At 37.5% G+C, this 144,179-nt stretch overlaps 4 protein-coding genes and 1 long non-coding RNA gene across 5 annotated transcripts; 3 read left to right on the forward strand and 2 right to left on the reverse strand.

Moving 5' to 3' along the window:
• The first annotated feature begins 8,710 nt into the window (after positions 1–8,710).
• Positions 8,711–19,316, forward strand: LOC140140336 (uncharacterized). The gene is made up of 3 exons (XR_011857258.1): positions 8,711–8,820; positions 18,367–18,633; positions 19,117–19,316. It is a non-coding gene; the product is annotated as an uncharacterized lncRNA (long non-coding RNA).
• Positions 19,317–21,115: 1,799 nt separating this feature from the next.
• LOC140141659 (uncharacterized) lies at positions 21,116–48,496 on the forward strand. The gene is made up of 27 exons (XM_072163571.1): positions 21,116–21,202; positions 21,984–22,060; positions 23,437–23,802; positions 25,106–25,495; positions 26,257–26,685; positions 27,326–27,499; positions 29,442–29,615; positions 30,692–31,123; positions 32,165–32,397; positions 34,257–34,458; positions 35,493–35,670; positions 36,585–36,820; positions 37,946–38,150; positions 38,340–38,458; positions 38,999–39,322; positions 39,495–39,518; positions 39,724–39,851; positions 40,569–40,809; positions 41,591–41,666; positions 42,012–42,055; positions 43,136–43,168; positions 44,082–44,209; positions 45,222–45,459; positions 46,151–46,229; positions 46,777–46,823; positions 46,956–47,018; positions 47,412–48,496. The coding sequence occupies exons 3-27, from the start codon at positions 23,451–23,453 to the stop codon at positions 47,642–47,644; spliced, it is 4,782 nt and encodes a 1,593-aa protein (XP_072019672.1). The 5' UTR covers positions 21,116–21,202; positions 21,984–22,060; positions 23,437–23,450; the 3' UTR covers positions 47,645–48,496.
• Positions 48,497–62,584: 14,088 nt separating this feature from the next.
• LOC140140763 (membrane-bound transcription factor site-2 protease-like) lies at positions 62,585–75,313 on the forward strand. Its single transcript, XM_072162506.1, has 9 exons — positions 62,585–62,927; positions 64,037–64,306; positions 66,779–66,882; positions 67,486–67,732; positions 68,874–69,054; positions 71,010–71,113; positions 72,157–72,349; positions 73,605–73,680; positions 74,986–75,313. Exons 1-9 carry the CDS (start codon positions 62,853–62,855, stop codon positions 75,206–75,208), a joined length of 1,473 nt encoding a protein of 490 aa, XP_072018607.1. The 5' UTR covers positions 62,585–62,852; the 3' UTR covers positions 75,209–75,313.
• A 16,740-nt stretch (positions 75,314–92,053) lies between these two features.
• LOC140141707 (uncharacterized) lies at positions 92,054–99,440 on the reverse strand. The gene is made up of 4 exons (XM_072163619.1): positions 99,400–99,440; positions 98,595–98,798; positions 97,293–97,401; positions 92,054–93,643 (listed from the first exon to the last, which is right to left on the reverse strand). The coding sequence occupies exons 3-4, from the start codon at positions 97,325–97,327 to the stop codon at positions 93,196–93,198; spliced, it is 483 nt and encodes a 160-aa protein (XP_072019720.1). The 5' UTR covers positions 97,328–97,401; positions 98,595–98,798; positions 99,400–99,440; the 3' UTR covers positions 92,054–93,195.
• Positions 99,441–120,453: 21,013 nt separating this feature from the next.
• Positions 120,454–143,200, reverse strand: LOC140140765 (uncharacterized). Its single transcript, XM_072162508.1, has 6 exons — positions 142,896–143,200; positions 135,343–135,665; positions 134,587–134,728; positions 131,796–131,837; positions 128,513–128,615; positions 120,454–121,861 (listed from the first exon to the last, which is right to left on the reverse strand). The coding sequence occupies exons 1-6, from the start codon at positions 142,948–142,950 to the stop codon at positions 121,093–121,095; spliced, it is 1,434 nt and encodes a 477-aa protein (XP_072018609.1). The 5' UTR covers positions 142,951–143,200; the 3' UTR covers positions 120,454–121,092.
• Between the last annotated feature and the right edge of the window lie 979 nt (positions 143,201–144,179).

The raw sequence follows: 144,179 nt of genomic DNA on the forward strand, positions 1-144,179 counted from the left end.
CACGGCCAAAGCATGCAAAGGGGGGGGGCGATTTTTGGCAGACCATTTTGAGAATTCACCACAGGGTACACAAATGACATAATTATTGCACCACCCCTAATTCGAGATCTTCAGGCCACTAGTATTAATTGTATGCCATCATTGTCATGATTCGTTGTATATGTCATCCATGGGCATGGATCATTTTCATGCATTTTTGATAATTTTGTTTCATGATTTAGGAATTAGGGCGTACCTTACGTACCTCTACTACGCTCGCTCTCTACTCTACTCGAACTGGAATATTTGATGTCTTGTCCTCCACTACCAAGTACACACGATCAAATTCAATTCCAGATGAAACTTTCATCCATTCCATACCATTTCAGATTTTCCAGCCAATTATGTACTAGTGCACAGCACAAAAATGCTGTTGGCGAAAAATACATGAAATATCAGCTGGGATCTAGGTCAGAGGTCAATTTTAGGGTTGGACGATATAGGTATACAAGAAATAAGCAAATCAAGCACAAATGAGCGATTAATGATGTCTATGTTTTGGCAGTTGAATGGGGGGGGGCAATATTTTGCACAGATGTTTGGGCAGCATTTCTTTTCTATATTATTATTCCCTAAAAATGTTTTTAAAAAAAATACATATTCAAAACTCCCTGTCTCACATTTATATGGACAGCAACTTTAGTTCCCCAAATTCTGCTCAAGTTGTTTGTGTAAAACTTGTGCATGAAGTGTTTCATGACGGGAGAAACTGAAGAGTTGTACAATGATCAGTATTCTCAATGCAATTTTGTTGTTATTTTTTATTCTTATTGTGTTTGTTGTTGTTGTTGTTTTGTTTTCTTGGTCAAACATCAACTTGAAAACAATTCCTATCAAATTATTAAAATAGTTTTAATATTGCCCAGCACTAGAAAAGTTATAAAACAGAGGGCAGTATTACCAAAATTTGGACAGGATTTATAATAATTTGCTTTGTTGTTTGTATTCTTATTTGTCAGTTTGTTAGTCTTGTTTTTTTTTTCTCATCATGATTATGATCTTTTTAAACCATTATGCAAGTAAATTAGTTAGGATAATTATAATTACACCTGTCTCCGTGTTAATATTGTAGGGCCTACATTTTAACTATTGTGTCATTTTTGACAAACACAATCCGGAATCATTATGCTTAAGATTTGTAGGCTATATGAGGTTGTGCAATAATTATGAGGCCCCGGGGGATAAAATTTTCAAACGGCTCACCAAAAATCGCTTCCCCCGGCCCATCAAAATCGCTTTCCCCCTCTCGGTCTCCCAAAAATCCTTGCCCCCTCCCCCTCCCTTTGCACATGCCAAATTTTTGGGATCCCAATTTTGCAAATTTGAAATGGTTTAGATAGGCCTACATGTTGCGAGCAGGAAAATTTGCATATTAAAGCATTTCCGTAATGTTTTTCTAAGCCTTTTTAGAGCGTTTTATTTAAAAGGTGCCGGCACCAGGAGTTTTTTTCGGGGGGGCATTGAGGGGGCAAAGTGAATTTCGGGGGGGGGGCAAAATCGACAAATTTTGCACAAATTTTTGGGGTTTGCCTCCCTTCGGGCTCCCAAAAACTTTTGGCCCCCCATTTTATCCTCCTACCAGGGCTCATAATTATTGCACAGCCCCTAATTGCCTAAAAATTGTTTACTAGTACCGGTATATTTAAAAGATAAAGCCAATAATTAGTTGAAAGCACTTAGAAAAAATAAGCCTGATAAAAGCGAGAGTCGCGTGTACAAGGCTACGAGCAACAAAATATAATATCTTTTAACGCCATCCTTTTACAGAGGGCAGTATATTGCCACGCACGGTCTGGGTGTATTGCCATTGCATGAAAATTGCAGAGGGCAGTATAAGAATAAGGGCACATATCACTCAAAATAACTCAAAATTCATTTAAAAACATTGCCTGGGCCAGTGTAGAAAAGTGCCGCCTTTGCACATGCCAAATTGTTGGGATCCCAATTTGCAAACTTGAAATGTTAGATATCATAACATGCATATTGCGAATGTGCATATTTAGGTCATTTCCGTAATGTTTTCTAAGCCTTTTTAGAGTGTTTTATTTAAAACGTGCCCTGTGAACAGTGGCGGCACCAGATTTTTTTTTTTTGGGGGGGATTTTTAAGTTCAGGGGAAAAGTGAATTTCGGGGGATCGACAAAGTTTGAACAAATTTTGAGTGTGAGGGGGCACCCCGACATCGCCCGATTAATAATTACATTATACAGCCAGAGACACTGAAATGAATACCCGAGATCGATACACGTGAATGTGCTATGCACGATCCCCGGGGCGCACTGGTCATTGAGAAGGGGTATCATGCGTGGCCACGAATTTTCAAATAGCACCCTAAACAAGTATTTACGAGGTCTGCAAATGCACCCCTAAACAAGTATGACAAGTGCAATTTCATACCCTAAATAAGTATTGACATTATTTTTGCCCCCATTAGAAGCAAGTAAATCAGTCATATTTTGACTCTAAAACCCTTCGTGATAACTGGGAAAACACAAATTCAAAAGGTCATAATTTTTAACCTTTATTACATACTACATTGGTCTCAAAGGACCCTAAACACTGATTTATTGTACAAGGTATACGGTACCCTTTTTCTCAAATTTCCTTGTTTTAGATACCCTATTCACGATACGTAAGTACAGTGCCTGATCATGAAAAAGACCTTGAATCTTTGGCCACGCATGATACCCCCTGGTCAATGACCAGTGGCCCCCTGGGGCACGATCGATATTCAGACGATAAATCTTTGGATACCGGGGTAGAAAATGATGAAGTGCACTTGAACATATATGTTCAACGGATATTATCGTCGTTAGCTAGCGTCTAGACTATGCCATAGTCGAATTTTATTAAAAATATGTTATTATTAGTCATTGAACCCATTTCGTTGAACTCAAAATTATACTGATGTTTATTAAAATTCAAGTATTCAATAGTAAAATGGTCATAAAGAGTTAAAAATATCAGATGATTAGTGCATGACAATAAAAGTAATTGAATGCAACATTATCTTGCATAATTAGGCCCTATAATGGCTCACTTTAATACTGAACAATTCTGATTTTGGAATCTACCAGTTTATTGATAGCGAACCTCGAAAATCCGACTATGGACTTTGAATCTTAAGCAGAACTTTACCCCCGGGACTTTGCTCTCTAAAAACACACTGTCAAGCATACTTGTTTATCATTCCATTATTCCCATTAACCACAAGTACTAAGCATGGTATAGTACAAGACGCGCTAGATGTTTGATGAGAGATTAACTTTCGCGTCAACACAAAAGCGCCGCAAATACCACAGACAGTTGTGAGCCGCCGCCATGTTTGTCTGCCATTTTGCGAGTGAGAGGCCAGGTACTCAGGCTAGCTAGACTTCTCCGTAGTCCACTTGCCCATTTTGCATACTCTGGCTATTACATACAGCATAAAACTCTGATTTATATTGATTTGTGTGCAACTGAGAGGGCGAGATGGCCGAGTGGTTAAGGCGTTGCGCTGCCGGCCGGGAGATACCATCGACGAGGGTTCGAGCCTTGGGCTTGCCTTAGGTGAAAATTCTCTTCCCTCCCAAAAAGTTCCTATATGGTCAGAAATCCTTCAATTCAGTTCAGTTATTAATTTCAGAATTTAATTGAAGAATTTCTTCTCGCCCCCATACACTGCTTATCAATAAAACAGTCAATAAATCCTTTGTTTCCTATTGTTTATTGTTAAGTTCAATGGAGCATATCTCAATAGTGGCACTGGCGACATCCGGGCTCAGTTGGTTCTGGTTCTGGTTCTGGTTAGTTTCTCTGCAAACGCCTCTGTAGGCTATCACGCAAAGAGACGAAGTTCACAGCAGCAGCTAGTCATAATGTGAGTCCCTAATAAGCGTAGCTATGCTCATGTCTTTCAGATGACCTTTGAATATGTTAAGTGAGGGCGCTTCTTTGGTACAATCAGGTAGAAGATTCCATTCTGGAGTTGTTCTTGGTATAAGGGAATATTTGTAATAAGCTTTTGTATTTGTCCTTCTTTGTGGTGGATTTAGTAAGGGTGAAAGGAGACTTGTTTCTCCGTGTTCGTCTAGATGAGGGGCTCTGCTTTAAATGGTCTAAGTTGACAGCAGTCAGCTGATGAAGGGATTTGTACATGAACGTGAGTCTAAAAACTGCCCGTCTCTCCTCCAAGGATTGCCACTTCAGCTGTTGGATCATTGAAGAAACACTGGACTCTCGCTTGTAATTTCTCATTGTAAACCTCGCTGCCCTCCGCTGAACCGCTTCTATCCTGTCCTTCTGATCTTGATGATAAGGATCCCAAACAGCAAAACTCAAGTTTGGGCCGAACGAGGGATTTATAGGCTATTTCCTTGATGTTTGGTTTACAGCTATGGAGATGTCTACGCAGCATACCCAAAGTTCTATTTGCTTTGGAGGTGATGTTACCGATGTGGAGGTTCCAGCTTAACTTAGAAGTGATTTCAATACCCAAGTAGGTGTGATGGTCAACTGTCTCAAGTTCGCAGTTATGCATACTATAAGAGTGTCTGATGGGATTTCTTTTGTCGGTGATACTCATGACGAAACATTTTTTTTCTATTAAACTTCATTTGCCAACGTTCTTCCCATTGGCAGAACGTGTTTACATCATTTTGCAGCTGCTGACAATCAGACTCTGAATGAATCCTACGGTACATGACACAGTCATCGGCCATCAAACGGACAGATGTTATTTTGTCAGGCAAGTCGTTAATGTATAACAAAAAGAGGAGCGGCCCTAGGACCGTTCCTTGCGGAACGCCAGAAGTTACTTTAATGCGTTCAGATACACTTCCATCAAGAACAACACGTTGAAATCTAGATGTCAAGAAGGATGATAGCCATTTGTGAAGTTGACCTCTAATTCCATAGTGATGGATCTTATTTAGCAATCGCTGATGTGGTACTACGTCAAAAGCTTTACTAAAGTCCAAGATAACCATATCTGTTTGCCCCTGCAAATCAAGGGACTTAAGCCAAGTCTTCAACAGTAAGTGCTAATTGAGTTTTACAAGAACGACCCTTTCTAAAGCCATGCTGATGGTCAGTCAAAACATGATGCTTTTCTAAATGGGCCATAACGTGGTGGAACACAATATGTTCAAGTAGCTTACAGGCGATTGCAGTCAGAGAAACAGGTCTATAATTCGATGGAGATGAACGGTCACCCTTCTTAAACAACGGCGTCACATTGGCTTCAAGCCAGTTTTTTGGGAGATCTCCAGTTTCCAGCGATTTCTGAAAGAGTTTTTGTAAGACGGGGGCGATTGCAGAGGAACATTCCTTAAAGACCCTTGCAGGAAGGCCATCCGGGCCTGCAGCTTTGTTGACTTTGATCTCATCAAGAAGCTTCTTGACACCAGGGATAGTGACATTGATGCAGGGCATTGATGGGATATTTGACTTTCCCATCTTTGGAATGTTTTGCAGATTTTCCTCAGTGAAAACTGATTGGAATTGGCGATTCAGAAGATTTGCTTTCTCTTCTGCTGTGGATGCTATTTGATCACCGTTACCAGTGGCTAATCCCGCGACTCCAAAGGCATGCTGTTTTGTTGCCTTGATGAAGCGCCAGAAAGGTTTAGTGTCATTTTCCTCCAAACTATTTCCGACAACATAACTGACATATTGCCAGTACGATTTTCTAATGTCCCTATCGAGAGATCTTCGTAGGACCTTAAAATCCTCCCAATGTTGTTGGATTCCAGTTCTGTTTGCCCTGTTATACAAACGTTGTTTACGTCTGATTGCACGCTTCAATGATCTATCAAGCCACGGTAAATGCTGACGGGTTGAACTCAGTTTAGATGGTATGTGCTTATCAATAGCGTCACCAACAGTATCCTTAAACGATGTCCATAGTTCTTCAACTGAACACGACGCCAATTTGGTTGGAGTGAGGGATTTGTTAAGTTCACTGATAAGTTCGCTAATCTGTCCAAAATCCCCTTTATGATACATGAAAATCCTACGACGCTGGGTTTTGTTTCTGTGGGGCACCATGTTAACATTCACAACCACAAAGTCATGATCGCTAATACCGGTTTTAACCTGAGCATCATGAACCAGCGATATGTTTGTACAAAAACACAAATCCAAAATATTTTTATTCTGGTCGGTTTGTCAACAACTTGAAAAAGATGATTTTCAGAAGCTATTTGCAGCATGAGTTTACTTGCAGTTGGGTAGCGACCACCTGGTATGAAGTGGGAATTTGGCCAATTTACATCCGGCAGATTGAAATCTCCCAGAAGCAGAACATGAGCGTTTTTTGGAAGTTTTTCCAACGAGCATTGAAGTTCATTGAGTGAAATCAGTCACAGAGTTATCTGGGGTTCTGTAAAGACCACCAATATACGGTGGTTTTGCACCCTTAATTTGGATGCTTATCCATGCGAGTTCACATGACAAGGAGTGATCAGTTTTTTCGGTAGCTACCAGGGAATTTTTAACAGCGATAAAAACGCCTCCTCTCCCCAAATTGTTTGATCTATCCTTCCGAAAAATCTGGAAGATTGGGGGGAAAATTTCACCATTGGTAACATCATCAGTTAGCCACGACTCCGTTCCCACTACAATGTCAGGATCCTCTTCGTCGAGCATAGACAAAAACTGAGGCAGTTTTGGCTTGACACCTTGGCAATTTACATTGATAATTTTAAGAGGTTTTGTCTTAAAATCTGGTTTTTTAACAGTTTTATTAGTCTTTGAGACACCTTTGGAATGGCGATTAGGTTTCTTTGGTGCCAACTTCGCTGGGCTAGAAGTGTATTTCGGAGAGCCAAAATCACTTCCAATGGTACTGTTGACAGTGGTACCTGACGAGCTTGCAAAGTCGACAAGACTTTCAAAACGGTTTGACAGTTCAAATTCATCAAAGAATGATTGGGCAAAATTTGGAAGACCACAGGAATTACAAATCCAGGTGTAAGAGTCATGATAGGCATAGATTTGGTACATTGCATCACTCATACACGGTGTATTGCCATTACACGAAAAATGTAGAGGGCAGTATAGGAAGTTGTGGAGGATGGTCACACATATATCTTTTAATGCCACCCTTTCACAGAGGGCAGTATGTTATAACACGGTGTATTGCCATTACACGAAATGTGTAGAGGGCAGTATAAGAATAAGGGCACATATCACTCAAAATAACCTCAAAATATTTTTAAAACATTGCCTGGGCCGGGTGGGAAAAAGTATCGCATAAGATATAGAGGGCACTATACAGCCTGTCTAAAAAAATTGTGCAAGTGAAAAGCCCCTCTTTGGCAATTAGAAAATAGTGTTGTAACATGATGCTTACATTGACGTCAATATTTTTTTCAAATGCCAGGGTTTTCTTTTTTCGTCGCTTAAAGATCGATCAAGGAAAGAAGAATAGAAGGCCACGCACTCCCAACCAATCAAGTGAACATTTCACTGTCAGCCTATATAGGCCTATGTGCATGGGGCTATTTTAACGTGTCTCACTGTCACGTTCGTGCAATGAGATAAAAGTGTTGATGAAGTAGAGTGCGTTTCAAAAATAAAAAATTGACATTTTTACCTGAATGTGACCATAAGAAAGGCTCTACCATTGTCTGCTATTAAAGCATATCTACACGGATTGTTAATTGTCACTGCACGAATATTATCTCATTGCACGAACGTGACAGTGAGACACGTTAAAATAGCCCCTGCCTATGTGGGTCGTCTTAATCTAATCTCAACTGCCGCTAAGGCATCCAATGTCGATGATTGAGTTATTACCAACTTAGGGATGAAATCAAATCTTGACCGCCGGTTTAGAACAATGGAAACCGACTCACCTCCAACCGGACGGAACTGTCAGGAACGGCGGTCGACCGCCAGTCGAGTTTTGATATAATCCCTTACTCAGTAGGCCTATAGTACCTAACCATACTGACATAAATGGGGCTATTCTAGTTAAATTCTATATAGACCACCTATGTAAGACGTGACATGGCGTGCACAGGGAGTGTGAATTTCAAATGGGGCTACCCGAATGGGTGACTCCATTTGAAAATTACAACCCCTGTGTGGGAGTTAAGGTCAGGCTTCCACAGGGAATAGGCCTATGAATAATTTCAACTGGAACAGCCCTGAAACCTGAGCCCTGAAATCCCGAATTCTCTGGCATACTTGGTTGCAAAGGGTTGCGAAGTTATTAACTCCATTATTTGTTCATTAGTCATATACGGCGGAGGGAAGCTGATGGATATAGGGCGGAGCAGAGGAGACTCGCCCCACTAAATTTTTCAGGGGGAGACGCGTGTTTATTTTTTTGAAACCACAAAACCCCGAAATACGATAACCCCAACCATAAACCCTAGCCATATGTTAGATGGTACATTTGCGCCATTCGCCCGCACTTAGCCATACTAAAGAGCAAAATTTCCCCGAATTTTGGGCTGAAATAGTTAAAAATTGGAAAAAAAATCGCTCTCTCCGCTAGCAAAAACGTCCCAGTAAAATCGGAACAAAAATTATGCTCGTCCCCTCTAAATTTTACTGCTTCCGCCGCCGCCACTGACAATGGTGCATTAATTTTGTATTCACCTTTCCTTTACCATGCATGAAAGCACATTGCCCAGGCCGAGAATTATATCAAACTTGGTGACCCGAAATAGGTGTGCAAGTTCGTATTACTGTATCCGAGTCGTCTATAATAATTTTATAATTTGAATGGCTGTTGTCTTTGGTATGGATCTATATTGGAGGGAATAAGGATTATTATAGGTGATAGTGCTTGTAAGTATTATTTTATTGTTTTAATATAGTGCATGGAAGAGTGTCATATAAGTGGTACCCTACCCAGAAAACACAAAAATGTCATTTATTCGAAACGTTTTGTTAACAGTTTAAATGTCGGGTTATATAAAACGTTACTGTAAAATATTTTGGGCAAGCAGTTTTGCAAAATATTATATCAACACTGAAATAACATTCTGTTGAAATGTTTTGCATCAAATTTTCAAAAACGTTTTTTGAATGTTGTTAAAACATTTCTATATCATTTATAATATCATAACACGACATTTCAACGTTTTCTGCAAAAAGTTTCTGTTTCTAAAAATCAAAATTCACAACGGAGTGGTGACAATGCAATAGTCTCATATATAAGGCACACTGCAAAAACAAGTGTTTATATTTAAACACCATATGTGTTTATCAGAGCAACACTTAATAAACACATAATTCATGTTAATGGTCTAACACTAATGTTAATGGTTCTAACACTAATGTTCATAAATTAACACTTGGTGTTATATTACAAACATTAGTGTTTGTAATATAACACCAAGTGTTAATTTATGAACATTAGTGTTAGACCATTAACATGAATTATGTGTTTATTAAGTGTTGCTCTGATAAACACAATATGGTGTTTAAATATAAACACTTGTTTTTGCAGTGCAACGTATGACACAAACTGTCTTTGTAATAACACGTATATTTAAAGTTAGCAACTATTTTTTTGATTTGGTAGTTCAAAGCATCTTGCGAATGGTACATGTAGTGATATGGCAAAAATCGCATTGATCATTTCATAGTGAGTGTGCAGAAGAATACAAATATCACAGATATACTTTTGTAGGTCCTGTGGTTCTTGAGTTATGTTGTAAAGAGGGCTTAAACAACACTTTTAACTCATTAAAAACAATAAATCAAGCACGTTTTTAAAGTACATGATTTGTAGAATGAACTTTCGCAAAAAATCGAAGTGTTATTTTTCAATAATAGGCTATATTGATTTAGATAAACCTAATGAAAATCGAATTTTTGGCTGCTTCGACCAACAATACCTCGTGTACCCTTAAATCAAATTAAATCATTATGCCAAATACTGGAAAATTTCCGCAATTGTGCAAATATTACCTTTTCTAAATTTTTGGAGAACATCTTGAAAAAACGCCACTGGTCAAACCATTTGCTTTGGTTTTTAAGCCTGCACAAATTCGAATAAAATTTAAATAAGATAAGATATACGATATGATAAGTTATGATACGATAAATAAAATAAATAAAACTTTTAACAAGACAAGACAAGATAAGATAATTAAAATAAAATGAGATAAAATAAGACAAGATAAGACACAATAATATAAGATAATTAAAATGAAATGAGATAAAATAAGACAAGATAAGACATAATAAGATAAGATAATTAAAAGATAAGATAATTAAAATAAAATGAGATAAAATAAGACAAGATAAGACACAATAATATAAGATAATTAAAAGATAAGATAATTAAAAGATAAGATAATTAAAAGATAAGATAATTAAAAGATAAGATAATTAAAAGATAAGATAATTAAAAGATAAGATAATTAAAATAAAATGAGATAAAATAAGACAAGATAACATAATAAGATAAGATAATTAAAAGATAAGATAATTAAAATAAAATGAGATAAAATAATACAATCCACGACAAGATAATTAAAAGATAAGATAATAACATAAAATAAGACAAGATCAGACACAATAAGATAAGATAATTAAAAGATAAGATACTTAAAATAGAATAAGATAAGATAGAATAAGATATTAAATAAGATATGATGAGACAAGCCTGATAAAATAAGATAAAATAAAATCAGTTAGATCAGATGAAATCAAATGAGATCAAATCCTAAATACAAATTTATTTTCATGATTATGTAAATCTAAATCTCCGCATTTGATATTGTTGCTGTTGATTTTGTTTTCCTAATTTTTCAACAAACTAATTATTATGTTACATAAATGTCTTCGTCTTTTGACGTAAAATATCTAATATAAACTGGATGGTTCCCCGTTTCTGCTCATAGTGGTACCAATATTAAAGCCTTATACGATTTCGGTCAAATTTTAATTTGATATTTTCGCCAAATCTTATGAAATATTATTGCCAGAAACGTTTCCTGGTTAATATTTTAAGTCAAATTAATGCGGTAAAATGGAAGAATCTCTCACTTACTATCTTAGCCGCTTAAGGGTATACGAGGTATTGTTGGCCGAAGCAGCCAAAAAAAAAAAAATCGATTTTCATCATCTGAATCAATATATTATTGAAAAATAACACTTTGGTGTTTTGCAAAAGTTCATTCTACAAATCATATACTTTGAAAACTTGCTTAATTTATTGTTAATGAGTTATGTACGTTTTACAAAAGTGTTGTTGTTTCAGCCCTATTTACAACATAACTCAAGAACCACAGGACCTACAAAAGTATATCTGTGATATTTGAATTCTTCTACACGTTCGCTATGAATTGAGCAATGCAATTTTTGCTAAAGCTCACTACCATTCGCAAGATGCTGTGAACTACTTTTTTTCTGCTGCTTCGACCAACAATACATCGTACATAACCTTAACTATGGTGTTCTATGGGGACCAATCATAATTATGGCTCAATACAAACATCCTCTGTTGTCCTAAAAACAAAATGAATTTGATTGAATCCAATAATAAGTGTAAGTTGGGACATTTGCAAACCACAGATTCTAGAATCTGTGTGTAAACATTACAAATAATTATACAAAATTTAGGTTACAAATATAACAAAAAAATCAGGTTTGAAAAAAAAAACTTACAAATAAAATTATTTGAAAAGGTCGTTTATAATTGTGGCTTTAAATATCTTGTATATCCATTATGTACACCGTGAATTGATATCATTCAATTCTCAACACCAAGGGCAGATAACCTTGACAATGACAAAAGAAGTATTCTTTTAATTTTACCTCAACAGTTCAATATTATTTCAGTTTTGAGGTATAGGCCAAGTGCAAATCTTTTGTGGAAGTTTACGGTCCAGCTTTGCCGCAAGTTGTGTTACCGAGTGTGAAAGTTTAATAGGGTGAATCTTTTCGCTAAATGTTGCAACATGCATGCATTGAATTTTGACAAGTCTGGATTATTTTATTGATATCAATTATTTAGTTATGCTTTTGAAACTTTAACAGTATGGACGAAAACCCAGGATAATCCGAGTAAATCGACCATTTTATGGATGAAAAAAGAAAGAAAGAAAAATACATGACAGGAAAAATTGCTATTCGCCTTATGGGAGCTTTTGCGCTGTCCGCGTTATAGCAATTATGACAATACTATAGCTTATATAGCTGCATCAATTTCAAGTGTTTTTTTCATAGCTTAACATTCTCAAGAAGAAATTATAATTATGTGTAACTAAGGGAGACTGAGTCAATTTGGATACATTAAAGTATAATATTACATTTGCAGTTCTCAAAATTACCCTTTCCTGCATTTTGAACATGATTTAAAAAGCCTGTTGAGTTGAAAGTTAAATGGTATTTTTTCTGTATTTGAATAGAGACAACATTCCAACCACAATAATTTTATTATATTTTGAACATTTTTGAAGAACCTGTTGGTTGAAAGTTAAATGCATGACTATTATTTGAATAGAGCCTCTGCAATAAATGCATTTGTATTTTTTACTGTAAAATTTGAAAATAAAATATTTCAAAAACTGACTGTAACCGTTTAGCACCACGTTAACGACAAGTTATAAACACTATGGACCACAATGGCCTCATCCCAATGGCATAGTTCAATAACCTCAATTAAACACTGGTAGTGCAAAATTTGATCTAAAGTTGCAGATTATGAGTTTATGTACCCAAATTTTCAAAGGTCATTCAATGAATGTACAACTGTGTTGGGGTTATTAAAAGAACTGTGCCCTGATAGATGAACATGTTGTAGATCCTAGTGAAATAGAACAAAGAATTGAAATTCCGTCGTACTTGTAAATTGACCCAAAATATTTAGTGAATAGCAGTTAAATTTAGCAATAATAGGTTTTGACGTTATGATTATCTTGCCTGTCTGCTAAGTATTGCTAATTGCTCCGCAATGGCAACATAGTGCCCGATTTACCATGAACCTGAGAAATTGTATACTGGTATTAAATTATACTTTGGCTGGTTCAATACACATTACGAATGCAAACATGGTAAAGAAAACATTTTTTAATCCTTTAACTGAAGCCAAGTTCAAATATAACTCAGTTGCAAACAAGACAAAATAAGCAGTGGCGTAACCAGGGGGGGTAGGGGGGCTGGAGCCCCCATTTTGAACCTTTTCCCCCAAATGAAAAAGTTAAAGTAATCCTACTTCTGAGAGTTATTAATTAACCTCATATCTGGTCATTTTAACCTTAAAAAACACAAATTTTTGCGCGCTTCGCGCGCATTTATTCCACTTTTTTACCATATGTCACCAGTTTAGCTTCAATATGCCAAAAATTTTCGCGCGCTTCGCGCGCATTTGTACCATACACTTCTTTTGTCGCCAAAAGGTGCTGGATTCCTGCCCCCTCATTTATTATGTTTGCCCCCCTTGCCCCCCCCCCCCAATGAAAATGTCTAGTTACACCACTGAAAATAAGCGGTGTCTTTACTCATAGAAAGCAAGTTCACTACACTTTTTTTTACTTGAATTTATTTTTAAACTACAGCATCACCATGACGGTTTTTGCTGTTTGATTTAATACTTTGTTGTCTGTCCCTGAAGAAGAGCAGTATAATCTGTTCGTAACGTCGGTTTGTTTTGTCTGTTTGGTTTTGTGTGTCTGCTATGTGCACAGTGATTGTCATCACTTCGAGTGTTCTTTTGCAGGCCTGCTGTTTTCCTGACTCTTCTGTGGGCTCTGGAATTGGCAATTTTTGGCCTTCGAACTTTGTCTGTTTTGTGCCTATATTGGTTGTTTGGTTTATCATGTCTGTTTATGTGCATATTGTTCTAGTGCACTTTTGTATTCCCATTGATCCTTGTTGGTTTTGCAGGTTTGACACTTCTGTGGGCATTGGAACTGGTAGGGTGCAAGTCTACTAGTCTTATTACAAGACTGCCTTATCCCAACCCTAAACCCTAAACTCCGTAAACGAGGACTGGACTCTAGTCTAGCAAGTTATTCGGTAATTGTACCAATTTTTGGCTATTGAACATTTTATAACCTACATTTGCTGTTTTTGTCCCCCTCTCACGGTGTACCGTAGTCTGTATTTTACTTGTCAAGTTGATGTACCTTGCTCTTTTTCTTTCGAGTAAAACATTTCTTATGCATGTCACCTTTTGGCTAAAGTGGTTCAGATTTTAACAAATGGACAACCTAACAGCTTCAAAATCACCCGTATACATGTGTTTTCGACTCGATCGTCAATGAAGTCACCTTTTAGTTTTACACGATTTAAGGTATCATTCAATATTTTCGTCAGGGGAGTGGTATTTTGTGATGCTAGCATCTTCTTTTTATGACATTTTCAGTAGCTATCTACGATAAAAGCCTATTCCCAAATTCGCGTTTGCGAGTTTTGCGTGATTAGGCCCTACGTGTTGGCCTATTATAGGCCTACTGCTCGTGTTGTAATTTCATTCTGGTTAACCAGAACGTAAGTCAAATATTTGACAATTTTTGCTAAACCAATTAATCTGCAAGAATTCTTCTGTACATAAACATTATGTAGCCGGAGGTTTCCAGTGGCATTTTTTGTTATTTTTTATTTATTTTTTTTTTATCGAGAAAAGTGGGAATTGAGGTTGTGGATCACGAAATGAAACCTTTAATATTTACGCGAAAATGTCCACTTTTGCGGCAATTTTGTGCAAAATTGGTTGATTTTGCCCCTCTAAAATTCACTTTGCCCCCCCTTGCGTAAATAATGAGCGATCCCTTAAAAATCACCTGTCCATGCAGATAAAATAGTCACCTTTTCAGCACCTTTCACAAGGAATACAGTCAAATATTTGTTGCCATTGATGCGCATTTAATAGTTATTTGTCTGACAATGTCGGGCGTAACGTTATGACCGGTTCTATTGTCAGTAAATCGAATTGTTTTGTTTCGTGGTAGGTCAATGTCGAAATAAACTTTTGTCTGTTGTGAAAATTCTGGCATGGGTGCGCTTGAAAATACTATGAGGTTTGTTGGGAGAATTTGAATGGCAGACCGAATGTATACAACATATATAATACATGTACATGTACTTGTACAAGAATGAAGTGGTCCAAACACATGATTTTGAATTCCTACCATTTTCAAATGGCATCCCATATTGATTTGAGTCACTGACAGGATTTGTACTGAAAATTCAAAATTGTGATTTGTTATGTTATTTTATCTAAACTATTATAATTTTGTAATGTTTGTTGGTTAGTCAACAGAACTGGCAAAAAATTAATTCCCACGTTTCCTATATTGTTGGCAATATCAAAATATTTAGACAAAAAAAACCTTATTTTTGTCAAAAATAGCACAATTGACCACACATTATAAATTAACTAAAACCTTAACAGCTCTACAAAGGTAGTTTTGTGAGCTGGAAGTTTGTGTTCTACTACAATTTCCAAAAGGCAGCACTCTCCGTACTTTTCCTGAGAAAATGTAAAAAAATACAACAATACCTCATTTCAGCATTTTATTTCTCTTAATAAATAGTTTTCTGCCAGTGGCTGTAGTAGACCATTGTTTTTATGCTAATGCTGTGACGTAATCACAAGACAACTTTCATTACTTACTGACCGCCCCTCATAATCATAATAATCGATGGAATGAATGTTTCTTGGGAACAGAAATAAATATGTACCCATTTTGTTTCATTAGCATGCATCTTTTCAATTCAAGATGGCGTCCAAAATGGTGGCCAGAATTGAGGCTATTTCCATTGAATTACACACCATAACAACATGATAAAATAATCAAATATTGTTATTTCTGGTCAAAATAAATAAATTTGTACATACTTTTTTAATTATCATCTTTCCATTCCAAGATGGATTAAGTGTGGAAAGTGAAAAGCTGTATAGCCTAACTTTCACAACGTAGCTGTAGCTTTGTCATCTTTCGGGAGGCTGAGTTCCCGGGGCTGAGTTCTCATAGGAGTATATTGTATACGGTATACGGTATTCGCTATACGATATAGGCCTACGCTGATTCGATCATGCTGAGTTCACATAGTATCCGGGCATATAGTATATACTCTTTTATGAACTCTACAGTTGTACCTGATCTTCCGTGGTGGTGTCTTGCCATTCGATCTCAAGCTGAGACGTACTTTTGCTGTAACAACACGGTGATCTGATCCAATGCTTGCGAAGAAGTTGTAGGTGCAACAATTGAGAATGCTATTCCTCAACTTCCTGCGTACAGGACGTAGTCAAGTTGTGCCTTAAAACTAGGGAATTGATATCAAGGAGAAAGAGCTGAATCTAGGGAATTGATATCAAGGAGAAAGAGCCGAATCTAGGGAATTTATATCAAGGAGAAAGAGAGCCAAACCATCACTTGGCAGTGACTATCGTGAGCTTAATAGGCAGGCAAGAGCAAGCCCAAGGAATGATAAGAAGGCATGGTACAGTAAAATTGCTGATGATCTTGAGTCTGCTGCCAGAAGTAACAACATGAGAGAAGTATACCAAATGAAGAACATCTTAATTGGAAAACCTCCAGGAGAGATGTCAATGGCAACATCATCAACAAGGATGAAGTTGCACGACTTCAGAGATGGTCTGAGTACTTCAAAGGTCTGCTCAATGCTGATGAACCTGAGGAAACCATATTATTCTCTGTCTTCACCCAAACTCAATATGGATCCACCAGTTAGGGAGGAGGTTGATAAAGCCCTTGGTCTTCTAAAGCGAAACAAAGCTCCAGGAGTAGCCAATATCACTCCCGAAATCCTAAAGGATGGTGGAGATATCATCAGAGAATAGTTGCTCCAGCATGTATGGAAGAATGAGGTTACACCAGCAGAGTGGGGAAACGGCATAATACTACCCTTGCCAAAGAAGGGAGACATCTCCTACTGCAGTAACAACCGAGGCATCACCCACATTGACATCGCTGGAAAAGTGTTTTCCACCATTCTACTCTAGAGAGTAAATGATGAAGTGGACCTGAAAATGAGAGACAACCAGGTAGGCTTCAGAAAGGGTCGTTCTTGTCAAGACAAAATTTCCAGCATAAACCAGATCATTGAAGTGCTTGGACCAAGCACTCATTAATTTCATTGACTTCAACCCTGCCTCATTAATTTCATTGACTTCAAGGCTGCTTGTGACTCAGTGCACAGGCCCTCCCTGTGGGAAATTCTCCGCATCTACGGCATCCCTCCCAAGATAATCAACATCATAAGGAGTTCATATCGGGACATAACCTGTGCAGTGAAAGCAGAAGGGACCCTTTCTAGCTGGTTCAAGATCATCAGGTGATAGAGTGATATCTGGTCTCCATTACTCTTTGGCCTAGCCACTGACTTCATCATGAAGACGGCTGTTGATGAAAACAACAGGATGAACCCTACTGCCAAAGAAAAGTTCAAAATATACAGAAGAAAAGTTAGCTGATCTGGATTATGCTGATGATATAGCTCTCTTTGAAGAGACTGATGCCAAGATGGCAGAGACAACCGCCGGTAAACTAGGACTTTAGATGAGCTATAAGAAGACAGAGATCATGTCCATCAGTCGATCCAATGTTACAAAATCAGCTGTCCCCCTAGGCAATGAAGGTCTCATCAAAGTAGTTGACCATTTCAAGTACCTTGGTGCCTACTGCAGTGCTGACGGGTCTAATGTCAAAGAACTGAACAGCAGAATTGGTAGAGCCACAGGAGCCTTCAGAGAGCTGGACAAGGTGTGGAAGGATCGTAACATCAACCTGGAGACCAAGCGGAAGTTCTACAATGCCTGTGTACTCTCCGCACTCCTTTATGCCACTGAGTGCTGGACACTCACAGAGAGGGACGAGGCTAGACTGGATGCCTTTGACATGCGCTGCCAACGCAAATTCTTCGAGTGATATGGTCACAACATATATCAAATAGCTGTATACGATCCAAGACCAAACAGCCCCAACTCACATCAGTTATCCGGAAGCGAACAGCCAACAGTAGTTTGGCCATCTGCAACGAATGGATGAAGACTGCACCCCCAAAATGCTCTATCTTTGGAAGCCAACCCATGGGAAACGCAAACCTGGTCGTCCAAAGACATCATGGAGGGACGTCATACACAGAGACATTTCAAGGCCGGACCTAGGGTAGACTGTAAAGGAGGCTGAGGTTGCAGCTTTGGACCGAAGGACTTGGAACCATCTCTTGAACCAAGCATGTGCAGAAATGCATGAAGCTGACTGGTAGGTAGGTAAGTAAGTAGGTAGGTAGGTAGGTAGGTAGGTAGGTAGGTAGGTAGGTAGTTATGGTTCTTGTTGTTTTTCTTTTTAAATATAAACCTTAAAATGCATAAACCAATGAGCGCCACTTTCTTATCTTATTTTACAGACGGGAGATTTTCTCCCCATCCACCAGTCACTATGCGGTTAGCAGCCGTTATACCATGTGTGATGGTCTTGCTCACCGCACATTGCGTTGTGAGCTTTCCAACCGGGCCACCGGTGCATATCCACGCAAATATCTGCTCATCACTAAACCCAAACCCGTCATCCGATTCCGGTGGTCATGGAGCAAGCACTGTACCCGGTGGAACACAAATCCCATTTGAAATAATACGTAGTAGAGGAACATACATACCTACCCAAACTGTTGAGGGTAAGTCAATATATTTCATTTGCGGCAGCTATAGCCGAGGGGTACTCAAGTTTGGTTTGGGGAATTTGGACCCATCGCTATATACAAATTCAAAATTGTCAAATTTAATGTGTCCTATCGGGGAAATTGCTTTAATTATTATTCATTATCATTTATCTACCCTACTCAAATTGAGTACACTCACCGGAACGCTTTTACCGGATCAACCGGCATCTTCAGCAGATGTTATTGCTCTGAAGATTTGTTGTTGCTATGTTGTGGAGCCACCTCCGATGACGCCCACAATGCTTCAGGAATTTGCAATGCTAATGTCACTTAAGCTGTATTTATACTAAATCGCTACGCGAGATTGATTGCTTTTTAGCCAATGAAGTGTAGCACTCTTTGTTGCGTGGGCAAAAGTTTGCTCTCTCATTGGTCAAATACCAATCGCTCGTCGCTCAGCGACGGAGTATAAATTTAGCTTTATTATTATTATTTCAGTTACCCTTCGAGACCGTCAAGGAGACTCAATCACTTCAACATTTAAAGGCTTTATCCTCCAAGCTAGACGTGTAGAAAACGACGAAGTCGTTGGAACATGGCGGGACGTCTCTGCAAACACCCAGGGCTTGGCATGCAACTCAGATACTAATGCTGCTATGAACAGTCAATTAGGAATGTGTAGCCCTATAACGGCTGATTGTGGGGTAAGAAAAATACATGCGCTTCAATGGAAAAAGTTCAAGTTTTGAAATATTTTCTCAAAATATCAAGAGCTATCTTAAGAACTACTGAATCAACACTAGGCTGTTTGTACTCATTTTAATGCATTTGTCATGCTGATTCCATTATGGTCATGAAAATTTACATTTCTGAAATTTTTGAATTTTTTAAAATGTTTTTGAAACTTGTCGTCTGCAGTCGACACGCGCGTGAAGTTATGTTATCATCATTTTGGAAATAGAAATTCCACATTTAGTCGAGTGTATGCACTTTTATTAGTCCTTTGCTTTAGCAACCAACATTTAGTTTCAAATGAGCATGGGATAATAATGTTCTGATCACGTGTCAATGTTTGGTGAGCTATTTGCAATGTTCTCAATACCTTAAGATTAAAAATTCAAATCCATAAGATTATTTTTAAATCTAAAATTGATTGGTCCCTAATTACAATCCTAAGGATTTGTTTTTAAATCCTTGTACTTTAGAGTGCAGTATGTAGCGGCAATCTCGAATTGTTTGCAGGTCTATCCTAAACTAATCAGGGATCCAATGGCATGTATGTTTAGACGCCGCGACACAATAATGTTTGGACGGCCACCCGAAAGTATTTTAAGCGCGCTAATTACGGCCCTTAATTCTCTCCACGCAGGTGTGGACTGCAGACGACACGTCTTTTCAAAAATTCAAAAATTCAATTCATGAATTGTAAATTTTCATTTACCATATTTGGAATCAACATGAAAAAAAATGCATCAAAATGAGTACAAAAATGCATCAAAATGAGTAGGCTACAAACAAGCCTAGTATTGGTTCAGTGGTTCTTTAGATAGCTCTTGATATTTTGAGAAAATATCTCAAAACTTGGACTTTTTATGTTGAAGCTTATGGCTAGCATGCAGAGCATTAACATACAGCAGATAATTACTAAAATAGTATCCAAAATAATAGTCAAAATCTTTATAGATTTAGAAGCCTATCATATGGCTCGGCTAGGCATTTCATAATCCACAGCATCGTCCCTCACTATTCTCAAAAAATGTTAAGATTGTTATACCACTGGAAACCTCTGGCTGTATTATGTTTATGTACAAAAAATTTCTTGCAGATTAATTTGTTTAGCAAAAATATCGTGAAATTTGAATTACGTTCTGGTACACCGGAACGAAATTACAACACATTATCTATGGAGCAGTGTAATACACATCATGCATAATCGAAATCAACTGAAATCAAAAATGTTGAGATTGTTATACCACTGGAAACCTCTGGCTGTATTATGTTTATGTACAAAAAATTTCTTGCAGATTAATTTATTTAGCAAAAATATCGTGACATTTGAATTACGTTCTGGTACACCGGAACGAAAGTACAACACATTATCTATGGAGCAATGTAATACACATAATCATGCATAATCGAAATCAACTGAAATTGTGACACGATCTGATCCATGGGGGCCAAAGTCGGCAAATTTGAAACTGAGATAAACGTAAAAATATGGAGTAAAAAACAATAAAATACATAGAGAATAGACATCAAAATACTTCATAACTTTAGAACCAAGTATGCTAGACCTTTGGTGTTTCCCGTAAATGGTAGCCTATTGTATATATGTATAATGTAATAATTACAGTAACTCAATTTTCAAAAATGCCTCCATGGACCAGATCATTTTTTTCATGGGTATCTACTGAAAAATTTCATAAAAAGCGGATGCAAGGATCATGAACTACTCCTTAACCATTGTTATATTATCTTTTCCAATTTCACAGAACACTTGGGGACACTCGAATAATAATCCTAAAACGTCTGTGACGGCAACGTGGGTTTCTCCTAGTTCTTCAGAAGGAGACATCTATTTTCAGTAAGTTTCTTTTCCAGTTTCATTTGCCCCATTAATAGTATATAAACGCCCCTTTATTACGATATAATACTCAAAATCTATGCATCAAATTTAAAAACTGAAATAGCAGAAATAAACCCAGGTTAATTCTGCAAATTTTGATACCTCATTTGCCTAGATAGTTCAAAGTTTGTAGCCATGGTGACTCTTTGAATGAAAACGATGCATTTTCAAATGTTATACGCTGGCGAAGTGATGCAATAATTGAAAACAATTTTTCAATATACCGTGCTGAACTGGTACGTTCACGCGGTACCCCTGACATGGTTCAATGCAGAGGTACCGCGTGAACGTACCAGTGTAGCGCGATATATTCAAAAATTGTTTTCACCTATTGCTATGGGAGCTAATCCGATTATTACATCACTTCGCCAGTGTATACGCTGGTGAAGTTACGTAATTAATCGGATTAATTGCCATAGCAATAGGTGAAAACAATTTTGAACATATCGCGCTGCACTACAAGCAGGTTATACTCATCACCTGTGTATGTCTACAATCATAGATTGAATACAATACTGGTCTTTTCAAAGATACTAATCTTACAGGTGCAAGTGATCAGCATGATATGGTTCAATGCAGAGGTACCGCGTGAACATATCAGTGCAGCACGGTATATTCAAAAATTGTTTTCACCTATTGCTATGGTAGCTAATCTGATTATTACATCACTTCGCCAGCGTATAGTAAAGTGTCCAAAAACTATTATAAATATAGTATGTACACATGTTTATCTTTGCAGGGCTACCGTAGTTGAAGGGCCCGACAGGAACGTTTACCATGAGGGTCTTCGGTCCTCTAATTTAGTTCAAACAGCAAGTAAGTGATTCGTGATCGATTTAAAAAGTATTATTCTACCGATAAAATAATTACCAGTATACAATTATGTAGTTTAGTTCGATGTCGCCGTTACCTTAGATCATTACGCTGCATAAAATGATTTAGCTTCATATGGAACACAGTTTTATTCAGTGCAGTACCCTGGTCAACCTAAATTATGCATATAAGCAATTTCTGTTAAAAACACGATTCGATACACTTATATACAAAGAGGCGCAACAAAGTACTGCACCAGATGACAGTGCCATAAAAAGTAAAACCGAATTATTGATTGTTAATCTGGCGTGACACTTTTGTACAAAATCTAGAATATCTAAAATATCATTAAGAGGAGCATATTCTGAACGGCTAGACTAAAAAAAACCGAAGTCACGGCTTGGTAAATAATTTTCTCTTCATCACAGTGAAGCTATGCAATTGGACAGATTGAAATTCACAATATGCAATTTGATTAGGGGAAAGCTATTCCAGAGGGAGTATGTAAATTAAGACGAATTGTTATATTTGCTTACACCAAAGCACCAAATCCCAATTCTTATACTCATCTGAATAAAACTAACCATTTTTGTAGCCACACGCGGTTTCGCGTAACTTTACCATGCGTACACGTAGTGTATTGATTGGAATGACTAAAACATTACACCTCATAAAAACCGAGCTGGGGTGTATCTACGGGTGTAATGCTTATATTCAACTGCAAAATCCACGACCGTGCTGCAATTTGTATGAAAACGTTCTCCTCTAACCGCGATAACTCTTCTAATAATTTGTCTTCCGGATGGCCCAACTAACACTTGCTTAATGTTGCAAAGGTGGTTTCGCCCTGAGCTGCTGATCTTTATGTCTATTTGCAACGCATGCCCAGTAATGTTTACTTGTGATCCAGGCGTTCACGATGTTCGGGACCATGAAGCTTCAGACTGTCGGTTATCAGAGTGACGTGATTCTAATCTTCCTCACATTCTAATATTGTTTCCTTACATGTGCTGAAAATGAAAGAGACAATGAACTTCACGGGGACCCTTAGTTTCATGAAATAATTATTGTCGCTATTGACACGTTTCCTTGTATGCAGTGCAATATGATATAATAGAAATTGAAAAAGTAAAAAAGGCCCCGTCTTTGGGTCATAAATGATGGCATAATGTAGCCCGCGGGGCCACTACATGCTTGTAGCCCCAACTACAATGCTTGGGAAGTGAAACTCTTTTAATTTTGACGTTCAGAAACTGCTTTTTCGAGGATGATATTTTCATTTAGAGCGGATTCCTTTCAAGAGCGCTGATGAGTTTACTTCTTTTCGAATCAGCCTGTAGATCTATAATGACGTAACAAACTTTTCTATTGATATGCAGCATTACCGGACGGAATGCAAATTTACATCAAACCGGCGCCTGGCACAGATGGCAGTACCTTCATTCCATACGCAAACAATGCTGTCATTCTTGTCCCACCTGGTGTTATCGACTTCCGTTGTGAGGTCACGAACTCTGACCCGGTAGTCGATATTTCATGGACCGTTAGCGGCGATAGTTATACTGAAGATGGTGATAGCAGTTCTTCGACTAATGTTGGTAATGGGTTGTTCGACTACAACAGCTTCATTCTTGGGCACGATTTTCAGGCATGTGCCCAAGTTACCTGTACTGCCTCTAACGACGCCATTACTGAACTGGATCAAGAAGCGTCGTGGACCAGGACAGTTAATATTCAAGTCTTAGGTAAGATTGTGTAAAACATCACAAAGCGATCCTTAACGTAAAAGGCAAAAAAAAAAAAAAACCAAAAAAAAAAAACCACACCAGCAAACCCGTTGTGTTTATATTATGTTCTTTTGCAGGATTTACTTACTTAACTTGTATAATGCTGGGGAAACGATTAAACATCAGTGATGATCGCCTGTACTTGCGTATATTTGTTTGCGTTTATTGTTTAGCAACCAGTTACAACTACCGTTTATTATTACCGTTTAGTCTAAAAGATAGGGCTTCCGTCTAGAGATCGGAAGGTCGTGGGTTCGAATCCCACGTCTGCACATAATCACACCCCCTTGCTTTTTTCAAGTTGGGTTGATTGCCGATTGGGCAAAATGAATACCGTAAAACCCCGTCTACAAGCATACATAGTGTTTTTTATGAAAGCTAAATTAATTCGAAGCCAGCGTAAACATACCAATACAATAGATTGGTCTTAAAATAATACTTGTTTGTATATGCTTGGATCCGTAATTTATTTGCTCATACTCCATAATGGCGCCTGGAATAATTTAGCTTTCATCAGAAGCACTCTATATACTTGTAGACGGGGTTTTACGATATTGTGCCCAATTTTGAACCAAGGAACGTATTAATAATATCATGTGTAAAGCCAAGTTTGAAAATAAATAGTTTAAAGCCTAGTTATAATTGACAATTGAAATGAGCAATTCAAGTTATCAACCAATCAGAAATGCTGTTAGATGGCCAGTAGTGTCCAGGAGGTTAACAATGTTTCGTCATTTGCATGACAGTCCTTATACAATAATTTAAGGGTTGTCTCTCTTGACCTGATGACGCAGTGCATAACTTATTTATTGTAAGAGTGCAAAAAATATTAATTGAGTGGCTCAATATTAAAAGCGCTGCTGAAAAACTGTAAAGGTCACCAAAGGTCATTATTAGAAACATGATACGTCATGAAAGTAACTAAGTAAAGATGTAAAATCAACGTTATAAGATGTGAAATTGTTTTGTATTGTATTGAAAATTTGCATACAAAAGTCCATTTTTCTCGAAAAAAAAAAAGCCAAATGGGTATAGGCCGTTTTTTATATGAGTCACTCAATTGAAATGGTGTAGTTTGGGATTGACGTTTAAAGGAGAATGGGAAACAATATTTCAAATCACTTATCATTCATCCTTTATGGATGCATAACGAATAAAAACGCGCCTCGGTCATTATATCACGTTTTTAAAAATCTCAAATATATACATACATATAGAGTACTGAATCAACCTTAATTATTTTTTAAAAATATTATTACAGCACCGCCAAATGAACCAACGATCACTTTGGACCCCAGCAGCACAGCAGATTGGGGTTCAAATCCAATCGACAACCTCTACAATCTTTTGGAAGGGAATACGTACGTCTTTAACTGCCAGGTCACCGGTGCTGATCCCGAAGCTAGTATCCAATGGACGCTTTACAATAAAGACGACGAGCCGATAATTGGTGGCACGCAGACGAATGCAGCCCAGGAGAGTCTTCCTGATTGTGATTTGGAAACCAACGAGGAATCGTACACACTGAGCGCGTCACAAGTACAACACACGCTGATTCATGATGGATACTTGGTATGCAAAGCGTTTAATGACAATTATAATGACGGTAATGGTGGATCAACTATGGCAAGAGTCAATTTTAAAGTTTTAAGTAAGTACAATGTGTGTTACACCAAAAAGAATAATAATAATAATAATAATAATAATAATAATAATAATAATAATAATAATAATAATAATAATAAGCAGAAGAAGAAGAAGAAGATCAAGATGAAGATGACGAAGAAGCAGATGAAGGAGGAGGAGGAGAAGGAGAAGGAGAAGAAAAAGAGAAGAGGAAGAAGAAGAAGATGAAGAGAAGGAGGAAGAGGAAGAAGGAGGAGAAGAAGAAGTAGAAGAAGAAGAGGAAGAAGGAGGAGGAGGAGAAGAAGAAAAGTAGAAGAGGAAGAAGAAGAGGAGGAGCAGGAGGAGGAAGGAAAATAAGCAGCAGAAGAAGAAGAATATGATGACGAAGAAGATGCGAGACAAGACGACGACAACAAATAAAGGAGTAGCAGAAGGATAATAAGACCAGGAAGAAGATAAAAGTAGACAACTGATGGAAAAGATATGTAAGAGAACAAAGAAGAAGGATAAGAAGGAGAAGAAGACCAATGAGAAGAGAAGGTGATGAAGGAGGATGGGATGAAAAATAGAAGTAGGAGGCACGATGAAGAAAAAATTGATGAAGCTGGAGAAGAATGTTGGAGAAAAAAATTGGATTTTTTTTAGGAGAAATACGAGCAAGAGGAGATGAAGGGGGATGAATAAGAGATTGTGAAGAACAATGGCGCGAGGACAATGAAGAATAATAATATAAAGAAATATATCGATAACAATACAGTTACTGTTTATTTTTGATTATGTTTATAGAAAGAAACGATCTTGCTCTCCGCTATCGTCAGGGTACGGGTCCATACACCGACGTAAATCACAACGGCTACGTCTACACAACTCCTGGCACTCTTTATGATTTCCAATGCGAAGCATCAAACGTATTCCCAGCAACGGAATCGAGTCCATCCTTTGATGCTACTGACCTGTTTTTCTACTACGACACCACAAGTGACACCGATTTCAACCCAGGTTTACGAGTGGATAACGAACCTGGATTACCATCACAAGATATTGAATCACTTTATGATTTAACCGATCAATACCAAGTAACGTCGAGTATTGGCGATAGTTGTCCAGCGGAATTAAGATGCGTATCAATTTATGACGTCACTGATCCCAGACCAGCTACTGATCCAACCTTAGCACCAGATTCTTCATATATTTCTGCGCTGCTCGTACATTCCAGTAAGATGATTAATAATGCATTATTCAAAGATCAATTTTAAAAATATTCTTCACAGTTTCCTACAAAGAAAGGATTAATGTCAAAATAAAAAAGGCGCGAAATATGTAAAAGAAAACAACAGCCTATTTTCACCTCCTGTATATTTTAAAAGAACGCCCTCGGGGTTTATACACACATTGATTTGTAAATAGGTTGTCAAACGCCTTTAAGGGTAGACGAGGTATTGTTGGTCGAAGCAACCTAAAAAATTTTCAGTATCTAGATCAATATATTATTAAAAATTAACACCTTGATGTTTTGCAAAAGTTCATTCTACAAATCGTATACTCTGCAAACTTGCTTAATTTATTGTTGTTAATTAGTTGTGTACGTTTTACAAAAGTGTTGTTGTTTCAGCCCTCTTCACAACGTAACTCAAGAACCGCAGCACCTATAAAAGTATATCTGTGATATTTTAATTCTTCTGCTCGCTCGCTATGAATTGAGCAATGCAATTTTTGCCAAAGCTCACTACCATTCGTAAGATGCTGTGAACTACCAAATCACAACAGTTTAAAATAATTAATAACCTTAATTTCATCAATCTTTATATACTTCACGAGTTCTCGTAACATTTTTCTCATTTTTCTTGTTTTTAAGGTGTAACCTCCAGTGTTGAAATAACGCCACCCACATTTTCTGAATTCGTACGGGGGCAAGTGATCAATGGTGACACCCTACAGTTATATGAAGGGGACACATACCTCATGACTTGTCGAACACAGGGAGCGGATCCAGATGAAGATATCTTATGGACAATTGACGATTGCAATGGTAATAACAGGGTTAGATAAATTTGTTCAACTGGACTTGCTGTGTTTGTTGACTATGACAGTATCACGTTATATCCATGACGCATCATCAGGCCTAATTTATGTTGAATTGGCTCTGTGGTATTGACCTGTTGAACTCGTTCAAATATGACAGAGGAAGAAGAGAAATGAAGAAAGATGAGACAAAGAGAAGGACAGGAAGAAGGTAACACCAGAAGATGAAGAAATGGAACAAGGAGAAAGAGAATTAGAGGAAGAAAACGGAAAGGGAGTGGAAGGAAAAAAGGTGTAGAAGTAGAAAGAGCAAGAAAAGGAGAAAACGAAAAGGAAGAAAAGGTAGAATACTTCAAACCATGATAATTATTGTCATAATTAAAATCGGTGTTGCCTCATCTTATGTGTGTAACTGAATACCGATAACGTAACTCTATCCTAACCTTATGAGCTCTTAAGAATATTTCTGAACATTTACCCATATACACTGATATGGACAGTGATACATGATAAGCATGTGACTGCTTTAATGAATATCTCAGAACGCTTTACCTATAAGTGTGACTGCTTATTGCCATCTCTGAACACTTGCCCATATCAGTGATAAGCACTGCTTATGAATATATCTGACAATTATTATAAGCAGTGATAAGCATGTGACTGCTTACATCTGAACACTCACCCATAAGCAGTGATCTGCTTTTGATCAGCATGTGACTGCTTACATCTCAACACTCACCCATATATCTGAACACTTACTATAAGCAGTGATAAGCATGTGACTGCTTACATCTGAACACTCACCCATAAACAGTGATATCACTGCTTATGAATATATCTGAACACTAACTATAAGCAGTGATAAGCATGTAACTTCTTACATCTGAACACTCACCCATAAGTAGTGATTAGCACTGCTTATGAATATATCTGAACACTTACTATAAGCAGTGATCAGCATGTGCCTGCTTACATCTGAACACTCACCCATAAGCAGTGATTAGCACTGCTTATGAATATATCTGAACACTTACTATAAGCAGTGATAAGCACGTAACTGCTTACATCTGAACATTCACCCATAAACAGTGATTAGCACTGCTTATGAATATATCTGAACACTAACTATAAGCAGTGATCAGCATGTGACTGCTTACATCTGAACACTCACCCATAAGTAGTGATTAGCACTGCTTATGAATATATCTGAACACTTACTATAAGCAGTGATCAGCATGTGCCTGCTTACATCTGAACACTCACCCATAAGCAGTGATTAGCACTGCTTATGAATATATCTGAACACTTACTATAAGCCGTGATCAGCATGTGACTGCTTACATCTGAACACTTACCCATAAGTAGTGATTAGCACTGCTTATGAATATATCTGAACACTTACTCTAAGCAGTGATCAGCATGTGACTGCTTACATCTGAACACTCACCCATAAGTAGTGATTAGCACTGCTTATGAATATATCTGAACACTTACTATAAGCAGTGATCAGCATGTGCCTGCTTACATCTGAACACTCACCCATAAGCAGTGATTAGCACTGCTTATGAATATATCTGAACACTTACTATAAGCCGTGATCAGCATGTGACTGCTTACATCTGAACACTTACCCATAAGTAGTGATTAGCACTGCTTATGAATATATCTGAACACTTACTCTAAGCAGTGATCAGCATGTGACTGCTTACATCTGAATACTCACCCATAAACAGTGATTAGCACTGCTTATGAATATATCTGAACACTTACTATAAGCAGTGATAACTTGTGACTGCTTACATCTGAACACTCACCCATAGGTAGTGATTAGCACTGCTTATGAATATATCTGGACACTTACTCTAAGCAGTGATAAGCATGGGACTACTCTAATCTTATATGGTATGCCAGTATCGGAAGCTTAATATGTAAATGATTCTCTTCTGTAGGTGGCTCAGTGACAGTACTTCGACAGAGACAATATACTGAAGAGAATGCGAACTGTGTCGCTCAAGACGATGCTGATGTTCTGGATTTCTCTCCCAGATTTCCGCTAGAACAAGGGTTCTGTCTGAGATGTACATCAGGAGGATTATCTCATGAATATACATTAGATATCATACGTAAGTCGTATATTAAGGGTACACGAAGTATTGTTGGTCGAAGCAGCCAAAAACCGATTTTCATTATCTAAATCACTGAATATAATTATTATTGAAAAATAACACTTGTTTTGGATGTTTTGCAAAACTTCATTCTACAAATCAAACTTTGAAAACTTGCTAGATTTATTGTTGTTAATGAGTTATGTAGGTTTTACAAAAGTGTTGTTGTTTCAGCCCTCTTTACAACATAACTCAAGGACCTACAAAAGTATATCTGTGATATTTGAAATCTTCTACACACTCGCAATGAGATGAGCAATGCAATTTTTGCCAAAGCTTACTACCATTCGCAAGATGCTGTGAACTACCAAATCGCAACAGTTTAAAATAGTTCAACCTTAAGTGTGTGTGCAAGTATGTTTGTGTGGGTGCTCTGGTGCGCGAATTCTTGTGGGGTACTGTTGCAGCAATAGCGTGTGGGGTACAATTCTTTCTGGGGTATAAACTCATGGCTCCCACACAGCCAAATTAGCTTATAGGACCCCATAAGGCATAAAACTCGCGGAGGTACTCACAAGTAGGAGGGGAGGGGTAAGTGGGTCTGTGTGAAAAAAACGTTCTCACAAACTATTGGTACGTTTTTGTACCCCACAAGGATGGTGTGATAAGAAATATACCCCAAGAAAGAACCACTGGCTATTTCATACCCACATAATGCTCTGATGCTGAACCCACAAGAATGTAGTTGGTAGGGGGGGGGGTTGAGTGGGGGAGTTGGGTGGTGTGGGTGATGGGTATAGGTGTGCGTGTGTGACCGTTTATCTATACCTGCCCGCCTGTGGCAGAGCAAGCAAGTGCGTGCTATGTCTTTGATTTTGATGTCAGTCTGTTTCAAGAAACCGCTATTTTTACAACGTGTAAAAGGACAACAAAGTAAGCTATCAATTTCTTGGCTTACCATGCAATGCACAAACAAAACACGGCAACGAAACAAGGCGGTGGGTGTGTGTATGGTGTGAGCAAAGTTGGCGCTGTATCTCGATATTAAAATTGACTGCATTTATTTGTATCTTTTTCTACGGTAAAATGTACAGCGTTGTCAGGAATCTGCCCAGCTACCAGCGCAGTTATCTGGGAATATACGGGTAGTAACAGCAACAAAAGACCCTTTTACTACACTGAGGATGAGCTATTGCCCGGATTTACACAACCGACTGTCATCATAAACGCCGAAGAAGAACGTCAGCTTAACTGTACCTCATACGAGTCTGCACCAGTCACCTACATTGCGTGGCGTACACCTAGTGCCACACTAGACACCGATAAGTTCATCTCGTCAGATTGTGCGTACGTGTATGAGGAAAGCGCTGTTTCTTCACAGGTTAGCGTGACCAAGTACGACACGACGAAGTGTGTTAATCTGGTACTTGATTATGACTGGCATCGGGCTCAGATACAGTGCACTGCTACCAATATCGCGGACTTAAGTGGCGTAAATAGTCTGGCTGTTAATGTGTATTTATGCGGTAAGTATTTATATTTGATATTAACTTTCTCCACGCGGGGTTCGAACGCAGACGACATGATTTAATTTTTTTTTAATTCAAAAATTTCAGAATTGTACATTTTCATGATCATTTTTGAAATCAGTATGAAAAATGCATCAAAAATGAGTACAAACAAGCCAAGTATTGGTTCAGCGGTTTTTAAGAAAGTTATTGATATGTTGCTGAAATACTGTAAAAATTCGATTGTTAGCATATATGCTTACTATCGAGCGCTTTTAAAATATGTAAACAAGAAGAGCCCCATCCACAAAAGTGTAAAGGGTTTTGAGCAAATCATCGATACTCATAGTTATATACGAACAAGTAAACCAGCAAATGTGTGTCTCAACCCCATTAGCTCAGTTGGTAAAGCGCCGGACTTTGGTACAATTTCATGTTTTCTTCAAAAACGCTCAATAGTAAGCACATATGCTAACTATCGAGTTTTTACGATATCTAGAAACTTGGGACATTTTATGTTGAAGCCTATGGGCAGGATGCAGAGCATTTAAGGCACGACGTTTCTTTTGGTGCTATAGCGATATCGGTGACTCAATATGTACCGATGTATCTTCTATGGTAACGATAAAAGCCTCAATAAACATATCAAAACATTACAATGAGATACTCTATTGTTTCAAGGTCATATTCATCCATTTGCAACTGCTTTTAGTTCATTTATCACCTTCCGGATCTAGATATGGTTAAGTCGGCAACTTCAACTGGAACAGTCGTACTATCACCAACTTTGGTGTAATTAAGGCCTAGTTCGAATGTGCGTGCGAATAATATGAAAATGTGCGAAATATTACTTCATGAGCCGCTTCTTGAACATGTTGAAGCTGTGCAGTGTTGGTGCTGATGTGATGTCTTCTCAGGGCATTCCAGTCAGTTGTCGTGCGTGGAAAGTAAGAGTACTTGAAAACATTCTTGGTTGCATAGCCCCTTTGAAGTTTGGATTTTGTGTATGTCCTTATCCTGGTGTCACGGTCGAACTTTTTTTTTTACCAATACTTTCAGTTCCATGTGAAGTCAACCTGGAACTCATAGCCTACAACTTTCAAGGTAACCCATACCACGTTAATCATGGTTCTGGTATATCACTCAAGGCTAATGGTGAGCCAAGGACTATGTCCTGCATCAATCGTGGAGCAAGAGGATTGGAGTCCAATGATAAGCCTTGGATAGATATCCAAATCAAAGAAGCAGGAAGCAGTAGATATGTTACGTTGACTGAAGCGGATGGAGTGGAGGTAAGACCGTATTAACCCCTGAGCACTACCTGCCGATCTAACATTACCTCTGATTGGCCAATTACACAATATTTTCACTTTAATCACCAATCAGAATGGAGCTTTCCAAATAATTCACCCCAATTTTTGTGTGTGGTGAAATTATTCTAACAATGTTGTAGACTATGCCATAGTCGAATTTTATTAAAAATATGTTATTATTAGTCATGATGATCCCATTTCGTTGAACTCAAAATTATACTGATGTTTATTAAAATTAAAGTATTCAATAGTAAAATGGTCATAAAGAATTAAGAATATCAGATGATTAGTGACAATAAAAGTAATTGAATGCAACATTATCTTGCATAATTATAATGGCTCACTTTAATACTGAACAATTCTGATTTTGGAATCTATCAGTTTATTGATAGCGAACCACGAAAATGCGACTATGGACTTTGAATTTTACGCAGAACTTTGCCCCCGGGACTTTGCTCTCTAAAAACACACTGTCAAGCATACTTGTTTATCAGTCCATTAACCACAAGTACTAAGCATGGTATAGTACAAGACGTGCTGGATGTTTGATGAGAGATTAACTTTCGCGTCAACACAAAAGCGCCGCAAATACCACAGATAGTTGTGTACGGTGTAGTTAATGGTAATGGCGCGGGCCCGGAAGATTTAAACCATAGCGAGATATGGGCGACCAATCACAAGGCAGATCCATTTAAAGATGCATTACATCATGGCCAATTTTAGTTAGGCCAGAAATTGGCCTAACTCTCCATAGAGTCCCGTGTTAAAAATCTTAACTGCAAGGCAAAGTCAGTAGTCCACTTGGGAAGCTAACAAACAGAGGGAGTGCGGTGACTGAAAAGATCAGATACATCAGATGCATGTGAAAATCTATCAGTTGCACACAAATCAATATAAATCAGAGTAGTTTTATGCTTAAATGTAATAGCCAGAGTATGTAAAATGGGCAAGTGGACTACGGAGAAGTCTAACAATGTTGCTGATTGGGTCAATTGTTAATGAAAACTTCTTTTTGACCAATCAGCAGGTAGTTCTCATGGGGTTAAAGTGCAGTGACATGCCGGGCACCACAAGAGAATTTGCCAAGTTGTGGTGTTATAGTATTTGTAGGAAAGCTGCGATACAGGAAAATCGCACTGTTTCAATGGAGTATTCATGAAGAGTATGATGCGTAGTAGTCAATTACATGTCCCGTTACAGCGACTTTTTAATTAAAAAAGCTAAGAGCACAGTAGGTAAAACCTCGCAATATTTAGGAATTCTTCTGCTGAGAAACTCTTAATTAAAAACAATGACAACCTTATATTGCTGTTTTGCCTGTCTTCTAGCGTGAAGATGGAGACAGGGACGAACGCGGAAACTTCCATAGTAAACACTCTTGCTTCTGATGTCGGTTCAACTTTAGAAAAGCCCCGCAGGGCTAGTAAGGCTAAATGACTTATAAAAAGAAAACTGCTGAATATTCTTCATATTCGCCTTAGCTCGGCAGTCCCGGTCTATACGTCACGCTGTCACTACTGCATACAGTCCAGATACCCTGAACAAAAGCTCTGTCCGTACACCTGATAAACTACGGTTTTATCTTGCCTACTTTGCCACACGCATGTTTCCATTATATATATATATGCATATATATTTGTACATATCTGATTTGAATTTAAAGTTAATATAGGACCAAAATGTGAGCGTTCTAGAATCCAAAAGGCTTGTCCTCATGTTGCTATACACACATTAGATTCCCCTGTATGAAGCTTTCCCCTGTATGAAGCTTTATAAATAGAAAATAGAAAATGATTTATTTAAACATATTAAAGCGTCATTATGTCCATTTACAACAGTTGGTATACGAAAGGCGGTTATCCGATGATCCACAATACAGTGAGGCTAAGTACGAAAATCTCTGGGAAGTACGCAAGGATATTACTTTGAGCGCCGAAAGCAACTTCAACTTGGAGGGCGCTGTTTTGTCATGTTTTTGCAGAAATCGAGTGTACGGACGTATTTCGGAAGCCCGTCAAGAAGCCACTCTGAGAGTTTTTGGTAAGAGGTCACTATTTGCAGTTTTGTTGATAAATGAATTTTAGTTCTGAAGATGAAGATTGTAAAACGTTGTTTGGTTATTCTAGGTAACTCTATTACACACTTCATACTGATGCATCGATGGTGTTTATAATAAGAACGTTCCGTTCAAATGTGCGTCAAAGTACAAAGTTGATGGAAAAGTATACATACGAGAAAACCTAGTGCATACCAGCACTGTAAAATATTACCGTTATTTTACGGTACTTTCCCGTAAACTTTACGGTTATTTACCGTAAAATTACTATTTCACTGAAAATAGGCATGTTAGTACCGTTAGACTGTATTTGTGTGTGTGTGTGTGTGTGTTAAAGTGTTGCATCTTCTAATTTTTAAAAAAGCAAATAGCTGTATTGTCCTGACAAGATTGTGTTTAAATGCTATTTCGTACATGTATAATGTGCAGCGTTTAGTTACGGCAACAACTGTAATTTTAACGGTAGAATGTTGGCAACCCAGTTGCCAGGTATTTTACCGTAAAATTTACACGGTGTTTACCGTATTTTATACAGGATTATGGGCATTCTACCGTACTATTACAGTAATATACCGTAGATATGCTAATTATACGGAGAAATACTTGTCAAATCGTCGTTTTTACGGTAGAATGCTGGCAATGTTGCCAGGTATTCTACCGTAAAAATTACGGTTAACATTTTACAGTGAGTGCTTTATTTTTAAGGAGTTACTTTAATAAATCACACACAAGAATATAAGTGAATCCCTTTAAAGGGAGCGAAGTAGTCCATTAACTAGCTTCAAAGTATATATTCCCTTAGCGTTCTTCCTTAGGTTCAAAGGAGTAAAAGGACCTCATACAGCCCTTTAGTTCTTCCTTAACTATAATACCAACATTCTATTAGCAGTTTCGTTACTTATTTTTCTTATTTGTAGCTAGCTGTATACGCAGTTGTACAAAGTCAAAAACAGATTAGAAAACTGAAAGATGTGGTGATGAATGTCTTACCAATATAATTAATTACCTTCTTTGACAGATACTCCTTTGATTGACGGCAACTTCTTTATGGTGCAAGGATATCCTAATTACTTGGACGATGTTAGTAATACAGATGTTGTAGTAGTCACGTATGGTCCATTTGATAGTGAATCGGACAGAAAGAAGAGGGAAGCTGCAGAGATTCTTCAACTTACATGTATAGCTAGAGGAACAAGGTATGATTGTTATTATAAATCGGTTTATTTAACCCCCTGGACACTACTAGTCATCTAACAGCATTTCTGATTGGTTGTTAACTTGAAATGCTCATTTCAATTGCCAATTATGACTGGGCTTTAAACTCTTTATGGTCAAACTTGCATTTGCAGATAATCTTATTAATACCCTCCTTGATTGATTCAAAATTGGATACGATATTCATTTTGGCCAATCGGCAGGTAATTCTCATGATGTTAAAGTTTGCCAAGCAATACGGTAGGTTACTTACCACTGTTGCATGACTTTCGGCCATTCTCTTTGAAGAAACAGAAGCAAGCAAACAGAAAGAACGAAAGAATGCGAACAAACATAAACAACCATGCATCCAATCAATCAATCAACCAGCTAAACCAACCAAACCATCAGCCAACCACCCAAGAAGACGACTAACCAACGAACTTACTTACCAACCAAATAACCATCTAACCAACCAATCAACTCAATGTAGACTTGTTGTCGAGTCATGATTCGTGACTCGAGAAAAATGGATGTGACTCAACTCGACTAAAAACACTGAAGTACAGTTTGTCCACTCTGAAGTACAAAGTGACTACGCGCGCGTATACAGCGAGTAAAGAGTGCGCAGTGCTGCGTCTCTGCTGCAGGTATGCGTGCCTTCAAAGTCGGCACAATGTGTGCGTCCGCGTCGGTACTTTGTACTTCAGAGTAGACTGACTGTAACTTGATTGAATCTACTTGGCTCAACCTGATTTGATAGGGCTAATGACCCCAGGCCAACCTGAGTTTTCATGACTGGACTATAAGTCTGGATGCGTCAAGCAACCAAGCAAACAAAACAAATGCACACAAAATATCACCTAAGCACTAACGTCGTGCTGCTGCTGTTTTTTGTCTATTTCGTTATTATTAGACCAGCAGTTGATATCACGTGGCGGTTAGACAGCGACATAATATCAGATGAATTCACTGAGGTCTCCATTGAGAACAGCGTCTTGAATATCGGAGCTGGACAGCAGCTTGTAGATACTATCAGCACGTTGACCTTTGACGATGTATTGCGTGAATTTCATTATAAGAATGTGACTTGCGAAGCCGCATCTGGTAGCGGTGGCCTGATTGTGCGATCAGCCAGGATTATTGTCCTGTGTAAGTATGCGCTACAGGTATAATTATTTTAATAAAGTGTAATTAAGTCTTCTTCTGTTCTTAGCTGTTCGTGGTTTCAGGCTGCATGCAGCGTTTCGTGATGGTTTTGCAATCGCTTTTAAAGGTCTTAATCAAACACGGCTTGAATACCTTTGTACACAATTATTAGTATATGCAACATGCCAAGAAGGTGGACCCAGCACTCAACTCATGCTGTCGACTTATCACTGGATGCCTCCGATCAACACCAACGGAGAGTCTCTACACCTTAGCTGCTAAAGCCCCCTCCAGATGTACGTCGACAAGTGACCAGCATGCAAGAGCGTGAGCGTCAGCCCACTGATATGAAGCACCCCATGTTCAACCAGACTGCTGCACCAAAACGCCTTATATCCAGGGGAAGCTTCCTAAGCAAAGTTCATGCTCTTGGGACAGTCTCCAAGGAAGCGGAAAGACTCACCCTGTCGAAAGAGAGATCTCCCAATACACTAGCTATGGGACTGCAACCCAGTGAGCAGCTACCACCTGGAGCTGATTCCACATGGCCTGAGTGGCGGTGTCTCAACAGACTAAAATCAGGGGTCGGAAGGTGCAAGGTCGCTTTGCAGAAATGGGGCTACCTACCAGAAGGACAAAACACTACTTGTGAGTGTAGAACGGTTCCACAGACTATGGAACACCTGTTGGTCTGTCCACAGATGGGGCAACACTGCACACATGAGGACCTAGCTGAATTCAACGATTCTGCTCGTCACTGCGTCAGCTATTGGCTCGGGCGTATTTGACCCTGCGCTTGGACACGCTAAGAAGAAGAAGAGTATAGGCAACAAAATTTGAATATTAATTAATAATATTTCACTTTGTTAATTACAAATACAGCAGGTTTGCCACTGGTACCGAAATCTTTTTTTAGATCAACGAAAAGTATAGGGATGAAGCTATCAATTTCACTGCAAAAAATTGGCAAAAATTTCTTAACGTTGGCGCAAGTATCAACAGTGTAACCCAACAATTGGCTTACGTCTATCCTATGGTGGGCAAACTTTAACAATCAAATATGAATGTTACCCAATATTTTAGACTGTTGATATTTGACACAAATTCTATATTAATTTTCCTCTGTAGCGCCTCCCGATACACCTTTAGAACTAGACGGAGAATACGTTGTACAAGAAGGGGAACGAGTCACGTTAGAATGTGAAGCAGTGAATGGCTACCCGGAAGGAGTGTTCCAATGGAATGATGTTAAGAGGGGTGTCATCCTTGCGGCAGACAGACACGAGACAGAGCTACTTGAAAATTATCGCTATGAACAAGAAAGCTATTTCAGGTATTGCATGCATCTTATCACTTTCATTACGTTTGTAATTCGTTTCACATCCATTTGGAGTAAGCTTAAAGTTGTGATCATATGAAGCAGTTATGTATTGACAAAATATTGATTGAAAATAATAAACCAAACCCAGCCTAAACCGTGTTTTCTTTAACTGATTTACCTTTGACCTTTGTTTAACCTCAGTTTCGTAGCATCTAAGGAAGACAATGGGAGAGTTATATCATGTGAATTTTTGCAAGATCATGATGAATATGGATTTACCGCTTTGACGACGACTCAATCAATTGAAATCAGCGTCAATTGTAAGTTATTACAAAAATAGAAAAAAATGAATGTTGCAGTGGCGTATTAGGAGTGGGCAGTGATGAAAGTATTCCTGGTGGTCATAATCTTTGACCTGTGGCAATTGCGCGCGGAGCGCGAGAAAACTTTTCAAACCCCAACGCAAGACAACATGGCGTAATTTTCAATATTACATTATTTTTGCCCAGAATCAAAGTGTTTAAAGATGCGCAGGGCAATTTTGGTCGATTTCCCCCATTTTTTCCGCAAAATGAATCAATGAAAGGTTACCACAAACTGTACTTTTTCCCGACTCCATCAGCCTTACTTTATGGAGGAACTTCTTTAATTTCCTGGTCATTTGTCGGGTTAGAACTTGAATAGTGTAGAAACATTTTAAGCACGGATTTTTAATTTTCACTGCACGGACTGTTATTCGCACTGCACGGACGTGTCAGGATTCACGTTAAAAATAGCACCTGGTCGTTGTAACAATTGACATTTGCTGAATCATATTAACTATATTATGGTTTTATTATTGTCATCGTGTTTCCTTTTAGATTGTCCATCAACCTCGGCTCAACTCACCGGATGTCCAAATACTCCTATTCTACCTGGTCAACCAATCACCATTGCATGTCAATCAGGCATTACAGATCCAGCATCGTATCTGGCATACCTCGTCGACGACGTGGAGTTACCACCTTCCCTGCCAACTTCTACGGTCGAGATGGGTTACGGTCACGTGACAACTCAACATTTAACCCGGGCATTCAGCGCATCGGATAGCGGCGTCAAAGTTCAATGTTGTCATAGGACAATCGTTGATGGCATGGCTTGTCCTGGATTTTGCAGTGATGATTGTACCATCAGCGTACAGGATGGTAAGTTTAAACAGTTTAATTATATAAATCCCGGGATCTAAATATTTAAAGTGGAAAACCGTCTGTATTTGATTGTATGAAAAAGATGCTCACACATTAAGACATAAGCTGACATTAAGTTCCCAAATTATTTCATTTATCAAAAACATTTTTGTTATTTCATCATTTGCAGAAAATCCAATTCCCCCTGGCCAAGGTAAGTCCATAGTTAACAAACTGTTCTTTACACACACAATTTTCTCAAGATAGTATTATTAAGTATCACATTCAAAATTAATGTAAACTTAAAGATTAGCTATGCCTTTCTGGTGATAAAAATCAGATATAACAAAAACATCAGTTGCTGCTGAATTTGTTAAACGTGTACAATTTTAAATCCACACCAACAATCTCATTACCAGGGTGCCGTTGGGTTCGTATAAGATTGACATTGGAGAATATCAATGGTAACAATGCCGCGTGGGAGGAGGCTTATGAGAATCGCCTTTCATCTGAATATCAGTACCTCACGTCAAGGTTGATAGATGTTGTAAGTATAGACATATCTGTAGTGGTTTTACCTACCATGTAACCAGTGGCGTAGCGTCATCCTATGTGGGGGTGGGGGCATGAATGGGGGGGCCTACCAGGTCTGATGGGGGGGGGGTACAAGTCGTTGTCAGCAATATTCCTATGGGATTTTCTAAATTTTCAACACGAGGGGGCACGTGCCCGCCCCATACCACCATGCCACTGCATGTTTTCTACCTTTAATGGGGTCGCAACCATCCCCTAAACTAAATATTCTTATCCCTCGCCTTGAATTAAAATGTTCCGGTGGTTTGGATTCTAGAACCAACAATGTGTATCACAGTGGCCCGCGGTATTCCAAGAAACACAAAAAACGTTTTTTAAACGTATAAACAGGTTGTAAACGTGTGTATGTCAGGTTATATAAAGGCCATAAACACGATCTTGAAGGTTACATCGCAAAATATTCGAACTTCGCGAAATACAGCCAAATTAACCAAAAATTGCCAAAAAATTGCATAAACTTTATGATAAGTTTCCCAAAGTTGACAAACATTGCAGGAAGTTGCAGAAAGAAAGTTGTACAACGATTTTGGACAAGTGTGGACATTTTGCAAGTATCTTGGGGCCTTCTGGAGGCATTCCTGGAGATAAGTCTATACTATAGAGTTTAGTTTTTGTAATGTAGTCTCTAACATCACTATGTTTTTAACAAATTCTGTTTCCAAATACACAGTTCAAACAAGTGTACGATGTGTTGCCAGACCACAGAAGCACTGTGATACCTATAATCCGTCGCGCACCAGAGGACCTCATTCAAGTAATGATAGGATTAGAGTTCCATTACCCATATGGTAGTTCCCTTCCTGCAATACGTCAGGCATTGACCAGCAGACTTGACGTGAATGGCGTCATCAGAGTTGATCAAGATTACGGTTATGCATTTGATGTTCTTCCAGATAGCATAGGCGAAGAATGTAAGTGTTTAATTTTTTTAAGATCAAAATCAGATTTAAAGAATTTTCGATTTGTCGAAAGTGAAGAAACTTAACTATTTTCTATCAGACAGTTTCGTCAGTGAACCACTGACTTTTTCTAAGCTTGCTGTTGTTGTGATGATTCAATAACTGATGACTGGCGGGGGATAGCCATATGCGTTACAAATATAATGTACGAAAAAAATCGCTGGCGGGAAATTATGTCACTTCCGGTAGCGATGTTGGTCTTGCTATACCAGTCTTCAACAGTGGATCATAAATGTGACGTAGATTGTAGATCCCCTCGTCTCCGTTCATAACTCCTCGTCCCTCCTTCTGATCTGAACTGATTCTTTGATCCATCTTGCTTTTCTGTCACTCTCTGTGTGTAAGATTTCTAACTCCTCCAATTGAAACCCATTCGTTAATTACCAAACCTAATGAATCTTTTTCAAGTTCAATATCAGTTATTGTAATATTAATAACCGTGTCGCTGCTTGATATTCGAGACAAAACAAATCAACGATTTACTTTATTTTAGTAAAGATGATACTGATATGAAGCACCAAATTGATTACTTTGCGTTCCAGTTCATAATAATGTTACTATTGTTGTTGTTGAACTGATGTCCTTCTTCTTCTCTTCTTCTAATTATTCAGAACAATAAGCAAACAAACACCTCAAAAACAACTACACAACCAACAAAAACAAACAAACTTAGAATAATATGAAGCAAAACGAATATGACGATAATTTTATTTCTCCGCTCTTTCACTTTCAGGTGTATGCCCGCAGACTTTCTGCCTACGTGGGCCTTCGTGCGTGCCAAGTGAAGAAGATTATTCAAGTTCTTGCCAGTGAGTAAGCCCTTCTATGAGTAAATGTATCTTTGATGCCCTTGAGCCATGAACTCAGTGCGAATGTGGGGAGGGGCGGTCCCCTCCTCAGAATAGTAAAAGAAGACAAAAATGATGATCGTTTAGGAAATGTTGACAAAACAATTGTCAAATTTTCCAACTCCGAGGTTTGGGCTCCTCTTTCAAAAACCTAGATCCGTTCCTGCATGAACGATGCATGGTCTGTTCAAAACTGTGACATTTCTTGGGTGTTTGTGATAAAAATAACTATGTCTTCGTTTCATCATCAAAATAAATAATGAATAGCCAAAAATGAAACATTACATTTTCATTTTGCTCTTATAGATGCCCGAACAATTATGCGCCACCACGATGTGAACCAATTGAACGTAAGTACAAACACATCACATAATACGCACATACACACCTATTCTTTGTAAATATCTGCACCTACTAAAGTCGGTAATACCGAACAAGTGTTTTAACACTTATATCCTACTACCCCCTCTATAGCTTACGTCTTCGCAGCGTTAACCGTTTTAAAAACGGCTAACGTTACGAGGACGTAAGCTATAGAGGGGGTAGTAGGGTATAAGACTTTAACTAGTAACAAACGCACGGCGCATGCGCGAGCCGGGAAATTCAGTTTTGGTTTTGAAACGTAAACAAAGCTGAATATCAAAACGACTCCATGCAGAAAATCACTTCTTTTTATAAAACTAAGCAAAATTACAACAATTACTTTAGGGAATATAAACACCAAAGTCATATCTAGCACATATGTCAAAAAGAAGTTGAAAATTCATCAGATAAGCGAGAAAGGGTCGAATTTTCGGTCAAAAAAAATTTCGAAAAAAATCATATTTTTTTGGCCTTAAAACTTGGCCATAAAAAATTCCCGTACACCACCAATTTCATGATTTTTGTCCTCAAAAATTAACTGAGTAATCCTCATAGTGTTTTCAAGTCAATTCCCCGGGAGACGGAGAAACGGACATATAGAAAAAAAAGATATTTAATTTTATTTAATTTAATCCACAAATTGACACCTGAGTCGGGGCGTTGCAAACGTGTCGTACATGTGTAGGGACCGATTCTACAGCAAGCTTGAACTTCCCGGCTCGCGCATGTGCCCTGCGTTTGTTACTAGTTAAATAAGACTTCATTTTTCGCCGTTTAACGAGGTTCCGTAGCGAGGACGTGTGTTTAGGTCCTCGTTAAGCACAAGGTCCTCGGTGTGTTGTTATGTTGGAGTCCTCGGAAATAATGCAGCACCAACGCACCCCACACCCCAACATGTAATAAAGAGTATACACACCTATATACACACCCACAGTCCCCACATATGAACGATTCGATCTAACTACCTTAATGTTGCATTCTTCACGTTCAATCAGAATAGGGAAAGTTTATTTTATGTGATATTCTTTCACGAATTAAAATGTATTAAAATGTTCATTTTGTTACAGCGCCTCCAAACCCGACAAGAGGGCCAGAGCCAGGTATGTCTTGATAGTTTTGTATTTTTTGAATTTAGCCCGGGACATGTGTAAAACAATGTGTTCTCCTGAACAAGTAAGTTGACTGCCTGAACACGATATGCCATACGGTATCTTCCCGGTTTGATCTTGATAAATCTGTTCTAATAGTTTTGTTTTGAATATTTTAAAACTATATTCATAGAAAATACTCTTGTCCTATATTATTCTATATAGGGAGTTTAAGAACATGCGCATTTCTGAACACTATTTTGATGTATTTAATGATAATCGATTCATAACTGCCGTGGCAAGATTACGATGTTCTAGTCATTGCCTTGGAGTCGAGACAGGACGGAGAGAAAATTTGCCTTATGATTGTTTTTATGCGACGAAGAAGAAGTTGAAGATGAATTGCACTTTCTCCTAAAATGCAGCTTCTTCGATGATCTTAGAGCAAAATATTTCCCCTCCTGTTTGGACTCGAGGCCAACAAAGGCAAATTTCATTCGTTTTATGACTTCATCAAATGAACACACTTTAAAAGAACTTGCTTCATACTGCCATTATGCACTGCTTACCAGATACAGTATTGAAAAAAATGACTAACTTTGTTTGTATGTGTTTCTAAAATTGGTAAATATTGTAATCATTGATTTTATAGATGTGAAAAGGGCCGGTGGCCTATATTTACAATGTAATAAAACTCTCCTTTTGGGGAGGCGGAACGGAACTGAACTCTTGTCCTAGTTCTAACACTGGCTATAACTTTAACCCTAACCATATTTCAAGTCCAAACCCCAGTTTCTACCGTCATGCTGACATCTTAAGTTCAAGCCAAACTATTTCTTGCACCCACGCATACCAAAATGACAACTCCTCCATTTTATCTTCCTTATTTCTCTATCTACTACTATTTACCAATCTTATTTTGCAGGAGTTACATACGCTCGTCTTGTGTTCATTTTAAGTGAGATAGATGACAGACCTGTTTTCTGGGATCCTATTTATGACGATATCTATTCAAATGAAGCCCGAAGTGTCAGAGATGGCCTACAATTAGTGGTAAGGATGATACTGTGAGCCCTGTGCTAAAAAAATTGTGAGAAAAATATAAACCTTTGACGTCACACAGCGTTTAGATGTTTAGATCCGGGGGGTCACTCCCATTGTGGCCTGTACACGATAATGAAAACGCGTAAAAAGGGTAGTTTTTCGTGGATAAGCATGATACGCGCGTAACGCGTTTAGGGTGTCAAAAACATGAAATATTGGAAAAAAAGGGTAGCAAAATTGCAAATGCTAATACGCGGAAATGAAATTTAGGGTATGAAATTTGATGCAAGGAATAAAATCCCTGTTTAGGGTATTGTTTTAGCCATGGGTTAAATCCTTGTTTAGGGTGCTTTTCAAAAGTTGATTATCGCGGATGGTGTACAGGCCACAATGGGAGTGATATCACGGGTTTACCCTCAAAGGGATTTATCGAAAATGTCAATTGGCCTTTTCTGTAAATCCCAGAAGCTTTTGCGAGTACACCTGAGACCTCATCATTTGACATCACGCCGACTTGCAATTCGCAATAATGATGTTCGATAAACGATGTGCGTGACGTCCAATGACGAGTTCTCAGGTATACTCGCAAAGACTTCGGATTTACCGAAAAGGTCAATTGGTCATAACGAAGTGATATCGACATTAAAAATTCGCAATGCATTGTAAGACTGTCTGAACTCGGTCCTAGCGGGAAAATTCAAATTGTTTTACTTAGCTCCTATATGTCATTGTTGTGTTTTTCGTGCATTTTTATATCACAAAATTTGTTTGGCTTGTTGAGGAAATACTTACGTCCTTATGTACAGTACTTACTTACTTTCGATGTGTGTCACACATCGAAAATTCAAGCTGCTTGAATTTCTTGTGATGAAAGTCAGTTTAATCTTTTAGAAAATAGAAATTGTTTGTCACCAGCACTTATAAACTTACATTCGAGTATACTTATATTTTACTTTACTTTATCTTTATACTTTAATTAATTTTCCTTTACTTATACTTACTTTCTTAATTACTTACCCAGCTATATCAAGCATTGAGCCGTACGTTCCCATGTCTGCAGAAAGTGGTAGTAGCCGACCTGTTTGAGATGTACGGTAGAAACCTCGCAGTTATTGCTGGTTTTGAATTTTACTACGATTGCGGCAACTCGATTAATGCGATAAGGAATGCGTTTATTCAGAGTGTTGATGTAGACGGGAAGATTGACGGATCGACGTATGAGCTGAGACAAGATTTCATCTTTGACATTGGTCTGGAAGGTATGCCTGGTTTTGCTGTAAACCCTCTCCACACGGGTGTGACTGCAGACACAAGTTTCGAATTTTGTTTAAAAAATCGATAATTTCATAAATGTAAATTGGCATGACAATATTTGGAACTAGCACGAAAAATGCTTTAAAATGAGTACAAACAAGCCTAGTATTGGTTCAGTGGATAGTCATCTCAAACTTGCGACTTTTTATATTGAGGCGCGTATGGCCACGCATTGTCATCTAGGGTTGACCCGTTAGGTATGCGTGCACAAACCGGCCTCACTTTAGTGCGGCCACCGCATCCTGGCCTACTCAAATGTTGTACAGATATTTACAAAACAAATGGTAGGTATTAAAATAAATCATACAGTATTTACTCAAGTGGCATTGATACCTGTATCCCAAGACCAACTGGTTCCACAGTACCATCCATGGTGAAGCCAAATTGGGGGCTGCAGTGGTCAGAGTGGGCCAAGTGGCGGTAGGACGCATGTATTAATAATCTGTACTAAAGTAAATTACTGTATGATTTGTTTTGTAAATAATCATTTCTTTTGTAAATACCCATACCCAAATATCAGGTGAAACACCTGATTTGAAATACCGGTGAATAGATCCTACCACCGATTTTCAAACCGATTCAAACTGATCTCCTCAATCTAAAAAGTACTTCATATTGTAAAATATCTGTTTACAGAGGTTTGTAGCCCATACTTTTCATGCGCAAATGGAGGAGTCTGTGAGCCGAGTACGGAAGAATATTCCAGCTCATGCAGGTAAGTCCGTCCCGGGAAGTCCGTATGGGCTATTACATTGAAAAAACCACCCTGTGGAAGATATTAGAAATACCATCCACATGGGAGTATGAATCGAATTCCAAGTGGAATGAACACTTTAGGCAGCTTCATTTGAATTTCATACACCCTCTGAGAAAGACTGACACTGAACCTTCCATAAAGAGATGGTGACTTTGTTTCAAGAGAGTTGGTGCTAATTCCATTTGAAATTCATACTCCCCCAGTCATGCCAGTGGGGGATATTTTCAGAATCCTCACAGGGGGAGTAGAAATGGATTCACACAATAGGCCTGAAACATGAAAGGGGTGCTTTCAACCCGGGCTTTCAACTTTTGACTTTGCTTTAATTCTTGTTATTTGTCATGCATCACCTGTTTTCACCGAAAAATAGTCAGGCGGCATTTGATAAAATATTATGACTAGGCCCTATACTTCAAAACTTTGACTAACTTTGATTTTATAAAGTTCCTTTCAAAGTTCTATTTTTATTCTAAATGTAATTCTGTTCAATTCTGTTTGTAAATAGATGTCCACCAGATTACACAGGGTCCCGATGCGAAAGAATAGTAATTGGTAAGTGCACTTTAGCTTTATGAATTTCTCATGTCAGGCGTCATGATACATTGTGCTATGTTGTTTTGTATAATAATTGTAGCATTTTGTACAGTGTATAAGTATATCATTATTTTGTTCTTTTTATATTAGTTGATAGGCCAACACAAAGACCACCACGACCAACAGAAGAAAGAGAACCAGAACCCCAAAGAGGTAAGACTTGATGAGTAGCAATGCATGAGAACTACCTGCCGATTGGCCAAAATGAATATTGTGTCCAATTTTGAACCAATCAAGGAGGGTATTAATAAGATCATCTGCAAATGCACGTTTGACCGTAAAATGTTTAAAGCCTAGTCATAATTGGCAATTAAAATGAGCATTTCAAGTTTATCAACCAATCAGAAATGCTGTTAGATTGCCAGTAGTGTCGAGGGGGTTAAAGAAAATCTCAGAGATTTTATTCATCTATAGGAATCCTTGTAATGCTTACAAATCAGTGAAATAGATTTATTAAAATAAAGAAAATGTTTGATTCTTGAATAACAAGGAAAGAAATCAAGTCTTCATTTTGATTTGCACTTTTGTTTGTTTCTATATTTTCAGATTACATAACCATCATCATAGTTGCATCAGTAATGGCTGCCGTCATTTTAATTGGCGTCATCGTTTGCGTATCGCTATGGTGTTGTCGTCCGACGACCAGAAGGACACATTATGTAGAAAGACATGCGCACCGAGTCCCTACTCATAATCACCGGGCTGGGGGAGGTAGAGGGCGTCCTGTTAGGACTTCATACGATCGTAATTATGACAGGAAATCAAGACTTATCTATTAAAAATGTTTTATATAATATCTGTTTATTTATAACAATGTTCATACTTATATGAACTTGGACCCTGTTGATTCACGTTTTCGGTAAATCCCATAAGCCTTTGCGGGTAGACCTGGGATGTCGTCATTCGAACGTCGATGTGCACATCGTTTAGCGAACATCGTTACTTTTTTTTCTTAATGTATTTTCTTCATGTATTTTTTCTTAATAATTATGTACTTTTTAAGATATATAATAGCTTGATGTATATTCTTGTAGTTGCATTTTAATGTGTTTTTTTTAATTGTAAAACGCTTGACAATTTTAATATAGCGCTCTATAAGTGTCGTTTATAAAAATAATAATAATAATAATAATGATAATAATAATAATAATAATAATAATAATAATAATAATAATAATAATAATAATAATAATAATAATAATAATACTGCGAATTTGAAAGCCGTGACGTGCGCAGTAACGATGTTCGCACAGGCGACGATAATAGGGGCAACGCTAAAAAAGACGTCACAAAAAAGTGACGCGGCCGTTACAACTACGGTACGTCGAATACAAAATACAAAAATCGTATTCACAATGTTATTTTAAAATAGAAAGAGAACGGGTGTTTTATGTGGGCGCATTTTGATACCTCATACGTCCAATTTTGTTCAATATTAATAACATAGCAGATATGCAATGTGAAAATATTGTGAATACGATTGAGTTCTGAAGCTATAGGCGTATTTGTATAACAGCTGCGTTACTTTTGGTGAGGTCTATGAGAACTACCTGCCGATTGGCTAAAATGAAATATTATAGAGCCTATTGTGTCCAATTTTGAACCAATCAAGGAGGGTATTTTAATACCCTCCTTGATTGGTTCAAAATAGTGCTCATTTGCAGATGATCTTATTAAAATAAGATCATCTGCAAATGAGCACTTCAAGTTATCAACCAATCAGAAATGCTGTTAGATGACCAGTAGTGTCCAGGGAGTTAATATAGATGGTGGAGTTCTGTAAAAACAGTGTTTAGCAATTGAACACATTCTTGCCTTCACTTTTAAACATAACATAATTATTAAATTCATAAACATCAATGTTAGATGGCAAAAACAGCATCCATCAATAATCTAAACATAAACACATTAATTTTACAAAAAAGCTCAGAATGTGTTTAGAAAAGTGTTCAAATGCTAATAACAATATTTTGCACCCAGTGCAAATTATCGGATTCCTGATATGTACATAATATTGTAAGTAAATAGGTGGTATAGGTGGACATATGTGACGTGTCATGTCAAAAGGAGACACTTTTGGGCAGGATCGTAAATGGAGAAATAGCCAAAAATCTGCCTGAGGTGATTTTTTCACAATTTGACTTTGTTGCGAATTTGTGATGTTATTAATGTTAAAAATATTGTCTGATAGTTTCATACAGGAATATAACTGGCATCTTGTATTTTTTGAGACATGTTTCAAGGTAATTCCTACTCTCAACATTGTCAATAATATTTTTAAAGGCCGATATCTCAATTTCCAATTTTATAATACCATAACTTACGAAAATTCTTGAAGATGTTCATCAGGACTGTTCATGGTAAACTGGTATTTGTAATTTCATACAACTAGTCCAAAAATTTCCACTTACTTGACGTTTCGGAAACTCACATTTTCCTTTATCGATGCTATTGTTGCAGTGACGATCTGTGTACAGCAGATGATTTTTGCTGCTTAGCAACCAAGCAGCAAAAATAACTTACGAACTCAATATCTTCGCTTCGGAATGTCCGATTTCATTGGGGAAAACGGCGTTGTAGAGCAAAATATCTCTATTTTTAAGGTATGTAAAAACCTCAAAATTGATAACCTGCCCAAAAGTGTCTCCTTTTGATATGACACGTCACATATATGGTAAACGATATATAGTGGGAGTATGTTATACTTGGTTTTAGGTTCAAATTCATCTTGACAGACAAAATATTCGAATTCAGCATCCTCAAAGTAAGTGCCAAATGCCTCTGAAGCCACGTTTTCTCTCAAATTTAAATTTTGTAAAACAAAAAATTGTAAATATGGTTACTCAGCAACAGCACCTATGATAATGGTAATATGTGTAAATTACTATAGTATAGAGTATATAGGTTTTGAGAAATTTTTATAAAAGACTTTAATATTCATGTTTGATGTTAACGTACCAGTAAATATTTACGCCAAAACTTCTATTTACTTATCCTATACACAATACTTTTTAGTTTTTGTTTTGCTTTTGTTTTCATTTCAGCATTCGGCCTTTTCATTTAAAAATGATATGTTTGTTTCTTGTAAAAAACAAAATGCGAGATGCTTTTATATCAATTTTTTTTTATTTAAACGCTAAATACAAATTGTTTAATACATACGCTTGTCGCTTGGATATAATAATTGTACATGTGACTTTTTCTGTAAAATATAATTGTGATAAAGTAGTAAAACACAAGCACCAATGCAATCGTCGATGTCATTATTGTTTTATACAGCCTACTTTTCTTCTTGTGAACAAAATGTATTCTTCAATACGAAAGGTCAACATTTTAAAAAAAGGTTCGCTTGTCCTATTTATTGTAGACCATTTTAATTTATCATCCCTCTAATCAAATGGTCTATGCTCTAATCTCTCTGACCATGCATGGAAGTAATTATTATGGAAGTAATGTCTATTATAGACATTACCCGGGGGGGGGGGCACATCAAAAATATTTGGTGGGTATGCTCCCCCGGAATTTTGAGGTGGTGGGTCTTTGGGAGCTGACGGCGTACCGGTAAAAGGGGGTCTTTCGGAGCTGCGAACCAGGCTGTGAACAAGTAAAATGGGGTCTTTTGGAGCTGCGAAAAGTCAAAATCAAGGGTCTTTCTTGGCTTTTTGGTTGAAAATCGCCTGAAAAAATAAAATTGTAAATATGGTTACTCAGCAACAGCACCTATGATAATGGTAATATGTGTAAATTACTATAGTATAGAGTATATAGGTTTTGAGAAATTTTATAAAAGACTTTAATATTCATGTTTGATGTTAACGTACCAGTAAATATTTACGCCAAAACTTCTATTTACTTTTCCTATACACAATACTTTTTTAGTTTTTGTTTTGCTTTTGTTTTCATTTCAGCATTCGGCCTTTTCATTTAAAAATGATATGTTTGTTTCTTGTAAAAAACAAAATGCGAGATGCTTTTATATCAATTTTTTTTATTTAAACGCTAAATACAAATTGTTTAATACATACGCTTGTCGCTTGGATATAATAATTGTACATGTGACTTTTTCTGTAAAATATAATTGTGATAAAGTAGTAAAACACAAGCACCAATGCAATCGTCGATGTCATTATTGTTTTATACAGCCTACTTTTCTTCTTGTGAACAAAATGTATTCTTCAATACGAAAGGTTAAAATTTTAAAAAAAGGTTCGCTTGTCCTATTTATTGTAGACCATTTTAATTTATCATCCCTCTAATCAAATGGTCTATGCTCTAATCTCTCTGACCATGCATGGAAGTAATTATTATGGAAGTAATGTCTATTATAGACATTACTTCCATGCGCTGACCATGGAAACGCCACCTAGCCCTATCCTGTTCTGATCCAACAGCTATAAATCTTCAATCAACCAGGCCTGTCTTCAACTGCACCTGAGAACCACGCCACCCATGAAAAATGCCAGATCACTCCCTTTTTTAAACATCATACCCGATTACCCTCATTTTTTAGGTGCTGTTATACCCAATGATTGACCCTCCTTTTTTTTGGTCGCGGCTACCCAACGACCCCCTTTTTCTAGAACTGCATCATCAAAATGCCACAAAATATTGCGGAAACTTTCAAATTCTCTTATTTTAGCATTTTGTATTGGAAATTTGACAAATTTGGAATAAGAAATCGAATTTGGCTCCATTTTTTTTCAAAAATGTTCTACCCAATCCCGCCAATGACCCCTTTTTCGACCCGATGATGTCTTTTTGTGAAAAAAATATGTTCTTCAATACGAAAGGTCAAATTTTTTCAAAAAGGTTCGCTAGTGTTATTTAGACCATTATCATCCCTCTAATCCCTGACCATGGAAACGCCACCTAGCCCTATCCTGTTCTGATCCAACAGCTATAAATCTTCAACCAACCAGGCCTGTCTTCAACTGCACCTGAGAACAACGCCACCCATGAAAATGCCCTTTTCTATAGACGAATCCAATTTCTCGCATTCCTACACCTCAATGGCAGCTATAGCTGGGTCCCCGTCGGCTCCATCTCTGCACCTAAAATGTGAAATGATGCGGCCTTGGAGGGTATTTTAAACTGCATTCTATCCGTGTTACACGTAGACAAAAGACTGATGACACAAAAGAAATCTAACATCGAATTTTAAGCGGCTTTAATCCACCCAGTTGGGCAGTCACAACACCAGTTTGGTGCTGCGGGGACCCAATAATGGCCGACCAAATCCTGCCCATGACTAGGCTCGTTGGATTCGATATTCGTCTATATGATGAGCAGAGCGGTCACGGAGGATTTTCCGGGCCGGGGTATTCGCTGTCGTAGTGCACGTTATATAATATGGCCGTTGCTAAGTCAACTGGATCACGCTTTCTTTGTTACGAACCACTGATCGAAATGATCACAATACCAAGGGTCTTTTTATCTTTTCGGTTTCTGTAAGTCTATTGTTCAGATACGAAAACGCAAGTGATTCAGTAAGTTTACTGTAATCTGACTTCATTGTTAACTTTGAAGTACCAATCAGCTTATTTCAATAGAAGCAGATGCCTATGTCAATAAAAGCGGGAGAGACAAGTTGTTTTTTTGTAAAAACGTTGAAAATAAGCCCTTAAATCACAAAGGTCCGCTTATGAGCCTGTCGCGCCCCAATGCACTTGTGCAGGGCCACAGTGTCGCACTTCCCTCGTATCAATGTTTATCTCCCTATTTTGCTTCCTCCTGCCCCCCCCATGATCAGGCTCCCCACTCCCTCCCGGTCACTACTCTCTCCTCTGGAGCTTTCTCTTTCTAGTCTTTCCGTCTATCCCTCTCCTCTCGTCCCCCCCTTCAGTCTCAAGTATCTCCCTCACTCCCCCTCCCTTGCGAAATTTATCAGTATGATCCATGACTGAAAATAAGTTCTTCATAAATAAACATTTAAAATAAACCCGAGTCTTGCATATAGGCCCAACCAATTATCAGATTAGCTTGCCATTGGTACGAATGAATAGAATACATTATCTTTGCTCCAATGCAATTCTTTTGTATTGCATTTCAATATAAAACATGATTACCAAATCACCACTTGTACGCGCCTTGACTATTTTAGACGCTCGTTTCATCGCCAATATGAAAGACTTTTGCTTATAACTTGGCAACATGGTTAGTATATATTTCAATGCAAGACAATTTTTACGAGCCACTTACGTCTAGGCGTAAGTCCATATACACCAAACACAAGTCAATTGAAGCCGTACAATTTACCGCGAATTTAGGACCGTAAAATTTAGACTCTTCTTTTGTCTAGATTAGCACCCAACCGCACATCTCAAGGTTTTATGTAAAAATCAATATAACTTACCAAAACGAAAACTGAAATTCACGAGCTTCAAATTTTCAGTAACTAACAAAAGGCTAGAATAAAAGATTGGTCACACCTGGGAGACTACCACTTCAGAATAACAATGACTTACAAAAACTATTACGGATACGGAAACAGAAACTGAAAAGATAAAACGACGGAAAGCCTATGGCATATCAAAATTCGAAACAGGTGTATGGGCCCAGGCTTGGAGCAGTAACCAATGGTACGTTACTAACGTGCACTACGACAGCGAATACCCGATGACTCCCTTTTTAAAAAATCATACCCGATGACCCCCCTTTTTTAGGTGCTGCTACCCAATGACCCTCCTTTCTTTTGGTCGCGACTACCCAATGACCTCCTTTTTTCTAGAAGTTGAACTGCATCATCAAAATGCCACAAAATAATACAGAAACTTTCAAATTCTCTTTAATAGCAAATTTGTATTGGAAATTTGGAAAATTTGAAATAAAAAATAGAATTTTGCAAAATGTTCTACCCGATGACCCCTTTTTTGTAATGTAGGCCTAATACCCAATGACCCCTTTAAAAAAATGTTATACCCAATGACCCCCTTTTTCATTTTGTTTGTACCCAATGACCCCCCTTTTTAAAAAAAATAACGTTTTGTACGTACCCGATAGGCCCCTACTTCGCAACGCCGCGCCGGTAGGCACATGTATACCCGTAACTTCTAAGTTAAATGTTGAGTGCCCACCCCGGGGATTGTTTATGCATGAGCGCAAAGTCTTTTTCTCTGCCAGTGGGCAGAGCTAGTCCTTCAAGAATGACCTCGGCTATGTTTGTTGGGGGGGCCCGGCGGAGCCGAGCAACGAGGCCGAAGGCCTTTGCCTCGATATATAGTTTTAAACTTCTCAAGCCGAGAGTCATTCTTGAAGGACTAGGCAGAGCGAGCGGTCACTGTGTTGTGTTTTATGCATGGAAATGGTATGACTATGAGTTGTTTATCAAAAGGGAGTGCAAAAGCCGTGCTAACGCTAGTCCGAAAGTTGGCTCATAAAGTTCACCCTAACCAGACAGATAAACCTAACTGCTTTCGGGGAGTTTCTCGATATAGGCCCTAATAGTTTTTAAACTTCTGTCAGCCGAGAGTCATTCTTGAAGGAGTAACCCTAACCCAACTAGGACTCACTAAAGCTCACTATTAAACCGCTCTGCGTGCATGGATTCCACGGGACTTGATGACGCAATCAGACCAAGTCATATATACCCAGGGAATCGTTGGCCGGGCCAACGTCACCTGTGTAGCTACATGCTGGGGATCTTCTGCGTGGCATGCGAGGGGTCCGGGTTCGAATCCCGGGGGTGCCAAGTGATTATCTTCTTCATCTTCTCTCCTTTTTCGTTCCTTCTTTCCCTTCCGATAGCACAAAAACCACGGGTGGTCCGGGTAGGGTTTGCATGTTTTCCCTATATGCCTTCTTAATACAACTTTAACGTACCGACACAAAAAACACCATGGAATCTATATCCAAACATTTAAAGAGGCACGTTACACGCCTTCATTGAAATAATTCTCGAGTAAGTTTTTTTTGGAGTTCTTCCTGCGTAGGTATCCTACGTGAATCATAGGAAGAGCTATCATGCACCAACAAAAGTAGAGTAATGGGGGTGAACATGGTTTTATATAAGCAGATTATTGTTATTATTTTACCTAAAAACTGCACATTTAAATTAGCTATTTCTTGAAAACAAAATGGAGTAGAAACTTCATTATTTGGTGTTCAAAACACATGTCACAAGGATATTTGAAACATGTATTAAAACAAAATCATCGTTTAATTCAATACTAAAAAAGAGCCTCGGGGCCCACGAGTATTCGCTACTTGCAAAGTTCCGCCATTATGCACTATGTGTGGGGAGAGCCTCGAACTGGCAGCATACATGAATGGGAATTGAACTAGTCATAACGTTCTGTGTAAGGTTACATAATTCTTCCTTTCATGTATGCTGCCAGTTCGAGGCTCTCCCGCACATAGTGCATAATGGCGGAACCGTGCAAGAAGCGAATAGGCCTTTTTAACATTTCTTTTTCTTTCTGGAAGTTAAAACTCCCGCTAAAATATCAAAATGTTACAAAAATTTGATGATTTATAAGGTAAATTTTGGCCTCAAAAGCGCAAAAAAGTATAGGGTGGCCCAAACATTCCTTTACCATCATCCTTCCCCCCCCCCCTCGGGAAAATAAAACGCTTCATGATATCAACACCTTTTCCTAATTTCATGTTGGTGTTTCTATCGCTGCTGAAGTTCAAGATTGTAACAGAGCAGCTTTTCATCATTGCATCACAATAGACCATTTATATAGGAAAAACACACCATACCATGAGTAAAATGAAATTATTTACTTTAATAAATTATGATAATGACTTTTCCTTGATCTCAAATGAAATTGCTTTAGCCTTTAAATATACATGGTAAATGCAGCTCAACTTTGAAGTGTATGCATCATTGTGGTGTGTTTTTTGTGGGATTTTTTAAAACCTTTTAGTTTTTCCTACCTCTCCCTCTTAATACATAATGTGGTGCATGGTGTCAAAAATAGCTCTACGATGACCTTGACTGGGGTGTATGCGCGGACTAAAGCGGTGCGGGGCGCGGGGCTGCGTTGCGGTGCGGTACCTAAAAACAATTTCTCATCGGATATAGGCCTAACCCGATAGCGAGCTGTCGCGGCTTCGCCAGTCCCCTAGTACAAGGAACTTATACGATGTCCTCATTCACAAACGAGCGGTCCGAATTTTGAGCCATACAAGTTTAGGCCTACGTGGTGAACTAGCCAGTCCCCCCTCGGCAAGGATCGCTAGTCGACAGAGACTAGGTCATACACCCGTTAAACAGTTTTTTTTTTTCGTGGCCTAAACCCACTTTTGCTCGAGGAGCAGTTCTTCTGGGGTGACGGTTATCAAATTAATCAGTGACAAGGTTATCTCTGAATTTGAGTAGTCTTTGACAGAGACAAGGTGACGTCGTACCCGTTAAATGCGTTCATCAAAAATCGACTATGGCACGTATCTTAAACAGTAGGCCTAGGGCCTACTTTTAATGTCAAATGCCATCCCAAATAGGCCCCTATGTCGGTGACTGGAGTCAATTTTTTAATGGCCTCCCTATCGCGGGCAAAATGTTTTTACAACACCCCCCCACATCTTGATTTGAAAATTTTTATGACCCCTCCCTTCCACCTACACAGACTCAAGACAAATTATTCATCGCGGAGAAAGTGCGCGGGGCCTCGTGTTTAAATTTTTATCATAAGCATGGTAAGTGTAAAGAATAACAGAGCGCATAAAATAGGCCAATATAAAAATAGATTACATGTATACGCACATTTTGATTGTGAAGTTGAAGAATGCGCCGAACATTTTCAGTCACCAGCAATTTAAGTCAATATACGCCCATATTTTGGGTGTTAACAAGTTATAAGGCCCTTCGCACTTGATTATTAGTTTCCTGTTGAAGATTTTGAAAAAGGGGCGAGGTGACTTTTAATTATTAATTATCTTTTATTTTCTTTATCTGGTTTGAACTATTACAAGCAACTATTGACTTGTTTTGACTAGAGCGGGCATTTAATTATTTCACAACAATATGTGATTTTATAAATAAGTGAAGGTGGAGTTGTACTCTTTGTTCATTCATCATTATTGTTGATATTATTAAAGTCAGAAAATGGCAAGTAGAAGTAGTTGAAAGTTATTTTAAAGAAGAAAATTAGAAATAAAAATAAAATAATTAATTATTTTGAGATTTTCAATTTTGGACGCGGGCGGTAAACAGGAAACTAATAATCAAATGCGAAGGGCCTAACCCCCTATTTTTGGTTTAAAATTCTATGACCCCCTACCCCCGTCTATTTAGGATCCCCTTCCGAAGAAAATGCCAGCCTCCTACCCCCCCAAAAGATGTTTGAATCACGAACAAACAATATATCCCCGCATAAATCCGCCAATATAACTTTATTTTAGCGACAAAAAAAACAAAAAAAACACCATGGAATTTACATCCAAATATTTAGACATAAACATTACACGCACTGAAAACGATCGTACATGTAAAAAATTACTCTTTTTTTGAAGTTCTTCCTACGTAGGTATCCTACGTGAATCATAGGAAGAGCAGTATAAACGAACACAAGCAGAGCACACACAAATGGGTGTATTAATATACGCCGCCGATGATAGTAGGCCCTACTATGAGAAATAATTGGGAACCGTTCACAAACACTTGTTATGGGGGGGGGGGCTGATGCTAAAAGAAGGGGGTTAAAAGTTTTGACCCTCCTTGGGGTTAGGCCTACACATAATACTTGTACCAGATATGCTCAGTTCCCCTTGTTGTTTGCCCCCTAACCCCATATTTTTCGTCGTGTTTCCCCCAAAGATCCTCCTTTTCCTCCAAAGAACCCCTAAATTCGCCACATTTTCTTGTTCCCTTGTCGTGGTAATTTCTGTTACATGTCCCAAATCCTTATAAAATCTTCGAGTACGAGACCTCATCTTTGAAGATCTTGTATCGAAGCAGGGAACTTCTATTATTATCGGGAATTGCCTGTCACACATGATCGCACACAAGGTCGTAGGCAATTGGTCGGACCTCATCTGCCCAGAACATATTGACCCAGGTCAGCATACCGCCATATCCTTCCCGACATGCTTAGTAGCCAAGTCCGTAGAAGAGTGGATCCACACACTATGTACACAAATATATACATTTGGCCACATTTTATTATACGATTAATACGAATTTATTAAACATGGTAACAAATATTCTCTAGCAAATTGGTTATAGATGGAACTGGTAGGCATATGTGACTCCTCGCCACAACTGAGCCCGGATGTCGCCAGTGCCACTATTGAGATATGCTCCATCGAACTTAACAATAAACAATAGGAAAGAAAGGATTTATTGACTGTTTTATTGATTTTTCACTACTTAAATGTCAAGTACTATAGACATGATATACATCATTTTAAAGCTAATTTCAAGCAGAATATTTTGGTTGAATATCTCAAAAATGATGATTGGCGACATCCGGGCTCAGTTGTGGCGAGGAGTCACATATTATAAATTCGGGATATTAAATATCTTCCTGACCAGCCAGATCTGCGCATGGTCAAAGATGCAAACTGGCTTAGTCTCCACATCAGACAGTTTGGTTCCGCCCCTCCACAGGGAGCGTAACCTGTGTAGGAGACTCGGTCGGACCTGGTCGGACCTCATCTCTCCCCATCGATTGTGACCTATATAATAATCCCCGACATTGCTCTTATGAACTCACATCCGCCTGATCGAAGGTCCCCTATCTTTTTGCATACGCCCGAGAAAGACCACCCTAACCCACTCGATCCACCTGATCCGTTAACCCCATTAGTGGTCTGCTTGTGTTTGTGTATTATTGCTCTTCCTATGATTCACGTAGGATTCCTACGTAGGAAGAACTCCAAAAAATCAGAAAATTTTATGCAGTACCGGTAAGTACTACCACAGAGCATACCTTGAGAGGACACTTGGCTCATTTGCATGGCAGTCGGACTCTCCATTGTATTTGTTCATTTGTGTATGGAGAGCAATGGCGACCCTTCATTGTATTTGTTCATTTGTGTATGGAGAGCCATTCTTGGAGCCCATGGGACTCAGGCTAGGTCCTCAGGTAGAGTCAGACGCTGTACATACTAGAAACGCATATTCTTAATTCCGCGTTTATTCAATGTTAGCATTAAATTTGTATTGCCCGGCAACGCGCGCAATGGAAAAACCTGAATTTGTTACATAAAAAGAAGTGAAAATTAAAAAAAGTCGGGTTCCACCTGAGTACATATTAAATGGGTGTAGAAGTTGTTCTGAAAATATTAATTAATTTAGACAAACATACGGGATATAATGAACCTTTGACATGACGCCATGATGACATGATTTTATTAGTCGTTTTATATCACCTATACCGTGTGTCATAATACCAATATTTTGTAATTTTATAAGAGAACTAATATTTTGCATCATAAATGCGCAGTCCATATGTACAAACGAATACTAATCTTCAAGATATTAAGCTTTAGAAGACTTCAAAATAACATGTCACTAAGCAGGTCATAGGTGCTGGCCTTGTCCTATTGTACTTGTTCATTTGTGTATGGAGAGCTCACTGACCTGTATAGAGGTCAATGGGAGCTAGAGCTTCTTTACGGGGCACTATCGGTTTCAGGGCGTAGTTCATTGAACTCAACGGGTTGTTATTTGAAGTGCTTTTATGTTATTGCAAAACGGATCGTGGCGAAAGCTAATAAATAATTCATACCAGGGTTTAATTGATCTGGGATGCGGACATTTCATTATTCGCAAACCACCGGGATTCGATATAGGTTTGCGTTGTAAAATGAAAATGTGAATAAGAGTGTCATCCCCCTGGTACTACCTGCCATAAAGGAGTGTAACGTACGACGTTAAATGTTTGGATATAAATTCCATGGTGTTTAAAAAAAAAGTCTCTAGCTTTTGGGGGATCTGGAATGAGCGTTTCGACAGTATTTTTTGTGGGACATGACAGCACATCGGACATATCGAATTGCATTCTGAATACGAATAATGTCTTTCTGATATCAAATAATTTTCATTTTTTGAAATTCACGATATAATACAAATTTTATGACAAATTATAAAAAATTGATATTTTTCACATTTTTGATATATAGGTCTAACAGTCCTCGAATATTCTTAAAGTTTACCGGTATGTAGCTTGGAGGAAAAGCCGACGATCAATTGAAAATTTTGAGCTTTCATATTGAAGATATGGATTTTTTTCCCAAAAAGACCTATTTTTGTGTGTGTGTTTTTTGGGAAAAAAATCCATATCTTCAATACGAAAGGTTACCGGTTTTTCATCCCACCTAAATACACTTTAAGTATAAATCATCAGATTTATAAAGTTTACTTCGAGTAGGCCTACTGTTAAATATCAAAAATATCAATTTTTAATCATTTGCCATAAAATGTGTATTACATTGTGAATTTCAAAAAATTATTTGATATCAGAAGGATATTCTTCGTATTCAGAATGCAATTCGAAATGTCTGATGTGCTCTAATATCCCACAATAGATACTGTCCAAACGTTCATACCCCGTCCTATAAGTTATTACGCCTCGAGCCAGTGTAGCCTCGAGCAAAAGCGTGAGTTTAGGCCACGAAAAAAAAAACCCTGTTTAACGGCACGGCCAAGATTTTGCGCTTTATTATTATTTATTTTTTCACTTTTACTGAAATCATGTAAAATCCGCCGTTTTAGGGCCTGATGCAAAGGGGAGGAGGCTTAAAAGTTTGACCGGGGGGGGGGGGGGGGAAAATTGAATTAACTAGGGATCTATCGGTGTAGACATTTTAAAAAAGGGGGTCATTCGGTGTTGGCAATGTCAAACAAAAATGGGGTGATTTTGTATGGGAGCGCCCAAAATTTCACATCATTGACAATCAAAAATAGATTCAGTACAAATAGACAAAACTCATTATTTTGCTCAAAATGTCCGCTAAAGCACGCTGAAATTCCAATTTTGAGGACTAATTGTTCAAGAAAGGGGATCATTCAGTGTAGGCTATTGAAAAAAAAATGGGGTCATTGGGTGTAGGTAGGATTTGCCAAAATTACCGGGGTCTTTTCATGGGCACATTACGTATGTCAATATAATGGGAGTGCTCGGTTCTTTTGGGGACCCGACTTTTTAAAGAATTTGGTCTATTTTGGACAGATGTAACAGAAATTTCCACAAGGGTCTTGGCCGCAAACATTTTAATACAGCTGAGGAACAAGAAAAATATGGTAAATTCAGGGATTCTTTGGTTGTGAAAACACGACAAAAATATGGGTTCATGGGAGGAAAAATGAGACCATGGGGGAAAACACGGCAAAATACCTATGGAGTCCTTGGGGCAAAAATGGGGTCTTTGGAACTGAGCATAAAGTGCGGTTCAATGATTATGTGGTGGGTGGGGAGGGGGGGGGGGGGGTGTTAGCAGGTCGAAGAAGAAGAAAATGAGATCTTTTAGGATAAGGCCGTATAAAATTAATGTTTTGGTTCTCGTCCAGAGGATTTTCTTGAATTGATGAGGGAGGAGGTGTTTTTTTTTTTTTTTTTCAATGTAAAATTAGCATTGTCAGTAGTTTTCGGTCTTCTCCAACAGTGCTCGAGGAAACGATGAGGCCCTTTTTTTTTTTTTTTTATTTGTTTTTTTGGGGGATAAACCCCTAGAGTACCACAAAAAGACTTGGAAGTGATGCTTGTTCTTTAATAAACTTATTTATATGTATGAAAATTTTATAAATCATTCAAAAGTCTATAATAATTGAAAAAAATAAAAATAAAAAAAAAATCTGACAAATCCCAGAAATTGAGGAGGAGGGACGAGAACCAAAATATTAATTTTACACGGCCTAAATGGGGATTTCGAAGGGGTTTGTTTCTACTAATTCTCAACATCACCCGCTTAGCCCAGACCTTAATTGAAGGTCTTTTGATAGACATGGGGTGTTCAAAAATACCGAATTGGAAATTCGGAAGTAAACAGTGGTTTAAGTGTCTAAAGGGCAACTTAATTTGCGTTGCTATATATATATTCTGTGGTGTCAAGATCTCTCATAGGTTAAAACATCTTTAATTTTAATGTTTTTCTCTTTTTATAAAGTCATTATTTTTGCTTGCGGGCGGCAGATTGAATCATATTTTAACCATTTTAAAAGCACCCAATCGATTGCATCGGTGTGTGTGTGTGTGTGTGTGGGGGGGGGGGTCGCTCATGCGATAATCGTTCTTCGCCCGTATTATCATTTATAGTGGTATGTGCCCTTAAGTTCATTAGCCAGACGATTTGCAATCTCGAATATTACTCCGCATATTTCATATTAAACTTAAAAACTCGAATTTCAAAATTTCGATTTACTAAAGTGGCCATTAATTTCGAAAAATAAAACTATAATATCATAATTACAAAAACAACCATATATCAAAGCCATTTTTGTGAAAACTTCCAATATTATATGGCACTTGATTTTGTTTAGTTACAGCTTACACTTGTTTACAGCATGTGTTGTTCGGCCCAGCAGGTTCGCATGTGTTTCAATACGGAGGAGTTTGTTTTCATTTTATCAAAACGGAAATGTGATCTTTTGAGACAGTTTTATGCATTCTTCCATTTAGTAAATACTTCTTATAGATTGTGTGTTGAGTATGGGTCTCATGGGATCGTTTTTGACCAAGAGAAGCAAAAAACAAAGCATGTATTCTGTTGAATAGTGGTAAGCTTATAATTATTTTTAAGCTTATTCACTTGCTGCACATGTATGATGTATGAAGTTACTCGTGTACTTTGAAAATATTCAATGACAATGCTGATGATTAATGCATAAATACTTGATACTACTGCACATTTGATCCATGACACTATGACTGTTGCCAGTCACTGACTAAACTACAGAAACACCCCGGTCATCAACACAAAAATACATTAATAACTTGTCAATGTCATGCTTGTGTTTATTGTGCATTTGATGCAAATGCTGTTGAACTTGCTATCCTGATTCTCGCTGGCTGACTGACTACAGTTGGACGGACCATTTCTAAGATGTTGCGCACAACATGGATTGCACTTGTGTTGGGATTTTGGTCATCGTTGTATCTCATTGATGCATTCTTAAAGGTAGGAAAAATAAAAACATTCAGAGTTGCCGAAAAAGTTAAGCCCGATTTGCAGTTCAAATAATCAACAAGTCGCCCAATTTTTTAGTTTTTTGAAACCATCAGTGTCTTTGGGACAGGAAATTAGCATAAGTCGCTGGAACCAATGTTGAATAGTCACTCATTTTTTTCATAACTGCTTGTTTCTATGGGGCAGGAAAGGGCCCTAGCAAGTTTGAAAAATGTGGGGCGGCTATCACAAATGTGGGGCGGCCAATTACAAATACAATGTATGCCCAAATTGAGATATAAGGCATGTGAAAGGCGATTCCGAGTTTACCGTCCCCCGTCTGCATCACTTTTTGGAAGCCAAAAATACTTGTGTCAAATGTTCAAAAATGCCAAAAGAATTCATTATTTTCAAAGTATCAGTCTTTTCACCAGTTTTAGCAATTGGAAACATTTGTAAAATATAAATTCATAACTTGGAAGCAAAACCAGGCTCTTTTCTAACTTTTATAGTCATAATATTTTTGAGTTAGCTGCAAGGACTTTTGTTATCAAATCATACTCACATGCTTTCCTCTACCCATATAAAAAACATGTTTATAAATCACATGAATGAGTTTGGCTTTAAATCAACACACATTTTAGGTTAATTGTCACCTCACCAACCTGGATAAAAAAAGTGACGATAAACTCAGAATTTACTTTCATGGGCGTAAAAGAAAAACAACAAATTTCTCAAAAAGTTGGGCGGCATGACATGCCCGGCCGCCCCATTTGCTACGGCCCTAGGAAATTGTCAAAAGTTGCGGAGACAATCAAAAGTTGCCCAATTGGGGAACCAAATCGCATTACTTTGTGGAAAAGAAAATACAGAAGTCAGATTTCAAAAGGAAACATAATTAATTGCTTTTAAGTTTCTTTCTACTATCATGCCTATCATCTGTCAACATTTTCTGAGATGTACATGTAGGATTTTCTTTGGAAGTGACATCGACACAATCAACAATCTGGAAAAAAAAGTAAAAGAAACCAGAAGAGTGATATTTGCCCATTTTTATATTTTATATTCAACGTAAACGTAAATTTAGTATGTATGCTATTAAAATAAATGAACATTTATAGTCCAACAGATACATCGGTCAGCGGTACGCCGAGTTTCAAGTCCAGAATGGCCTACAGGTGTCTGTGGCACAGCTTCGCTGGTACACAACGTGTCTCAATCGCTGCTTCATAAGGCTAGGACAGTGTAAGCCACGGATCCTAACAGCTTGGTTCACACTAGGGGCGTGGTTTGGTGTGTTGCTCATGTTTGTTGGCGTTGTGTTACTCACTTTGACACTTGTCAAAAGTGTGTCTCAGGAAGAAGGAGAGCCTGCAGTATTGACTCCTGTGGTAAGTTTGTATGTTGCATAAATTTAAACTTTTTATTGCATATTAGGGACAATTGCAAATTAGACCGATCCAGCTAGATGAATAGATAATCGGGCCATGTTCTTTACATCATCGTCCCCTGGAATCACTGAAGAATGAAAAGGTCACATTCATAAACCAGATAATTGAGATGAGCGTCATTACCGCCCGCCGTGAGAATCGATCTTGTAAATTACCGGTACTTGATGCTATTGTTAATTTGTTATAATTGGTAATAACTTCTAGTCCAGTTACGATTTAAATGTAATTGGTGACCAAACTAATTGGTGGCCACCGCAAATTGCTATTTGAATATGGTCATTTTCACAGTAAAGGGTGTAACTTTTGATTTTTTTGGGTCAAAATTTCAAACCACTTAAATATGTTTCTGTTTACTGAAATCATGCTTAGAAGCAACTTAAATTCCAGTAAAATTATGTTTCAAGGCTTAAACCTTTTGATTTCTAATAAAAAATTTGACATTTCCATAACATTTTGGTTAAAATCTAAGAAAAAATGTATTTTACATAACCTCAGAAAATTATGACATGAAAGCTGGAATACATGTGAAATCCCATTCCAAAGTAAGTCAACAGATATAAGTTAAATTTTATACCATGTTTTGCTATGTTTGTAATTGCAGTTTTGAAAATTTTTAACATCAAGTGTCATTTACAATGGAAATTTCCAAACCTTAAACATATTTTTAAGTTTTAATTGGGTTCCTAAAATAATTTGAATGTCTAACTTCATGTACAAATACTACTTGATGAAAGGAACCTCCCAGCCAAGTTTCACAGAAATTGGAGTTATTTTTAGAATTGGCAATTCAAGCGATTTGTGTTTCGGAGGCTTCAGTTAACAACACAGGTGATCATAAAAGTAAAATATTTGGCTAACCACTAGTACAAGTTGACATAAAAAAATAGGTAAAAAATATCACAATTACCAATTTTCATGCTTTGCTTCAAAGTATTGAATTTCAGTTGTGACAAAAATTAAATTATCACAGCAAGTCATTTTTTTTTTTTTTCGGAGGCTTCATGTTAACAATTGTTAAACATTGCAGAAGTAGTTTTTTTGAAAACAACAGTGTTTGGATCATCTAAGCTGTTATTTTTTCTTGTGTATGAATCATTGATTCTATGCGGCAGATATTGTAGATTTATCACATGTTAATTTTTCACCCATTTGATAAGTATGGTGTTTTTTGCATGTGAAGCCTCCGAAATAGGCTTTTTTGGTTATTATTATATTTTTCAAACATTAACCATAATGTCAAATTTTTTTTAAATTTATGACATTCTGCACATGTCAAGTAATAATTACAATGCAGATATCAGTATGAAACACACCAATTTAGATATGCATAGATGATAATTAATCTTATTGTTGTTTCGGAGGCTTCATTTGTTTCGGAGGCTTCAATTGTTAACGGAAAGTTTGTATTGGGTCCCATTTTCAAACGGTGATATATATCTCCACGATTTAAAAACATGTGACTTGAGGTTCTACTTTGCTACATTTTGATAAATAGATTGGATGAGCTCTTTTATTTATATTTGCACAAGCTTGCTGAACAGTTTGTTTCGGAGGCTTCAAAAAAGTTAACGGAAACACGGCTCTTTGAAGTCAAGATTTTATAAAAATTTTAAAAGCTTGCAAATCGACTAATTTTGTTACCCATTTCAAGTTAAGATAACAACTGTTATGAATCAAGAAGAAGTGAAGAAATAACCAAGAATTATGAACCAAAGCTACACCCACAAAGTTTGTTAACAATTGTTAACGGAAAATGAAGCCTCGAAGCGACAAATATCGAAGTCCGGTTCTCAAAAATACAGGGCTGTTCACAATTAAATCTAACGTGGCAGTGTTTACTGAACATATGACTGTACTTTCAGGATAAGAAAAATTATCCATGAACTAACTGAAGAAAACACAGGGTTTTACAAAAATGTTACTGTTTTTATATTTTTTCAAAATGGCAATATTAAGTACATTTACGCCTGCTAAAACTGAACGCAGTAACTCCCAAAGCTGATTATGCTACCCAAGGTAGCAGCTAACTAGATGACTTATGTGGCCAAAAATCATGGAATTCTGTGGCTTTATTAGAACACTACGGATTAAAATGTTAAAAATCAAAAGTTACACCCTTTACCGTGAAAATGACCATATACGATCGATCTCGGGGTCATGCTTCTCCGTCCAGGTCTTTGAATTTCATTGGGTAGCTAAGCTTGTCCAGGGTCGCCCCAGGCAGCTCTTTCGGGTCTTCAACGCAACTCTCTCTGAAATATAAAAACTTGGGTACCGTACCAGATCTGCAACAGGGCTGTCAACTCTCACACATTCAGTGTGAGACGCCTGGTTGGCCACTATTCCCCCGTTAGATAAAAGGGGCCAATTAACCAACCTTTAAATCCTGCCTATTCCTTTTACTGTCCACAGATGCCTGGAGTGAACCTTCCTGTGAGTGAGCTTGGCTATTTCTTCCCAGTTCTCCTTGTGAGTGGAATATGGCATGAATTAGGACATGCTATAGCAGCCGTCAGGTATGTATAGAGTGCATGAGCATGTTTTGTACTTTGTGATTTCTGCAGAGTGCCGTATACCTTGTCACTAATTAGTGTCCCTATATAACCTGTGGATTACCACATAGTATTTTGCCAAGTGCTAGTACATGTAGCAACCAGATAAAAAGATTTACATAATGTTGACCCTCTATAATACAACAATGCCAAAGGATATAGACACAAACTGTTTAGTTACCAGCTATTTGTCATTATGTCATCCCCTTCCTGCAAAACACACCATAATTGTGTTTAGAGGATGAGTTTTTCAAACTGTGGAGGTGTGTGCTACATGTCCACATTACAAACTGTGGAGCCTGATCGCAACCGTGTAGCTCCACAGAGACTTTGGAGATAGCTTCAAAAACAGTATCTCTGAGCCATGGAAGGAGGGAGGATATAGCACCTCCCATTTTGTGATACTAAGACCTCCACAGTAAGTCTATTATGCAGATTTGTGTGTGTAAAATGTGGATGGATGAAACCCCATGGTAGGAAAATCACACAAACTCCACACTGGGGGGGTGTCTGTTATTTTACTGTGAAGTCCAATTTTAATCTCTCTTCTGTATGCTGTCCTTTCAGGGAGCAGGTTCGAGTTAACGGTTTTGGAATCTTCCTAATGGTGGTGTACCCAGGTGCATTTGTAGATCTTCACACGGATCACCTCAAGGCCGTATCAGCAGCTAGACAACTCCGGATATACTGTGCAGGAATATGGCACAATTTTGTATTGGTGTTATTTGCCATAGCTGTGTTATTAACACTCCCGTATTTGTTGAGTCCAGTGTATGTGACGGGAGCTGGAGTGGTTATAACAAATGTTGTCAAGGTAAGTATTTTGTCATCATCCAGCACAGGCGGCACAGGAAGCACAACACGTGACGTACGAGGCTGGCGAAGATACAGGGCTGACAGCCCCATTCAAAATACACGGTTAGCAAGTACAAATGGAAAATTAACATACTTGCAGTGGGGTACTTTGCAGAACCCCGACGGTTTTAGAGTAAGATAATTTTGTTTTGACACCACATAACAAATTTAGAATTGTTTGTGAAGATTTCATGATTATGTGTTAATCCAATGGCGACCTCAAAATTGGCGATATCGCTTCCATCACCGCCTGATCCAGCAGTGGCTCCGGAACCAGGGGAGGGGGGGGAGTAGGGGGCTGGGGGTCTATTTGCCATAGCTGTGTTATTAACTCCCCCTATCTGTTGAGTCCAGTGTATGTGACAGGTGCGGGAGTGGTTATTACAAATGTTGTCAAGGTAGATATATGTCATGTCATCATCCACCTACTGGGGCACGGTGGCGCAGCAGTATGGGCTCTGCCGAGTTTGAGCCCCAGTGGTGCCATCGTGTTGGGCACTTAGGGAATGCACTTTACCTCACTTGCTTTTCTCTACCCAGGAGTGAAATAGGAAGCTGTTATGAATATTGCCCATTGAGAGCTGCCCAAAGGTACGAGGATGCCTTGGGCATCGGTTGGCAGCTGACATAATTATTCTAACAACAGTGCAATAAATGCAAAAGGCACATGAAAGGCTGCAAGGCACTGTAAAAATGTCTACATTTAAATTTGATAAATTTTAATCAATATTATTTGATTTTAAAGATTACAATGACACCATGCAAGATGGCAGGTCAAATTATAAATTTAAGTAATAAAATTGCACAATTATCATTGTTAGACATCAATAACCTGCTTGCTGAATGCTTTCAGTGCATGACTCTAGTATGATAACATATACTTTGATTGGGAGGCACAAAGAATGTCACACAAAGAGGTCATGAATGGAAAACAAAGCAATAAATAGAAAAGAATTATGCATTATTGTATAACATCATTTTAATACCATTTTAACATTTTCTTGCTTATAAAAATGAGCATTTATTAAACAGGAGTACATTTCATGTTACATAACATACCATACTCTGATGGAAGAGATACTTTTTCACTTCTTTCCCAGAATTCACCTGTATCAGGTAGAAGAGGATTGGCTGTTGGATATCATGTGACCAGTATTAATGGCTGCCCTGTGACTGTACCAGAAGACTGGCGGAGGTGTCTTGGTGCCGTGGTGTTCTATCCTCCTTATGGACATTGCATGACTGTGGGAAAAGTACAGCAGTTGAATACAAATGTAGCATGTAAGAAAGTTGCTCTGATCCATACACCTCTTGTGGAAGACATGACCTTAATCACCCACACAGGGAGTGTGAATTTCAGATGGGGTTATCTGAGTGGGTGAATTCATTTGAAATCTGCACTCCCTGTGTGTGAGATTATTATCTGATCCATACACCCCCTATAGAAGATGTGACATTAATTGCTGACAAAGGGAGTGTGAATTTCAAATGGGGTTGCCTGAATGGGGGATACACGGGTGTGTGTATTTCAACTGGAATAGCCCAATGAAAATGCTGTCAATATAAGGAATCTGAAAGTGCACTTATTATTTGTGACTCCCACAATAGGCTTAATTATTGCGCAGATGGTTGGTCATCCATCTTTATATCACTCATATATAAATTCTAGACAGTTCATTGGTTGATAGCCATTTATCATTTTTACCATGAGACTCTGTGTGATAGTTTTTACAATCATAGTGCTGCGCCGTAAGGCATCTGCGCCAAGCCGTGCGCTGACTCTTAGACTCGCAGATTTAGTTATGGGGTGGACACCAAAATGTTAAGTATGTCACGGCAAAACGTGGTGTTATGTTGATGAAAAATGTATTCCCTATCTTAAATAGTATTTTTGAGCAACAGAATTTATGTATGAGTGATATAAAACAAATATTAACTGTCTTCAATTTGTGTAATGGTCGAAATATAATCCCTCGGTGAAAGATGGAAAACCATCACACTCATAGACAGTTAATATTTGTATAAAAGCAGGCTGGCTGTCCAGGTGGAAGCATTACCAGTAATCCAATCTGCAGCTTACACACAGTAGCCGATCAGCTTCTTCATGGTTAGGTGATAGAGTAATCTCATGTGTTGTATATTTTTGGTTTTAGTTATTTGCATATTTATGGATATTAATGAGCATACTTGCATATTTTGCCAAAAATACATTAGGTAATAACTGATGATCTTTGTAGAGTGATAGAGTATGATTACCTCTTGTGCTGTATAGTTTAGTATCATGTTATTGGCATATTATGGGAGCATGTGTGGCCAAGTGGATAAGGCGCCCGACTCATAATCCATAGGTTGTGAGTTCGAGCCCCGCTCGTGCCAACGTGTTGTGTCCTTGGGCAAGGCACTTTATCCTCATTGCCTTCTGGGGGATGTGGTTGGGTTGGATTAGATGTTTGTATAGTTGTTTGTTTCAATGTTGCAATATTGACGCTGATTAAGCTGCTGCCTGCAAATTGCATTGTGTCTGTTTAGGTGTGTTTAATGTAAAGCCAAAAATTTTCCGCGTTGCGGAAATTCCGTGAAAATCGCGGAATTCGGAGATAAAGCGGAAAACGCATTTCTGAGAAAAAATAAAAAAATAAGCAAAATGACCTGGAAAAAGGAAAAAATACAATTGAAAAGAAATAAAAAAAATACTAAATGAAATGGGACTTCAAAATTCATCAACATAAAGTACAATCCGTCATAGATTTACCGTGACAACGCCCCATTGCAGCCATGATACCCAATTACCCATCCCAACTTTGCAAATCGCAATGATCGTCACAAGATTCTTGTGAAATTTTATTATGTCAGAAATGTGCTAAAATTACAAAGCGGAGAAAAGCGGAATTTAGCATTTGTAAAGCAGAAAATTCTTGGCTTTAGTTTAATGTACAATTCTAGCAATTTGACCTGCGGGTCTCCATTAGAGTTTGAAATAAAAAACCTTCCTTTATTATATTTATGAATATTAATGACTGATTGCATATCTTTGTGCGCCTGATCGCGGTTCATCTGATTAGATAAATGTCCTATACATGTATAACTCATAAAGAAACAAAGGTGGGTTGTTAATGTCTTTGACTCATAATCAGGTAGTTTATAAAGTTACCAGTACTACCTTATTAATTTTGAGCACTGTTTTGGAATTGTTTTCACTAGTTTACCATTTTTCTCTCTTTTGTGATTTTTCACAGTGTATAAAGGAGCAGGTGGTCAAGTAGAATGCTGTCGTAATGATAGTGTGTCTGAGTTGTGCTTTAGATATGAAATGGGTACAGAAATGGACAAACCACAAAGAGTGAGTATGTATTGATAGTGTGTCTGAGTTGTGCTTTAGATATGAAATGGGTACAGAAATGGACAAACCACAAAGAGTGAGTATGTATTGATAGTGTGTCTGAGTTGTGCTTTAGATATGAAATGGGTACAGAAATGGACAAACCACAAAGAGTGAGTATGTAATGATAGTGTGTCTGAGTTGTGCTTTAGATATGAAATGGGTACAGAAATGGACAAACCACAAAGAGTGAGTATGTATTGATAGTGTGTCTGAGTTGTGCTTTAGATATGAAATGGGTACAGAAATGGACAAACCACAAAGAGTGAGTACATCATCAGGGATTTCTTAGTGAAGATGAGGATACGGGGATATGCAGCGGATTCGGGTGCATTTTCAGCTATTTAATTCAGACTCTGGGTGCATTTTCAGCGATTTTGGTTTATTGATGGCTCTCAATTTCATGAAAATTGGTTTAACAAAGGGTGGTTTTTCAAAATGAGAATTTAGTTTTTTGACAAATTTGGTTCCAACCGGACATCCTACTCCACCAAAACCGAAGGTGAGAAGCCCCCTGGGGTATATCTGTATTGATAATTAGTCAGGTTAATTCATTTAATTGCTTCGAAAAACAATGTTGCTACGAACCATGCAGGCATTTGCCACATTGATGCATAAATTGCAATTGGCAGTGGGGTGAGAATGTAGGCTGTATCAAAATTGGTACCCATCACTTTTGACGTTTATTTAAAGGTCTGCTCCTTCGAAATGCAGCATGGAGTCATCTTGAAATTGCGTAAGTTTTTTTTCCTTTATGACCTAAACAGCTACAGATATGGTGTAACGTAAACCTTATGTTGCATTTTGATGAGACAATCTTGTCCATAATTGACTGGAAATGGATGGGTACCGAGCGTTTTCGTTCATGAAAGATGGCAAAGAGTAAAGTGTTGTTAAAATTACTAAAAATAAGGCAATGTGGCTTTGTTCCCTCACACTAAAAAGCTGCATGTTTCAAACATTATTTTGCAAAATCAACTGTTATTTTTCCTTTCTTCTTCAAGGAATATGCCTGTCTTGAAGCACGACCCATCACAGAGCTAGCCAGATGTCACAAAGCTAGTGATTGTCATCAAGCAAGAAAGACAGCTTGTTTACATCCGTCACTTGACAACTCTAGTCGACTAATAAGAGTATTACATAACACAGGACCACCTATGCTGTATGTAGGAGATCCATATCTATTTGGTTATTCTGGTAAGTAGCTTGTTTACATCCATCTCTTGACAACTCTAGTCGACTAATAAGAATATTACACAACACAGGACCACCTATGCTGTATGTAGGAGATCCATATCTATTTGGTTATTCTGGTAAGTAGGTTATCTGAAGATAATTGGAAGGATAATTAAAAGTTTTTTCCATCAGAATATTCTTTAAACCTATACTTACAGGAGTATTTTGATCGTATCATCCTCTTTCAATGACATTTTTCAGTAGATATCCATGAAGAAAGCTTATTCCCAAAATTTCAGTTTATTCCAATTTTGCATTTACGAGTTATGCATGATTATGTGTATTACACTGGGTCCATAGACAATGTATTGCAATTTTGTTCTGGTATACCAGAACGTACTTCAAATTGCACAATATTTTTGCTGTAAAACTAATTAATCTGCAAGAATTTTTAGAGAAAAGTGGGGGGGGGGGCACAGTGTCAACACCCTGTATTATAAATGCTTTTTCCATACAGCTCAATACTCCGTTGAAATCAATATTCTATTATTGACACAGATAAAGAAAGTTTACATATGCATTGTGTTACAGGACATGCACCTGGAACTTACTGAATGGGCTAAACGTGTTCCTTTATACCTATAAAGTATAATAATGTAATTCTCAAAATTAAATATATCACAATTTTTATTTTGGATTTCAAATTTTTTACTTTTAAAATGCAGTAAAAGATATCCACAGCAAGCTGCAAAGCCCGCTAATTAGTGTATTGCTTTTCGAGTGAGTGTACTGGAAACAAAACCCTGGTTTTACATGAAAACAAATCGATTTTCTTGTAATAGAAACACCATATGGGGTGGAGCATGCACAAATCGTAATAATGTGTAGAATATAGAAACTCTGTTGTATCTCATATGATAGTCATGGTATGCTTAGCCTGAGTCGCTCGGTCTATCTCGAACAAAATCGCGACGTGTAGCTGTTGAAAAACGAGAGGAGTCGATGTACTATCACGGCAATTTTTAACACGAAGATATAGGGATGATGACGATGTGGGGGGATGATGCTGTGGATCATGAAATGCTCTTTTAAATGTAAACTGTTAAAATTACAAATTCATGTGTTGCCTTTTTCAATTAATGCATAGTTTAAAGCCCAAAGGACGGCTTCAAAACTGCACATTTGATAAATGGATATTAAATACACATGCCCAATAATTAACATAATTATCTTCATGAATTCCTATGTATACAATTGTTTTTGTTTTTTATTGCAGTGAGCATATCTGGCTATGTGCCTAAGTATACGTTTCTTCCTATATGGTTACCAGATGTGATTGCAACATTCTGCAAGTATCCTTTTATAGTTAATGCTCTGCGTGCTAGCCATAGGCTTCAACATAAAAAGTCCAAATTTTGCGATATTTTCTCAACATTTCAAGAGCTACCTTAAGAACCACTAAACCAATACTAGGTTTGTTTGTACTCATTTTAATGCATTTTTCATGTTGATTCCAAATATGGTCATGCAAATGTACAATTCCAATTTTTTTTTCAAATTTTGGACTTTTTTAACTTGTCGTCTGCAGTCGACACCAGCATGGAGAGAGTTAACACTCTCCATGCGGGTGTAGGCGGCAGACGACAAGTTTCAATTTTTTTAAAATTCAAAAATGTCAGATTTTTTCTATTTTTATGACCATATTTGGAATCAGCATGAAAATACATTAAAATGAGTACAAACAAGCCTAGTATTGGCTCAGTGGTTTTTGATACAGCTCTTGATATTTTGATAAAATATCTCAAAACCCGGATTTGTAAGCATGGAAAGTACTTTGTTGGTAAATTGTTGGATTCATGGTTTGGTTACATGTACATACGTGACCCATCGAAACACGGCGTAGTTGTCGGAAACCCACATTTCCATGCGGGTGTAGGCGGCAGACGACAAGTTTCAATTTTTTTTAAATTCAAAAATATCAGATTTTTTCTATTTTCATGACCATATTTGGAATCAGCATGAAAATACATTAAAATGAGTACAAACAAGCCTAGTATTGGCTCAGTGGTTTTTGATACAGCTCTTGATATTTTGATAAAATATATCTCAAAACCCGGATTTGTAAGCATGGAAAGTACTTTGTTGGTAAATTGTTGGATTCATGGTTTGGTTACATGTACATACGTGATCCATCGAAACACGGCAGTTGTCGGAAACCCACATTTAAATATAATAAAAAAATGTGCCCCGAAAAATAAAGGAAATAATAAGGAATTTGAATTCTATTTGTCCCATAAAATCAACATTCTACTTGCGACATCAATGGATGGATGAGGAGTCATTTTGGGCTATTCCAGTTGAAATCCAAACCCCCTGTATAGAAGACATGACCTTAATCTCCTACACAGGGAGTGTGAGTTTCAAATGGTATTGCATGAATGGGTGACTGTTTTGTAAATCTACACCCTTGTGTTGAAGATTACGGGTAGACAAGGTATTGTTGGTCAAAGCAGTAAAAAAAATTGATTCTCATTATCTAAATCAATAAATTATTGACAAATAACACTAATCTTCTTTAAATTTGTATTTGTTAAAATAAGGAGTGAACGTCAACATGTTACCATGGTTACTTAATCCTTAACCCACCATCACTTCAGATATCTCATTTCCTTGTCAGGAGCTCTGGCCATTCTGAATGCGGTCCCATGTTACGCCCTGGATGGACAGTGGGTACTTATGGGCTTCATGGAGCACTATGTTGTAAAAATCTTCCCCAATCCAGCAGAAAGAAAACTCATTAATGACTTAACGCTACTATTTGGAACATTATTACTTGGTGCTAATGTTGTTGTTGCAATGTACGCACTGATATTTAGGTAGCGTATGTGAAATGGGGTTTATGGGACTGGTTTTTGTATGTATTGTTTTTATATTTGTATTAAAGTGTAATTAGTACTCTGATTGATAAATTGGAGGTAAAACTGACATTGCTCACTTGTGATTATTTTTTATAGATGATTTGTACATTTGTATCTGTCCAAACCTGTCATTGCGATTCATAATACAGTGCGCTGCCAGCAGGACTGGACTTTTACACACGCCTGCACGTCAATTTCTACTTCTACTGGATTTCTGGGTAGACCATTACAAAACATCACATCTTGTGCAGGACAAACACGATCACTCCAGTCATTTCCACAAAATACTGATAATGTGGTGATCAACTCAAAATGCTCGAAGACGATGGCGTGTACTTTTGCTGTCGGGCGTGTAACTTTTTAAAAGTACACGCCTGACTGGCGTGTGGCATTTTGACACTCATAGGTCACTTTATTTGGCAATTTTAGATTAAAAAGTGCCAATTTTATGCGCTCTTTACGCGAATTTGTTCTACTTTTGCATCTTAGGGCCCTTCTCAATTTCTGGAACTTATTGCCTTTGTCTTACCCATCTACCAAGCATGTCCCAAGCATGTTCTATTGGATTCAGGTCAGGTGACCTTGCAGGCCAGTCCAGAGTCTCAATTCCCTCATTGTCCAGGAAGTTCATCACAAGAAGAGCGATATGTGGACAGGCGTTATCCTGCTTAAGAATGACATTTTTACCAATTGCACGAGCAATGGGGACAACAACAGGTCTCAGTACCTCACCTCTGTATCTTACACCCATCAGTGAGCCTTGTGTCTATCACAATAAGGTCCGTACTCCGTACGTCCGTTCAAAAAGATCCCTGCCCAGACCATGACGGACCCACCTCCAAAATGATCAACTTCAACAATGTTACAGTTAGCATATCGTTCTCCTTGACGTCTCCATACCCTCACATGCCTATAATGGTGGAAACAGTGAATCTGCTCTCATTTGAGAACAGTACAGGGGTCCAATCACCATCTTGCGAATGTTGGTGATTTCTGGCAAAGTCCAATCTGGCTCTGCGGTGCCGTGGGATCAAAATGGGACCTGTTGCAGGTCTTCTAGCGTTCATTCCGTCTTCATGCAAACGACTCCTTACTATTTCATTGCTCATACGCACACCAGCCCCTCTGCGGAAGTCCATATTTATGGATCTTGCTGTACTCTTGCGGTTCCAACGAGCAAGCAACTGGAGATAACGGTCTTGCCGGGGGGTTTTGATACGTCTGCGGCCTTGGCCTGGTCTTCTGCCATACAGACCATCTTATATGCATGATTATTGACACTGGGGGATACCCCAAGCTGCTCAGCTGCATAACGCTGTGTGTGACTTTCTGCAAGCATCTGGACAACCCTAGCAACCTCAACCTCGGTCAATTCGCCATTAACAACATCCCACATGCTCAGAAGACTGAGCGGTACCAGTAGAAATTGGATTAACATGTTGGAATGAAGAAATCTGAGAAAAGCTTATGGAGTCTTCTTTACACAAAATCAGTGCTTTGAGTGAACACATGGATGTCCAAGGCCGTAAGCACGGGGGTGACACTAAATTCACGGTTATTCTATTACGCACGCAAACCTATGACAAATCCCGCTGGTTTGCTTGGTAGAAAATGAGTCCAGTTATCGATCGGTTATGGATATTAGCATGTTCGACCCCTTGATTATGTTAATTACGGTTGACAAATAAAGCCGCCATTCAGTTTGCGAACTTTGTCTGTTCAATGCGAGTACCAAGCTTGAAAGTGCGCCCCCTCTGAGAGCTGAGACCACTGACCTCCACTGACCTCGTTTGTTTTTGTTTCCTCGTGTGATGATAAATATCATTCAATCTATAGTTATTGGACGTACACGTTGTGTACACGTTGTATTACCGCCCTAAGCAGTTTGTTTTTAAAAACAAGTAAATAATCATTACTCGCCGTTCTATTTGATCTTGTGCATTTCCCAAATCACGTAATAAATTGAAACGCCCTCAATTGAGCTGAGGCCACTGATTATGTAATCACCCGAGTGTTTTGAATTTTGATTTATACACTACAGCGTGTGAGCCGGTTAGTAATATTAATGAAGTGACACACTGATGCACGGCGTTTCTAGCACTTGTACATGTACATGTCACTTGCTGAATACGTAGCCTATAGGCCTACTCATAGTATTTAAAATCTATGGCCTACTAGAAGAGTTTAGGTCTATCAAAAGAATGATTGAATGATTTTGGAGATTATCCCCGGAGATTATCAAGGGCTGTGTAATAATTCTGAGCCGGGGGAGGGTTTTTTTGCACATAGGCCCTATTCATGGTAGGCCTACGCCTATTAAATAAAATGCTCTAAAAAGGCTTAGGATATTAAACAGTACGTTACCGGGGGTAAAATTTCCGAATGGCCCGCCAAATATCGCCCCCCCTCAGCCTGCCAAAAATCGCTTGCACCCCCCTCTCGGTCCGCCAAAAATTCTTAGCCCCCCCCCCCCCCACCCCTCTTGCACATGCCAATGATTTGCGGGTATCATGCGGTATGGCTTATTATGTTGAGAGCGCGGCGAGCAGGAAAATTTGCATATTAAAGCGTTTCCGTACTGTTTTTCGAAGCCTTTTTAGAGCGTTTTATTTAAAACGCACCCCATGGATGTGTGCCAAAATCGCTTCCCCCCTCTCGGCTGGCCAAAATTGCTTGTCCCCCCCTGCGGCTCGCCAAAAAATTCTTGCCCTCCCCCAGGGATCATAACTATTGCACAGCCCCTAATGATTTCAAAAGAGAAATAGGCCTACAGCAATTTTATGAAAACAAAACAAATATACAGATAGATAGCCGTAAACGAAATGGGACATCTATTGCATTGATTTTTCTTGCACAACTTTTATTTATTCATCTAATAATTAATTAGTTAATTAATGAATGAATGTATGAATAAATTACATAATTAATTAATTAATTAATTAATTAATTAATTAATAATAAATAAATTTATATATTTATTTATTTATTTATTTATTAATTTAATTAATTAATTAATTAATAATTAATTATTTAATTTTAAATTAATTAATTTATTCATTTATTAATTTATTTATTTGCTTGTTTATTTATTTATTTAATTTAGGCCTATTGAAGTAACTCAGCTCTTAAACATTTCACGTACTCACTTGCAACGGCTCAACGAATTAATTGATACATCAATTCTTCAAGTTATCAATCAAACAATAACAATATTAATAATTATATAATAGTCAATTTCGATCAATAGACTTATCAAACCATCAAACAATGAAACAATGAACTGATCGACCAATCAAGTTGTCGATCAATTTTAATTTTATGACTTGTGATGACGTGAGACTAAATGACTGACAGATTGACTGATTGATATGTTGATGTGTGGGTTGATTGATTGATGAATTGATTGATTGATTGATTGATTGATTGATTGATGATTGATTGTTGGAATAAAGTGTGAAGGTATAACAGGTAAATGAATGAATGCAAGAGTAATTGAGAGGAGGGAGTTGATTGGTTGATTGATTTACTGACCATATATTATTTCACACAATATTATTTTGTAAGATGGATGATTACTGAATCATTATATCAATGTGTTTTTCATTATTAGACACATTAACATAATGCACTTTTGATAATACATTAAACAAACTTTCAAAAGTTATGCAAATCGGATAAAAAATTTTAAAAACAACGTTTTTTTAAATTTTCAAACGCGTTTTTACACATTTCATTTTTTTTTCACCATATTTCGACCTGAAATAAAATGTAGCTCCAAAAGTATACCCACCATAAAAGGCCTTAAACTTTGCATATATTGTCTTTAGACTATTTTCTACTGCATGCACCTACAATCAAATTAATCTTTCTGGGACAATTATAAAAATATTTGGTCAAATTTACAAAATTTTAATAATTTAAATAATATTGTTCATGATATAATTAATTGGGTTGTTTAGTCATCAGAATGAGATTAATTTTAAGTGAGTGAGTGATGAAGTGAGTATAAATGTTAGTGATTAAATAATAAATAAATAAATAAATAAATTAATTAATTAATATTAATTAATTAATTAATTAATTAATTAATTAATTAATTAATAATTAAGTAAGTAATTAATAATAAATAAATAATAAATTATAGTACACACAAGTTATTGTAATATATTTTTCTGTTTCAAAATATTTATTTAAATTTATTTGATTATTTTCTAACTTAAATATTTTCTTTAGAGCAAAGACAAATATTTTCCCTTTTCTCTAGTAGAGCTGTCTCCAATTTGAGCCCAAAATAAAACTCTGCTTCTTTTATTATTGATTTAATTTCACGATTTATTCATTGAGCAATATCAAGGATTAAAATCACACGTCTCACAGCAGATAGTTACTTGGCGTAGTGGTCGTACGCTGTGCCTTTCAACCGAGAGGTACCGAGATCGATTTCCCGCCTCCGCCTACTATTTTGTTCAAGACTGGAAAGAATGAAGCTTATTTGACTTTACAACACTAAATTATTCATGGCTTACCCTACCTGGTGGTGTAAAGTGCTACTGGTAAACATGAATATGAATTTATAACACAATGGCTAATTTAAATAAGAATGCGGCCTCATGCTAATTAGGGAGTGCCTCTTCCTATCAATTATTCCATGCCGTAAGTCCTTGGAAGACATGCATGATTTCACATTTGGCTGTCCAGTATTGCCAAGATTACAATAGGCTACACCTGGTATACAAATGACATGTCCTTGATGCTTTCTGTTGATGCAATACCCAGTTAAAGTTATTACATAACCTTGTTCCACTAATTTCTTGGAGTAGTGTAGTATATCGTGTGTAATCAATAAATATGATCAACAAACGCATTTCTGGCACAGTGACTTGTAGCGTAGTGGTCAAGTAAAAGGTAATAATTATGGAAATAAATCTGTCGTATAAAACTGAACGCAGCACAATCAAATCTCAAATACTAAAATATATAATGTATTTAATGTATTATGTGATGTAAATGTTTTACTTTATATGGCATGAACATTTCTGTATTGACTTTTTCTTTGAAAAAAGATGGGAGGATTTATTACATGGGTTGTCAATTAGGGGCTGTGCAATAATTATAAGTCCTGGGGCTGGGGGGCAAGCAATTTTTGGCACACATTCATGGAGCACCTTTTAAATAAAACGCTCTAAAAGGGCTTAGGAAAACAGTGCAGAAACGCTTAAATATGCAAATTTTCCTGATCACTGCGCTCGCCCTTGCCCCCCTCTTGCCCCCCCCCCCCATGGGATGGTGACTGCCCCGACATTTAAGACTTTTTTGTGTTTCTGACCAAATTTACATTATATTTTGCCATTTTAACCTAAAAAGTGCCAATTTTTGTGAGCTTCGCGCGAATTTAATCACTTTCTGTATCATATTTCACCAGTTTAGCTTCAATATGGCAAAATTTTTCAAAAGCATTTCGTCGGGTGTATTACATAGTGACGGATGTTAAACTTCGCCAGAAAAAAAGTTTTTGAGTTAGACGCGATCAAAGAGTACGCCGATTTGTGATCAACCATAGCAGAACACTGTCAAGTAAAATCCTTCAAAAGTTGCTGTATTTTAAAAAACTAGTATCTAAAGTATCTTTAAACATCTATCACATGAAGAATTATTCGCTATTAAATCAGTAAAATGATTACAAAGTTATACGTCAGTATGTAAAAACGTGAAAACGCTGCACACTAACATCCGTCACACATCCGTCACTATGTCTTGCGCCAATATCGCGCACGCTAATCTGGTCTCTCGTGTTGATCTATGGACATCCGTCACTATGTCTTGCACAAAAAGTCGGATCAAGAAAGGACTTCGAAGCATCCGTCGGTTCTTTACGCTTATTATTAAACGCTTTTTTCATGATAAAACCGACTCGTCACGAGTGCCCACGACATACATGGCATATTGTATTTGAGTATTTACTCCTGATCTTACTAGTACTCACTCTCATGATATAGCTAATCACACAAGCTGTAACTTCTTTTTACAAAACGTAAATGATTGTATTCAGTTTTTACCAATTTACACTGTATTATCTGTAAATTTGGAGCCGCCTCTAAACGCCTCTGAACATATTTTGATCATCTTTCAATAACCTACTCATTAAAAAGGATCATATTTTCATTTTTTATTACTTAATCAGCCCTTTTATATTGTAAAGCTTTGAAATAATGTCTCTAAATAATTGTCGAATCAACTCGAACCATTAAAAATTTATTAAAACTGATATTTTACTAAAATAATGATCCATTGAATATCTGCTCTACGTAAAAGTTTTTGGTTTATACCCAGTTATCAACATCCGTCAAGAAATCATGTAGGTTTCAATGAACAATATTGAATTACGTACGTTCAAATTGAAAAATAATGTTTTTACATAGTGACGGATGTGACAGATACGCCATACAATTTAGTTGTTTTTCCGAATAAACGGCGTTTTACATAGTGACGGATGTTTAGATACGCCACTATGTAAAACGCCGGGTAATGTAATATCTCAGCATCCGTCATTTGCATAATTAATTAACTAATTAATTATGCAAACTTGAGCTTCAAATCTTGGTAATATTATACTACTCACTATTTAAAATACATTGGCCAATTTTCATAAAAATGACAAAAATCAACATACGTCATTATGTAATACACCCGACGATTTGTAACAGTTAACTTGCCCCCTTAAAATTTGTCTTGCCCCCCCCCCCTGAAAAAGTGCTGGCTACGCCACTAGCAACATGTATCTAGACAAGTAAAGGTTTGTAAATTGGGATCCCAAAAATTTGGCATGCGCAAGGAACGGGGGCAAAGAATTTTTGGCAGGCCGAGAGGGGGGGGGGCAAGTGATATTTGGTGGCCGAAAGAGGGGAGCAAGCGATTTTTGGCGAGCCGTTTGGGGGGGGGGGGTGAATTATTGCACAGCCACATACATGTAGAGAGAATACAAGTAGGTATATCTACAGTGTAACATGAGCAGATGACGTGTGTTTGTCCACTTATAACTTCAAGACATGCCATTTGTCATTTTTAAATGATTTTTATATAAATTTAACATCAATTCGCCTGTTTGCAAACATGTTGAAAAATTTACACTCATTGACATAAACGCACACTGACACCGTGACACACATTAAACTTTTTAGTAATAAGACCAAGGAAGTGTCTACTCTCACTTCCCTGGTTAAGACAAAACTGACTGTTTGACACAGACGTACCCGAAACCGTGACACACATTCAACTTTTTAGTAGGCCTAATAGACAACAAGACCAGGGAAGTGTCTACTCTCACTTCCCTGGTTACGACCAAACTGACCAAAGTAATAACATGGATTTGATAATTAAAATTCCACTATCATATTCCATCATAATACTAATCATAACACTGTGCGCGAAGTAAGCATCACAGCTACAAAACAAACAGAGTTGATTAAGTTGTGTCAAGTTGGGTCTTGATCATTGAGAGACGCGTTTCATAGTAAGGCCTAAAAAAAAATTGTTTGATTGGCGTAACCCGACCTACCCTAAAATTAGGCCCGACCCTAACTTTTTTTCATTGTTTTTTTGCAAAAAAAAATAATAAAATTTAAAAAAATAAATTAAAATAAATCAATTTAAAAAAAAAGAAGAAAAAAGTTCCAAAGCCTTTATCAAACGAAATTTACAGCTTAAAAAGTAAAAAAAAAAAAAAAAAAATCCCGACCTACCTACCCTAAATTTGTTTTTTATGTTACGCCAATCAAAAAAATTTTTTTAGGCCTAATTTAAAAGGTCATGGCAGGTATATGGGTAACGGGTGTTGGGTATTTATAGGCCTATCACGAGAACCGCCCGACCCGAGAACCGCGAAATCAAGTACAGTTATATTTTCATTCCGGGCTACAAAGTCCATAAAAAATTACAAAAAGATTGGGAAGCCCTGAATGAAGTAGGGATAGCTTTGGGCAAAAAATGGTATGCTGTGGATATTTTGGTACTGTTCATGTGCTGCATAACACTCTACATTTTTAGTACAAGGATATAATATATCCAGTGAACATTGTAACACCGGTTAAATTATGATGTGGACAACTACCTGGGTTAAATTGAGGTTAATTAACCAACTAAGAACACTTTCTTTGTGCTCATTCTACTTCCAAAGTAAAAAGGTAGTATCAGCTGCTAATTAAAAAACATACACTGCGTTTTGTCTTGGGAAGGCAGTATTGTAATGCAGTATTTACGTTTTCCTAAATGTGGTTATGAAAAATTGACCAATATTAGATGTAATTGCTTAAGTGTAGATGAGTTGACTTCTGACGTCAATGCCAGGCTGTATGCGCACGCATCATCCCATTTTCCATAGTTTTTTGCCTGATAGTGTGCTCGTGCATCATATTTTGTTCAGGGCTTTTTTTAAAACTCCCGCCATATCACAATAAGACTATTGAACAGTGTAGTGGTTGCATGGGATTCACTCAAGCACTAAGATATACCAGTCCCTTGCCTTTGTTGATAAACATTGAGGTTACCTCATCTATATGACACCCGTTTATTATCCATAAAACTTCATATCCAATAAGATTTTCCAAAACGTTTGATATTTACAGCAACAATGATGAACAGTAAGCAGAGTTGAAGGAAACTTGAAAAAAATCGTGTGATATCTGTTTCATTTTTCCAAAAGATATCTGTGTCAAGAGCAACAAGGAAAAGAGATGACCAGTGTGCAGATCGACAAGGAAACTTGTAAAATCATGTGATTTTTGTTTCACTTTGGTTTCATTTTGTCTATAGACATGATATGTAACCAAAGTTGGGATTAACACAAATTTCCTTGTTATAGAGGAGAGGAAGCTTGCTGAAATGAAAATGTAACTCTTTCGAATATTAATATTGAACTATAATCTAGTCAACTGGACTTACTACCGGACTTACTATTTTTGAGTGGGAAATTTTCACGTCCAATCCTGAACGCATCATCAGCCCTACTGATCATCTAGTGGTAAAAGTTCATTGACCTGTGAAACGGATGTTGTAGTAGTTTTACCACCAGATGATCAGTAGGGCTGATGATGCGTTCAGGATTGAACGTGAAAATTTCCCACTCAAAAATAGTAAGTCCAGTTGACTAGATTATAGTTCAATATTAATATTGTTTACTACCTGGATGAATGATAATCTTCACAAACGAACTCTTTCGAATCGAAAGAATATTTGAAAGATTCATTTTCAGTTATGACAGATGTTCTGTGGATATACAGTTTGATTCAATGTTCAATGTTGATTCGAAAGTTTATTTTGGCAAGTATAATCAATGAAACATGTCAATCAAAAATAGAGTTTCATTTTAAAAGTACTGTAATTTCTGGGGCGATTTGATGACATAAAGAAGATAAATTAAGTACAAAATAATACGTTTTCAGATTTTATTTAACCATTTGTAGTAATCATGGTAATTAAGTTATAGATTAAAAATAAACCAGTTGCATTAAGAGGTACAAGACAATACAAATTGCACTAACTTGTAAATTAGGTATCTGTTTTTTAAATTGCTAATGTCTAACAACTGTTATGTCTAGCGGAGCAATTTGAGACCAGTGTCGATGAAATCGGACCATTAGTAAAGTTTGACATTCAGTGTTAGACTTGATCCACCAGTCCTTCAACTGCTTACGCACGGTCATATGGTAGAAACGGCCATTTTATTCCGCCATTTTGAATTGTTTCGAGGTCGGGGCCAAGGGACTCAGGCTAATTCAGTGTAAAGATTTTTTGACATTTGACCTATTCGACTTATGACCCCTGAACTAAGCACCGTATAACAATATGACAATTGACCTTTTTTTATTATTATAGGTGAGAGGTACATTACAACATGACCTTCGAACCCTCGTACCCGGGCATATAAATAATGGAACCAATCGTATTTTCATCATTTGAAGCCCGGTCCTGACTCCACATCGCAGCGCGATGCAATGCTATAAAAACTGTAATCTGAGCCAGGTTTTTACGAGCTCAGCGGTGAAAATTCTCATCGCGCGGTGGTAATTTCGGTCCGCGATGGAGTTGAACAATGTTCAACATTTTCGCATTGCGCTGCGATATCGCAGCCGTGCACGCTTCTGATTGGCTGCTGGAAAATCAAGGTCAGTAGAATGACTTTAAAAGGAGATACAGAGCCCACATGCTTTTAAAACATCGCAACATCGCGCGATGAAATTAAAATGTAGGCCTACATTTTAATTTCATCGCGCGATCCTGCGATGTTTGAAAAGCATCGCAGCATCGCATCGCGCTGCGAAGTGGAGTCAGAATCGGGCTTAAGGCCAGTGTAATGGTAGAGAACATGGACCTTTTCGAGCATCATTATTTCTGAATTGTATGTCAAAAGTATATAAAACTATACATTTTCGGAAAGGAAATGAGTCAAGGAATCCCATGGTGACGTCACATTTGTTCAAAAATCTCGAGTTTTTGAAAAAAATCACAAAAATTCACTTTTTTACCCCAATTTTTTTGTGACAACTTAGAAAAAAATCCGTTCGGAGTAAAAAAAAATCAGTTAGCTTTTCATAAAGAAGAGACATGAACTTAGGGAAGATTTTTTTATTTTTTGAAATTCGTCTCTTTTTTCGAAATATTGAAAAAAACATGTGAAAAAAGCAATTTTGTCAATCTATTAAACTAAAAATTGCACAGAATGGTGTATATTTTTGTTTAAAACAAATATTTTGAAAAAATGAGAAAACCTTCCCTAGGCTTTGATGTACTCTAAACGATAGTGCAAAAAGTTTACCTTTTGCTTGCATATTTTTCGAGTTATCTTGTCACAAAAATCGTGCAATATTGTCAAAAGTGAACTCTGACAAATCGACGTTTTAGTAAAAAAATGTCAAAATTATGCACAAAACGTCCTAATATTTTAAAACGGTAAGACTTTCACGCTTGTAAAAGCTGTATCTGGTGCATGATCTAAATATGCATCTTTGTGCACCAATAAATCTACAATGTCTTCTTTCAGTGCGCCAAAATTCAAAATAATTAAAAAATCTAAGTGGCATTTTGACTGCAAATTTTTGTTTTGTTTACACCACATTTGCTGGCGTGAACAACAAACCGAATGCGCCTAGACTGCGTTGGACATACGCGCAGAGTTGCGCCGCGTCACGCTAAGCGAATCGCGCGCGTAATAAAAATATTTCGCATTCGCGCATTTCTGACTCATTATTTCCCGCCAATTTACTAAGCTGTCTTGAGCCATGTGACTTTTTAGAGTTGAAAAGAGTGAAACAAATCAAGCAAAAATACGAGTAAATATTAGCAAGTTGTATTTTATCAGTTTCAAGTGAAAGAATACATCTTAGTGTTGATAAATATCAAGAAATCTCAAATTCGGGCGTGAACGAATGTGTCTTCCATTACTCTGGCCTTAAGAGATTAGCTTCATTTTATTTTCGTAGCAAAATAACACCCCCGAATACATGAAAGCATGTACCAACATAGGAAGAGCATGGTTGCAAAACCCCGTACATCCACTTGCCCAATTTTCAGAACACATCAAAAATCATTTAAAAAATCACTGATATAATGGTGTTTTCAACAAAAGCAACTGCTTTGGTTGGAAACCACCATACAGTCAGCTACCTGCACAACCGATTCTTTTGTTCTGCAAGGCTCACTCAGTCATTTAATGAGGCAATACAAACGATCGAAATTGGTGTTGAAATGAGCAAAATTTTGAGTTACACCTTTTCAGTGTAAAATTTTTTTCTCAGCCAAATGAAAAGCAATAATTTTCATTTTTTCAGTAAATGGCTGGAAAAACTATAATGCTTGATACTGATTTTTTTTAAAAATCCTGGTGTTAAACTTAGGCCTGAAATTTAGTCATTTAGTGTAAGATATTCGATTTTTATAGGCTTCAGCTCGGCCCGCGAGCTTTTTCTTTGATCAACCTTTTAGCTTTTCAAAGTAATATAGTTCGCTAATGAAGGATTTTCCCCAACTTTCTAAAGCACATCACCGTGAGCTATATATCATAGTTTTGTCAGAATTTCCGTTTTGATTTCACCATCTTTCACTGTCGGCTGAAATTTTTTTTTTATTTACACGTGAAATCTAAAGGCTAGTACTAGCATTGTGGATCGATATCCCTGGGTTTAATAGGAATACCGGCATGGCTATAGTGTTGCCAGAACTTCAATATAGCAAAGAAATTCCCAGACCTATAGCGCTCCTACTGATCATGTTTAACCAGAACACCCAATTGGGGATTTAATCGCTGGTCGGGCAATTTGCTTTCAATGAAAAATTGACCTGGATAACAACAAAGGAAATATCGACTATTTCAGCTGGTTGCTCTCGAGATAAAAGTACTCACCATTGCCTACTTTTACTTAGTTTGACATTTTCGGACCATGAATCGAAAAAGGGTAAAACAAAAACGGAAATTCTGACAAAACTATAACATATAGACCCACACGATGTGCTTTACAGAGGTGGGAAATATCTTTCTTTAGCAAACTATGTTAGTTTGAGACGCTAAAACATGAATTCCGTAAAAAGCTCGCAGGCGAATTCAAGGCCTATAAAAATCAAAAATATCACACTAAAAGACACAATTTGATGCTTAATTTTAACACCAGGATTTAAAAAAATGTATATTCAAGCACCAAGTTTTTAACTGACATTACTGAAGAAAAAAAATATTGCTTTATATTTGACCGAGAAAATTAATTTCATAGCAAAAGGTGTATCTCTGAATTGTGCTGATTTTTACATGTATCGATCGACTTTTAGCGCGACTAAGCATTTCTAAAGAATTGGTTGTCCAGGCGGCAGACTGCATATATGAGTGATATTTTTGATGATATTTTGATGTGTTCTCTAAATTGGGCAAGTGGATGTACGGGGTTTTGCAACCATGCTCTTCATATTAAATGCAAGTTGATAAATGAATATTTTTAAGAATGATGATTGGATCATATTATTAGTTTTGGTTTTGAGAGCGCTATTCAGAATATTAAAATTATTTCCGGAACAAAGTCGGCTTGTAAAATTTATGTCGGGCTTGTCACTTTTTAGAGCTACAAGCCCGACTGGCCAGTGTCTCAAAATGTTAAGGTCCAGTTCTGGCCAGCATGCGAGGTAGAAGGTAGTTCGCTTGCAAGAATTTATTATTTGGGAATAGGTAATTTCCCAGGAAACACAAAACGTTTCACAGAAAACTTTTTATTGTCGAGTTATATAAAACGTTCCAAAAACTTTTTTGAAAACTCAGCTGAAAACTGGATTCATAACCATGGTAACGTTTTAAGAATATGCGTGTGTTTGCTGGGTAATCATGTCAATTGAAAATCTGTTTTTAAGCACAGTTTTGGGTTAAAGTCATATTATAACATTTGCTGAGGAGAACGCCCTCAAAATGTTTTTTAATTCAGGTTTTTGCACGATTGTAATGTACTTTAGTAAATAAAGATTCTCAGCAAAAATCAAGACTTCAGGTGCTGTAGTTTTGTCAAAATCCGAGATTTTGAATAAACCGCCGGAACCGGCGTTTTATTATTACGATGGAAATATTAGTCGAACGCGTATTCGATGTCAACACACCCCTACGTACACGGCGTGCGGGACCCCCCCCTCACACACATGCCAGAGGATCGTACCATATTACAACCGCCGGAGTAACATGCATTGGCGCTAGTAGTAAATTCCAATTTTCTTTGCTTTACCTCACTTGTTCGGCTCAAAATTAAAAGAGGACATATCTGACAGCAAATGCTAACATTTTATTGAAAATGAATACTAATCTATTTTTAAAGAAATGTTATAATATGGCTGTAAGTCATGGGACGGGGTCCGATTACTAAAAGTCGTTGGTTAATTATCATGTGTGGATAATGGATTAGAAAATAAAATATCCATATAGATATGCAAAATTATATTTATTTACAGAAATTGGCTGGACATAGACATAATAGATAATAACATGATTGTATCAGTAAAGAGATTCATTCGGTAGGAATGTTGAGATCATACAATAATACTTTTGCTAGCCAAATCCAATGAAATACTACTCACGAATCTGAGCTTTCGCGATCGCCATCTTGGCTGATGGCTTGATCACAGATAAACAGTTGAAAGAGTCTAAAGATCTGCTTATAATGGGAGCAGATAAAGGTAGATGCACTGTAGTTCAAACAACAACCGAGTATGAAAAAAGTGCATGCCATGTTAAGTGATGAGCACATGTACACATACGAAAAGCTTAAGAAAGATCCGACCCAAATGTACAAACGCAAATTGTTAGAGAATTTAAAGAGGTTGCAAGAAGAGAAAAAGTTCGACAAGGGTCAATATAGATTGCTGCATCCTACCTCAGAGAGCGTTCCGAGACTATACTGTAATACTAAAATCCACAAGGAAGGAAATACTATCAGGCCTATTGTGGATTTTACTGGCTCGTCGGGCTACCAAACTTCGAAAGCTCTCGCGGAAATTCTGGGCCTCTTAGTTGGTAACCACAGTGGTTGGTAACACAGAGCGTCCTGTTGTTAATTCTAAGCAGCTGGCTGAAGAGATGACAGGAGTACTTATTGTGGGAAATGACATATTCAATTCACATGACGTGGTGTCATTACGAACACGCCCATTGACAAGTCACTCAACATCATCAAAGATAGGTTGGAAAAAGGCACTACGCTCAATTCAAGAACAAATCTCACCCCTGACGACATCATACAGCTTCTCCAATTTGTTTAACCACGACATACTTCAGCTTCCGTGGATCGATATATCGCCAGGTTTTCGAGCCCGCGATGGGCAGTCCTGTCAGTCCAATTGTAGCAAACCTTTTCATGGAATCCGAATGGTTGGAGCAGGAAGCAATAACAACTGCGCCCCTATATTGCAAGCCCAAGCTATGGAGAAGGTATGTCGATGACATTTTGGAAATTATCAATAAAGACCCTACGCAAAAGCTCACTGACCACCTCAACACCACCGATCAATCAGGTAACATCAAGTTTACCTACGAAGAAGAGAGAGAGAGGGCCAAATACCATTCCTGGACACTTTGCTCATTCGTAAACAAGATGGTATGGTCAAACTGCTTGTGTATCGAAAGAAAACCACACCGACCAATATTTAAGATTCAAATCTCAACACCCACTACACCAGAAACTGGGTGTTATCAGGATTACAGAAAAGATAAGATTCGGTGTTAGTACAGAGGAAGAAGGCAAGAAAGAGGAGGAGCAAAGAATCATTAAGGCTTTGGCGGTTTGTGAATACCCCAGATGGGCAGTGGACAAAGTGAAACAACAGATGAAGGACAAAACTACATCAGCAAAGCCTCAGAAGAAGACAAACCAGAACCCAATAAAAGGATAAAAAAGGCATGGTTGTAATACCATACGTGGAGGGTACATCGGAGAAACATAAAAATGTCTTCCATAAACATTGGTTTACAACGGCCATGAAACCAACAAACACTCTCAAAAGTATTCTTGGCCACCTCAAAGACAAAAAGGACATTGATCAAACCAGCGAAGTCGTGTATGACATCCCGTGCAAAGGATGTAATAAATCTTACGTAGGAGAGACTGGTAGGCCTTTTGGGGTACGAAAGACCTACGCAGGAGAGACTGGTAGGCCTTTTGGGGTACGAAAGAAAGAACATCAGAAAGACGCTGAAAAGGTTGCAACTTAAAACTTTACTAGAGCCAGCAGAAAGCTTTCTGCCACAGAACAACACAAATCGGCAATATCATCGTCCTGGCTCAAATGCTTTCACAAGGGGAGTCAGGGAGGCCATCCAAATCAGAAAGAAAGGCAAGAACCCTCTCACCGTGCATTTGCCGTGACGAGTGTGCACACTCTCTAGATCATGTATATGACCATATGACCCACTGCTAAAATCAACATCACTTCCGGGTAACGAAGTCTCGTGGGAAAAGCAGTGGATCAGTTCATCTGTAATCAAGCCATCAGCCTCATAGGCGTAGATCCGGGGAGGGGGGGGGGGGTACCCCCAATATTTTGGCAGGGGTGGTCCATACAATCATCCCCCACGTTGACGCCTGTATGTGGGTTTCTGACCAAATTAACCTCATATTTGGTTATTTTAGCCACAAAATTGCAAATTTTTCGCGCTTCACGATAATTTATTCCACTTTTGCACTATATTTCAACAGCTTAGCTTGAAAATGGCAACATTTTTCGCGCGCATTTGTAACATAAACTTATTATGTCGCGAAAAGGTGCTGGATTCACTATACTTAAAGATTTTTTTTCCAACCCCATCCCCCCATGTCAAAAAGAAATCTACGCCACTGATCAGCCAAGATGGCGAAAGCTCAGATTCGTGAGTAGTATTTTCTTGGATTTGGCTACCAATAGTATTATTGTAGCATGATTGTATATTCAATTGAAATATTTCTGAGTACTTATATCTTATTGAATATGTACAAGAATACCTAGCTAAAGAGTTATGAATTGCTTCAGACATTATAGGACTGGATATTTATATGTTATCTACAAAACATATCTGCCTTTTATTCAAAAATTCAGATCGAGTCGATGGCGTGTGGGCTCATTTTAGTTCGAGTCAAGTAAATGAATGTAGTCACTGCATGTACAAAAATACAATGGGGTCGAGTCACTGAATTTCACTCGAATCAGTCCTTTGATGTTTGATGGCTGTTTACAACTCGGATTTATTCAACCCTGATATCCAGTGGCGTATCTAGGGGGGCAACGTGCCCCGGGCGCCACCCTTAGAGGGGGGGGGGAATTGACCAATTCAGCATCGATTATGCGCCCCTCCAAGCGATGAAAGTCAAAATCGATTGAAAAAACTTTTTAAGACTGATATTCAACTTCTAGTAACCAAAATTAATTAGTGGTAGGCTTTATTTGTCCAAAATTTAGCGCGCTCGGCGCTCAATTGTTTCAAGAATTTGGGGGTGGGGGCATTATGTATCCTTAGCCCTGGGCGCCACAACCCCTATCTACGCCACAGCCCGTGTCTAAGATATTCTCGGGTGGGGGGGTGTAGGGGCGTCAATTTTGTTTCTTGCCCCGGGCGCTACCAACCCTTACGCCACTGCTGATATCCCCTGAATTTTGGAGTAGACACTATCCTCGTAATACTAAAATTCACATATTCTAAGTTTCCAATATGATCTTATAACCCGTATTTTGGTACCAACTCATTTTTCAATAAACATGATAAAATTGATTCGAAAACCGCGGTATGTGTTTTTTGTTTTGCGGAAGGGCACGGCGGGGTGACTTGTTGATCAAAAAGGGACTATACAAAGTAGGCTACTTATAACCTAACATGTGTTGAGTGGATTCCTCTATGGTTGTTCTGTGTAGTAGCAGGAGTCAAGGGCGTCAATCGTTGGGGGGGGGGCACAAGTTTGGTTAAATATGTCCGCGAAGCATATCTCTCGGACGTGCCCCCCTGATTCGTTGGGAAATTTTACAAGATGGGCTCCAAATGAAGGCATTTGGTGGACACTTTTTACACTATTAATTGTGTTAAATGTTATTTGGAAAAAATTGGAAAATGTTCAATATGAGGGGGGTACAGAAAAATTGCCCAGTGAGCATTTTTCCGGTCTTATTTTACTGGGAATATGCGCGCGCAGCGAGCAAAATTTTTCAGTTTCATTATATTTGAAATGAGTGTTGATACACATTGGGTTCATTTCGCGCGAAGCGCGCAAAACAATTTCATACTATTTTAGCTAAAAATCAAGGTAATACCTAATATTACCTGTACTTCTACAGTTAGCCTACTTAGACCAAGGAAGTATTTATCGAAACGTGGGGAGGGGACATTTGATAGGGGACATGTTCCCCCCTGTTCCCCGGGATTGATGCCCATGGTAGGAGCATGTAGCTAGAAAGCATGTTGAGTAGATTTCCTTAATTAGTGACTTCTGCGTAGAGACCCTGATAGTTTGGTACTGTGACGTCATCACCCAAACTCTCATATCCTGTGTTTCCTAAAGGGATATCATAACCCGGTGCGCCGATAGGTGGATGCCCCGATGAGTTGCCCAGTGGAGGAATATATGTGGAGTATGATACAGGAAGATGTGCTGGAAGTTCTGGGCCAGACGTGTTGATGGATGGACGCTCCGATGAGTTGTCAGGTTGAATATGTGTTGAGTATACAGGAAGATGTTCTGGAAGTTCTGGGTCAGACGTAACGATGGGTGGATGCACAGAAGAGTTGTCCAGAGGACTAATATAATAAGGATGATTTTCTGGAAGTTCTGGGCCAGACGTGTCAATAGGTGGATGCACAGAAGAGTTATCAGGAATTGTGTTGTATGATACAGGAAGTTGTGATAGTTCTGATTTCTTTAGCCTGAAAATAGATGAACATAAAAACGGAAAAAATTATCTCTCCTTGCAGAAGAAACATACAGCATATAACAGGGGCTCTTTTATCGTGCCTCCTGGCACGTTCGTGCAGTGAGATTAAAAATACGTGCAGCGATAATTAAAAATACGTGCTTAAAATATACTATGCCATTGAACCCAACAAATGACCACGGAATTAATGAAGTTCTTCCGCGAAGTAAGATCCTGCCCATCAAAAAATAAATAAGAGTTTGGTTCCAAAAGGCGCTAACTCCAAAGACTGCTTTGTGTACAATTTATTTGAAGATGTTCCAAAAGGAGCTAAATACCAATGGCAGTCATTTTAAAATCGTTAAATGTCATTTAAACTTTAAAATCTTAAAATACACCAGAAAAATGTGACACAAGGCAGCTATTGGATTTAGCGCCTTTTGGAAACAAACTCTTCTAATCTGTAGCCCGTTCCATGAGGGATACTCCGTGTGCATGCATTTTCCCCAAGTTACTCTTCACACGTATATAGAGCATTTCAAGTAAAGAATAGTTTACACCATATATGATATTTTCTTAACAATAAAAAAGGTCAATATGTTGACCAATTTTGCTGCGTTTCCTAGGTAACAAAACACAGATTCTTTATTTGAATTGGCTTTTCAAAACGAATATTAACCTTTTTTGGCAAAAGTGGAGCACTTTCCACGTTTTGTACCCCCATGGAGCCAAAATGTGACCTTTGATCTTTTGGGCACTAACTCAAGAATTGTGCATCCTAGCTAGATAGGTCAAATTGTACATTTCCTTAATCCTTATGACTAAGGGAATACGTTGGTATTCAGTATCGAAGTTACGTAATGTTACTATGTCAACGGGATCACGCGCTAGAGTAATGAACCACGATCGAAATGATCACCACATAAAGTATATGGCACTCGAAGGCATACCAAAGTAGCGTGATCCGGTAACCAAGAGAATTACGTAACCACTTCGATGCTGAATTACACAATTAGAGCAAATTTGAAGTTTGACGCCAGTACAAAGTTCAATGACCTATTGTAAGGTTATTTAGTATAACCTCACTTTCTGGCCAGGTCTTATCTAACAGGTCCATCTATACATGTAAAGAGTAACGTAGGGGGCCTTTCATGCACATAGGCTATTCCTCAGGAAATGAACCAATGATCACCATTACCAAGTGGGTCTGTATCCGCATCGGCATTATAACTCCTGTTCATATTAGAAATTGCTGTACGTAGATTTTCGATTTGGAAATGTAGAGTACCACGATTACGCGAGTTAACTAGCAACTCAGCGTGGCTGCATGGATCTTGATGTGGATGATAATAACACGGGCAGTCTTCAGTGAACGGCTCTTTTCAGACCCACCAAACCTTTTTACATTAGCGGATAGGCGTGGTCTGCTTGTTCTCTGTTGATACGGGGCAATCATCAGTGAACGGCTCTTTGCAGAGCCACATGATTTATTTACTTTTCTCTGTTGACTAGGGGAGGTATTCAGTGAAAGGCTCTTTTCAGAGCCACCACAAACTTTTACATTAGCAGATATGTAAGGTCTGCCACGGTTGTTTGATGTGATCATTTATTGATTTTTCTAACAAATCCTTATGTAATTTTCAATTCTAGACCTGGATATTACCAACAGCTATCATACTAATATTTTAAAGCTATTTTTAACATAGATTTTCCTTTTTTGCTTATTTGTGGTAATGTTTATTCTCTAAATTGTATATTTGTGTTCAAATTGAGGGCGCTGTTTACATATGGTAAAAGATTAATTTAGCCCATTAAAATGAGTTATTCTTTTCATTTCATTTTTTTGATGTTTTCATGGCATTATACAAGTGCCTACCCTTAGAAAGATGCAAACCAGAATTAACATAAATAGCGCCATCAGTGTTCAACTTTGCTCAAAAATTAATATAATTCTACATGACATCAAACAGCCGTGCTGCCTGTTCACTTTTCACAAGGGCAGTCTAGACTTCTCCGTAGTCCACTTGCTCATTTTGCATTCTCTGGCTATTACATTTAAGCATAAAACTCTGTATTAATGTGTGTTCAATTGCGGTTAACATTCTTAACATGGGTCTCTACGTAAAGTTGGCCATGATGTAATGCATCTTTAAATGGATCTGGCTTGTGATTGGTCGCCCAGATGTCGCTATTGTTAAAATCCTCCAGGCACGTGCCAGTACCATTAACTATATCATACACAACAATCTGTGGAATTTGCGGCACGTTTGTGCTGGCGCGAAAGTTAAACTCTCACTTGGTGCATGGACGTACGTTTAGCGCGTCTTGTACTACCATGCTTAGTGCTAGTGGTTAAATTGGATTGATAAATAAGTATGATTGACAGTATATTTCAATTGATCAAAATTCGACTATGGCATAGTCTGGGGCAGTCTTCAGTCTCATGTCTCATACTTGGGTATTTTGTCCTGAAGTAGTCAGAGTACCCGGTTAAAATTAACAACTTCGGGATTGTGTTCAAAACAAATACCAAAACATATCGTTCCGGAGTTATAAGCCAAAAGGTCAAAGGTTAAAAGATCCACAGGAGCTCAAATAGATTAAAATGCTGCAATTTTGATGAAAATGGTCTTAAATTGTTGGTACTGTTTAGTGTTATCTCAATTCTAATAAAGATTCTTAAACTACCTAACCTTTCAGGTAAATACCAAAATATCATCATCAAAAGGACTCAATTGGCAATGACCTATTTTTCTGTGTTACCTAGGTAATGAGTTATTTTAGGTGGTCCAAACTATTCTTTATTAGAGTTCTTATCACAGAAAGAAAAATTTGATACCAAATGTTATCAAAATTGGAGCATTTTTCTATTTTCACCCCCGTGGAGTTCCCTTTTTAACCTTCGACCCTTTTGCTCATAACTCCACAACGATAAGTCGTAGGTAAGTAAAACTATATGTTTACTGAATCCTTGCGACCTCTGTTTAAAGCAATATTATAACATTATCATACAAAATAGATTAGCATTTCTTTGACATAAAATGTTAGTTTTTACTGTCAGATATATCCCCTTTTATTTTTGAGACGAACAACTACGACAAAGCAAAGAAAATTGGAATTTACTACCAGCGCGTATGTCGCCAATACGTACCACTCCTTCGGTCATGTTATGGTACGACCCTTTGTTGTGTAGATCACCGTCCCGCACTGTGTGTTATGAACATCGTGTATGCGTCCGACTAATAATTCCATCGTAATAATAAGACGCCGGTTCCGGCGCTTTATTCAAAATATCGGATTTTGACAAAACTACAGCACCTAGAGTCTTGATTTTTGCAGGGTATATTGGTTTAATAAAGTACAATATAATTGTGTAAAAAAATGAATTTTAAAAAATCAGTGAGGGCGTCCTCAACAGCAAATGTTATAATATGGCTTTAAGTATTGACGTTGGGTATATCGAATTGTACAGGGTGACAATTTTACACCCTCGGAATCTCATTTTGTGCCATCCGTTGAATCTCATTTTGTGCCACCCGTTGAACAATAATCAACAAAGAAAAAAACTGCCAAAATAAACTACCTTGCTCTGCCAGACTAAAAGGCACACACACACACCCCCACCCCTTCTAGGCTATTATTAGAACACATTCATAGTTTACCTCTTGCAATAAATGACAACACCAATCACTATCATGATTACAAGTATCCCAACTCCTGCTACACTGGCTCCGATAATAATTGAGGTTGGAGTAGACCCATCTGGTATATCTGATATAGAACAAAATAGTACACAATTAATAATTACTTCCTTCAATATCCATTTTTCAAAGATAAGATTGAACAGCATTCTTGTATTGCAATTCCAAGTCTTCAGACATCTTTTATTTCAGTACATTAATTTACTTTTAATACTTGTACATGTAAGGGTATCTAATACTTGCTGCTGTTAACATTATTGTGTTTTCAAACTTTTTCATTTTAAATTCCATTGTTGCTTGAACAGAAGCTGAAATTATATTTCGCGGTAAAATGTTCATCGTAAGATTATATTTGAATGTAGAAGTCATAATTTTAAAATATGTTTAAGACAAAATATCATATTGTTTCGTATCAAAACTCGCCATAAATATGTAGAAAGAGCACAAAGAAAATTAAAAGAAAAATGATAAAGAGAAGGAAAAGAGGTGGAGAAAGAGAAAATAAAAACGCATGAAAGTTAAAAATGACAAATGATAAAGCAAGAAGTATGAAAGATGTAAAATAATAAAACGAGAGAAAGAAAAAAGGGGAAACAGTAAGTAAAATCATGAATGTGAGGATGATCTTGTCTTGTTGGACATCTTGCCACCCCCCATGGGATGCTGGCCGTCGTGATATTGTAAAGTTTTAGTCCTCTTTTTTCCAATTTTTGTAAAGGCTTGTCCCTTTGAAAGTTACCTTGCCCTTGAAAAAATACTTGCTACGCTGCTGAAGAAAGAAAGAAAAGAAAGGGGAGTTTCGGGTGCGTAATCGTGGAAAAATTCAACCCAACCCTAAACTGACCTTAACCCCACCCTAATCATTACGATTACGAATAATTGTTAGGGTTGATCACCGTTGAAGTCTATTCCATAAGTTGACTATAGTTTGATCAGCTCGTAATCGGCGGGCCTTATAACATCGCGGATTGATATCAATATACTTTATTTCGAGAATTGTCCTGTGGCATCTCGCCAGAAGTATCACGAATTATTAATTCAAGACTATACTTTGTCTACTTTATTTAACACGCACAATATAGACCAGAAAGGTCAACTATATCCCTCTTAACATGGATCTACTTTTCGGCGTAGTGGTAAAAGCCTAACAATTCCTGCCGATTACGAGCTGATCAAACTATACATAAAGCTGAAAGATGCATTGTAGTCAAATGATTAAACAAAGAAACACAAACTGACAAATAAATCGTAACTCTTACGTACCTCCTTGATTTATTGGCAAACATTTAGGTGCTTGTCCGTGCCAAGAGCCAGAGTTAGTACAAACTAATGTACCGTCTCCAAAGACATGGTACCCCTGACTGCAATAAATTGTCACTATGTCTCCGGCATCGTACCAATCCTTGTCTGGACTCACAATGCCATCGTCAGTCTTTGCAAATGAAGGACACCTCGTGCCTCCAGTGCCTTTATAAAATAAAAATATATAGTCGCTGGATGCAGGTAAAAATGTTAATGGCAAAACATACTGCAAAGATGTAAAGATTTTGTCATTAGTTTTTTGCACGAGACATAAACAACGGTTCGAAATAATATTAACAGGCTTTAAATCAAGTAAATATGAAATAATGTTGGATATTTACACTTTAATTGCAATTTACTGTTAAAAAATGTAAAAGGAAAGTATCAGAAGGGGCATTATCCGATAAAGTTGTCAAGTTTGGTCTTAGAAATGACACAGTAACAATAATAAAGAATACTAGAAAATCATTCAGAATACACGAAATATTGCATGGGTGATTTTCAAAATACCTGATCATTTGAGCAAAATAACTTGTAACGTATCCGGTGTAACGTATCCGGTGTAACGTATCCGGTGTAACGTATCCGGTGTAACGTATCTGGTGTAATGTATCCGGTGTAACGTATCCGGTGTAACGTATCCGGTGAAACGTAACCGGTGTAACGTATCCGGTGTAACGTATCCGGATTAACGTTAGTTTTGGTAGACACATCTACTTTGAGGATGTTGAAATGCTTACAGCCAGCATGTGTATTAAAAACTTACCACCAGTTGAAACGGCAGAGAGTGTATTTGGCTCTGAAAATGTGAACGTTAATCAAAATTTGGTTATTCTCTAAATTAGTCAAAACAATTGAAATGTGAGAGCATAACCAAAACTTGGCTATGCTCTAAATTAGTAAAAACAAAGTAACATGTTTTGCGCTATCTACCGTAAGAATATCAAACGCCAATGTTGATGCATGTTTTTTTTAATAGGAAACATAATAATAAAAAGAAGAAGAAAAGTGAAGGCAAGATTGCATTTAAAAAAGTGTTCAAATGCTAAACGCTGTTTTTGTAGTGTCAGGATAGCACATTATTACTTACAAAACGAGTGTAATGTGTTTTTCATGAAATAAACAGCTATAATGATTGATCAAATTGACCTACATGATAATGCTTGATCGAACAGTTAGGCAAAATATTTTGTACAAAAAGTATAGGAATGTATCTTTAAATATTCTTCTTGTTTTCTAGCTATAGGCTATGAACATTATGTGTGTGTTTCTTTATGGCTAAACTTGGGCGCACCAAAACTATATCAAGCCACATCAATTGGAGCAGCGTGGCATTCTGGTTAAGGTCCATGCTTTTGTTGCGAGAGGTCCCAGATTCAATATCTAAGCAGAAAAAAAAAGTAAAATCTGCTCTCCCAATGGTTCACCTGGAAAAAGCGAGGCAGATGACCTATGATAAAGACTTCGTTATGGTCGGTTCCGATTATGGGTAATGCCTGATTGTCGCCTACACTTGGCTGTATAAAATGCCCCGATCCGCTATCTACGGTGACCCCGGGGTGACCCCCTTCACTGAGTCACAGATCACTTGGCCTGCTGGGGGTATCGTCATCGTTATCTTCCCGATTCTAACTTTATGCCTAGATATGCTTGACATAAAAAAATAAAAAATAACAACTCACCAAAAGTTGAAAATTTAGAGATTGTCATTGGGTCTGCAAAAAACCCAAAAAAAACAACAACAAAAAAAACACGTGAGACAAAATACAGGTTAAATAACGCGGTTTATTAAAAGCTACCACAAGAAAATAACAAACATCAAAGGATCAAGGGAAAATGAGCTCTATATTCAGATATTTGAACCGGAAACAAGCGTAAAAACCTTTTTTTATTGGAAAGAGCGATGTTTTAAATAGATTGTAACGTGTTTAAATATTAAACATGTTTATATTGAACATTGATGTTTAGGAATTTGATTTAAAGGGGGTAAACCTATTGGTTTTGGATATGGATTGTCTTTAAAATTACATATAATATCAGATATCGTCCCCTTTATGCAGTTTTGTGAAAAAAACGAGACATTTTCAGCGTGAATGTGAATAAATAGCAAAATTTGCAATCCAATGGTATGCGTGAACTGCATTCTGGGCAGGCAAGCAACATGCGCGTATTTTTTTTTTTTTGGGGGAGGGCTTTGGGGCGCCAGCCCCCCGGGATAAAAGCAGGGTGCGGCCAAAACGAAGGGGCGGCGGAAGAAGAAGGGGCGGCAAACGAAAGGGGTGGCGAAAGAAGAAGGGGCGGCAAAACGAATTAGTAAAGAAAAAGGGCGGAAAAAATTTTGAAAAGTATAAAAAACTTTGGAAAAATTGTACTATACATCAAAATGTGTTGCTTTTAGGGCGCTAGCGCTTATAATCCTTTCATTCATTGTATTGTCTACTTGATGAAGAATGTTACAGCAGAAAGTCTGGGTATTATCATCAATGTAACTAAAACTGAGTACATGACCATTTAACTGACACGTCAGATATGCTAAGAACCGCAGACCACGAAATATGGATATTCTACAAATTAAAACCACAAACCGCTAAAGACCGACAACAAGTGCCGCACAATATTGATATCCAACTAGAACCACAAAATTGGATGTCCAACTATATTGCCCTGCAGGGTTACAAAAAACCACAAACATTAAAACAAAGAAACGCCGACAACCGATGCATAATAGGGATATCCAACTAGATTGCACCGCAGGGCTACAAAGAACCACAAACCGCGAAATTTGGATATTCAACTAGATTGCCCGCAGGTCTATAAAGAACCACAAACCGTGAAATATGGATATCCAACAATTTCAAACCACAAACCGCAAAAGATCGCCAACAACTGCCGCTCAATATGGTCCATATGGATATCCAACTAGATTGCCCCGCATGGCTATAAAGAACTACAAACCGCGAAATTTGGATAGCCAACTAGATTGCCCCGCAGGGCTACAAAGGACCACAAACCACGAAATATGGATATCCAACAAGCTTAAACTATAAATTATCTCCGATCTATTTTTCGTTTTGTTCGTTTTATGGAGCACTTCGTAACATACCTGATGACTTTCCAAGCTTGGAGCTGCTTGGCTACATTCATAAAAAGAAAGGAAATCTACCAAAAAACGTTGACAACGTAAAGAAAGCAGCAAGTTTAAAAAAACCCACCTCGGCTCACTTTTGGAAACTTGGTTCCATTTTGAACATCAACAGCAAATCGGTGTTTTAATATTTTATTTCAACAGAATACAGCGTTTCCAACATTAAAGATATATTAAAGATACATAACACTTCTCGAAAAAATTGTATTTTTGACATTAAGCAGTCCTCAAAGCAAACTTTATAAATTTAATGAAATGCTTAAAGTGTATTTAGCTGGGCGGAAAAGCTGCCCTTCATCTGTAAATTTTGACCTTTCGTATTGAAGATATACATTTCCCCACAAAACCTAACATTTTAAAATGATGGCCGGCTTTTCATCCTAGCTACATACACTTTAAATACATATCATTAGATTTATAAAGTTTACTTCGAGGACTGTTAAATGTCAAAATGCACAAAAAAATATATAGTCAGAGGTTCCGGGGTATACAAATTTAATTTTTTTTTTTAAGTGGGCGGATGAGGCTATGGATCACAAAATGTCCCTGTAAGATTTTCACAGGCCAAATCTTACCTGTAATTACGTTAACTTCGGTTGGTGTCTGTATGTTATAACCTGCTACATATCCACAAGAACCATGAGAATCAAGATTAAATCCATAAACAAGAACCAGAAATGAAGCTTCCGGGTCCAGATGAGTGACAGAATGTAAACCCGAACTGACTATAGTACGAAGCACGCAGAATTCACGGTCCTGTGATACTAACATGTCATCCGTACTATCCAAATGACTGCGATCTAATGACAAAGTTGCAGAGTTCTCGCATGTTGTCACTACAGATATGTAGTGTTCCTGTCGGTAGTGGTTGTGACCGCCGTCGCGGTCAGTTGGCAAAGTAACCACTGGGAATGAAACGTTTTTTGAGTACGACTCTGTTGGAGGTATTACCACCATCACTGCACCCCGAAGTTCGTCGTTCTCTGGTGACTTAGCAAATTGTACTACCAACACAGATTTGTCAGCATTGATCTTAATGACTTCGTTAACATCATCTTGGTAAACTTCCCCACTCATAAGTGAAATGTTACTGTTACCTAACATATCGGCTATTGCTACATTTGTAAAATCGTTAGTAGCCTCTATACGAAATATATATCCCGTAGTTCTCCCCATGAAGGGAGCTAATATGTATTGCCGCCCAAGAGAGGATATGGGCGGCAGATGCTCCACCAGGTAATTGCAATACCCATCAGAACTCGGTATTGAAATATGGGCACAGGAGTCACCAAACATGACAGAAACAGGGTTTTTAGAGGTAATAAAGAACCCTGTATCAAAAAGGAACTGATATGATTCATATTGCTGTAAAAAGATCACTCTATTCCTGCCTGTCATAGGCCAACTCATAGTGATAGAAGTCGACACTTGTAAAGCTGACACAACAAAATTGCTTACGCGTGCAATCAGTTGTACGACATACTCCGTACCTAGGAAAGTCGTTGGAAGAACAAGAAATCCATCGCTACTTTGGAAGTGGCCATAATATCCATGAACTGACACTAATCCAGTGGAACGTACAATCACTGTTTTATTTGTGTACGTTTTTTGTCCACCATACTCTATAGCAACTTCTAAGGGGAGATCGAAGGTAACACTCTGATCACGTGTCACGTAAGTCACGTTAGTGTAGTTTATCCCAGGAACTGACACTGTTACCGTGACTGTCTCTTTTAATTCAGTTGTCAGTAATAATGAAAGATCCCGATCGGCACTTGCACCTCCAAAATAAGGAAATGCAAAAACAAATTCCGTTCCATAGGAATGTGGCTGTCCTGTAATGAAGAGTAACATTAAATTCGATAAATACAAAAGGATAATATTATTACAATTTCAAGGATAATGAAATTGCAGGAAGATAAATGACTTACATATCAAATATTGCTTTCACTTTTTGCATTACAAAATTGAGTGTCCTACGAAGTTTTTTAATCAATCCAGGTACTAACCGTTCGTTCGTTTCCCTATCTGTTTTTCATTTACAGTAAAGACTATAAAGACTCAATTTGTTTTATTCTTTTATTCATATGCCTAGAATGTAAACTTAAGTTAACCTTTTCTTGAATTTTATTTTGGTATAAATTGCCAACGAAAAACTGTAATAAGTCGACTTTTTCAGTTTCACAGTTTCTTGTGTCGAAAAACGGTAAACGACTGGTTACTGTTTTTACTTTTCTTAAAATGTAAGGAGAAAAAACCCAGAAATATACCGTTTAGATTTCTGATTTTGAATTAGCAGAAAAGAAAATTTCCTATCTCTTTTTACTTCGAGTATAAACTAAAAACACACAATTTGTTTTATTCTTTAATGATATAATTAGATTGTTAATTGTTGGTTTTTACATACATAGACAAAATACGATGCTTTGTTGCCCACCACTTGAACAGGATTTAGTCAAAGCAAACAAAGATTCTAAGGATTCTATAGAAATAGGTAGAAGCTTATTATCCTCTTCAACAATAGGATTATTTATTGGTTTAAAGAGTGTTTGATGAGATACATGTCGCACCAAATTGAGGTACCTATGAATACGACCTTCACGCACATTTTACACTGTAACTCAGAATACAATTTGCCGACTTTACGGCTCATTCGTAGGCTACGGCCACAAAATGTGCTTCCCACATTAAACTCATGTTTTTTTAAGATAACATAAGTTGCTTTGTTTGAAGATAAATAGCTTGTACCATTTACAAGTGAAATAAATCTATTATGTAGAAAACGTTGCTTTGAAATAAGAAAAATATTGAGAATATTATGATTTTAATAAAATTCTCACGACTTAACATTGTGGTGCATTGGTGGTATAGATGTTGTTTTACATTTTGTTTGCAAATGTTTATCTTTATACCATGTTTCGTTTGTATATTCGGGTATCACAATTTTGGTTCATTTTGATGCACAGGATTTTAATATATGATATTTTGAAAAATTGTAAGTTTCTTTTTTGGCTTTGGGTATATTTTAATTCGGTTATTTTTTTTTGTACATTACACTGCCATAAAAAAAGAGGTTCGTCCTCCATGTAATACGCACGAAATATTACTTATTCTGAGGTACCTTGTGGCAATATACGTATACTGTGTATATATACGTATTATTCCTATTCAAACATTTCTTTATTATACAGTAAGCCAAAAAATTAAGGTACCAGTTGTGTTCACCCCTGTATATCATAAATAAAGCTGCATAGCTTCATCTTCAGCTGCATCTTTGAGCTCTAATTTAAGACCTCATTCGTTGAAATTGTTCAAGAAATAAAGACACGGCGATCCAAAAAGCCAAGGAAGATGCCAATTTGAAAGTTGCAGTTTGCGCCATTGCATGCCCTATTGATTTGTACACAAAGCGTTCACGAACAAGAGAACCAGCGCTGTGCTTCCATTGATTAGTATATTAAAACTAGTGTTGTGCTTTCATAGATTAGAACAAAAAATTGCAACTTTTGATTTCGTTTCTTCATTAGGTTTTAGATCACCGGGTCTTTAATTCTCAACCAATTTCATCAAATAAGGTCTTAAATCAGAGCTAAAGAGTACAGGTATTGGCTGCTTCTTTTAATTTTGACATATTCTACTTTATTAGGGATATACAGGGGTGAACACAACTGGCACCTTTATTCTTTGGCTTACTGTACTGTACGGTGCACGTTTTCCAGGGCACGCGAATAGCTTAACCCTAACAAGGAACATGCTTTTTTGCTATCGGAAGGCAGAGAAGGAATAAAAAAGGAGAGAAGATGAAGAAAGATTTCACTTGTCACCCGGGAATTGACCATGGGACCCTCGGGTGCCACGCACACGATTACCGACCTCATGCCACGTGGAAGTCGTTAGCCCGGCCAGCGATTTGGTGGGCATATATGAGTGGTTTTCCTTGTAAGATTTTGTAAGATTTATATTGGTTAGGGTTATTATCGGACAAGGTAATTTCATAATACCGGGTCACATAAGAGGGCACTATTCGAAAAGGCCGTTAAGCTGCGTATAGTATAGTATAGTGGGAATCGTGCGCGTTCGATTTTAGTACAGCGTTTACCGTCCTAAGGCCAAAAAAAAGTGTTTGTTTTTGCCTAGTCATGGGGTAGAAAGGAGTGGGTCGGTAGGTCGATTTCCTTTTTTTTTTTTTTTTTTCTTAGATCTGTACACGTGTTGCAGCAAGTGTGGTAAGAGAAAATATATGACATTCAGCCTTACATTTTGTACTTAAATTATAGGTTAATGAACATGTATTACTTGTTGGGAGAGAAATTGATGTTGATGCGCACTTTTTTTGGCCTAATTTTAAAACTAAACCATATGTGGGTAAATATATTTTTTTAAATAGATGCACAATAATTCGGCACATTATGACACCTCATTGAATACAACGTGACCTCAAGAAGTAGAGCTGCAAGCATTTGATTAGACGAAGTTTCAGTTCTAAAATTGGCAAACTGACCTATACACGCCTGATTGAATAGAGTGTTACTAATGAATTAAGCAGAACACCGGTACATACATTTTATAGGTAGGCCTACCCATGCGCGTATTTTTTTTGGGGGGGGGGCTTTGTAGACGCGAGCCCTCGGGGTAAAAGCATGGGGCGGCAAAAAAGAAGGGGCGGCAAGAATAGTTTTCGAAGAAAAAAGGGCGTTACAGAAGGGGCGGCAAGAAGAATTAGTAATGAAAAAGGGCAGAAAATTATAGAACACTAATACTGTAATCATACCTTTTTGGTAGCCAACAGGGTCACAGCTGAAAGTGGTCAGGGGTATATTGAGCAATAAAAAATTAGTTGTGTAATCCAATGCACCTCCACCCTCCCCCCTCCCCCACACTTGATAGATTTTCGAGAACCATCCTAGCTGGAAAAATGGGTCAACCTGTTCGGGCAGTTGCTGCAAGGGGCGGTAAAATTTACGTTTTCTTTAGGGGCTGTGCAATAATAATGAACCGGGGGGTAAACTCTCCGAACGGCCCGCCAAAAATCGTTTCCCCCCCTCTCGGCCCGCCAAAAATTGCTTTCCCTCCTCTTGGCCCGCTAAAAAACCTTTGCCCCCACCTTGCACATGCCAATTTGTTTGGTCCCAATTTGCAAACCTAAAATGGTCTAGAAATATGTTGCGAACGAAAATTTGCATATTAAAGCGTTTCTGTACTGTTTTCCTTTTTAGAGCGTTTTATTTAAAAGGCCTCCCATGAATGTGTGCCAAAAAATCGCTTGCCCCCTCTCGGCTGACCAAAAATTGCTTCCCCCCTTTCGGCTCGCCAATAATTTCTTGCCCACCCCAATTGTATCCTCCCCCAGGACTCATAATTATTGCACAGCCCCTTAGCTCCCCGGGGTAGTAGCGGCCACGGTACGCAACTGGTATAATACGGAGTCTGTTGCCACCTTAAGGGATGGGCCTATAAAGTACCGAAGTGATGACGTCACAGAAAACTGTTTTTGCATTTCAGCGTTTTGAATACCATGTATCGGTGGAGCATGATGAAAAACATCCACAGTCCATATTGGGTGGGAATCGGATCATGAGGGCGCGAGATATGGCCGCATGAATACCTAATAAGCCCCATTGAAATCAGTGTAAATTGGCCTGGTTCCGGATTCCAAACAGTTATGAATCCGATCCGATTCCCACCACATTTGGACTGTGGATGTTTTTCATCATGTTGTACTGAAATATGATCATGAAAATGCTGATGAAATGCAAAAAAGAAAATTTTATGACATCACACTTCGGTACTCTATAGGAATAACGACCAAACAAAGAAATTCTTGTTTATGCCGTAATATTGTAGTCTTTCAACCCTTTTACAACTTCAGCTGTGTAACTTACAAAAATTCTCGCTAAAAAGTTGTTCTTTTAATTTTAGAAAATACTTTAAAAGTCGCATTGGAAAGTACTATAAATTGTTACGAGTTGTACTTGACTCAAAATCACCTTTTACCCGAACTCACACGAATGCACAACACAAATACACTGTTTGGTTAAGCTAACAAAATCTAAGTCTTTAATTGAAAGCACGTTATGATTGGTACAATATATGACAACAAATGCACATACACAATTATCAAATATAATCTTTATCTATTTTGTACTTAGCCAGCATTCTTCTTCTTGGCGATCATAAAGTTCTTGCAATGTTCTGGACGTCCATTGTGCACTTGCATTTATAAATCCTTGCGTATACAATCCTTATACGAAAATGGTGTTCTCCAAACACGTTTATAACTCCTTGCGCAGTTCTCCTATACTAAACTCCTTGCGCCGTTCTCCGAACACTAAACTCCTTGCGCAGTTCTCCAAATTTAACTCCTTGCGCTGCTTTCTCCAAACTTGGTGCTATTTCCACTGACCTTTCACACAATATCTTCAGGAAGCAGGACTGCGATGCAGTTGTCCCCACTTATTTTGACAGTTGCGTTGAATAAAAATACCAGACTTCAGCAAGTCGACAGAAGAATATATTTCCTTTCTTGGAAGAAGTACGTTCTTTGACGTATTCTAGATCTTCTCCCGGGATCTTCTCCAACAACACTGGCAAATAGTAGTGCTTTGACTACATAAAATATTTCTGGTTTGCAATTTCCTTTCTTTGAAGGAATTGGACTGTAAGCATATTAACAGATCAACACTATCAACTGTGACAATTGTGTTTACATTTTCTTATTATATACCAAGCAGGGGGAAATCCCAAATATTAATAGCCAAATGTGATCTTGGAAATCCCCAAGCCTTAATTATAACATTAACCTTTCACATGACATCATTTCCTGAGGGGAATCCCTGACATCGCTTCCTGAGGGGAATCCTGTGACATCATCTTTACTTTACAATCTCTAGGGGAATTCCCATATAATCCAAAATTAGAAATGATTCAATTTGTAATCATAAAAAAGAAAATTTTATGATATCACACTTCGGTACTCTATAGGAATAAAGACCAAACAAACATATTTTTGTTTATGCCGTAATATTGTAGTCTTTCAACCCTTTCACAACTTCAGCTTACAAAAATTCCCGCTAAAAAGTGGTTCTTTTAATTTTAGAAAATACTTTAAAAATCGCATTGGACTTTTCGTACTGATTGTACTATAAATGACCGGCCACCAGCCTATAATGTTCTGATCACACTATAGACATGATAGACTGGAATTACATGTGACGTCATTGCCAGGCAATTTGTCACTATTGTTCTCTGCCCGGAAATATGCCCCCGCATCATGATCACGCCAGATCACAATATGGCCATTGAACTGTGAGTGGACATTCGTATTCGCTGAAGTATAACGGTAGGACGGTCCATTAGCGACTCATTAATAAAGTGTGGAAACAGGTCAGGGACGGCATTATGATAATTCTAATCCTTTCTTTGAGGTCAATAGATAAAAGAAAGGCCTTCAATCACACAGGTGCGTGGTTGAAGATAACATTTTATCATCAAAGCTGCTGGCATAGGAAATTTTGAGGAGGCAGCGCTTATCATTTCTTGCAAACATAATATAATGTGGTACTCACTACATGTAGAAGGCCGGGTCTGCAAATGTTCAATGCATGAAGCTAGTAGAGATGTTATGTAGCTTCTTGTTCGGGCGAAGTTCGCTAAACTGACGCCTGCTTCAATTGCCAACTTTTATCGAGGGGCGAGTTTGAGGTTTCATAGTCACCTATTACCTATGCCATTTTTCAACGCGTCAACGCGTTGAAGCAGCTGTTTTGCTCGTGCATCTATGCGGCGTCTTTAAGCGCGTGCGTATGTACACCAGCGCTTTGATCGAACTCTTGAGGCTGTGCCTAATAAAATTCGTTAATACTGACGTGACGTCACTGCCACATCAGGGTGAATAATGGTATTGAACATCGCAAACCAGCCAAATTTGTCATAGGTTTGAATAGCTAGTTAAAAACCGTGAATATTGTGTCAGAAAGTCTCACACCTCTTAGTATATCCTTGTCGTTAATGTGATACCGAATGCAGCACCATTTTGGAATATATTCGAACATTGTGTGGGCAAATATTTGGTCAAATGTAGGCTAAGTAAGCCTAAATCATGAAAATCGCTTATTCAGCATAATACCAACCAGCAACGGACATTGAGACAACACTAAGTGAGAAGTTTGGGGTAAGTAAAGCTTTTCCTTGTTATAAAAACAAGAAAAAGCAGTTATCACAATGCGATATATTAAGAAAGTACATTTTGATTGCTGGTTCTTTTGATTCTAGTCTACCTGCAGTCCGATTTGGTATATATGGTTTCATCAAAGTCTTAGGAAATAATGTGGATGGTATTTTGGTTAACAAAAACGATACTGTAAAAAATATCAGTATTTATGCAAGCGACATATCTAGTGTGTAAAATGCATTGACAATGTTTGGCTAAAGAGTGCATAAATTAAAATCGCGAAGAGTAATAGCAACAATAACTATCTACATTCCAAGCGGAAACGCTTTTCAAACGAACATACCACCTTTCGGGCAATCGCTGAAACCGAAATATGAAATTCCAGGCCATCTGTAAAAAATCCGTCTGAGCAGAAATGACTATGAGCTTGGGTCACCGAAACAAATGTTTATATTGGTGTCAGGCATTTCATAGTGATACAACAATTAGCCCCCCATGATGCACTTATGGTCCATGGCAAGCCCGATTCGACCTTTGTGGCATTAAACCCAGTTAACAGGAAATTAATCCAGTAAATCGATTCAATAAAGCAAATAAGCTCATGCATTCGATCACTAACGGCAACCAGCTTCGGTCAAATACCCCAGCTGCAGCGTGTGTAAACTCTAATTTGCATAGAGGCTGTACGTGAAATTATTGATTGGCTCCAAACAAAGGATTTGAACCGGTGCACGTAATCATGGCGCAGTGCAGTCCATTCAATCAAATGTTGTCATCAACCTATTTGATCGCAGTGCATTGTTATGTGTGTGAGACGAACTGTCGCGGTTGATTGCAATCAAACAAACGATGTCTTATGTATTACTTTGTTCCGTGATGAAAATCGTGATGTTTTATTTAATCACTCTCGAAAAATGTATTTCTTTTGTAGGCCTATTACTTTGTTTTGTGATGAAAATCGTGATGTTTTATTTCATCACGCTTTAAAACAAACGATTTCTTATGTATTACTTTGTTTCGTGATGAAAACCGTGATGTTTTATTTCATCATCACGCTCTAAAACAAACGATTTCTTGTGCATTATATTTGTTTTGTGATGAAAATCGTGATGTTTTATTTCATCACGCTCTAAACAATAATTATAGTTACATGCATTTCAAGAAAAAATCTTATTAAAACGGTAGGCCCTATGTTGTTTAGAAAAAATGTAGAAAGTGATGATGATGATGATGTCGATGATGATGATGATGATGATGATGATGATGATGATGATGATGATGATGATGATGATGTCTCCAAAAGTGTCCCGGTTTTTTTTTCTTGCCCTAAATCGTGCGTATCTATTAATAAGGCACTTCAATAATCAATAATCAGTCCCGTGACGGCCTCCACTAACTAGCTACTAACTTGGGTTATGGGCCCTGATTTTCATGTTCACTGTCACTTACTCATCAGCGAAGTACGACCCTTTGTCAATTACCTACAGTACCAAATTTCGGCATACTATTTAAAATACTCGTCATGATGATCGAACAGAGAGTACTTTAAATGTAGCTTGTACCGTTTTCGTGTGGCATTCTTCAGAAGTGAGCGGTCCGTTTACCAAAATTTTCGGTCAAATCTCCATTCAATTAACACGGGATTTGGCTAGCTATGCCTTGCCCCCACTCACTGTTTTACCAAAGTACGAATATTTCTGAACATCTAACCTAGCTGTAATTTTAGGTCATGTTAGAGAAATATATTTGCTAGAAGTTTTTGAGAGTACTTTTAATATTGGCCGGTTATTTTTCACACATTGACGTTAACTAGGCAAATGCCTATCCTTTTAACGTGGCACGATTTGTAGAGGTCACAGCTCAATGGTGAGAGCACTGTGTATTGTGTATAGGAAAACGGACAGTAACTGCAGTATGCAATAATGGCTTTAATTTGAACCGTTATTTGTTAAACTGCGATTTTTATTTTTGGAGAAATAAACGGAGAAATCAAAAAACTTTTCGCAGATCGATTTTACCCGTTAAAGCACTTTTCCGCCCGTCCCCCTTATCTTAGCTATAGGCCTAAATGCTTGTCAATAAAAAAGGCAAGCAGTGTACGGATCGGCTAACCTTTTGTCATACCTTTTACAGCCATTGCAACTGCGAGTAGAAGCAGGATTGATTGAGTAAGTTCCATATTTCGGCTGCGCCCCAGAAGTACGTATTATTCCACGCTCTACGGTCTTGTAGGCTTGAAAGTGGTAGTAGGCCTATGTGTGCTGTTAACTGTTGGTATTTTGATGCACGTTTCAATTCCTCGGCAATTGTATTAGGGAGATATCACTTTTTCGTCTGAGCAATATTCCCGGGCAATATTCAAACAAGTGTCTACTTTACAGTAACAACACGAATATAAGTCAAAAGCACTGAATGTTATTTCAAGTTCAACTCAATATTTTAGTTACCATTAACTATGATGTTTTACCACGGGCCATACCAATGTGCTAAGCCACAACAGGGAAGTGCAAAGTAGGCTTACAAATGCAAGTTTACCACCATGCACACGTTACTCAATACAACACCGGATATAATACAACAGAAAAGGCCCTATAGTATAAGGACTTTCCTGTTGTATTGTATCCGGTGCAGTGTTGTATTGAGGTAACGTGTACATCCTTCTTCTTCCAAGTGAACATTATTTTACACCCCATGACAATGAACATGATAACTGTATTAGTGTATTCACGGTTGTTCTATTAGCAACGCAAAACCTATGAAAAATTCCGCTGGTTTACTAGATAGAATATGAGGCCAGTTAGCAATCCGTTATGAATAATTCATGTTCGTCCCCTTAGTCCGAGGGGACGAAGGGCCTTGGATCATGTTAATTGAGGTTGGCAAATAACAACGTTTTTTTGCGAACTTTGCCTGTTCAATGAGAGCATAGCGCGCCCTTAATACATCTGGGCACAAACCAGACGAAAACGATCCAGTTTATGAAATGGCGGACAGGTATTTCCCATCAGGCACCAGTGATATGTTTTTGCAAAGGAAGTCTACTAATTTGAATTGAAATGCAATAGCAATGTCAAAATTAGGACTTGCTGTCAATAATATGAAGGAAATACGCGACAGAGGCAAGGTATGAAATACAACGGTAGTATTTGAAGTCACAATAACCTTTGATACCCGATCTGACCTTCCACCATGGCGCCTTATTCGTCTTATGTGTTTCTATTTATGCTCTCAAGTAAAATACCAATCTGCACTAATCAGACAGAATGTTAATTGCCTCCCAGCATGAATTATTGATTTTATACGGAGGTAAAGAAATGCACAGTTGACTACGACTATGTGCAAGCCTTGCACCAATACTCCAAACATTTATGGTAAATCTGACTAATATGGTCACATGTTGACATATCATGTGTTCAGGAAATCACGTGGCAACATTGAAGATTTCAGGTTTGTTTACTAGGTAATTGCCATTTATACTGTTTATTATTATCTTTGTTAATGAACATATCTTTTAAATGCTGATAAATCGTGGTTGGCTGCCCATGATATCTGTTAAATTCAATGTTTTATGAATATTATAATTCTACTACGCAGAGGGAGTCACGCAGCAGAATTTCACACCACCTGACTGAGCTAGATTTCGAAGCTCTGCATGCTCTTCAAATTCACGTAAATTTCACAGTTTATACACAAATGTTTTTGTTATAACCAACTGGTACACGAAATATACTAGCTTATTACCTATACAGAAAGATGATTATCAGCCTTCACTTCAGCAATTTGACATACCAGGCATATCCAGCCATTCTCCGTCTGGATAACATGACTGTCGCCCTCTATAACTCTGAGCACAAATTTTAATAACAATACGCTATTAATACATATCAATGCGCCTCATGCTAAATTTTATTGCCGCTTCCAGGCCTATTCCGTGCTATAGTGCCAACCGGGAACACGTATTCGTTTTGAAAATATAGCATTAAAATTAGTTTGCCTTGTGGCCCCCGTGCAGTGGAAAACCTCACTTCTTTCATTAAAAAGAAATGAAAAAACAACAACAAAAAAACACGGATCTACCTGTGCACCTATAAAATGAGCACAGCAAGTTGTCTCAAATATGAATGAATTTTAAGAAACATACGGGATATGATGAACATTGACCTGACGCAACGTAAATGTGCAGTTCATATGCACAAACGAATACTGATCTTTATGATATTCAGGTTTGTGTACATCACATATAACATGTCACATAGGAGGTCATACGTGTTGACCTTCAACTATTGTATTTGTTCATCTGTGTATGGAGAGGAGAAACGCCATTAAACGCCATTAAAACCCCATTCAGTGAACTCACCGGATTGCTATTCCAAGTACTTTGATACAGATAATATGTATTAATGGGTCGACGCGATTGCATTGAAAAACCTAATAAATAATTATTATTCATAACAGTTACGTAATCAATCGATAGTGCGGACACATTTCATTTGCAAACCACGAAAATTCGTGATCTTTTAGCGTTGGAAAAGAAACCACGTGAATAGAGCGCCCTCTCAAGAATATCTACTCTCTGGTCTGATCATCAGTTTCATATAACCTTGTATATTAGTATAGGAATACCTAATGGCAATACAGGTCAATAACAAAGCAGCTTTACTTGGTTTCGTGGGTATTGTCAGGGATCTACACGAAGGGATAAGCATCCTAGACTGCTGCCCTCATTCGGAATATGTATCCTAGGTCTAGACAATAGGCGGATTAGCGGCCATTTTGTCTTCGACATGATTTTATTCACGTGTCCTTATACTTTAGTACACAAATATATAAGTTAACAAGTTTACAATATTAAAATTATATTTTGAATATACAATATATTCTGTAGTAAATCGATCAAATGACGGTGATTGTTCAGGTATTATATGCTTGATAAAATTAAACTGTCTGACCAGCTAGGATTCTCCTCCGCCGTCAGTGTGATTCCAGACCTTAGATTATTAATACACAGATTGGAATTTTATTTTCCACGCCTGTGCCCTCTAAGCGTACTCGAATTCAGCTGACGCCGGTACAGCGTACAGACCTGGCGACATCGCTTATCTTACGCGCGAAGTTTCTTTTGTGTACGCTCGCGCTATTTGCGCTATTTTTTTGAGTTTGCTCACGCGGTACCTGACTTAGCGTCGATCCCCTGAGGCAACATGCCATGTTTCCACGGTATGTTCCAGACACTCCACGTACCGTGTTGCTAGACTAAATCCTCCAGTCACACCCGCACACCAACATCGCCTGGCTAATAATTATTTGGTGCAGCAGAGACACTAAAATGAATACCCGGGATCGATACACGTGAATTGCTATGCACGATTTTGATATCAGACGAAAATCTTCGGATACCGGGTTAGAAAATGATGAATATCTCCCGTAAACGATTTCGTCTCAAGAAACCAGATCTGGTCTCATACACTTGAAAATACGTGTTGAACAGATATGATAGTCGTTAGTTTGCGCTTTGAGAAACGGCCGTGAGTCTTGAACTCAAAATCTGTATGGACTACAGCGCCCAGGCAAGGAGGCAGATGACCATTGACCGCAATGTCATGATATAGGCTTACTCACACGGCGAGAAATCAATTACCCCGGCTATTGTCAGTAGCATTAGTCAGGTCACTTGACTAATTAATTATATGCGTCTCATATTAAGGTCGGAATAAAATGACCTTTCGTGGCTGTGGATTCAACCTACCATGGCGATTTCTACCATGGAGATATCGGGGCGATGACACTGTGCACCGCCGCCATGTTTGTCCGCCATTTTGCGAGTGAGAGGCCAGGGACTCAGGCTAACGTGTTGCGAACCGGGGTTGCGAAGGTGGAGGAGACTAAAGCTGTATTGACGAACACGCATGCGTTAAAAAATATGTAGCTTAGGTCGAACAATAGCGTGACGTAGTTTCCGGCATTGTTCCTATGCACTTTCACCCTCCTGGTATTGTTGGGATAATTGTCATTATGATTTATCTACACTATCCCTCCAAAGAGTCGGACAACCAAGCTGCCCTGCAAAAAAGATCAGCCAATATGAACTGGGAGGAGCTAAAATCAGCTGCTAAAACCAATGCAGACATAACGGAAGAAGCTCATTTTGAAGAAATGGAAACGGGCGGTGTGACGATAAAGATCTTCTACAGAGAAGTGGTAGATTCAAACAAAGAAGGAAGCTTGATGACTTTTCTCTTTTTACATGGAATGCCATTTACATCAGAAACCTGGAGTAAATTGGGAACATTAAATGTTACAGCGCATCTAAGATACAGAGCCATAGCCAAAGAATTACCAGGTAGGTGGTTTTGGGTATTCCAGTTGAAATCTGTAGGAATTCTAGGCCTACACCCCTAGATGGAAAACATGACCGGGGGTGTATGGAATCACCTATTCAAGTAACCCCATTCAAAATTAACACTCCCTCACAGTGTGTGGAAGATTATGGTCATGTCTTCCATAAGGTGTATAGATTTCAACTGGGTTAAGACAATGTATAAAAGTAGCAATTTGAAGTAGATTGCACATTCACATGATCTGATGAAGTTTATAGTTGTTCATGGTGTCCCTGATAGAACTGTATCGTCGGGAACTGATTTTTTGGGGTACTTAAAAAAACCCACATTTACCCCAATATGGTTCAGTTTTGAAATTGTGATTATTTTTCCAAGTGTATATAAGGATACTTTTTTGGCGCAGTATAATTGACAGCCAGCAATTGATTATGAAATATTGATGGAATGCTGCAGCCAGGATAAATTGCATCAATGGTTAAAGATATCACAGCTGCTAAAAAGAAGCCTGTGATCGCCTCTACAACAGCCTACTGATGATAATAATAATGAAAAAAGGAAGAACGTACATACTTTTTCACTATTTTCTTACTTCAGTCTAGCGTCATTTTAAAAAGAAATAAATAACTATAGCTGCTCTTCTTTTTTTTCAAAACAATTTATTTATTTTCTCCAATGATTGTCCATTACCTGCTAGACTATAATTATAATGCAATTTAAATGTTAAGCTTACATAACTATCTATATCTATATACTACAAGATTCTTATTGGGGCCGCCTGCATAGGCACGCCATCGCCAAGGTACCTGACTGGTACACACAGAGTACCTACACAGTACCAATGCTGATACTGCCCAGGACCCACCTGCAGTAACACTGGTACTACAATTTACACTAGTCCTCCGATCCCCTGATACTGCATAGTACCAGCCAAGTACCGTGTCGATGGTGCACCTGTGCAGGCGGCGCCAATAGGAATCTTGTCGTATATGTGACCCGTTCCCACAAAACCGGGAACATGTAAACATTTTTATTTCCGAGAGTGTCACATATATGTACACAATAGCAAATAAGCTTTAATATGACACCCGAATCTGTTTTGGTGCCATATCCATATTTTGAAGATACACAAATTGTCAATGTCAATGGTTCTAATAGATAAAGAGGTTTTTTTCGTGAAATCATAATGGCCGACATCTTGTAGGTACATGTATTTTTAGGTGCTTTGTGCATGATAACAGTTGCATGTTGCGCTGTACTTAGCGAATTATGTACCATGCATGTACATAAAAATCAATTTGTACCCATAAGATGACGAAAGGAAGAATAACAATATTCTGAAGTAAATTAATGTCTGTAATTCGCCGTAGAAGTAGTGATGTAACAGGATTAATTACCATACGCTGACGAATATTTCTGAGTATTTATATATCTAATTGAATCTGTACAATAATTACCTCCCAAAAAGAGTATGATTTGCAACTTGGTGGAGGTCTGGATATGCAACACTAAAAATAATTCAAACTTATCTACCTTTGCCCCTACTCAAGATTTTTATGATTCCAGAAAAAAACTGTAATAATTTTTGTGATAAAAAGATTAAAACTTTTTTAAATTCTTTTAGTTGGAAGTAATTATCAATAAAAGTACAATTTTAATATTCGCCCAAAACATACATTTTTAGGGTGGTTATTGTATGCTGTAACAATCACGCCTAAACATTTGTACAGAGTCTGATATCAGTCAATGCACTCTTGTTTTTAGCCGGCAAGTTTTCTATTTTATAACCAATTATTAGGCAAAAAAAAAAAAAAAAATTGTTTGGTTGCCCTTCCATTTGGAGGGCCGGTAGGTCGAGATACTTATTTTTTCTTCATGGGCTCTTCCTCCATTTTCCCACAATTTGAAAATTTTCCTTTTTTGGACTGAATTTAAATGGAAATGAGTGAATAACAAATATAAAATGTCCTTGATTTTGTCCCCGACCCAAGATTTATGATTTTTTGGGTCGGTCGGTTGAGGGCAACCAAACAATTTTTTTGGCCTTAGATATTTAAGTTAAAATAGTTAAAATAGTAAGATTAAGAGTAATACATTGTATCTTAGCTTATACTTCTGAATATTGTCAAGTCTTTGAATTTTGTGACTGCATTATAGGAAAACATACACAATTTAATGCCTTTGCCCCGTTTCCCCACAAAATTCCTAAATATAAGAATTTGACTTTTTTTGCCAGTTAGTTCCAATTACCATCAGGGGAAAAAAGGTGGCACACTTTGACTGTCTTTTGGAGAATCTCTGCCCCACTCCCCCAATTCAATCTTGGACAAAGCCATGTTGTCATCAGGTATGTGAGACCCTCCAACATTGAAAGATAGGAAGTAAGTGGTGAAGGTTGGGATAGAGGGCAGAGTACAACAAATCCATGACAGACCTGTACAACTTGTTTTGAGCAAATGTGCCAAATATAGCCAAACAGGATTATATTTTTAAATCTAAGAAACGAGTGCTCTATATAAATTTTCTGGAATTGCAAGAAGTGATATAGCTAATTAACAACGAAAACATATCTATGAAGCATAAGAAAATAATTTCTATAATCTATAAAACTAATCTATCCTTGACCCTAGCTATAGTCTTTTACAGTATAATGTGGAAAATATGACCCTATCTTTAAACCCTTTTTTACTCTCTCAAAGTCATGTTACATCTTTCTGTAAATGATCTCTTAACAACGTATGTTCTACGACAAGTTGACAAACATGACTTTTGCCCCATTTATGCACGATCCGTGCATTTTGTGTAGGACCCACCTTAAACTGGACAGACTATACTTTGATATAGCATTATAGCAAATGATAATTAAAATCTCTACCCATCCACGATTTGAACCAATGATCTTTGGTTTATTGGTCTGATATATTACCCATTGAGCAAACAAGTTGCCTAGCAAGAATAGATTATTTGGGAATCGGTAATTACTAAGGAAACATACGTTACATAAAGCGTATAAAACGTATAAAACATTTGTAAAAACTTAATGCAAAACTGCAAAACATTTTTAACTTAATGCTATAAAGATTTGCTAAAAAACTTTTACATTATCATTTTGACAACATTTTTAAAAATAATGTATAAATGTAAATATGTATTCATATAAAACGCTTTAAAAAAAAACGTTTTTCTTTTATATAACCCGATATTTAAATGTTGTTTTAATTAACATTTAAAAAACAACTAAAATTAAACAATTAAAATTAAACAATTAAAAAACAATTAAAATTGTTTTGAATAAAACCAAAATCGTGTTTATAACACGTTTATAACGATTTAAGAACATTTTTGTGTTTGCTGGGTATTCATGTCAATTGAAAATCTCATATTAACCTAAGTTTTGGATTATAGTCATTGGACCGAATAAATAAAGTCTTTAGTTAATATCATGTGTGGATATTGGAATGGAAAATAAAATATCCTTATCGATTATACAAATTATATTTATCTGCAGATAATTTTCAGATTCCGGATATGGAATATGAAATATATGAGATATTTTATTGATTCTGTACAAGAAGCTAGACGAAGTCGAAGACATTTCGGCTCATTGTAGCTCGCGTCAAGTAAAGTCAATTGAGCTAAAATATTTTGACTTACTTCAGACATTGTAGGCCTGGATATGAACCATTATGAAATTGTTATTCTATAAAACCCATCTGCCTTCTATTCAAAGATTCAGTTCGAGTTAAAGGCATATGGGCTCATTTTAGTTCGAGTCAAGTAAAGTTAACAGAGTCAATGTACAAATATACAATGTGGTCGAGTCACTCAATTATTCTCGAGTCACAGGTCGTGACTCGTTGCAACTCTGATTTTTTCAACCCTGATATCCCTAGAAGTTTGGAGTAGATACTTGCCTCGCAATAGGTACTATGACATCATCCTAAAAACTCACATTATTCTAAGTTACCAAGTTCCCGTATTTTGGTATCAACTAAATCTAAAACGAATTTCGTTCATAAAACCTTAAAAACAGCGGGCCCAATTAAGTGGAATTCACTTGAGAAACATATAAAGACTATAAAGACGATCAAGCATTTCAAAACCAAAGTGAAAGATAATATTATTCTTAATTACATTTAGTATTTTATGTAATTTCCTTGTACGGCTTAAAGTAATTTGATTGTGTATCGTATTATCTGTAATATAGTTAATGTAGTATTGAATTTATCTCTGTAATTTCTTGCATATTCTTGATCACAAAACATTGAATTTATCTCTGTAATTTCTTGCATATTCTTGATCACAAAACAGGCTTTTTTCGTTTTTGTTAGGGTAAATGAGGGGGGGGGGGTTGCGTATTGACATTTTGCGGTATATTTGTTGTTGTTGTTGTTATTTTTGAAACTTTTTTTTGTTAGGACAGGGGGTTCTTAATACAGGCCATCCGGCCTTCCGAGAACCTCATATGTGTTTAATTGTTGTGCTGTTATATTTGAATGAAATAAAGATGAATGAATGAATGAACTTATTTCGCAATGAAAATGCATTCAGAACGAGAATCGCTCTCATTCGAAAACCGCGGTCCCCGAAACAAAACAACCACCACCTTTTTTCTGCATAGGCAGAGCGGTCACTGAGATGTATTTTTGTTTTGCGGAAGGGCACAGCTGGGATGACTTGTTGATCAAAAAGTGACCACAAAATAGGCTACTTATAACATATAATGTGTTGATGAGTGGATTCCTCGATGGGTCCAGGTTGTTCTGTAAAGTAGTAGGAGCATGTATAGAGCATGTTGTGTAGCTTTCCTTAAGTAGTCACTTCAGCGTACAGACCCTGATAGTTTGGTACTGTGACGTCATCACCCAAACTCTCATATCCTGTGTTTTCTAAGGGGATGTTATTGCCTGACGTGTTGATGGGTGAATGCCCCGACGAGCTGTCCAGAGGAGGAATATATGTGGAGTATGATACAGGAAGATGTCTTGGAAGTTCTGGACCAGACGTGTCGATGGGTGGATGTTGTGATGAGTTGTCCAGGGGAGGAATATACGTGTAGTGTGATACAGGATATTCTGAGCTAGTTGTGTCGATGGATGGATGATCTGACGAGTTGTCGGAAGGAGGAATGTAGGTGGAGTATGATACAGGAAGATGTTCTGGAAGTCCTTGGCCCGTTGTGTCGATGGGCGGATGGGCAACTGAGTTGTCCACGGGTGGAATACATGTGTAGTATGATACAGGACGTTCTGATTCAGATGATTCGATGGATGTATGCTCAGAAGAGTTGTCGGAAGGAGGAATGTAGGTGGAGTATGATACAGGAAGATGTTCTGGAAGTTCTGGGCCATCCTGGTTGGTCGGTACTGTGACATCGGCCACACTCGCATACCCCATGTTTTCTACGGGGATCAAATAACCAGATGTGTCGATTAGTGTATGCCCCGATAATGATACAGGGGGTTGTTCTGTAAGTTCTTGGCCAGATGTGTCGATGGGTGGATGCTGCGATGAGTTGTCCAGAGGAGGCCTATATGTGGCGTATGGTTCATGTACAGGAGTTGCTGAGTTCTTTCGCCTGAAAATAGATGAACAAAAAACAGAAAGTAGTTATTTCGTAATCCATGTACACACGTACCGTCCATGTAACGAGTTTGTAACTGGGTGAAATACATATTAGATGACGGTGGGGGTTAAGCCTATACTTGTGGAACTATTTAGAAATCTCAGGAATATAGTCTGACTTCACAACAATAACTTTAATGATATTTTCATCTCATCCCCCCACTTTACCTCATCAAAATGCTGATATTTTTCTCATAAACATATTGAAATTTGGTTTTCCAAATCGGTATATTTTCGAAGAAATCATCAAAAAACTGCCGAATTAGTCTCAAATATGGTATACCACATTTAAGACTAATTAGGCAGTTTTTTGATGATATCTTCGGAAATACACTAATTAGAACTTCCTATTTCAATAATTATGTTTATGAGCAAAATAGGGTCTTTCACTTGAAATCAATTTGAACTCAATCGAATGGAGTTAAACTTGTTTTTGCAATAGATATGCCCTTTAAATATTTGCAAAATCGCATGAAAGTAGAAATGCTAATGAAATGAGTGATTACAATGTAAATTACATGAATATGTCATATTTGCTTTTATTTTTTCAAAAATGTCAGTAAGAGTGTCCAATTTTGGTTATACCATCTGACCAATAGACATTTCAAAAATAAGACATCCATAAATGAAATCTTGTATTTCAAACCTTTCATCTGCTTCATCACTTTCGACGAAACAAATTCTGATTTATGGTGGATACAATGAAAAGGTGGTGGATTGTCTATTTTATGGCAGCTTTATTTCGTCTGAATGGTTCCAATCCATGAAATTAATGTCCTTTATAACATTTTTTTTTATTTTAGGAAGGCACAGCTTTGGACTGGTTCCTCGCCAACTTCACTGGACGCACACTGCCATTTATATACTTGTGAAGTAAGTTGAATCCAGGACAGAGTTTTTGCTCTAATGGATAGGCGAGCTTTTCAATGCGCAATAATGATGAAAGTTTCAATTGTAACCACAACTCCATTTTACTTTGTGTCAGAGCAAAAAAGGGAACTAGTCAATAAATGTGTAACATTTAATCAACAACCGTTGAGCAAATATTACTCCAAGTGAAAGAGTAAAATTTACTCTCATCTTTGAGTAAAAAAAGAAACTACTTGATATTGAGTACAATTTACTCAACAAAAGTTAAGCAAATATTAATCCAACTTTTGAATAAAAAGGGCACTACTCAATATTGAGTAAAGTTTAATCAACATTTGTTGAGTAAACAATCACCCGAAGGTGAGTAAAAGTTACTCAAAATTCGACTAGTTCCCTTTTTACTATCGTGATGAGTAATATTAGGCATGTCACAGTGGCTGTACAATAATTCTGCCACATTAATTGCTTTTCGTATATTTTCTGTCATCAAATGAAAGAACTTTGTATACATATGTGTGCAAAAAACCGACACCTTCATAATTATCATGAACGGTTTTCTATTGTCATCAGTTTTGCATATTAATTAGCTGTGGACTTTTTTTCAGCTTTTATTTGTCTGTACATTGGCCTAAATTGCAAAAATAGTGTATTTGTTTGATTTATAAGAATTATTCAATGAGAGAATTTTGTTTTCTTTAATGAAAACAGGAAATATGGGCATTTAATTTTTGATACTTAAATTAATGCTGCTTTTCAAGCAAGTGTCCAAAGAAGCCTTCAAAATCTCGAAATTGTCATTATAGCCGCCCAGGTTTTCATCCCATTAACAACCATCTTAAAATGGACACTAAATCACAATGCATTGTCCGATTTCAATTCTGTTTTTTGATTTTTAGAAATATGGACTGTTGAATGGAACAGTTCATATTTCATCGAGTGAAAATATTCTTTCCATTGAACGAATAAACACATTCAATATTTGTTTTATATAACTCATTATAAAGATTCTTTTTCTTCCATTTAATTTTATAAATCACCCGAAAAACAAAATTAAATTAAAAACTAGAGTCAATAGAATCTGGGTACACAGCTATCTGGCACCCATATTTTGACCTTTTGACCCCAAAGTAAACATTGACCTTTGGGGTCATAAATATTTTTAACATGTTTAGAGTATCGTAAGAATCGTTCCTGTTGAATTTGAGCTCGATTGGGCCAATTTTAAACATTTGTTTTTGCAAATTTGATGTTTTGACCTCCTTAATGACCTTTGACCCCAATATTAAATAAACCTCATATACACCGAGAAAAGCATTGTTACAGTTTAAATTAAAAAAATCTACTATGCTTAGTTATGTAGATAAAAAAGTTATTTAGCTTAAAACCGGAAATGGCGTCTAAATGACCTTTGAAAAAAAAAAAATAAAAATACCGTGCATACATCGGGTAACACTAATGCATATATGAAGTTTATGTCACTCTGGTCTGGTTATGTTTTGAGATAAAAAAAATGAACATATTTGATGATTTTTGGTTTTTGACCGGAAGCGACCCCTTAATGACCTTTGACCCCAAAACTGTAGACACCCCAAAGACCCTGGTTGGTAGCAATGCATGTGTGCTAATGACAACACTTTATGTAATTTGTAAAAACAGTGATTTTTTAAATATTTTTAGCTTTCAGACCAGAAATGACCCCCTTAATGACCTTTTACCCCTTATCTGTGAACACCCTATAGACACCGACCAAAGTCAAGTCACATGACCTAAGCATATCACCATCACATGTTACCATCACGCATTTTTGCCATTGTGAGCAGGTCAAAGGTCAAATGGAGTTCAATGTCATGTCACATGTGGGGACATGGTCAGTGTTATTTGTGACTAAGTATGGTCAAAATCGGTCAAAGCATAACAGAGCTAGGGCGAAACGTGGCAAGTCACGCAAAATGTCACGTTTTGCTAAGAAAAAGGAAAAAAAATCACGTTTTTGACCATTGTAGCTAGGTCAAAGGTCACAGCCAGGTCAAAGTCAAATGGAAGTTTTAGACTAGCCAAGTGGTCATTTGGGTCAAGTATGGTTGAAATCTGTCAATGCCTTGCAGAGCTAGAGCTGATTGCCAGAAAGAAGAAAGAAACTAGATATTTTGCATCCCTGTAAGGCTGCGAAGTCTAGCCGTGACCTTGAAATGACCTTCACCAAGTTTTGCATCATATCCACATAACATATACTAATTTTCATTCAAATTGAACAAACTTTGCAATTTGACCCCTTTTGACCTTGAAATGACCTTCATAATATTTTGAATCATATCAAGATCACATACTAGTATACTAATTTTCATTTAAATTGGACAAACTTTAGAATATTACCCTTTTGACCCCAAAACAGACCCCTCCTCCATGTTTAAGCCAAATCTGATTACAATCGTATATGGACATAATGCTAGAGCCCTTTTGGCATTATTTTGATGATCAAAGCACTTCATATGCAGAAAATATTGAATTTTAAAGTGATTTTCAGTAATCAACCATTTTTGTCCCCTGTATGACCTTGAACTCAAAATCTGTGAGAACCCCATAGACACCAACTAATGTCAATGCATATGTGTCAGTCGCATCTCTGTACTATATAATCTGTATCAAAAGAAGCATATTGAAGGTATTTGATTATATGCCGGAAATACCCTCTTAATGACCTTTGACCCCAAATCTGTGAGGACCCCAAAGGCCCCGGTTATAGCCAAGATCAATATCCAAATATCAATACTGTACCATGTAATCTGTAGGAGAAGAAGCATTTTTGGCAAAAATCACATTTTTAGCCAAAATTACTCATGCATGACGTTTGATCCCAAATGGGTCATGTCAAATATAAAAGCTGGGCTAGTGGAGCTTATGTGCAAGTTTGGTCATAATCGGTCAAATAATGAAGGAGCTAGAGCAAATTATATCAAATGTTGACAGAAAGAAGAAGAACTAGACTTAGCTGTGGTCTAAGACCACGAACACAGCCGTGTTGTGACCCCTTACTGACCTTTGACCCCAAATTTTATGAAAACGCCCATAGACATTGGCTAATGTCAATGCATGGGTGCACGTGGCGCCACTTTGCTGTTATTTGTGGCAAAAGGGGCATTTGGAAGGTTTTTCGTCTCAGACCGGAAGTGACCCCTTAATGACCTTTGACCCCAAATAAAAAAATACCACATATGAATTGGGTAACCACAATTCCAGTGTGAACATACCGTTACTGTCCTACGTTTTTCTTAGCTAATAAATTTTTTTGAATGTATTTCGTTTTATACCGGAAGTGACCCCTTAATGACCTTTGAACCCAAATCTGTCAGGACCCCATAGACACTGAGTAATAACAATGCATGTGTGCAAGTGGCATCACTGTCCTACGTAATTTGTAGCAGAAGAAGCATTTTAAAGGTATTTCGTTTTATACCGGAAGTGGCCCCTTAATGACCTTTGACACTAAATAAAAAAATACCACATATGCACAGGGTAACTACAGTTTATGTGTGAACATACTGGTACTCTCCTATGTTTTTCTTAGCAAATAAAAAAAATTGACGGTTTTTCGTTTTGTACCGGAAGTGACCCCTTAATGACCTTTGACCCCAAATCTGTGAGGACCCCATAGACACTGGATAATAACAATGCATGTTGGTCACTGTCCTTCGTAATCTGTGAGAGAAGAAGCATTTTGAGTTGAAATCACGTTTTTGACTCCTATGACCCCTGCGTGACCTTTGACCCCACAAGTTTCATATGGCATGTAGGGGCATGGTCAATGATGGTTGTGACTAAGTTAGGTCAAAATTGGTGTAAGCATGTAAGTGCTAGAGCAAATGTAGTGGTCGGCAGAAAGAAGAAAGAAGAAAGAAAGAACCTGTAAGAAAAAAGACACAGCCGTGACTAACGTCACGGCTGTGTAAGAAAGAAACTAGACGTGTACATAACTGTGGTCTAAGACCACGAACACAGCCGTTGTGTGACCCTTAATGACCTTTGACCCCAAAATCTCTGAACACCCCATTGACATTGGCGAATGTCAATGCGTATGTGCACGTGGCATCACTCTGGTATATGGTCAATTCCAAGCAACCTCGCCCAAATTGTCAAAATTTAAAAATCAAGTCAAGTATGTGATTTTGGTCTCATATTGAAGCTAAAAAGCTATATTTTGAATTTTCTGAAAACATACTTTTTTAGGAGGAAATTGTGTCCATTGTTAGAAAAACATCCTAATTCGCATAAATTTGCATATTCTTGACTGGTAAAAGCAGCAAAACTAAAAACACAGCAACTGCTCTGTACTGTAAAATTGTGGAAACAAATTATGCATGTGAATATAAAGTTTATAAGTAGCTCAAAATATAAACACCAGAAATTTTCAAATTTTATAACATGTAGTAATCTGTTTGTCAAAAAAGTTTTAGTGCCAAAAATACTGCCCCCGTGCACATCATTCCGCAACGCGAACTTTATGTGTGAACATACCGTTACTGTCCTATGTTTTTCTTAGCAAATAAAAATTTTTGATAATTTTGGTTTTTCACCGGAAGTAACCCCTTAATGACCTTTGACCCCAAAACTGTTGACATCCTAAAGTAGCGATGTATGTGTGCTAATGGCGACTTTCTGCTATGTAATTTGCAAATTTTTTAGACTTTTACCGGAAATGACACCTTAATTACCTTTAACTCCTTATCCGGGAACACCCGACCATAGACGAGTCATGTGACTAAACCATGTCATCATCGCATGTTGTTTGTAGGAGAAGATACATTTTGAATAACATTCGCCTTTTGACCCCTTTATCTAGGTCAAAGGTCACACGCAGTTCAAGGTCATATGACATAAGCGGGCAAGGTCAACGGTCATCCTGACTAAGTTTGATTAAAATCTGTCAACCCAAGACTGAGCTATAGGCACGAATGTGGTTGATAGAAGAAAGAAGAAAGAAAGAAGAAGAACGCGACAAAGAAAGGACAAGACGGCGTCTAGCCGTCTTGTAAAGAAAGAAAGAAAGAATTGGCAAAAGACAGTACACAGCGAATTTGCAAATTCGCTGTGTAAAAATATTACAAACTGTATTTGCTCAATTTTATGCAATTGATATAGTTCATACAAGGCCACGGTACGCTTCTTATCCCGTGAACGGAAATAGTTGTTGGTGATATTCTTTTGTAACGGAAATAGTTGGACTAGAAAACAAGCTCAATGTTTACCAATGACCTCCCCACGGCTTGTTTAACACGTAGTCTAAACTATGTGATATTCTTTAAATAATTATGTTGTAACAATATAGCTGTAACATTTTTGTGATCATAATAATAATTGTGTTTGGATGTGTCAAGTGTTCATGTGAAAAAAGGCCTTTTAAGAAAACAAATTTAGAGCACCCTCTATTCTGAAACCTCTCAACCTTATTAAAGTGGTGGTTAGTCCTACTACATTGGCTACAAATCTTTATCTACCAAAAAACGTTTCAAAAGGGTCCAAAGTTTAAAAAAAAAATAATTCCGTGTGGCTTTTCTCCTTTTTTAAAACTTAGTCCCATTTATGATAGTTTCTTAAGATGTAAGCATAGTATACAAAGTCATCTTTACATGCTGTATTTTTTTAGTTGGAAGTGTTTTAATGTTGCATAATAGTCATATTTTACTAGAGTGCTCTCCGGTAAAAAAACCCTTTATCTTTTTGCACATTAATATCTTACCTCTTACAATATATCACACCGCTAAGCACAAGTATGATTATAAGTATCCCAACTCCTGCTGCAATAGCTCCGAAAATGATTGAGGTTGGAGTAGACCCATCTGCTATTAAAGAGAACAAATCATTTATGTGAAAAGGTCACAATCTTTAATATTCGGTCAACATATATGTTATAATCGCTGACCACCTAAAATGAGTCAAAATTGAAAAGCAATCGAGTTACAAATTGACCTCTCGAATTTAAAAAAAATACAAATTACGTTGGGTCTAAGGGGGGTCTAAAACGCTTTGTTTTTGTAACCCTAACGCTCCCACTGTATTTGGGCGAAGGGAAAGGAAAGAAGAAAGACGACGGAGAGTTATTGTTTTCTCCGCCCTGAATTTGAACCACCGATTCCTCGATGGAGGACAAACCCGGGCATAGCAAACAAATGTGAACGTAGCCCAGCCAATGTTATGATCGTGTGTATATAGATGCAATTCTGGACAAAACAATCACCAATATGGCTGACTACTACCATGTGCCTGGAATTTACTCTCCTATTGGAATGAACGATCACTTGACGGTCTTTTGGTCACCCCAAAACAATCGGACTAACTCAAACGCATCCCGGTAAAAAAAAAAAAAAAAAAAAAAAAGCGCAGTGATTTATAGTGCGCTACGCACAGGCACAACGCCTAGACGTTGATCCACAAGCCTCAGCACACTTTACAGGTTGTCGCTGACCACTACGGCCCCACATCATTCCATAAACCATTAAACAACAAATCAGGGACTTTGCTGCTTCAAGAGCGCATACCCTAGACATTCCACAATAACCTTCGCAACCAGGATCAGCTCCCCGAGTTTCGTACGGGTTACAACGAGACAAATTAGCAGTGAGTTCCTTGTCCAGGGGAATTTCAAGCTAACTCAATTACGAGTCGTTTGACCAATGAGGGAGTCGTCAATCAGAGAGTTTGGACATTGATTACTGAATCATCAGTGGTCTGAAGTGTATGACAAAACCAATACATTTGACAAGTTTAAGCTTTCTATGACACCCTTAATAATGCCATGTTACGCATCTGCCTACGAAGACTATCAAGCTTCATAATGATGATAAGCCTTGGATGTCAAGTTACATAAAGAGCCTCATCAGTGAGCGTCAGCAAGTGTTCCATTCAGAACATCGTTCAAGTATCTGTAAAGCAAAGAACATGAAGAAAGAGTAGCCTATAGGAACCGTGTCCAGAGGCACAAACAAGCAAACTCTGCTGACGGGTAAGAGTCATGACAAATCTTAATAAGAATGACTCAACTGTTCAACCCCCTTCAAATGTTAATTCCAACGACTGCAAAGCAGTTGCGGATACGGATAGCATCAATGGTCACTATGTTTCACTTTCTGAAGTTCTGAAGCCTCTTGATATCGCCGAGTTACCAGCGTACAGACCGGATCCTAAGCCCTTCCCCATTGTTCAGGAATTGGAAGTATGGCATTTAATGCATGATTGTCAGAGACTTCGCGTATAAACTTAGCAAACCCTTAGCAGACATCCTCAATCAGTCTTATGAAGAAGGAGTTTACCCACCCCCAAATCAAAACCGGCGATGTGGGATAAACTAAGACCTGTGCCCTTCACAGATCATCAACGTATTTTATTTAGGCCTATAGGTTAATGAACGCTTATGATTTTGATGCGTCTAATGCACGAGCCTCGAAGGGGGGAGGGACTAGGCATGCATGTAGACTAGGCCAGGTCAAGGCTAGGCTGCCCATGCTTTGTTTTGATTGCACGCAGCACGCACACAGTTGAATGGCTAAAGCTTTCCGTGAAAATGTTGTAACCTCCCAGCAAACACAAAAACGTTTTAAAAACGTTTTTAATAAGTTATATATTGGCTTTTGGTTTACATAAAAACGTTTTAATAACATTAAAATGTCAATTTATATAAAGGTCATGAAAACATTTTAAAACGTTTTGTATGAAAACACACCACAACAATATTTTTAAAATGTTTTCAAAAATGTAATTGTAAACTATTTTTGCAAACATTTTTTGCCAAATGTTTTGTCACCACTTAAATAACATAATTATGTTAAAATATTTGCACCCAGCAAACACAGAAATGTTCTTAAAATGTTTTTTTTTAAAACGTTTTAATAACATTTAAATGTCGGGTTATACAAAGGTCATGAAAACGGTTTTAAAACGTTATTGCAAATATTTTGGGCAAACATTTTTCGCAAAATATTTTTTCAACCCCAAAATAACATTCTGTTTAGAATGTTTTGTATCAAGTTTCAAAATGTTTTTGAAATGTTATTAAAACGTTTTTATACCCTTTATATAACCCGACATTTAAACGTTTTCTGTTAAACATTTTTGTTTGCTGAGCAGCAGATTATCAAAAAATGATTTTTAATGTTATGAAAACGTTTTATACCCTTAATATACCCTTTATATAACCCGACATTTAAACGTTTTCTGATAACCTTTTATAACCTTTTGCGAATGATGTCGAAAACGTTTTGTGTTTGCTGGGCTCTATCCAATACCGCCGTGAAACCGTAACCAGTTCTCTGTTATTTCACCGTCAATATACTGATCCTCAGATTATGTCATGAAGCCGCCGTATTTTAACCCCTGCTGCAGTTCTGTGGTGCTTGTTTGCTTCGCAAGAAAACATGACTTGCTAGTTGCTACACATTAATACCCCGAGACCAGTATTGAAATCCTGTGTATGTGGCGAGTTGGAGCTAGGAACTGCGACGCAGCATCGAGGTCATAAGGAAATAGTAGTACTATTTCCCTAGGGAAATAGTACTACCAATAGTACCCCATTCCCTCATCACTCGGCTTTTTGACTGCTTTGCAAAATAGGTAAATCTATTTTTGGTCACATGATACTCGTTTAACCAATGAATGAACGAAAATAATTAATGAACGGAGTTCACATTATACACAATCAATGCACTCCGCGTCTGACCGCTTTTCTGATTGGCTGCTTTGATATAGGAGTGCATGAATAACCTAAATTCGTAATGTTTCTCTATACTTCGGATCATTCGGATGCTGCAGTTTTTACACAAAAAAATATTAGTTTGAAACACCTACCACTCGGCTCTTTCCGGAATGGTAACCAGACTTCCCTAGCCTGTGCATTAAATGATCGTTATTTTATTTTATTTTATTCTAGCAACACTTTACAAACTTTTCAGCATGGCGTACTCCGGTGTACTTTGAGGATCACTGTAACACCCCATAATTTAAAATCCTGGATCTCCCTTGATACCTACCTGCAGATTTAGTCATTTCTGGCGGTGCTGTTGTCGATGGAGCTACATGAAAAATATATTTTTTAAAGGAATTAAACATTGACATATATATAAAAAGATATAGTCATAAAATTGAAAATGAAGGCTAGGTATAATTGATTTAAAAAAAACACACTTGGTGTTGGAATATAAGCATATTTTCAGAAGAGATGTTTTTCGTATTTTATAAGAAGGATAATTTCAAGTCAGAAACGGAAATCAAAGTGATTTTAGAAGAATGTCGTTATTTGCGGATGAAGTTTTCTTTATTATCCAATGATGGTAAAATAAGACGTTGTTAAATATTTAGCAGCAATTCCCTTTAGACGTGTTAAAGGAACAGCTTGTTTTGATTTGTATCTTCATCGGATATATGATAGATAACATTATAACTGTTTTTGATTGATGTTCTTTTGCGAGAAAACTCCAAATAATGCCTGAGTTACAATCTAAATTACAACGATTTAAGGGGGTACTACACCCATGCATTTTTTTTTGCATTTTTTTCATTTTTTTAAGAAATGAGAAAAAGAAATTGGACAAAGTGGTATGCAAAATGAAGGCAAATCTTCTCGTTCAATTGGTGGCATCAGTATCAATGAAGCGTACATGCTTCTAATGATATAAGCCAAAAGGTGGTACATCACTGATGTTTTAAATTCACTTCATTTTGGAAAGCTTACTATCAACGAATTTCGTTAAAATTTTGGATATGTGTTGCTAACACATTAGGGAAATAATGTTGATATGTAAAATGGGAATAAGCGGTCCCTGATCTCTTTTATGACTTCATGAACTTGGTGCTCCACAACTATCAAAAAACGAACCGGTTAAAATGCTTCTATTTTCAATGTTGAGCTATATTTTGTATTTTGAACTTGCGACACTATTTCACTGAAACTTAATTAAGCCATAGGTAACAGGTTACCACAACCACACTACAGCAATGTTGAAAAAGATTGTATTTTTTGTCACCCATACCACCATATTAGGCAGTTTTACGTAAGCTTCATTTTTGTGATTTTGGTAACTATTTTATATTTATTTGCCCAATTCATCTCAACTAGGCAATCTAAATTGTACTCACCATTTACATCCCAAGGTATTTTAGTATATCCATCTCACATATTTCCATTATATATCCAGTAACAGACAAAATATCAAAATTGATGCCTCATTATGACATGTATGATATCACATACTACCACATGTTGATGCCTGAATTTGACCTGAACCAATTGACCTATAACCTGACCTTTGATGACCTTATAGCCTTTTTTAATCTCTTTTCCTAACACCACAATCACCACATTATAGAAGATAAATACATGGTGTACTATTAAATTGTCTATGTGGAAGAGATTAGGCCTATTTAATTTATTCAGTGTTATAATCAGTGAGTACATTTCTATAGATGGTATAAACAAAGGATTTAATGTATTCTATTCATGCCCCCTACTTGAACATGTTGAAAAGAATAAATTATGGACAATTTATGGTTTGTTATGAAACACGCATCTGAGTTACCAGGATACATGTAAACAAAAAATATATAGGGCTAAAATGACTTACTATACAATGGTTTAAATCACCTTTTTTTATTATTATTTTATTTTTTTCTTTATTTCACATGATCCGTGAATATATTGCCTAGCTATAAATGAAAAAATATTTTTTTAGACCAATCAAACCAATACATGGGTGTAGTACGCCCTTAAAGGGGGGTAACCCTATTGGTTTTGGATATGGATTGTCTTTAAAATTACATAATAATATCAAATATCTCCCCTTTATGCTGCTTTGTGAAAAACGAGAGCATTTTCAGCGTAAATGTGAATAAATAGCCAAATTTGCAATCCAATACCTTGTATACGTGAATTGCATTCTGGGTAGGCATGCAACAACAACAATTCCCGTTCGTATGACGAATGCTGACATGCTGCAATGCCCGGCCCGTATTGAACGGAAAATATTTGTTTTTGTTTTTTTTTTTTTTCGTACCGTTTCAGAAAAAAGGAAACAAAATATATTTCCCCTTGCAATATGTACATTTCAAATGAATATAAAAAGTTTGGGTTAAAAATGGAGAGGAAAAAACCTTCCGATACCGGGTTTTGAACCGGGTACCTCTCGGGTAAAAGAACGGCGCGCTAGCCAATTGAGCTATTTCACCAACTGAAATATTCAAGGAATTGTTTTAATTATATACGGCGGACCGTCTCCTCAGCACTTAGCGTAGTCTCCTACACAGCCAGTTTGCCTCGGTCTGACACTCGTCGATCCTCGTGATAGCCACATACAGTCTGGCCGCGAGACTACACTTAGCGTAGTTCGCTTTTTTCTCTTCCCATGATCCGAAGAAATTTTTATTGTTTACAAACTGGTAACCTGTAAAAACCGCTGTGATTCATGATTTCTCCGGAAATACACCGACTTGGAGCGTCAAATTTCAGCATAGTAATGAGAAAAATAGTATCTATTATGTGATACCAAAACCTCATCAACAATGAAAAAAATCGGGGGGATGATGCTGTCGATCGGGTTACGGACCTTTAAAAATAAATCCTTAAGGTTGTAATTAGGGCCAATCAATTTCAGATTTAAAATTAATCTTATAGATTTGAACTCTAAATCTTAAAGATTTAATTTTAAATCTGTAACATTTAATTATAAATTTTAAATATTATACTTGATCGGTCCCTAATCAAAATCCCTTGAAATTTAGAGTGTATTCACGCGTCGTGGACACTGCTTCTTTAGCATCTGGTCTTACCATCACATCCATAGAGTTCAAATCGGAGCGCACACCCATCTGGAGAACATGTTTGTGGAAGGATTCTCAGGAACCGAAGTTTTACTGGTCGTGAAAATGTTTGCTCATTTGTGCTCCGAGCATCAACATTACCTGTAAAAATCTGCAGAAAAAGGAGATAATTATATATATGCATTGTATATCGCTATCACATTATTTGTTGAAGCAGTAGGACTACCTGTAGATACCATAGTTTTCACTACATCAGTTTCTCATGTATTATGCAGGATGTGTGGAGCGTGTGGAGGAAATTGATTGTGATTGTGAATATTTGTAGTCAAATATTACCAGAAATCATGTAACATCTGACTCAATCCATGTCAAATTTGACATTATTCGGATCACATTTATCATGATTTTTGGTCAAATTTGACAATAAATCTAGTGAGATCATTATTTGAGCTAGGAATGTAGTCGAATTCGAACATTTTAAGCGGCAAATCAAGAGTTAATAGATTACCTAGAGTTAATAGATTTCTTAAAAATCAAACTAAACTGAACCATCATGAAAACATCCTGACCACCACCCTATTCTGTTGCATGTTTTATCGCCTTTCACTAGGCATTTGTTTCATGATTGAATTAATCAGTAAATTGACCACTTGGTAAAACAAATGGTCTATTTACGGCTTATAAGTACATATAAATAATATCCTTAGTGGCAATTGCGAGTCGATTTTATTGTCTGTGAGTTGCTAGAATATGAAATGTTCTTACTTCGTTGTTGCTGCGATCTGTAATGATATTCCACGTCTCCGCGTCAAAGCTGTACAATACTTGAAATGTTGGTATGTAATAGTTTTCAATAGTGTCTGCAAAGAGGCGTATCCCTTGAGTTGCGATCTTCATTACGTTGGTCTGATTGCCAAAATCAACTTGAATATATGGGTTCCTGTCGGTTTCGTCTGGAAACCAGGCTGATAGTACATTATTCAATCGGGCTTTAGAAGCATCTTGGCCGTTGTGTTCTTCTGACGAGGCTGACAGTTGATTGTCTTTTATCATACCATTTTCCATTCCCAATGCGCCATCGCATTGTCCTGCGATAAAGAATGGTAGGGGTGGTCAAGTTTTGAGAGTGTGTTTCAAATTTCGGCAGGTAAATATTACTTTACGGCATCCAAAAATAAACTGTTTCTCAAATATGCTTCACTGCAACGATGTCATGTCACGGATTAACCATGATAAATGTGTGCCATAAGTCAGGGATTAAACATGATTTGTGTGCTTTATGTCATGGATTGTGCATGATTTGTGTGCCGTATGCACGATGTACATTGTACGTAGGCTATTAAGAATGACACTGTGTATACTTTCAGTCATCTGGGATTTGATCAATTAGTAGATAATTATCTACTAATTAAGCTATTAAGAATGCTTTATGTGCTGCAGGTCATGGATTACGCATGATTATTTTCCATAATGTCAAAGATTAAGCATGATTTGTGTGTCACCGGTCAAGGATCAAGCATGATTTGTGTGTCACAAGTCACGGATTAAGCATGATTTGTTTGTCACAAGTTACGGATTAAGCATGATTTGTGTGTCACAAGTCACGGATTAAGCATGATTTGTGTGTCACAAGTTACGGATTAAGCATGATTTGTGTGTCACAAGTTACGGATTAAGCATTATTTGTGTGCCACAGTTCACGGATTAAGCATGATTTGTGCGTCAAAAGTTACGGATTAAGCCTGATTTGTGTGTCACAGGTCACGATTTGTTGCAGGTCACGAATTAAGCATGCTTTACGTGCTGCTTATCCACAAAGTTATGGATTAAGAACGGGTTGTGTGTTTCAAGTGGCGGATTAAGCATGCTTTGTGCGCCACAAGTCAAGAATTAAGCATGGTTTGGCGCCACAAGACCAGATTAAGCATGAATGGTGTGCGGCAATATCATGTTACGGATCAAACATGATAAGTGTTACAAGTCATTGATTAAGCATAGCGTTTGTGCCACATGTTACGGATTAAGCATAATTTGGTTACCACTTATCACAGAATAAGCGTGAATTTGTGTGTCACATGTCACGGATTAAACATAATTTGTGTGTATCAAAGGATTAAACACGATTTGTGTGTCACGGATTAAGTTGGATTTGTGTGCCGTAAGCAACGGATTAAACATGATTAGTGTTCCATATGTCATGGATTAAGCATGCTTTGTGTGCCACATGTTACGGAAGAGGCATGATTAATGTGTCATAATTCACGGATTAACATGATTTATGTGCCACATGTCACATATTAAGCATGATGTGTGTGCCAAATGTTACGGATTAAGTATGATTTGTGTATCACGTGTCACGAATTATGCATGATTTTTGTGCCACAAGTCACGGATCAAGCATGATTTGTGTGTCACAAGTCACGGATCAAGCATGATTTGTGTGTCACAAGTCACGGATTAAGCATCATTTGTGTGTCACAAGTCACGGATTAAGCATCATTTGTGTGTCACAAGTCACGAATTAAGCATGATTTGTGTGTCACAGGTCACGGATTGAGCATGATTTGTGTATCACAGGTCACAAATTTAGCATGATTTGTGTGTCACAAGTCACGGGTTAGCTCTAAAAGCTTATGAAAAGCTTTGCGCTGCTGTAATTGGTTAGCCCGATTTTAGCCTATTCGATTTTTTTTGAAGGGCAAAATATAAGTTGTGCTTAAATTGGTCGTGCTGTTCACTCAGAATAGAAGCTGCAGAGTCAAAACGTCAAATAATTTCTTTTAAACAACCAATGAACAAAGAACATATTAATGAAGTATAATTATAAAACAAATATATACTGCCTTTATTCGAAGTTCTGGTTAAAACTATGGTCCCTCGTTGAGATCAATTAATACTATTTTCCTTCGGGGCTACGCCCCTCAGGAAAATAGTATTATTGATCTCACCCCGGGCCCATAGTTTTAACCAGAACCTCTCATGGCAGTATATATTATTTGTATACTATATTTTGCCCTTCAAAAAAATCGAATAGGCTAAAATCGGGCTAACCAATTACAGCAGCGCGTTATCACGCTATGGCAGTTTCGCGTGCGTGAACTGTTCCGTCGCATCGAATGCGCGCACGCAGAAGGCATGGTCAAAAGTACTATTTACGGCTTGGAGGTACTATTTACGGCTCATCCGGGACATTGAAACTACTATTTACGGCTTAGAGGTACTATTACGGATAGGAGTACTGATGGTAGAACTATTTTTGGTCATGTGATCCACTTTTAACCAATCAATGAACAAGAATATATTAATGAAGTATATAATAGTACTTAGAGAAAGTAAGTACTATTTCCCTAGGGAAATAGTACTTCCAATAGCAGACTTGTAACGAGTCATGACTCGAGACTCGACTTTTCAAAAATGAAATGACTCGACTCGAATTTTCAAATTTTCCCCATAGAGATTGTACAGTGACTCGAGTCATTTGACTCGACTCGACTCGAGATATTGTCAGAAATGACTCGACTCGACCATGAAATGACTTGACTCGTTACAACTCTGTCCAATAGTACCCCATTCCCTCATCACTCGCCTTTTGACTGCTCTGCAAAATAGGTAAATCTATTTTTGGTCACGGGTTAGCTCTAAAAGCTTATGAAAATAGTACGGAAACGTTTAAATATGATTTTTTTCTGCTCGCTGCGTTCGCAACATATATCTGGACCATTTAAGTTTTGCAAATTGGGTTCGAAAAAGTTTGGCATGTGCAGGTAGGTGAAGGGCAAGCGATTTTTGGCAGGCCATGAAGGGGGGGTTGACATTATAGCTATGGGCTCATACTCGAAACCCTCCCTCCCACGGGGCATTTTTGGAGGCACGTTTTTTTGGAAACCTTATCCATTGAGGTTTTGAAATCTGCTTGCCTGCACATTGGCCAGCGGTGGGTGAACCGCTGAGGGCGCATTTTCAAAATTGCAGTCAAAACTACAAAACTCACCATAACTTGGTCATTGAAGCTCCTAGCAGGATAATTCTGATGTCTACACCCATGTTTTCAGGGTCAAGGATTCCAACAGTATAACTTACAATGGCAAAAGGACCTTAAGTCCCAAGATGGCTGGCAAAATTTCAAAATGGCCAACAATGAAAATTAAAATGTCCTATATCTCGGTTCTTGTAGCTCCTAGAAGCATGGTTTTAATGTCTAAACCTACGTTTTCAGTGTCCAGGTATCCAGTTAACATATTATAAATATCCCTGGATCAATTGTAAGATGGCGACACAAATTTTAAAATAATAACATAATTCTTGTCGATTTTGCAATTTCTGAGATTTAGGTGAGGCTGATTTTTCGGATATATCCCCTTGGATGTATACCCTTGATTTAAAGTGAAAGCCCCACTTCTTGGTTCAAGTTCCTTAGGGAATTTGTGAAGGTTAAAATTTATCCATGTAAATTCTGTTCTGTCTGTGATCAAAGTAACAGGTGTAAGTGAGTTCTTCTGTGGTGAACAGAACAAGCGGGGTTTGGTGTTTAAGGGTCAATAAATCAAACCAATTTTAAAATCTCCTCAGGGGAAAGCATGCGCGTATTTTTTTGGGGGGCTTTGGGGCGCCAGCTCCCGGGGTCAAAGTAGGGGCGGCAAAAATGAACGGGCGGCGGAAGAAGAAGGGGCGGCAAAAACAGGGACGGCAAAAACGACGGGGGCGCCAAAACGAATTAGCAAAGAAAATAGGGCGGAAAAAATGGAAAAAGCATAAAAAAATTCCCGTCATATACGATATTATCTTAAATTGGAAGCTTCATATCCCTCCTCTTCTTCCCCCTCTCCATCTTCTTGCTCTTCAGGTTCCTCCTCCTCCACCAACATGTCATATTAACTCCCATGGCATTAAGTTATTCTCAGTCCACTGGAACTCCAGATCCCCATCCTTAATATTTCAGCATTGACCATAGGGTTGTGGAATATTTGGATCAACCTGATCTAACGTTTCCCAGATGAGCAATAGGAAGCTACTTCATCAATACCAGCAGTAGATATCTAACAAAGCACCAGTCAGCAATAAGAAGCTACTTCTTCAACACTAATATCAGCAGTAGATGGCTACCTTAGCGCCAATGAACAATTGAAAGCTGCTACATCAACACCAATCAGCAATATTTATCAGCACCTATATTAGCAGTAGATAGCTAACCCAGCAGCAATCAGCAATAGGAAGCTACTTCATCAACACCAATATCAGCAGTAGATTGCTACATTAGAGCCAATGAACAATTGAAAGCTTGTTCATCAACACCAATATCAGCAGTAGGTAGCTGCCTTAGCGCCTATGAACAATTGAAAGCTACTTCATCAACACCAATTAGCAAAAGGAAGCTACTTCATCAACACCAGTATCAAAAATAACTGATGCAAAGTCATAAACCTCATTCATAACCGCCACTTTTTGCTTTTTAAATTCAATTTACGTCAAATTTTCTTCTTTTAAATTTGAAAACAAAATGTAACTTTAACTGTATCTTTCATTTTCCCTGTAAAAAATCGAATAGCTCATTAGGGAGATACTACCAGCGCGCAATCAGGCGATGTCTAAATACGGCGGCCAGCGGCCGCGTAAATTGTTCGCATATAGGCAAAACTGATTTTGGCAGCCATTTTGAAATTCAGTGAAAGCCATCTTGGAAACTTTGTGTCCTGGACTGTTCTTAGTGATTTTATTGGACTCCTTGATCCTGCCAATATGGGTATAGACATCAAAATTATGGTTGTAGGAGCTTCAAGGACTAAGATAATATGTAATTTTCATTTTCAATGTCGGCCATTTTGGAAATTTGGAAATTTAGGTCCTCTGTTGTGTAGGTGATACTATTGGATTCCTTGACCCTAAAAACATGGGTGTAGACATAAGAATTATGCTGCCAAGAGCTTCACTTGCCTAGTTATGTTGATTTTTGTGATTCTGATGGCTATTTTGAAGGAAAAAAGCGCCCTCATCGCCTCACCCATCGCCGGCCAATGTGCAGGCAAGCGGATTTCAAAACTTCAGTGCATTAGGGTCCCAAAAATACCTGCTTCCAAAAATCCCTTAGGAGGTTGGCATAGCGCACAGTCTATTATGACTGCTATTTATGAAACCACCTGTGAACTCCCAGTCCCGATTCCCGTCTTTTGCATAATCGTTCAAAGTAAATTAGTGCGAACAATATTAAGCAATGCAAAGGGACAAATTGTGTTTAAGGACCTGATTCCGTAATCAAATGCCTACTAGTACATATCAAAGCCATTAAATAATTCAATTTTTTCGGAAATAAGGAAATAGAATAGAATAAGAAATTGGAAGAGACACGTGACAGCTCTAACGGGTATGGGTATACATCTCTTATTTAATAAAAGGCGAATAATCAGAGAGCCAATTTAAGAACTCAGCCATAAGCGATCACGTAGCCAGCGCTAATCATATTATCAACTGGGGGGAGTCCAAAATCTTAGAGAGGGAGAGTGATAGGAAAGCCAGATGGATTAAAGAATCAATACAGATCAGAAAGAGAGGGCGAGGAGTAATGAACAGAGACGAGGGGGTCTACAATCTCAGATGGTACCTGCTTCCAGTAATAACCTGGTCATAAAACTTACCCTTGCTCTATTAAATTATGAATTCTTCTGTTGAGAAACTCTTAATTATATAATTTACTAACAGTCTACATAATGAAACCTTATCTTGGTTTCTATATAGAAGTAATTATACATAACCAAAGTCATACTTTTTGGCTTATAATATAAAACTGTAAATATCAAAGCACCAATCATATCGGTCTTTTTGTAAAGTTTGGTGGCTCTGAAAAGACCCGTTCATTTTGCGGTTCGAAAACCTTTTCTTTCTCTTAGCCATAAATAAGGTTAAAATAGATTTTTAACCATAATATTAAACGGCTCTTTTCAGAGTTTCGATATGGTTGGTATAGTCATTTTTTTTATACAAACACTGCCTAAAATGACTTTTTGGCACTGTTTAAATATCAAAATGAAGTAATAATTACTAATTTTAAATGTACACTATCGCCTCGTAGTTTCCCGAGTATATAGACAGCACGAATATTTTCTGCAACACTGCGAGTAATATGTAGGTCAAGACTCGGCGCAAAGAGCGAGAAGCGCGTACGTTTCTCACCAAAAACACGGTTTCTACTGCCATGAAGCCACAACATGCATTCTTGTTCACCAAAAGGACCAACAATAATAAGATTGCCTGCGGTGACTCTTCCAGTTTCTAAACCGTCTATTTGGCACTACACTTAAGGGATCTAAAATGAGCGTTTATTGCGTTTCGACAGTATTTTTTGTGGGACATGAGAGCACCTCAGACCTATCGAATTGCATTCTGAATACGAAGCATGTCTTTCTGATATCAAATAATTTTCATTTTTGAAAATCACAATATAATACAAATTTTATGACAAATTATAAAATTTGATATTTTTCAAATTTTGATATATAACAGTCCTCGAAGTAAATTATATAAATCTAATGTTATATTCTTAAAGTGTATGTAGCAGGGAGGAAAAGCCGACGGTCAATTGAAAAATTTGACATTTCATATTGAAGATATGGATTTTTCCCCCAAAAAGGACTAATTGGTTTTTGGGAAAAAAAAATCCATATCTTCAATACGAAAGGTCAAAATTTTCAATTGATCGTCGGCTTTTCATCCCACCTACATACACTTTAAGTATAAATCATCAGATTTCTAAAGTTTACTTCAAGTACTGTTAAATATCAAAAATATCAATTTTAATGATTTGCCATAAAATGTGTATTAAATTGCGAATTTCAAAAATCAAAATTATTTGATATCAGAATGACATTCTTCGTATTCAGAATGCAATTCGATATGTCTGATGTGCTCTGATGTCCCAAAATAAATACTGTCCAAACGTTCATACCCCAGCCCTTAAAGAGCACAAAATTGTGGAGAAATTTGAAACTAAACCATTCACCATGTTCACTCGTGCAAAATCGCAAACTTATGTCACAAACATTCACAAGTCAGCTAACGTATATGACATACGGGATGATAACACATTAAAATGGCGGAACTCAGTTACGTCCGACGGTGTGACACGCATTGGCGACATCGGCGCTGGAATTAAATAGCGATTTTCTTTGTTTTATCTCTTTAATTGTTCGTTTCATTATTAAAACGGGACCAATGTAACAGTAAAAACCAACATTCTGTGGAATGGAAATACGAATATTTTTTATATGGAAATGTTACCAGATTGCTTTAATGTTTGTTGGTAAATAAAAAAGAAAGAAAAACCATACCTTTTACAGCCACTGTAATCGTAAGTAGAATCAGGATCGATTGATTCAATTCCATATTTCGTCAGCGATGAACAACAACACGCTCCGCGCTTTATATTCCTTTAGCTTTGATTTTGATAGTTGCGGTAGATGGGCTTGCTGTTGGTAATTGTGATATTTTGAAGCAAACTTTACTTCCTCGGCAATCTCATGGGATAGATCACTATCTAAGCAGTATTCCATCAAGTGTCTACTAACTCATAGTAACAATACAAATTGAGCGAAATCAATTTTATTTCAACTATTATTTCAATACATGAGTTGGCTTTAACCAATTTTATGTTAAGTCATACTTAAACAAGGAAGTCTTTCTACCACGACGACCAAACTAGACTACAGTACAGAGATTGAAACACAAAAGATTGAAGGAAATACAAAATAAAACATAGACATTAACCATGCTTATTATTATTATGGTTCGTTCAGTCAGGTACTTTAGGTGAATATGTTTTAAGGTGGAATTTGAGGCATTGTGGAAGTGTTCTATATATGTTTTTAAACACAATAATTGAAAAGGGCAGAGAACACTGACCAACCAGTTTGAAGCTAATCGGATGTACGGTTTTATAATACACGTATTTCAAATATCTATGTATTATAATTATGATCGTTTTTATCAGCAATCAAAATAGGTAATGAACTAATATGACTAGAAAGTCTGTCTGTCTGTCTGTGGGGGTGTGTGTCTGTCTGTCAGATGACGCTCTGTAGCGCTGTAGTACGCCATCTCCCTCGATCTGATGCCAAATCGGTCATACGATTTTCATAATATACCATTTCATATTTAATTTGTATGTTATTGTTTTTATCAATAATCAATGTAGTTAATCATAATACAAAGATATTTGAGATACGTGTATTCTGAAAATCGTACACCCGATTAGTATACTTTACTACTCTACCGATCTGTTTAAACATACTCGGAGCATTTTCTAGTTTCCAGAAAATGCCTCATATCCCACCTTATCAGTTTATTAATAATAAAAGTCAAACAACAATGAAAACATCATAACAATAATGAAGTACACAGGGCCCATACCATACATACCAAACAAACATACTATAGCCCATGTACAAATACCTGGAGTATGGCCTTTAATTCTCAATTGAGATAGGTGTATGGCCTCGAATGAAAAGCGCCTAGATCTGTCACTGTCACATTAGCAAACAAACACTAATATACGTATCATAGATCAATTCCTGGATGCGGCAACAGCTATTAGCATGTGACACATTGTTAGTGTA

Source organism: Amphiura filiformis, chromosome 19 (genome assembly GCF_039555335.1).
Source record: "Amphiura filiformis chromosome 19, Afil_fr2py, whole genome shotgun sequence".
NCBI classification, from domain to species: Eukaryota; Metazoa; Echinodermata; class Ophiuroidea; order Amphilepidida; family Amphiuridae; genus Amphiura; species Amphiura filiformis.

Bases quoted from the DNA above. Each gene is read 5' to 3' on its own strand.
- LOC140140765 (XM_072162508.1), bottom strand. From the start codon at position 142,950: ATGGAATTGAATCAATCGATCCTGATTCTACTTACGATTACAGTGGCT. The intron at 134,729-135,342 runs GTAAGAACATTT...CTTTTTCTGCAG, and splicing joins CAGATCGCAGCAACAACGAA to ATTTTTACAGGTAATGTTGA. The intron at 121,862-128,512 runs GTAAGATATTAA...ATCTATTTTCAG, and splicing joins GGTGTGATATATTGTAAGAG to GCGAAAGAACTCAGCAACTC.
- LOC140141659 (XM_072163571.1), top strand. From the start codon at position 23,451: ATGCAAATTTACATCAAACCGGCGCCTGGCACAGATGGCAGTACCTTC. The intron at 42,056-43,135 runs GTAAGTACAAAC...ATTTTGTTACAG, and splicing joins ACGATGTGAACCAATTGAAC to CGCCTCCAAACCCGACAAGA. The intron at 45,460-46,150 runs GTATGCCTGGTT...ATCTGTTTACAG, and splicing joins CTTTGACATTGGTCTGGAAG to AGGTTTGTAGCCCATACTTT.
- LOC140140763 (XM_072162506.1), top strand. From the start codon at position 62,853: ATGTTGCGCACAACATGGATTGCACTTGTGTTGGGATTTTGGTCATCG. The intron at 69,055-71,009 runs GTAAGAAAGTTG...GATTTTTCACAG, and splicing joins GTTGAATACAAATGTAGCAT to TGTATAAAGGAGCAGGTGGT. The intron at 71,114-72,156 runs GTGAGTATGTAT...TTCTTCTTCAAG, and splicing joins AAATGGACAAACCACAAAGA to GAATATGCCTGTCTTGAAGC.
- LOC140141707 (XM_072163619.1), bottom strand. From the start codon at position 97,327: ATGATAGTGATTGGTGTTGTCATTTATTGCAAGAG. The intron at 93,644-97,292 runs GTAAACTATGAA...ATCTATTTTCAG, and splicing joins GTTGTCATTTATTGCAAGAG to GCTAAAGAAATCAGAACTAT.